The following is a 144,179-nucleotide window of genomic DNA, read 5'->3' as shown; positions in this document are numbered from 1 at the left end:
AGACATTTGCCAGCTGTGAGATGGAGACTAGGAGTACAGTCCCCCAGCAGAGAAGTAAATAGAGAATTCACATGGTGCTTGTTGGTGGCACTCACAAACATAAATAGCCTGTCGCCTTACATTTTTTTATACTAATAAAACTGATGTGCTCAGAAAAATCTTCCCTTGGCACAGATTTTACAAAGGAGAAGAGCCAAACTTAGCTCTTGACTCACTAGATATTAGGTGTGCCTTGCACCTCATCCCAGGGCAACAGCAGAGAAAGCAGTACATTTTCAGCTTTGTTCTGCATGGGAATGTTCCTGGAACATGGGTCTGCAAGGAAAAATTAGGGTAGTAGCAAATGGCATTACCCCCACCTTGTCCCTTGGGAACTGGCAGGAAACAGCTGCCTGCTGACGGCTGAAAAGAGGGACAAGTTCTCTGGGGACAGCCTCTCACAAATGTGCATGTTTGCCACCATCCCCTTGGGATGCTGCAGGACATTAGTGCCACTGATCTGCAGTCAAAGGAGAGGACAGTTCTTCTCAAACCCAGGCCCACCTGAACCCTGACAGCCCAAGTGAAATCAGGTCTTGATGCTCATCCCTTGGCCCTCAGTTTATAAAATCAACTCTAAACCTAAGCTGCAGTTTTTAGGCAGTTTGGAGCAGTGAATTTAAATCCCCACTGCAGCCATGTCCAAGCACACGCTATTGCAGCTGGACCTGATCAGGAAATGCTGGCACAGAGGCCGATCTGTCACTGTGTAGTTAAGGCAGCCCGGCGTTGAGGACTGATCCAACCTTGAGCTCTCCTACAACCCCATGCATTTGATGCATGGCTGAGTTCAGGCACTGCAGGGACCATCCTAAATCTGCAATACAGTCTTCCCAAAAGGCCAGATAACACCCACCTCTGACAGAACGATGGCCCAAAACTTCTGATGAGACCGACATGTGCCACTAGGGATGATCTGGACAGCACAGGACTTGCTTTGTCTCCTCAGTCTCCTTTGGGTGTGTACGCAGGAACCGTGACAGGATGTGGCCCATAGTCATCCTTTGCCCTTTTCAGTTTAAAGCCATTATCCCTTGTCCTATCACTACATGCCCTTGTCAAAAATTGGCAAGATCTTCATATCTATGTAACAAGGATTGAAGTTCCTAACCAAATTTTATGCCTCCCAAGTATCTGCCCTTGAATTGCACAGGGCCAGAATTGTTTTGGCCATATCATATCTGGCTCTGCAATGGACTGGAGCCATCTCATGGGGCTGGTCTTAGCATGGGGTTTCATTTGAGTCCTTGCAGAGGAGAGTGGGCAGTGAGAGTCAGTAATATCAGCTCTGCAGGACCCCACAGACCTGCACAAGGACTGATGTCACCCGATACTGCTGCTGAGCCACTGATGAATTCCTTCCTACCACAGGCATCAAAGGAAAATACAGCTTCTTAATTTGCAGAAGGAAGAAGATACCGAGATGTCCATGCCCTCTGCAGAGAGGTAATAGTCTACACTAACTTACGAAGTTCAGGAAAGAACTGTTTTGGTTTGTTTTTACGAGAAAATCAAGTTTGAGGTTATGGGAATTCCATAAGGGACAATGTCTCACAGTAGTAAAAGATTATAAAAGAGAATTACAGTTCAGACCAGTAAGTGTTGCATTATGCATGGAGACACGTAGACTGTAAGGCTTAACAATACACCAAAGCCGCCAACACAGAGCAAAGCAAAGGGCCTCCTTTTAAAATTCAGCTTAACACTGCTTGACAGAGAATGAGTAATAATGTTAAGCAACGCAGAATGGACCATAAAACACTGCTATATGCAATAGCTATTATCCTGTGCTAATCTTCATATCACATTATTTCCTCAAATAATCATAATATTGTGCCAACAGCCCCTTTATTCTTGCTCATTATTTCTCAGGCTGGCTTCCTTCACAAGGAATAGGGCTTGCACTAACAATGCCCTCGGGGTTCACAAGCGAAGCTGCACTCGTCATACCCAGAACAGAGGAAGTCTTTTCTTGGTCCATTTCTTCAGTTGTCTGTGTTTTTTCCTTCATGCAATTACAATGTAATAGGAGAGATTTTCATGGGATAGAATAAAGAAATCCCTTATCATTACAAGCCTTTCAGGCACTAACCATTCTTCTGCTTTGTCCCCACCACATGTTTATTCCCCCTGTTCTCACTTCTCATCAGTCAGGTTCTTGTTTGCATCTCTCTTGGTGCAGTCTCACTCTAACATTGTACAGCGTTCCCACTGAGAACTATCAGCTTTGACTTTCTACAAATAAAAAACCCTCTTGTTGTTATTTTGTCACACTTTCAGCTTCTTCTAAATAACTAATTCACAACAATAAGCCTCCAAGTTGCCATTACAGGCTGACTGCCATGCAGTTCAGATGCAATCTTGTGTTATGTTGTTTTTATAAAAGTTTCCCAAAACCCAATGTGAATAGACTTGGGGTTTGTGACTTAAAGCAAAACATTTGCTTAATTTTATATTCAAAATGTTACTATCCAGAGCTGGAAATGTGAATGTAATGATTTGAGTCTCCTATGCCAGCACAAACAAACTTCTCGTGGAGCTCATACACAAACTCAAATGTCTTTTGTCTACATGAAGTAAGTTAAAATAAATAAGATTGTCTAGTTCTTAGCATGTCCCATCTACCCATGCATGTTTCCTACTCTCTGGCCTTACGTTACAATTCCTGGCAGAGGATCTGGGGGGCTTTGGGGTGATTGTTACAGCACCTAGGACAACAGGAAGGGAAAGTAAACAAGAGTGAAGTGGCCATTTGAGACCATGATGGGCATGTGTGTCTTCCCTGTGGCCCATGTCAGGGCAAATGCATCATTTCTGCCATGCAGGAAACAAAGCCCTGGATGTCGATCTGACATGAGGGCCAGGCATAACACTGATAAGGCAGAGGGAGGAGGGGAGCCCGGGGTGGGAGCTGAGCAGCCTCTGGCCGAGTTGAGGGAACTAAAATGGTTTTGAGCAATGCCAGCAGCAGAATGCAAACTGTGCTTTAGAAAGCACTTGCTTGAAGTGGCCTCAGAGGGTAAAAAAAGTCCCTTATGTTTTCCTACACTCCTGTTTATGGCTTTCATCACAACACTGTCCCATCAATGAAGAAAGAATGGTTCTAGTAAGACTTTTCTTCCACTTCTGGGCTAACCAATTCATTGACTCATGCCTGTTCCATCCATCTAATGACAACTCCATTGGTTTTCACAGATTCCATGCCATAAATGTGTCAGACATTAACTTTTCCTCCTGTTGGGCTCTTGAGAAGATAAAAATCCCCACTTTCTGCAGTAAATTTCTGCTATAGACCCACAGATGTAATTGCACACAATCTAATTTCTGGCTCCTGGGCCTACATTCACCCTTGTCCAACTATTCCTCTTGACTGAGTTGATTAGATTATAGACAAGGGCAGGTGCTCTAAATGCAAGGTCATGTAACTTAAATTAAATCTAAAGGAGCTGCAGTAACAGATATATATAATAGAACTTCGACATCTTTACTATAAAAGAGGTGGGGACAAGGAGTTCAGCTGGCTCCACTCTGGTATCATTTGGCCTTGAGAAGGGTAAGGTGTCTTGGTCCTCCTTTGGAAATCCTTAGGGACCTGGTTCATACTATGGGTGCTCCCACAAGTCAGGTTTCTGGAGCCACTTGATGTTACCACAGGTACGGTGTAACCCATGGGTGACATGCTGTCCCCACCACTGCCATTGAACAGCCAAGTACAAGGAAAGGGAGTGACTGAGGAGCAGGCAATCCTGCTGCCCTCTGTAAGTCACACTGCCACTCGTAGGACACCGTGTCTGGGCTGCCAGGTACAGTATCGTGTAGGATATCACACTGGGTGCAGAACATGTAAACCTGGACCAAAATACAGAGTTTTCTTTCATACACTGAGGTCCTTGCCTACTGCAAAACAGGTTTAAACCTGTTATATTTTAAAAGGCTTGTTAGCCTGGTGTACCATGCAGTTATATTATGCTACAGACAAAGCAGCTTGCAATTTTCTGGCTATTGTCTTTTTTTTTTCCTTTAGAACAAATGGATGATGTAGTTACACAATGTGACACACGCTGCTTATTTACCAGGAACAAAAAAGGCCCCCATTTCCCAAAATACAGAAGAAACTGAACAAGCTTCTGTTTCCAGCCTTGGTCTGACCAGCCATCAGCCCAAAAGTGCTTTCTCATGAGTGCTTCTCTAGCTCCTCTTCACTGTGTTGTTTGCTCTCCTCAGCAGTGTTTCTGCTTCTTCTCACCCTTCTGCATCTAGCTTTATCCAACCAAAGATTTTCACTTGGATCCAAAGAATATTGTCCCTGTTAACAAGTGAAAATAAGTGAAAAACTGAGATTCATGGGAATTAGAATGAGAATGAAGTGATTTGGCAGAACTAGAACAGGGCTTCAGCTGAAAAGCCAACCTGGCAAAGCCAGGGAAACAGGGCAAGAATGGTATGGAAAGGGTAGCTAAGCTGCATTTTTCTAATCTGATCTAGACAAAGAGCCAGGAGAAACAACTCCTCAAGCAGAACGAATGCTGAATGCTCAGACATTTCTTAGATGTCCTGTCATCAGCTTACAGCTCAAAACCGGGACGGTTCTGAGTATTTAACTAGAAGCAACTAAAATTCTAGAGCTGGGTGTGAAATTCTGCTTCCAGGTAAGAACTCAGGCAGAATTAGAGCTGGCCTGCTGCATGAGGAGTAGAATAAGAGCTATAACAGTTTTGTTTCTAAAATAAACTGCATTAATGCTGGAGCCCCACAGCCTTGCCAGGCACCCTAGCTCAGCCTTCACCCCAAAACAGCCTGTTTTGGACAGCTGCTGCCACTATTCAACTGCTCAGAGGGACTTCACCACCAGTCAGGGTGGGGTGATTAAGCAAATGAACAAAAGCTGCCTGACACTTTAGTCCTGGGAAGAAGCCAGGACCTTCTCTTTCTGAATCAAGCTCTTCCTCCAAGAGAAAAAGTGCAGAGAAAGCTGCAGATAAAGTCTTTTACAAATTTGGAAAGTGGTGAGCAGTAGCAGACTGGCTGGAGTTAAAAACTGAAGCTCCTTTCTCAAGAATTTGAGCTGAAGCAGAAAACATTGAAATGTTTGTAACCATGGGATACGGGATGCTGCAGCAGGGCCCTGTGGAGTTAGGGGCACTGGTGTCCCTTGGCAGAAGTCCCAGGGTCTCACTAGAGCTATTTGTGGGGAGGCAGAGCAATAGCAGGCATCAAGGCAGTGTCCTGGTGTTTCACCAGCCACCCAGGCCTGTTCAAGTCCAGCAGGTACAAATGCACTGGTGCTGGAGCGATGCTCTTCAAAGCAGAAAGGAGGAGGGCAAACAGGGAATATGAGGTAGGGAGGAAAACATCAAAGAAAAGGGATAGAGAAATGAAAAAGGAAAATGATTGAGGAAGAGTAGACAAGAGCTGACACACACAGAAACAAAGGAAACATGATATGAAAACTAACAGAAGAGACAGGGAAAACCTGCCTTACAGGTTGGAAGGGTGCCTTTTCTTCCCTTTCACCTGCATGTGTCTTTTGACTACCATTGTTGGTCAAGATCAAGATTATAAAGTCACAAAATTTGCAGAGGAACATGTCTGGGTTTTTGTTCAAAGTCCACTCAGTCAGATCAACAAAAATCCTGATCAATAGCCATAATTTCATTTGATCCAGGTGTAAAGGTCAGCCTGAATCAGAACCCAGGTCAATCAAAGGACACAGCACAATGCACTGCCAAAAGGAACATACTCATCCCAGGTGACTCATGCACAAGGTGGGTTTTTATTATTGGTGTTGTTGTCATTGTTGTTGCTATTGTTGTTGTTATTATAATTATTTTTCATCCCCTTTATGGGATAAGACACACATTCTGTCTTGGGAACTGCTGGTGGCTGCTGATACATTGCTTAATGCCATGTCCCCACTACATCATTGTGCCTGCTCCAACCCAGCCAGTTCAACTCCCACCCCACAGATGCAACTTCACCCAGCATCACAGTTCTTTCCTTAGATGAAATCTTTATGCCTGTGGAGATAGGCCCTGAATGGTCCTATTCTTCATTCTTCAGGAATGTTCAGTGTTCATCCAAAATATGCAGTTTATCATGCACCAAACACATCAGTGTGACTGCTGGGAGCATTTGTTAGCAGGAGTTTGACTGCTGGCATCCATGTGAACAGAGTATGGCAGAGATGCCTCTGCTTAGGACACCCTGGCAAATCTTTAGGTCCACAGAACTCTGTAATGATGGAACTGTTCATGGAGCAAATTTCAATGGCAATTGCAGGGTAAGAAAGGGTGAGTGTAAGGACCAGCAGAGCTACATAGAGCTGAGCTGGACAAGGTCCTGGAGAACTCATGTGGAAGCTCAGCTGAGTCCCAGGAGTCAGGGACCAAAGGGAGGGTTCGTGGCCCTCAGGAGGGGTACAGGGACCAGTTTTGCCAGAGCAGATACTGCTGGGGTCAGGACTTGGTGACTACAGGAGATAACTGTCAGCCTCCAGGAAGGAGTGATGGCTTGGGTGTGAAGAACAAGAGCAGAGATTGTATTCTAAAGCAAACAAGCAAAAAACCTAAATGTAAAGAGAGTCAATACAGCTGTAAATGCTCTGCCATGCAACAGATGCATGTGGAAAGTCTAAACAACCTGGTGGGAAGGGGCTGAAGTCTCAGTGCCACACAGGGGGTACAGTTAGGGACTGTGCTCCTGAACCCTTGTTCACAGGATGTGAAAAGAAAGCCTGGCCCCACCAGAGGAGAGGTAACCTGTAACAGCATGGAACAAAGCTGTATTTGCAGTAACAGGAGTAACTGGAAGTGTGGCCACCTAAACTGAGGAAAACAAGGCAGTCCCAGTGGAGGGACAAAGGGGGGTTGTTGCCACTTGTTTTTTACCCCACAAAGAGCATAGGCACGCTTCCTACCCATTGCACACCTTGGGGCCAAGCACCAAAGGACTGAGCCCCTCGTGTTCTCTGCACGCCACATAGACTGTGTGTGCCTGTGGGGCTCTGGGTCATTCCCAGCCACAGCCCAACAGCCCCTGCCAGGGGTCTGGCACAGGCACCCAGAGTATGCAGCACCTGCAGGTTGCTAAAACGCAGTTCTTCTTCAGACCCTTCCCTGCTAGGATTGTCTTGATGAAAACAGCCTCAGAAACATTCCTGTATGCAGCTTGAAATCCTTGATCATCTGTAAAACAAGATGAATTTGCGCTCTCATGCAAAAATGCACCCCTCATGTGACAGGTCTTCCTCCTTCTGTTGCCCCCCCCCCCCCCCAGCACTGACCCATCTTAATTCAGGTTAAGGCTGGTGGGAAATGACAAATCCTTTCCACATAAATCTTAACACTGGCTTGAGTTTGTTGAGAAACGGTGGTGATTTATGAGGGATTAGCAGATCAGAGTTGAGGAATGTAAAGAGGTTTAGGCTAACTAAGTGGAACGCTTAGAGCTGGGTCACAGAGAATTTGATGCAGGCTTAGTCCTCTTAAATTGTGTGCAATAAAAAGTAGAAGAGGGAAGCATGCATTTCCAATGCTCCTCATAGCATGGGAAGTTGTTTTCCTGTGTTACAATCTAGAGAAAAAATTTGGCAGCCTTGCATGTATTGCAATATTGCAGGTTCCTGGTTCCTGAAGGCTAGCATAAACAAAACACTAAAGCTAAAGCTGCCTTTTTTTGTTTTGTTTTGTTTTTGCTTTTGGTTTTGTTTTGTTTTGTGGGTGTGTGTGTATTTTTATTGCTTGCAATTATACTTTTCCAGCAAATGGGGGGCAACTGTGGCAGAAAAGGTAGTAAAATCAGAAGGCAGCCAGTCTCTGTGAGATTTTAAAGGCCATGCAGCCAAGAAAGGGTTAATAGGTCTTTTCTGTGGGATAACAAATAGGAAAAGTATCCTTTTTTTTAGTTAGGATAGGTAAAGCGAGCAACAACCACCTTGTGCCTTGCTTTGATTTTTTTCTCCTTTGCTTTGTGGTTCTTGCAATTTTTACAGAGCACTGCATTGTAAGTAAGCACATGACACATCCTGAAGCTTAGAGCTTAATTTCAAATCCCCAGACTCATAAACCAGCAGCTTCTCACTGAGCTGTCAACAGCTGCCTTCTGCTTTTGGCTCGGCCCAAAACTTCCAGGCACATCACCGGCCCTGTCCATCGCCTGCACATCTCATCCCACAGAGAAGCAAAGTCCTGGCCTATCCCTGCATGGGACAGGAGAGAACAAGTGGAGAATATCAGACAGGCAATCAAATGCTGAGGTTCAGCAGGCCAGGTGAATAATTACAAATAGGCCAGCTTGAGTAAAATTGTTTGGAATTACGCAAGTTGGTGCAAAATAATATTCTTGTTAGAAGCCCTGACAAAGCCAGTGGTCTCACTGCAATTACTCATGGGAATTACATTACGCAAAACAAGACCCTACTTATTGCAAAACATTTATATATTTTGCTTCCCTGTATTAAAATAATCTATTTATCCAGCTAGAGATGAATATTTCTTATGCATTTTGCAATAAAACTTCAGAGCACTGCCAGAAGGTTCTCTTCCTGAATTTCCCTCTTTATTTTTTCATAAAGCCAAAATTTCCTTTAATTTCACCAACTGCAAGACAAGAAGAAGAGCAATTAAGTTTAACCGTATAAGCTTTTTAATGTGGTTTTAGGGGATTCTTTAATGTTCATATGTTAGCAGATAAGCCATGCATCCACCCATCCACTTAATTACAGGCCTAGTACCTCCAGTCACTGTGTTTTTTAATTTAATTTGCTGCCCAGTTAGAATCTGAAAAAACCTTTGCCACAACATGCCTACCACCTGCAATTTCTGCCATCTTCACTATAAAATTCCGAAATGAGCAGTCCTTTACCACTGTGAGACACTTTGAGAAGGTTTATTTTACAGCATGCCATCCTTCATCCTAACCTAGAGGGCAAGAAATATACATTTTTGTACTCTGAACTCGAAACAGAGAGAGATACAGAGTTAAACAATTACCTTTCCCCTCCACTAAGTGCAATCGGTGCTTTCAAAAGTGACCAGCTATTCTCACTTGACTTTGCTTCCAGGTGCACAACTCAAGACAATTTGAGAGGACCTGTTTCTCAAGACTGGGGTGGGAAAAAGGAGCTCTGAACTTCTCAACCTGGACACCTTGCTGATTCACACTCATCTGAAAGAAAAAGTAGACCCAAGATAGACACAGAAGAGCCAAGCAATGAAACGCATCTTCCAGAAGGAAGACCTTCTTGCCCAACCAGGCAGGGCAGCACTTCTCATTCCAGTTCTTTGGATCACTAATTGCAAGTAATTCAGTCAAACTTTACTGGCTACAGTATTTCAAGCCATCCTTCAGTGACAGAGCAATGTGTGCTTGCTTAATAATCTTTAAATTACTGTGGACGTTGACTGAGCAAGGCTTCTATAAATGGACATTAGAAAAAGTTTGAGCTCACTGTAATGGGATGAGATATTCACCAGCTAGATGTGAAGGTTAGTGGCTGCAGCATAGCCAGAATAATAAAAAAGAAACAGGTCTAATTAACACGTGGCTCTTGTGCTCACTTATTGGGTCACTGTTGGAAATGTCAGGGATCACTTGTGTCTGACCCCAAAGAGGGCAAACACAACTCATTAAAGTGCATTTCACTTTGCAAAAAAAAAAAAATTATATTAACACAAGTCATTAAAAACCAATAGGGCTCGAATGCAGTGCCTTAAAGAAGCAGATGAATGCTCAACTGTGATACCCCATACAGAAAACTGTGCGTCCACCACACAACAGGAATTTCTGCCATTTGACACCAGTGTCAATAGAACCATGGCAAAGATGAGAAACTGGCCTCTGGCTCCTTGGCTGCTCCTTGGCTGGCACCAGTGCCATGCTGCAGCAGGCACTGAAAGCTTTTGTTTTCCCCTTCTGCCTCGTCAACTCCCAGGGCACTAAATGCAAAACTGACTTAACACAAAATCCATCTCGGGAAATCCATGTGGCTTAGTGCTTCAGACCCAGAGTCTGCACTGCCAGTGACACCTGTATAAACCTCAAAGCGAGCGTCACTGAGGCTTATGCTTGGCCTGTTGGGACAAAGCGCTGTGCCGGAAGGATTAAGCACAGAACTGGATGAGGCAAGCAGTAATGTAAACCTCAGTTTGGCCGTAGAGTGGATGGGATGGGAAGTGCTGCAAGCAGTGTGATATGTCTTTGTAACAAACCACAGATGGTGTGGACATGCAGAGGGTCTTGGAGGATGGACACTCCTACCCTCGGGGTGGCATGCTCCAACCAGAAATCACCTTGCTCCTGGGATCTGGACTGGGAGAGAAGTAAGGCCTTCAGAATGTTTGGGCATGGCGCTCAGGGCACAGCAGCCCAGACCAAGTAAGGGGTGCTTTGCATTAGGAAAGGCGAATGGTAATGATACAGTGAACACAGGGAGAGCAGTCCCAGCCCTGGACCTGCTGCTAACATTGGCAAATTATATCACCTCACAGGATGTGTTCCCCCCAAAAAGCTCATTTCAACATGTAGAACCAGGACAGAGCTGGCGGGAGACAAAGCCTGGTACCCTGTCACGTGGGTTAAGTTTCCATGTGCCAGAAACACTTTCACTTTCAGGCTTTCCCTACCATTGTGCATGTCAGGTTGTGGTCTTTTTTCATCCAGGCTGTGAAAGGTACAGTATTAATGCATTCCTACAGAGATAATTCATTCTGAGGTACATCTAAGCCAAAAGTCATCTTTCACGGGTATTCAGTAGCCCAACACCTACGGACAAGTTATGCAAGGTCCCACAGGGAATATGTGGCCAGACATATATGGGGACTTTGACCCAGCCAAGCCCTAGTTTTGTCGTGACCAGCCAAATTACTGCCCTATCGGCTGACAGATACAACTGTTGCAAGTTTTAATTGATCAATATCTGTTAAGACTCCTAGGTGGAAGTTTCTCCAGATGTAGATAGTCCCAAATCAATCCTATACTTACTCATCAGGGCAAGGGCTATGGTAAGATGAATGTGTTTGCACTGCACTTAGTGACTACAGCCTCAGCTCCGACTCAGAATCAGGTCCTATGGCAGTATGAGCACAGAAGAGTAATGATTACCAGGACAGGGGTTATTGAAAGGCTCTCTCACAGCAGAGGCTTTTGACAGTCAGTGACTCAATGTTCTGTCTTTTATAACCATAATGACTCACAGCCCCAGGATGAAGAATGAGTGCAATACAGTGAGTACTATTGTTCCAGAGCCCATCAAAATAAGCAAGGTCATTTTCAGCGTTTATAAGAAAATGACAAGCTGCTGGATTAATATGTGGTGGGGAAAAAATGCACAGAAAAAAATAAGAAGAGGGATGAGTAAATTTTCAGATAACTCAGTTCACAAGGATTTGCAAACTCAAATTTTATAACCACAAGCAAGACAGATCAGAAGCTTGACTTTGATACCATTTGCTCTGCTATAAATCAAGATTAACCCCATGTGGATTTATAATGGGGTAAGTCTGGAATACAACAAGAGAAGGATCAGGCTTCGAGCACCAAGTGCATCTGGGTACCTTCTGCATTGCCTAATACTCTGAGGATGAGAGAGACTGTGCCTCACTGCTGTGCTGCTGTACGACTTAGAGACACATCTCAGGATAAGTAAATCATCTCTGAACATGTAGGGAGGATGATTTGGACAGAGGAGGTAGCTAGAAGCTGTAACAATCCCTGGTTTATGGCCCAAATGATCTGCAGCTCCTCAAATCAGATGTCAGGGTTAGGGGTTGAGGTGGCTGATGCAATGCAATCTTGAACTAGTAAGGTGGAGCTTACATAGCTGGAGCGCTATGCTGATTTATGAACACGGTGGACTGTGGTTTTTTTATGTGTTCCAAAAACAGAAACCAGCTTGGCTAAGGGGTCTTGTTTCTCAGAATTGTTGAGTGTCTGCCAGGAGGTCGCTGGGTACTCAGCACACCTGAAAATCAGACCATTCAAATTACGCCATCAGGAAGAAGTGCCTCTTTAGTGGGACTGATTCTGTGGTCTTGTATGATGCACAAGATTTCTGAAGATAGTTTCCACATCTTATGGGAGTTTTCTGCACGGATGTTATACACAAGTGAGTCTCATCCTTCTCTTTCACAGAGTTCCCACACACCATTTGTTTTCTGTCTTTCACATGGTAAGTCACAACAGAAGGGACAAACAATCCATCTCATCTGATTGACAACTGGACAACATTTCTATCCTTCCTAAGAGGACACATGATACTCTTTCCCATCAGAGAAGCATTTTGGCCAGTAGCATGCCCAGGTCAGTTTCCTAGATCAGAGGAAAGCTGCTCCCTCATGTTGGTGTCATGTGGCCTGATCCTGGCTGCCCCTGCTCAGTCAAAATGCCACTGGTGGATACTGCACAGTACTGGGGCTCCTCAGGGGAAAGGGTCTGCTTTGGAGCATGGTAACAAGTGCTGAGGAGTGAATGCTGGATATAGCTTTCCAGCCTGGCTGGAAGAGCAAGCATAGCCCAGCAAGTCCCAGAGGAATCTGTGATTTGGTGAGAGGCAGCTCCCACCCAGACCCCAGCCACTGGAGAAGGCTTGTTTGACCTCCTGCTTGCAGAGGGGGCACTCTGATATCTGAGAGAGAAGACCACACAAAGTTATGAAATGTAGCCTGCACATTGATATCATTGATGTGTGATGCCTTTTAGTGTCCCCTGACTCTGCATGTAGAACCACGAGCCTTTGGCATCACCCTTGGGAAGAGGAAATAGCACTTACAAACTTTAAGCCTGAAGAAGAATAAGGGGCAAATTTGACATTTGACTCTTAGTGATAGGCACTACCTAGGCAAATATTTGTAAAAGATAGCTCTGGCTCTTTGAACAAGGAAGGGAAGTGGAGGGGCAGGGACTTGCCCAAGGTCAGCCAGGCAATCTGCAGCAGATCCAGAGACCTTTGGGTCCCAACCCAACCCCCACACTCCAGATAGGGCCGCATTTCACCAAGAGCCAACAGCTTCACACCTCACTTTGCCTGTCTTATGATTTCTTCCTCTTCTGTGCTTGGAAGAAGCCTGCTTTTAAATCCTGGATGTTATCAGTGTTTCTCAAATCATGTTTCTGTTGTCGTGAGCAGTGCTTCTGGGTGCAGTTGCTCGGATCACTGAGTCCAAAGAATCTGAGATCTGGGAATAATGTCATCCTTCAAAACATTTAATCAGCAAGTCATTCCCCTCACCTATAGAAAACGCCAAAAAGCTTATACAATCCTTTGCTACTAATTCGCAGACCACCAAGAGCTGTTGTACAAATAAGTATTTAATGGAAACCAGAAGTTACTTCTCCATAACAAATGGAGTAGGTCACTATTTCCAAGACACAATGTTATACCTGGAATAAAAGGAGGGGCACACATTAATTCCTGGTATATTGTTGACTAATATTTCCCTTTCACCAGAAGATAGAATGAAGGTAATTAACATTTGGATGAAGAAGAAAATAAGCCATATTTTTCCCATGGATAAATTCTGGTCACAGATCTAATATGACTTAACACAGTGCTTGCTGACATTCAGTGACAATTGTCATTTTCTTCTCTAGTCTTTGGGCAGGCACACAGTCTGGAAGGACGAAAATGGCCCCAGCCTGATACAGACATTTCAAGACCCCACCAGGGAGATTTTACTTTTGGTTTTCAGTGTTTTCTTAGTGGGAACCAGGTGCTACAGTAACAGTACAGAAACCTCATCAAATCCCACATCAAGCCTCGCTTATCTAAATATGAAAAACAGCTCCTGCTATATGATACTTTCTGATCTACATTTTACCTGAAGCTTGCAGATAATTTGCAATGATGTGCTCAGTCTGCACACCAGCCACCCACGCTCACCTGCCCACTCCCTTACGAAAAGGAGCAACGATGAACAGAGGGAGATGGAAAGGAGAACTCCATTCTGCTGGAAGAAGCTCCCAGAAGCCAGTCTTCTACTACTAAAATAATTGCTACTTAGCACAAGCCTCCTTGTCCCAGCAAGAGTTGTCTTTTCTTCCAGATCTGAGGTGAAGAACATCAGCCATGTTGAATCAGCTGATGCACCCACGTTGCTTTTATAGAGCTTCACGTCATCCTTGGGGTTTTACTGTATCCCTGGTGCGTTCCCTTTGTCTCCTGCTTGGCCTGGGAGGCTCCTTGAGGCATAGAGCATATCTGGCTGCTTGCTGGGCTCCTTCCCTTCCTACCAGCAAGGGAGGGCTGAGAAGTTCTCTGCATGCCATGTTTCTGTGGTCCAGAGCCTGGCCAAGAAGCCAGCCACAGCTCCTGCACCCGTGCTGGGCCACCTGGGGCTGCCAGGGAGTTTCCCACAGGCTCTGGGCATGATCCACTCTGATAAACACAACAGTGGTGAAAACAGCAGGGACAAGTGCATTTCTTCTCAAAACTTAGGTCAGATTGCCTCCTCATATTTGGATCTTTAATCTGCAGACATCTGTGCATTTTCTGACTGTATTTCACTTGAAATCAATAAAAACAATCAACACATTTAATGCTTCCAGGGTGAAAATTCAGCATGGGAAGGGTTTTGGTTTTTTGAAGCAAGAAGGTTCAGTGTTGGGATGGAAAAGCCTTGAGGAGATAGAAAGATTTGCACACCCCTTCCCAAAGGGTATAAGCCTCTGAATTAATGTGAAGAGGTTCATTAGTGAGACAGCTCTGCTGGTAACCTCAATGGCTTTATCCAGGTCTGCAAACAGCTAACAGACACCACCAGGAAAGCAGGATGGATGTTCAGCTAGTGCCCCAGTAGGGCCATCAGCTGTCTGGAATGAACCATAAAGACTCCACTGATATGACGTGTGGGTGGTCCAATACAACCAGAATAGTAAATAATGAGATCATGGTACAAAGCAATTAGGATTCATTCAAACAAAATATGCTTTCATAAGGCCTGATTTGTATCTGCCGGTGTACCGAGCAAAGCTCAGATGATTCAGAGCTCAGATGATTTAGGACCAGAAAAGAGAAGCACCTCTCCAAAGCATGTAGCAAGACTGGTTAAATGACCTTTGGATATTTAAACAAGAGAATGGTGATTACAACAAAGGAAGGTGATTTTACCTTTCCATACGGATTTGATAAGTAAAATAAAACTGTATTTGAGTTAAATGTCAGCCTTTTAAAAGGGCTTTTGAAAAAAAATTGTGTAGAGGTGGCAAAGAAATTACTAACACAAACAATGTGAGGGTAAGGAGAAATTCCTGCAAGAAGAATTATGTGAGTCTTGTGCTGCACAATTTATCAAGAAGAAAACTGAGAGGTAGCTCTGACTGGAATGGGTAAGGACCCTTGCCAAGGAAAATGGGTGGTCTCGGCTGGCTATTGTGCTCAGCAGGACATGAAAAGACATAAAAACTGGAAACCTCTGCTCAGAAGAATTAAAAGGGAGTCAAAATACATGAGGTGTGCTTTATCCAGATGTAAGTTACTGGCCTCCACACAGAGGTAGTGAGGTGATTGCTCAGTGGCCTGGAACACACGACACACCATACTATTTGAAAAAATGCTAGACAAGGTTTAAGCCCAATTAGTTCACCTGCACCTCAGAGCCCAACATCAAGGATTGCTCCATGCAGCGATAGGTGCTGCTGCAGTCTGCGGGAGGGGAGGAGAAAGGTGGGGAACAGGGTCAGATGGGCCCTCAGAAGAGCAGCTTCACATCTGAGACCCACAGCATCAGTTCTCCCTGTCTTGCAAATGCAAATAGCAACACCTGGGAAGCAATTAGCAAGGCTTTTTATTTTTTGCTTAGCCATTGAAAAAATAATAAATGTATTTTATATCAAGTAGCTAAAGTTACTTACCTGGCAAGAGGATGCATTACTCGTGCTCTGGTAGAAAGGGAACCTCAGTAGCAAGGCCAGAAGGGGAATTTTTCTTCTGCCTGCGATGGGAAGTACAGGAATCTATGGCTTCTCCAGTACGCCCTGTACTGCTCTTCTGGATCACTTCTAGCATAGCCTCACAGTAGCAAACCTCTGAAGCAATTGCTAGACAGAAATCAGATTATGAATGTAGATGGAGCTGTTGGTGTGATCTGAGTGGTATAACAGGATTTTGGGGATCCCTCGGTGGAGAAAAACTAGATACCTAAACTGATTCTGAGCTGGCACCCTACATCTCAGAATACTAGGAGTTATAAACCAAGGGCAAAAGCAGCACTAACAGTAGTTTGGGGCGGGGTGGGGGGGGGGGGGTTCCACCAATTAAGCAAAGATTTTGCTGTGTACTTCTGTGAACAACTTTATACACCCAATCTGGGAGATGGCCAAGCTCTTGGACAAGAATTGTTTGCTGTGTTTACAATGAAAAAAAAAGTCACTGGTGAAAAATCCAGTGTAGGCCAGTAAAATATCTGAAAGACCTAAAATGAGGCATATTCTTTCTGCTCGCAAGGAAACTCTGTTGAAAGCTGATGGCAACAGGCAGTGTATGTTCTGCTGTGGGAGTTTAGGAGGACAACAGTTCAAAAAGTACCAAAGTGTTGATAGAACTCAGAGTTCACAAATTTGAAGCAGCACAAATAACACCCTTTCTGCTTCTTCCAAGCATTTGGTGAGGACAACTGCCTCTTCCCTCACACACAGCAGTTGTGGGGCTCCAGGTCCAAACTACTGGCTCACAAGTTAGGAGCCAGGTTCTCTTGCTCCAGCTGAGTATGTCTGAGTATCTCCATGTCCTGTTCCACCTGAGCCCCTCAGGAGCTGGGCAGAGCTCAGAAATAATCCTCCACCACAGCTGGCTGAATTTTATCTTTAAAAGTGGGACATTTAGGGTCCCTGCCTAGCCCTCACTGGTTACAGCAGGCCATCAAGTCTGAATCCGTGCAGGAATGAGACAAATATTTGAAGGACAAGTTAGTCCTGTTTCTACAAGAAAACAATGGTTTCCTTCAAAGTTCATCACATATGCATGCAGGTTTGGTCAAGAAGCAGTAATACTCACCAAAACGAATGTAACTAGCTTGGGTAGACACGGCCATCCTGCACCCTACCAAAATCCCTTTATGTTCTACGTAGCAGAACCTCTCTGTTTGCACCTCTACCACCCTGTCCAGGAGAGTTGGGTCTACTCTAGGCAAATTGCCTGGTAAAATCAGACATTGCCTTCACGCTACTTAAAAAATCTGCCTCCAGCACATGCTGATCCCCAGAGTGGCTGCTACCTCTTTCCCAGGCACTAAATGACCTTATCTACTATATTTCCCCTTTCCTCAGCTGCTGGTCCTTGATTCCTTATGACTGCTCCAAAATAGAATCACTGCTGGATCTTCTTCTTCACTGTGAACCCAGGTGGTATTCAGCAGAAAGCACGAATTTTCCAGTGGTAGTTCACAGGAAACTGAGCTCAGAGCAGGTGCCAGTCAACATCAGCCACAGACAATACTGCAGTCCAGAATTGTTTGCATTATCCTCACAAGTGCCATCTGCAGATGGAAATCAGCTTCTTACTCTCCAAGCCCTGAAAGGCTGAATGACTGCAGAATAGGACTACAGATTGATTTTTTTCCTTCAGTCTAGAGGTACTTTTATCCAAATTTAGCTGGGGTCATCTCACTGGGACCTTGCCTAAACTAGATGACATTGGCACTGGTGGTTTTTACTTGGTCTGTTCCTTGAGATCTTTTCACAAGTGCCATGGACATAAAGAAGTGACAGATTCAGTGAGTGGGCTTAGGAATCTTCACCTTTCTTAACAGATCACAACAGTGTTGTGGTCCTATTCATATCTTCCCTGCTTGTCTCCAGTTTCTCTACACTCTTTGTTAAACTTAAGCCACTTCCATGGCTAACTTTTCCCTTCTTCGCCACAAATCAATTAATGCAAAACCAGCACAAGATGGGAGCTGCTGTGAGCTACCAGGGAAACAGGAGATAGAAAACCATGGAGTGGTTTTGTGCCTTTCCCCAGACAAGGTTCCACTCTGAAGAGTCTCTCATGCCAAGTGATTCTGTGTGAGGAGTTTCCTGTTGCTCCAGGGATATGGAAATTCACCTCTTTCCTTCTCACTAGGGCTGTGTCCACAGGCTCTCCTGTGCAGTTTACTCCTGTTTAGGTCTCAGAGAAACAAGACCATTTTGCCCTTAACCCTGTGTCTTCAAGAAACTCAAACCAGGGATGAAATGAACTACAGGTGGGTGCTAGAAAATGGCAAGTGTAGCCAGAGCATAGTTATCTGCTGGAATGTAAGCACTTGTCTCTTTCATATTTCACATTCACCCCTAAGCACCAGTATCCCCTAGATCAGAACTGGTAACATGAATGCCCTTCCTGCACTGTCCTTGACCCAGCTGCCTCTGTATTATCCACTATTTTTAGTAAATAGACATCTGCCATTCTGTCTGAAGCAGAGATAAAGACCACTCTGTGAGGAAAGGAGTAAGAATAAGAACCCACCTGCATGATGCCTGCTTTACCAGAGGGATTTGGGGCTTTGGAGGAGCACAAGGTGAAGTGCTTCTTGCTCAGGACAGTGTACCAGGATAAGGCAATGAGCCAGTCTGTGTGATTCATGTTTTCATGTCTGAATGACTCCTGTCCTTGACTCAGGGGTACAAGCTCAGTCCTTCATCTTGGTTTGTAGCTGTACCACAGAGCCTGGACTGGACAGTCCAAAGGGGATGGACAAGATGGTAACACTCTTCAGGTGCCAACACATCTCCACCACATTAACTCATTAACCTTCTAGGCTTGGGATATCCTTTTGGCCAATAAACCATTGGTATAAACAAACTACTGTATCAGAAAGTTTGGAGATAAACTTTTCTCATAGTCAATTTGTCCTAACAGGATTTCTTACACCTTCTTCTGAAGCAGCTTAAGTTGGTCTTTCACTGTTGTTCCCTCATCTGTGCCAAAACCCTAAAGTGAGAGGGACCAAGTGTTCATACAAATGGCAAGCAGGACTACCCAAAACGGGTGATGCTAATGACCTACAGCCCCTTCTCACCTTTAAACTTCTGTGTCAGCGACTGCTGCCTCTTGGCTGCTGTCCCCTAACTGCTGTCCCGAGGGTTTAGCAGAGGACCTAATGGAGCACCCAAGAGTACTACAATCACCTGAGTCTGTAGGATGAGGCACCCATCCAGACACCCTCAGATCAAAGAGGATCCAGGAAAAATCTCACATTTCTTGTGCTTCCCCCAAGGCTGCTGGACCACTCTGTTCATCCTGCAGGGTGGAAGAATGCACCAACCTCAAATCTTATTCCAAATATTTCACCACTTAAATAGTCTTAAAAGCAAATAGCAACAGCTAAGCACCAAGCACCAGATCATCTGTGATGATTTAGCTGAAAGAATACCAGACATGTAACAGGATCTCTAACAGCAGTCTGCAAAAAACATTGGCACTCTAAGCTCAGATCCTCAGTTCCTGTTCTCAGGTTGCCACAATATAATACACTCCTTTTTCTTTCAGTAATGGAGAGATAAACCCTGTTTGTAAGAGTTGTTATTCCCACTTAGCTTTGTGCAATGGTGATGAAGCCAAGTGGGAGTGCATAGGGCTGTAAGTAGTCTTAATTTCTTGAGCCAAACCTGAACTCCATAGAATCAAACTTGGACTGGTAGTGTTTATATAGGACAGCATGTGGTCCTTCTGTGTGAGGTGTGAGGTACCAATACTTCTCAGCTCTGTAGAGAGGAAATAGGAAGTACTTTAATTGTATGCATCTTTACTTTCATTTCCTTTATTTTTTGGATTATTATGTGGGTCAAACCCACTACAAGCCACAAAGTTTTACATTTATTACAGCCTGCTACTTCTAGCAGAGATCTAGGCTTTCAATGTTCTCCAAAAATTTCTTGAAATATTTTGGTTTTCTAATGGGTTTCTCTTCTTGCAGGTGAATTTTAAGCACATAATCTTCAATGGCTTCACAGGGGCTCAGAACTGCATCTTGCTCTCTATGTCTCATTCTGCCCCACAGCTGTAAGGCTAGAGCAAGTACCTCGAGGTCAACACAGTTAATTACCTTTGGTGGAATTGGGATCAATAGCAGTCCTTCATATGCATTTTCCAGTTTCTGTTGAAAGTTCTTTATGGACTGCCAGGGTCTCTTAGCTGGTGGGCTGGCTTTAAAATGTTTCTCTTTTTGGTAGTAAACTGCCTTTTCCACTGTTTCCTCTGGTAATATCTAGATTTTGTAGGCTATCTTCATAGGTGGTCTAATTTAGGCCAGATGCACACAGTTGTTAACAAATCCATGATGATGTATAAAAGCTCTAGATTTAGAAACACCTAATAGGGTATTTGAATAGTAAAAATTAAAAAAAAAAAAAAAAGAAAGAAAAGTAAAATAAAGCTCTGTTCTGTAAGTCTGTGCAATGCCAGTAAAGGTAGCTTTTGCTGTCTGCTGAAGCCAGCATCAGGATTTAGGTACAACAAACAAGTGGGAAGTAATCCTGATAGTAAATCACCCCAAACACAGATGCCCAGCTGAATGCTATACAAGCTCAGAGGTGCTTTGAGATCCAGGCTCAACAAATCACTCCAGATTCAGTTGTCATATTCATTGGGATAACACCTCAGGAAACCTAGGGAAACACAGCAATGCATTTTTTCAATCCCATTTGAAGCATTCCAGCTGTAATCCTAAAACTCATTTTCAGACAAGCATTTGCTGACCTCAAGGAAATACTTACTGCGATTGCTGAAAATGCTCAGTAGTCTTCCTGAGTCTGCATCCCCTGGGATGATGGACTAAATCTGGCCTCAACCTTAATAAGGAAAGAGTTTGTGAATGCTGACTAGCAAGCTCACCTTTGCATACCTGTTGAGGCTAGTTGTCTAAAGAGACTATTCCTCATGGTGGCACAGGAGGTGAGGTGCACAGCTGTTCAAGAAATGCACAAAATTCATGAAGTACCAAATATTTCCCAAGCTGTAACCACCGAAGCCCCCAACACACACACTTGGAAGGTGAAGGCTGACATTCTATGATACTAGAACTGATACATTTCCCTAAACTGTCTTAAAATCTTGGAAAATTTGAGTTGTCCTTCATAACATGAAGTTTATTGTGAATGTACTTGAAAGAAGCTAGAAGAAGGGCAGAACACAGGGTTATGGACCACCTTAACATTTTAGTGTTTTTTCCTTAAAGGACATAGAGACTGAAACCCAAAATCTAGGTAAGGATATCTCAGGGTTTGCAATATGCAAATTAATTCTTTCCTTCTAAAGTCAGGAAATAAATCACCAGCCTTAGAATCACCCTTTCTTACCTTACCCCATCTCAAATGGGGTAGTCTAAACTTTTATCTGGAAAAAGCAAGTAGGTGGTTTACAAGTAGACTTCTTCTTCTTACCACTGCTCTATCAGTACATGTAGAGAGCAAGAAACAAAACTGAACTTAATTGAAAAATGAACTTAATTCATATTTCTCAGCTAAACAAAACAAAAGGATTAAAATACCACCTGGCTGGCTACTCAGCAGGGACTCTCTGAGCTAACCTCCATGAGCTCTCAGCATATGCTTTTTCCTTAAAGTGGTCTTGAGCTGCCATAGATTGGAGTAGCACTATCTTAATTTACCCCAGATGGTGATCTTCATTTCCACTCCACCTCCTTTCTCTTTTCTCTGCACCACAAATTTTAACCAAGTCCAGACTCTGAGAGCCTCTGGCATCATTCCTATAAGCCTGCAAAATTTACAGTATTCAGAAGCTGCAGTAAACAGAAGCTGAAGATAGTGATGTTCACTGATGATCCAGCGAAGATTCACAAAATAGCAGGAGCCTTATGACAAAACCATGTGAGCACAAGCAGATGACTGTAACAGCACTGTATTCTGATACTATCTAAGATCTGTTAAATACCCAGTTGCCCAGATGGCTGACAGAACCAAAAATACATTTTCAGTATTTTAAACCTAACTATTGATTTTATGCATGTCGTAATCTATTGCACTAACAATATATATACCTTTGATTTTTCCTTTCCTCCTTCCAGGTCCTAGTAATTTACTGTGCATATGGTACATTACTGTTATTTTACTGTTATTTCTCTGTCAAATTAAGCTTGATATCATTCCCTCAACTTCAGTGATTTTGCTGTCTGTGAGCTGAAACAGTGCAGGGAGGTAGTATAATAATGTGAATATTTTGTAACCTTTCAGTCCCACATCTTCTATAATCTTGCAATTATTCAAACTGCATGATGAAAGTGCTACTATGCCTCATGTCCTAAAGACTGAGTGTATGCCTGAAGTCCAGCCCCTCTTGTGATGGTCTTTTTCACACCTTCTAGCACAGCTGTAAATTTAAGCAGAGCTGTAGACTAACACTGATTTAATGGTGATAACACTTCATGCCTTCACAATGCTCTGCATTTCCAAAAGACTGCTTTAGCAATAATTAACTCTGTGCAGTATCAGAGTACAGCAGGTGGGTCGGTATTTGCTGTGATTACCTGACAGAAGGGGAAAGCACAGCACTGGGACTGAGTGAGCTGTAGCAGTGCCCCCTGGTCCAGCCCCCATGGGTAGGGTGTGGTTCCACTGAGCTGTTGGCCTGAGCTGTGTTTCAGCAGCATTCCTTGGGAAGCAGGAAGAGCAAGCAGCCCCAGCAAAGCCCTGTGAGGATGAAGCTCTCCACTGCCACCCAATTCAACTTGTGCATGACAAGGTGTTGGGCTACTGCTGTCTTCTATGTGTCATTCCTCCTGAAGACAAGGAACCAGACTGTCCTTATTGAAAAGTCACTGGATAGAGAAGGGATTTCTTCTCTCAGGATTCTGGTACATAAAATACTGTGATAAGATATAACTTGCTAACTTTTATTGATGGAATCATAGGTTGAGTTGATAAAGGCTGTCATGCTCATCCAAGAGATTCCCAGAAAGCATCAGAATGGCCTTATACATGGCACTTTTACTCACAGGCTCAAAAAATGGGAAAAACAGAACAGCACATGGTTGGACAAGAGTTAAATGGTAGCAACGACAAATTTCAGATCCAAGGGTAACCAGGGAAACATCCTCAGACCAGATCCCATGAGACTTTACTGTTATTTAACTTTTTTTGACAATGACATGGAAAAAGAGTTATTTAATAAAGTTGATTGCATAAATACATGCACATTAGCAACTAATGAGGACAGTACATCACTGACAGAGTAAATATCTAACAACAAAGACTATTGGTTTTATACAAAAGCAGGGAGTGCTAAGGAAAACAATTATTAAGGCCACATGTGGGTATATAAAAACTTGCAGCCAAAAGCAAATAAAGCCAAAGTGATTGAACAAACATAAAATGCTGAGTGCCTCATGCAGGTATTGAAAGAACAAAGTGTTGGCTACTCTCATGGGCAAACCTACAGTATGATCCAATGTCTATAAGCTGGCATTTGGCACACCCCAAGCAGAAAGGTTTAATGTGAAAGGGTTAATCAACAGATTAGGTCACCAAGTGCTGTGGAGAATTCTTTGTCAAAGGAAAGTTTAAACTCAGGGCTTGTGTTTTTCCACAGGAATCATGCCTTAGTTCTGGTTGATTTATGGAAGTCACAGATTTAAATGTTCTGGCTTCAGTGAGTGACCAGAACTTGCATTATGCACTGTGTTATGCAAGAGATCAGGCATTTGATGTAATTTCTAAACTTTGCAGACTCTTAATTGAGAAAACCAGCAGATAAGTGTTCTCCAGTTATGTGAGCACTGGCTTTGTTACTGTATCCTGAATTGCAGCTAACTCCTAAGGTAAGACCTGGCTGATAACATAATAACTCTATTCCTTCTCAAAGCCCTTAAAAACATGAGAAGTTAGGAATTCAGGGGATCCTGTGAACTAACACGAGGTCTTTAAGGTAAAGATCAATTTTAAAAGTAATAAATTTCTTATTTTTCCCATCTGAAAGTTATAAGTTAAAGAAGTTGCAGATTGAGACAGCTTTATGAGGATGTCTGCCACCTAAGGTGCACATGTGAGCTTTATGTCAAAATTCCTCCATACCCATTGAGATTTAGAGACTTGATTCACATGGTGCAGGTGTTTGGTATGTCCCAGGGTATCCTGCCCATCCTCTGTCTTCTTCTCCAGAAGGTCTCAGGTCAAGCTCCAATCTACCCACCATATATGGGTATCTTGATACTGCAAATCATCTCATATAGCACTACGTGTCATGAGTAGACAACCAAGTCTTACCCCAGCCAATGGAGACTAGAAACTAATTCATGTTTCCTGTAAGTAGCTATCTGTATGTGTCCACCTGACTCTCTCTCTAGACTCCATTGCTTACAGGGATTAGGTCTTCCCTGATTACAGTGAGAGTTTGGATGCCCAACTCATGTTATCAATATCTAAAAGCAAGTGTCTGAATCAGCAGCTGCACCCCATCCTTGAGTTCAGTTTCATTGCCCATCACAAATATCTTGTGCCATGTGATGCACCCCTGACTCTCCTGCCTACCTTCCAGCCATCACTCATATCCACCAGCATCATGCAGGTGTCTCACGTGCCCTCAAGTGTCTCAAATGGCCCAAAATGCTGGTTTCAGATAACCTAATGATGACTTAGTACTCTGTGCAAGGTAGTTGTCTAGGTCTTCTGGGCCACTGATGAAGAACACAAAGTAAAATCAGAAGGTGATCAATCCCATCTGCTTTAGGCATCTTTTTTTTTTGGCATTGCTTGTCTTACAATACACCACTCTCACAATATGCCATTGTTTTAATCTAATCTTGAACATTATATGCAAAACCTTCTGTACAACTGAATTTTCCTCAATTCCTATCCATGTCTTCTTGTCCAAGAACGTGCCTCACATTGACAGAACAATTTCGTATCGTCCAACAGTCAGCCAAATCAGTCAAATAGGAGTTGACATTTGAAACTTTCTTCCTTTTCCTTTTCAGCTGGTGGGAATCATTTGCTGACCACACAGAAATGGATCCAAGCATCTTATAAAGGAGGTATGAAAAAGGGAAACTTCTCAACAAAAGACAAGCATTTGGGGAAATATCAATTTCTGTGGTTAAGACAAAGCCCTCTCTTAAAAGCAACACGGTGCAAGAAATAATCCTTTGTCAAAACAAAATGGAAAAGGAACCCTATAGTAGATTCCTTCATCTCCTGATGGCCCTTCATGCAGAGACTTCCCAGTGCTCTAGATGCTTCCAAGCCATGCCCAGCGTGACATGGGCAGAGGGAAGGGTGCAGCCATGGCAACGCCATACTGGCCCAGGAGCCATCCATTAGCACAGCCAGTCATCATCCAGATGATCCAGAACCCCATCCAGGGCTGGGCTGGGCATGCTGAGCTGGCACACAGCTGAAGCCTTCACTAGCTCGTTCCAGAGCACAGACAGGCCCTGTGCATTCAGTTCTGGCCCTAGTACACGGAAATAATGCTGACAGCAGTTCCATGGCCCTCAGCCAAGAGTTATATCATTCAATACTTTTTAATAGGAAATGTATGTCTTTCTTCATTTACTTGCTGGCATCCAAGATTTTAGAGCTCCTCACTTTGATTGCAAGTTTCATCTTCAACTTTAAAAATCAGACATTCTCTTAAAAGGCAATGGTTGATAGTAATGCAAGATCAACTGTCTCCTGAACAAAAAGCTTTAATGCTGTAAAATAGCAGATACTCAAGAATAACCAGCAGATTGAGCTCTGTCTGCCAAGCAGCCTTTGGTGTTGATGTGGAGGAAAGATGAAGAGAACTTGGTGCGCAGTCCTAAACCCAGGCATGGGCTCCATGTAAACCACATGTCCATCCGTAAACAGCAATTCTCCTGTCCTGTGTTACCTCTTGAGCTAATGATAAGTTGAGCATGTTTTGGCTTTAAACATTTCTAAAGATCTTACATGATAGCAGCTTCGTGTTGGAAATGACAACATTTGCACTAGTTATTTTCTAATCTATGGTGTGTGTGTCTAAATACTTGAACCACATACACATATTTATGTAAGAGAAAGGGAAAAATAAAATTTTCTTCCTGCCCTGTTGCTTGCGACTAGTTTTTCATGGATAACTAAACAAGGTCTTAATGAACTACAACATTTGGACAATTTGGACACTGATAATCTGTATGCTGAAAGTTGCACACAAAGCTATAAAAGAAAGGGAAAAAACAGTGATCTCAGCAAGGCAACTGCCAGTAGGTGAACTAATGAAGCAGACACAACATTAACATCACTTCTGCAGTCCTGTCTGAGTGCTGGTTGAAATAGGAAAGGCCATTATCACATTGACATCATCTCAGTCCTTGCAAGCACACTTCTAGAGAAACATAAGCCAGAAGGGTTTGCCAAGCTTAATGGATCTTTGTTCAGGAGTCTTTTTGGTGTTTAGATGAACTGCTTTCTAAATTACAGGGGTTAAAAGTGGTAATTCTGTGAACACAGCTCTGAGGAGCCCTTCAAACCTGTACTCAGACACTACTTGAAATCCACTCCACCTGCAGCATAAGGCACTGCATAAAGATTTTACTGCAAAAATGCTTGGAACTATGCATCGTACATGGCAGAGCAATGCTTGGATCCAAAGTCTCTATAAATCTGTGTAAACTCTTGGTTAACACAATAACCAAGACCACTCCTATGAGGAGCAGCTGAGCGAGCTGCGGGTGTTTAACCTGGAGAAAAGGAGGCTCAGGCGGGACCTTATTGCCCTCTGCGACTGCCTGACAGGAGATCAGGGTCAGTCTCTTCTCCCAGGTAACAAGTGAGAGGCCAAGAGGAAATGGCTTCAAGTTGTGCCAGGGGAGGCTTAGATTAGATATTAGGAAAAGCTTGTTCACTGAAAGGATGGTCAGACATGGAAATAGGCTGCTCACATAAGTGGTGGAATTGCCATGCCTGGAAGTATTCAAAAGTTGTGTGGATATGGCATTTGGGGTCATGGTTTAGTGGTGAACATGATGGTGCTGGATTAATGGTTGGACTTGATGAACTTAGTAGTATTTTCCAACATTAATGATTTTATGATAAACTAATTGTGGAAGGAAACCTAAAAGTGAATAAACCCCTTTATGTCACTCATGCATTTTGTGCATCTTCCTTCAAAAAGAAGATCCTTACTGCAATTAGAGAAGGTAATATTAACAGAAAATATTCCCTACAGGCCCCTTTTTGTTAAGTTAAATCTTTCTTTCTGTAAGTTCAACTGTCCAGGACTGAAACAGAGGAAAACATCCAATTAACAAATTTTCTACATCTCTAATAATCATGTCAATTACATTTGCTGGAGCTAAAAACATCATGACTTTAAGGTCTGCTGTGTCTCAATTTGACAGTCAAAGATGGTGTCAGTGGTCCTCTAAGAAGGCTGAGAATTTGCCTTTTCCTGTCATATAAAATTCCCTTTTTTCTGTCCTGCATGGTCAAAAAAAAATTGGACCTCAACCTCATTTTTGGTCCATAATATTGTCTAGTCTGCTTTTCTATGTGTAATTGTATGGGGTGGGTGGGAGAGGAATTTCCCAATGTCGGGTAAGGAGTGAAGCAGTTTTGTGTCAGTTGATCTTACTTCAATGATGTTTCCTGCTGACAGCCTCATGGGAGGTTTAGGAGTGAGAGAAGCACCCTTAGGAGATGAAATAGTGTGGCTGAGCGGAGCAAGCGTGATCAAAGGTACACAATCAATTTATCAGAATCATTGCCACTGATTTTGTGTGTGTGTAGGTGTATTATTTATATCATGAACAGTATAATACATGTACATTGATGGTTAAAAGGATCTTTGCCATGTAGCCAAATATTTCATAATTGTTTATGGTCTGCTCAGCCTTGGATCGGCAGATACATCGAAACATACCAGTAAGTGCTGTCTAATAGATTGCAGACCTCTGTGAAAAAACACTATCAGTGTTTCAGCAGCGCATGGAACATGTGTCAGAGAAGTGCACTGTCAGCAGGACAGCGTCTGGGCATCTATCCACATTTTCCTTAGTTTTAAAAGAGCCAGAAACCTTTTAGAGGCCTTGATCAAAATAGGATGAATAAAAACTAGGTTAGGCATTGTAGTTCTCGGTGCAGCTTCTTTCATTGTGCATAAAATGGTCTGTACATCTATTTGTGGGCACAGAGACTGAGTCTGAGCACTTCTTGGACACTTAGTGGGAATTCATCCCCACAGTCTCCTACCCTGCTGCCAAGAGCAAACTGTACCTCCTGTGACAAGCTTCAAGGAAAGGATCTGCAAAGCTACAAAACAAACAAGTAAAAAAGAAAATACACCTCCAAAGCACAATACTCTTCCCACATATCCAGATTGCTTTTCACTTTTGTTTCCTGCTCTCTTCACTCTCCTGCAGCCTTGTTGTGCAAAGGTTTGGGCAGAATCTGCCTGCAGCTACATTTTGGGTGTGTTTAGAGCCAACCTGCTTCCACGAGATATAAAAAGCATTGGATGCAGGAGGAGAAGAGGCAGGAAATGGAACAAGAAGGAGGCTGAGGAGATGCAAAGTAAGGTTAGATGTACCCTAGATATCTGGCACTGGGGGCTTCTTCCCAGAACTGGGAATATGGTCAGTCAACAGCTGTCATAACCATGCTATCAGCATTACTGAAGGACAAGATATGCTGGGGGCAGGGGGAGGGAGGACAGAAAATGGACCATGAAACAATCCTTTTGAGGGATTGAAGCTCTTCAGAACCAATGGAAATTCTGTCACTGATTTCTCTGACCTTTGGATTGGGATTTCCATCCACTGAGGAGCACCAGCAATGTCAAGGTTGAAGCAAAGGCTGCAAGATTTCTCATTAAGCTCAGTTGGACAGATTGCTGTACCACAGTGGACCTCCCAGCTCCATCAGGACTAGCTGAGCTTCTCAAATTGGCCCATGTATTTGCCGAAGTAGTAATGACTCAGGGATCACCAAGAACCAGAGAGGCTGATCAGCATTAAAAATTCTGCATCCTGTCTGGGCATAGAAACTGGTTCCAGCTACCCTTGGTGAGTGGGGAGGTGTCAGAATTTAAATCTCTTGCTTCTTGGTCTCATATCTTGCATCTGGGATCTGTCTCTTGTGTTTGTTCTCACAGGGTCAGCAAGTCTGCCTGTATTCCAGCTTGGGAAGGAGGCTCAACCACTACATCCTGCTATGGTAACTCAGTCTCTGACCTGCTGCTGAGCAGGTCTAGATAGTGACCGACCCTCTGGTGAAAATCCAAACAATAGACCTAACTGCTTCCTGCATTGTTCTCCCTTGCTCCTTCTGTGGCTTCTGTCCTGCCCTGACACCTGGTTTGGAGCAGCAATCCATACAGGTGACAGGTGACAGGGTCCACGCAACACCAGACAGAACACTTCATATCCCCTTCAGAGGCTTTCTGAGGTGTACAGACTCCTTGGTGGCTGCAGGGAGGAACAGAAGCAAAGATCTGCAAATGGCTTGAAGTGATGTGTTGCAGCCAAACTTTGAGATTCCTAGACGCTTTTAGCAGGCAGACCATGCTCAAAGAACATATGGGATAAGGGGTTATTTGCTTTGGAGAAGCTCATTGTATTGTTGAAATACAGATGATAAATGCAGTTTTCAGAGCTTTCTAATGAAGCTGGAAGCATGGGGACAGGCAGGGTCCTTAGCACATTGCAGGGCTTAAATTACATTTTCACCAGTAAGTCCCAAGGTTCTTCAGAACAGTAATCCCCATTCACAGACAGGGAAATTGAGGCAGGGACAGAGACAGATCACAGCCACTCTGCAGGGTGGTGAGCACAAGGAGGATTCAGGGTACTGCCACACTCAAGCCTTCTGCTAGGATTTATCACAGCAAAAATAGGCAATCCTAATCTGTCCCATCCTGAAAGGGAAAGCATCTCCTTGGATTTAAACATTAAGATTAAACAGATCCTTCCTGCTCACTGCATCCCAGCGCAGAAAAGTAATACTCCTTTCATAAAGCCATTAGCTCCAGAGGCTGCATCAATAAAATGATAAAGTGTAGCAGAGTTGCTGGCAGGAACAGCATGAACTGCCCAGGATCCCAGAGGCATCAGGATTACCTGCAGTCCCCAAGGAAAAGCTCAAAGTGCTACTGAAAATGAAATCACCCAACAGGGTGACACACATGGCTGCAAGGAAGGGAAATTTAGGAAGCACGACTTAGGCTGCAGGTTTTGCACCACCCAGTTTGTTTGGTGCCCTTTAAAGCACTCTCTGTAAGGATACGGCAAGAAGAAAACAAAGACAGAAAGGTCAGAGGTTCTTTCAGAGCAGGAGAGGATGAATCACAGGTCAGTAACGAGTGATGCAGAGCACATGTTCCCAAATGCTCTTTCCCGTGTATTGTCAGAGCCAATAATTCCTGTCCCGGCGGGCCAGGCATCACTCCAAAATGGGTTATGTACTCCCAGAGGTATCAGCACTCCCTGCTGGGCTGCGCTGGGCTGGTTAGCTAATGGACCATTCTTGCAACTCCAGGAGCAAAGGAAGTTGGTTGGAATAAAGAAGATGGACATTTTGTGAAGGAATTGATTTTTTACAATGGCTAAGCAGCCTGAAAATCTTAGAGATACATTCTGTCAATAATCTTAGCAGAATTAAAACTCACAAAGCCATTGTATTGATAAGTGCTCCATCTGCAATTAGCAGAACAACTGCAATTACTAACAGGCACAAACAGCCTTCACCTCAGGATATTGCAGCCAACTTAAGGTAGACTTGGAAAGAACAGCTCTTATTTTGCTGCAGAAATTACTAAAATATTGTAAAATTATTTTGTCTCAAACTGGTACAAAAGATCAAAATCTCAAATATATGTACATCTGAACAACTCATACAGACTACCTCAATGGAAAAACTTGCATCAATGCACCCTGCAAAGTTATTTCTTTAATATTGATCATGATTATTTTTATGTGCTGAAGCATACCAGCATAAATATGGCTTCCCTCCAAATGCTGGGGAGCTTTTATAGGACTGTACTAAATAATATGGAAGATATTCCAAGGACTGGACTCAGCCAAAGAAAAAAAAATTACTTCAGTATATACCTTGGCAAATCAACTTGGAAAAGGAGGTCCAAACTCCCTGGAGAGACACTGTTGTCCATTGGGACTCTGAGGTGCTGACCACTGTCCCATGGATGTGACCATCTAACCAATTCCTCCACTGAACAGTCCACCAATCAAATCTTTCTTCTCCAGTTTAGAGAGAGGATGTTGTGGGGGACTGTGTCAAAGGCTATGCAGAAGTCCAGGTAGGTGGAATCTGTAGCCCTTCCTTTGTCCACTGTTGCAATTATTCTATCATAGAAGGCCACTATTGGCCACGGTTGGTCAGGCAGCCCCAACCTTGATGAAACCATGAAGAAGAAGAAGGCCTTGAAAGTCAAAGTATTTCAAATTACATTTGAAATGGAAAATCCAACTTTCTACTTCCAAACATTTTTCATGACCATTTGAAAATGTCTCATCATGTCCTCATCAGAGGCTACCACCACACAGCTTCTGCTGCTGTCTCACCTCTTCCTTCTTTTGTCCTTCTCTTGGTGTCTTCTCCTCACTTCTCAATCCCTGGGGTCACACACATGTCCCTGCCCAGCCTTGGCTATTATTTGGTCATACTCTCCTCGTTCTGTCCGTCTTGGCTGTTACCAGCTCCTGCTACCCAGCCCACTGCTTGAATCCAGCTAGCATTAGCTTCTCCCATTGGTGGGGTTCTGGGCACATTGGGAGGATCCTCTGACTCACTGTGTCAGTGTGTACGTCCCCTGGGCACGGGGTCCTGCTACCCATCCCTTACAGGGTATACCAATATGATACTCCAGGGCAAAACAGGACATCTTAACATGAAAACCACAAAGAAGAAATTAAGAGGTATTTTTGCCAATGTCGTCTGCAGGGTAGGGCTAGGCCTGTCACATTTGAGCTGTTTTAACTCTGTTTTCTTGGAATGCTGCTTTTCAGGCAATTCTATATTCTGGCTGTAAACCTATGGCAACAGATCTGGAAAGATGACCGAGGTACGTGCTCCTGCAGAGCTCAGCGATGCCAGGAATCTCTCCATCTTGCAGAGTTTATTTCAGTTTTTGTCTGACAGGCAGAGTGCCATTTGCTCTTTTTCATTGAAAGAGGCTTAGATGTAAGCTTTCCTTCCCTGACAGCACGCTCTCCTTCCTCTTCCATGCTCCCCCCTTACCCCTGCCAAGCTGGATCAACTGGATAACTCCCCAAGATACACCCCAACTTTTAAAGCACAGTACTGCTGACATGGTCTAATACATGTCTCCCTTCAGCTACTCCATGTGCAGTGACACAAACTCTCATCGAGTCCCAGGAGGGTGGGCATCCTGGTTGGCCTGGATGTTTTTCTCTGGGGGAAGAGCCAGCAGCAGAGCTGGAGGCTGCACTGCCCTGTCTGCAGGCTTGTACATTCTCCATGGGATGCCCATTCAGACTATCAATCATGTTCCTATTCTACACTCAGAGTTTCCACCAGCATCATGAGAGGTTTAGGATGCATTGTCAGAGGAAGCTGGGGGCTGGAAATTACTGTAGCAGCAAGAGTGGCCCATATCCTTTCAGGATGGGTTTGGTGCTCTTGACTGGGAGAAGATGGTTGCTTTATACTGGTGTGGGAGACAACAGATTCAAACTTAAATAGGGAGACCATGGAGACCAAAGACAAGGTGCTCCCCAGCATCTGCCCCTCCTCCTCCCATTGGGGTCTGGTGACAGCCCTGCTTTGCCCTCATCCTTGGAAACCCTCGTCCCCTGCACCCAAGCCTCCCCAAGGACAGGACTGCAGCACCTGGGCTTTTGAGGTCCTGCACAGGCTTTGGTCTCTGGACACTCAAATATGCAAGAGCCATTTTTGTCACACAACCTCAGTATTAAGTTACTCAACTGATGTGGAAAGAAATTGGGTCATATTTTGAGAATGTGAGTGTAAATAACAGCTCTGAAAATCTCATTTGTTCTTTCAGCTTTTACTCTATTTGATCTGTGATATGCCAGTACCCAGTCTGAACTTTAAAACAAATGAGTAGGTGTACTTTTTCATCCAACGCATAATTAAATTGTGGGACTTGGTGGCATGGATATTGGAGTCCAATAGTTCAGACAAGTTCATAAAGGACAGATCTACCAAGGGCTGCTGAAAGTAATGTTCCGGGTACAACCTCCAGACCAAGATCTTGGCTTTGCTTTATCTCTTTGCTTTTATGTCTTTGCTTGAACTCCTGTTATGGACCAGACTGAGCATGGATTGAGCTGTGTGGACTTTTGCCCTGGCTGCAAAAGGTGGTTCTTCCTTCTACACACAGCATCTCTGCCATGAACATAAAGCTCATTATTCTCCAGTTTACCTTACTCTGTAGAGCCACACTTTAGGTCAGACATCAGCTTGTTCTGGAGGGGTATTTGTTTGCTTGGGTTTTGGTTGGTTTTGTTTTGAAGAGGGATGCGGTTAAATAAAAAGAAATGCAGGCTGGACTCTTCTATTATTCATCAAAGTTAAGCAATCCCAAACAAAAGCCAGGCTGGCATTAGTGGGAGTTTCATGTGTTACTCGTTCCTCAAAGGAGATCTGCTCCAACAGAGCTAATCTGTAGCCTCAACACCACAAGCTCATGTCTCTGTCTCTGACTTTCACAGGGTATTATGATGCAAAAGTCACCCGTGGCTGCTTCAGCCCCCATCCAGCATGCACCCACCTCTCCCATGGGCTCAAGGTGGGGAATGCAGGAATAGTGAGACAGCTAACCCAGGCACAGCATGAGAGGGCCTGTCAGGCTGCAAGAAAAAGAAGAAGGTCAGCTGGAAGAGTGAAATCAAAATAGGAAATGGGTACATTAGCTTGGATTTTCTCTTCACAAACAGTGGTACACAGCAAAATGTGCAGGGATGCAGGGATGGTGATAACCCAGCAGAGAGCCCATGGAGCCAGAGGAGATGTGTTCAGCTGTGCCAGTGACATGCTGATGTGTGCTGCACCTTGGGCTGACTCATCCTCGTGCTACTTTGGCGCATCCCCTCTGTTGTCAGGGGAGCAGAATCAGCATGAAACAAGGAGTCACACAGCAGTGATATTGGGAGCTGGGGAGCAGTGTTTCCACTAGAATTGGCCTGTTTGCTATGGTCTTTGCTGTGAAGAATAAGTAAGACTGTGGCATGAATTGAACTTTTAAATCCAGACCGTTCAAGTCGGTTTGAAATTAGGACTGTCTTAATTAAAAATGAAAGGCTATTTACAGCATTAAGCTACACTTTGATACAGTTAAAGTTATAAGAAGGGAGACAAACCAGAACTTGAGTTTAAGTTTGGAGATGTAGTTGTTTCACTTCAGTAGAACACAAGTTGTTTTCAAAATTGATGTTTACAATAGGAACAAAATGTCGTCAGATAAAGGCAGAAAACCCCATTTACCTGTGGAGACAACTGGTAACAGGATGCCGGAGTTAAAATCCCTCATTCAGCAGGGCATACCAAAATGAGTTATTTTGTGCTGCTTTCTGTTGATTTAAAATGAGATGACACAGAGACAGATTAGCTCAAAACACAGACATTATAAATTGCAATTTGGTCTCAAAAGCTGAAATGCTTTGATCTGTGATTCAGTTTGGGGCCAAACAGAAGAGCCTTTAAAGAGGGGGAAACACATACAAGGGGAAAAGAGCTTGGACATAAACAACTTTTTCTCAAATTACAGTAGCTGACCTGAATAACTCTTTGCCATTATTTTCATTGGATTTTAATCATGTCCACCAGGGAAGTTATATAGCAGCATCCCTACAGGGAGATTCTAAGACAAAACATGGCAGTCTCTAGTATGTTCATGAACTACAAGTCTAGAAAGAATTTCGTCTTTGCTGCCCAGTTGGAGGCTCATATTTGGTCTCATGTTTCTGTTAGAAGTGGGGTAAGAGATTTTGTAGCTGATACATAAGCAATTTTTTTATTTTAATAGAGCAAGAAGATCTAGGATTTGGCAGCTTGGAAAGACCTGAAGTGTTAAGAATATGTTTAAAGTTAAGTAGGTGAGTTGATGTGTACTGAAGCAAGAGAGAAACTCTCCTGCTTTCTGGAGGAAAAGATTATCCCTTTCTCCTTCACTCACTCTCTTTGGAAAGGTTTCTACTCCAGACAGCCCTCTCTAATCCACACAGCAGATTGTAGGGTAAAAAAATGGCTCATTTTGTCAGTGATGTGAGCTCCTCTCACTCCTCTTCATGCAATCTACTCATCTTATTAAGTCTTTTGCAACATCTATCTTTTAAAATAATGTTTTGTTTTCACCTTGTGAGCAGACCACCTTTGTGCTCCCAAATTGCCTTGACACATGTTTCACAATTCCTACTTTTGCCAATGTGACAGGGCAAGTCACAGCAGGGGAAGTTTTTTAGGGAGGGACTGAGCCTGACCACCCACATGAGCTGGGCTGAAGCAGGGAAGTGGCCCCTGAGCAGCTGGAAGTCTCTTCAGGCAGCAGCTCAGACGCTGGGGTAGGAGCTATGCTGGAGGATGATCCACATCTTTCCCAACATTTGTGCAAGCCGTCTCAAGGGCTCGTTTCATCTCAACATCAGAGTTCATCCAGTGGAGCCTCTCTGGAGCAGAGCAAAGATGTCAGATTTGTTTTGTTTGCCACAGGTGGTTTAAAGCCAGAGGGTTTTTCTACTTCCCCATGTGTAAACAGAGTGCACCAAAGCCCTTGTCTCGCTGGCCTCACTTCTGCCTAGCAAGCATTAGCACAGCCATGTGAAGAACCTTTCCAGATCCACAGTGGTACTTTTTCCTTTACTGGAAGTACAGTCATACCTGTGTTTGTTTGTACTGCTTCTCAGAGGCTTACCAGTACAGTGTTGCAAACATTACCTTTCATCACAAGAATGTCCTTTCAGATGAGAAAGGAGCCCTGGACTGGCTGGGATTATCCTGGACTGGAGTTAGGAGGTTTTTGGCTGATGTTTCTGGTGGCGGCATTTTGTGATCCAACGGTCTGGTCCCATGTCTGTCATGGAACTGAGTTGATGCACATCATAACTCACTTTGTTCCTTTGTCTCAGTTTCCCTTTGGCAAAAAAAACCAGCACTCATATATCCCAGGATAATTGCACTGTTTAACGAGACATGGCCTTTGTCTTGCTCCTCTCTTTTAATTGCTCCTACTGAGGACAGACTCGCCTTAGAGTAGGATGAGCAGGGTTTAAATGCAGTATTTGCACAGACCTGTGGCATGAAATGCTGATAACAAACTGTTTGGATGGGAAACTAAAGATTACCTACTTTGAAAAAGGCTCAATTTGGAGAGATCGATAATTTAAGTTTAGATACCAATTCAACATATTGCTGAACTAAATACCACTCTTTTGTGTGCAATTTCACTCTTACCACTCATGTGCTTAAAATTAAGCATATGCTTAAATGCTTTGCCAGAGGAGGTCTTCAGAGCTCCATTAGCACTGTATGTTTTTGCTCTAAATTCACTGTAATTGTTTCTCATTGAATAGATGCTCGCTGAGTAAGATATAAAAAGAGCATGGGAACAAAGGGGCCCTCAATCTGAGACTTTGATCCACATATTATTCAAATACATAATGACTGCTTTGATTTATGGATTTATAATTCTATTGAGGCATTCCAGAGATTACCCAAAACATTCCAGCTCCAGTGTATGCTGGAGGGTGATACCAGAGCCCCTGTCTGGAATTAGATGGATAAAATTTAGTTGCTTATTTGCTGCTGAGATTACATCACAGCTTGCAGGATAAGAGCAAGCTGCATGACCATGCACTAACTTATATTTGGTGCTAATTCCAAAGAATTTTTTTTCCCTGTCACCTAAGAAAAGCATCTGAAAGAAGAGACTATTCTACCCACAGTATATAGAGTTTTGGCAGTATAACAAGATAGCAGACTACATAGTGGGTGTTTTGAAAGAAGGAGCAGATGGTGGATTGCTAGCACAAGGGTTTAGCAGTGCATTTAGAAAACAGATTATTTTGGAAGATGAGAAATTATGAGTATGATTAGCCCCCTTCCTCCCCTTTACTCCCACTCCTCTCCCCAAACATATCCCCACAAGATGTTAGTTTGGCCATGCACTGTAGGAGTGAGTCAGCTCCGACACTGAGTAAGACTTTTGCAAGAATTCAAATAGGTGACAGCTATTTTCTAGTTAAGAAAAAAATTCCCTGTTTTTCATTTGCACCAATATCAATTTGGATTTTCTAATTAATTCCCCCTTACACAGCAGACCCACGTTGCTGGTAACAGAGAGGACTGCTAGTAAAGGGACTTGGCCTGCAAGAGGGATTCCTCCCAGGCAGTGGGGAAGTACCACACAGCTCAGAACCTTGACTTGCCGTTTGCTCCTCATCTACTCTAGTGGGGGGAGGAGTTTCTCACTCAGTGGAAACTTAGATCTAGGATGAGGACTTAGCTTCATACCTCCCTGGCTATAAAGTTTACTTTCTTCCAGTTGTTACATATTGGTTATAATGAGAGACTCAGTGGGAGAGAGTGTGATGGTTCTGCTGTGTGAACAAGAGCAAAGAATAAGGCTTCATTAAGTGCTGAATCTCTAATGCAATCCATATAGTTTGGCTTCTGTGAGAGAAAGGACAGCCAGAAGTGGGAGCAACTGGTACTGATAGACTCTAGGGAGCCTTCTAGTTACATAAGGAGTCCTCTCTTTCTTTAAAGGTGGTCTTATCATGGGGAGAGGAGAGATGAAGTGCTTGTACTGCAAATGGATGAAACCCCTGGTGGTGTGAGACAAACCAATTTTGACTTCCCCCCCACTTCTGGGACTCTGGCAGCAGGGCTTAGAGGTTAGCCAGAGACCAGCCTAAGGAGTGACTGCATTCACATTTACCTCTGTTTGGCCACAGTGACAAAAGGGGAATTAAGAAGGGCATAAGAGGGGCAGAAGTATAATGCCTGGAAAGCCCTTCAGTGGGAGAAAAGGAGCAGGAGCTGGGCAAAAAATATGAGTTCTTTTCTGGTGTGGTGATACAAGGTTATTCCTGTTATCAACTTCCTCGCTTGTTAGCTGCCTTCCATCAGAGGCTGCTGTCACTGGTGCAATAATAGGGACCCAAGATGAACATCAGCAGCAGAGTCTTGTGTCCTCAGTCTCAGTGGCGCCTTGAAACAAGGTAAGGGAAACCACAGAGACAATACATCCTGCACAAAGAGTTTAATTTTGGTTCTTTACAGTTCATTCTCTCAGGATCTCAAATCCTTGCGATACAAGGGTGGAATTCACCTGGAGACTTAGAGATCACTTTGGATTGTTTCAATTTTAAATAAGAATTTTAAAGTAAAACAGGTACATTGCATTGCCTGTTTCTTCCAACAACCATCAAAAGATTCCCAAAGAAATCAGTTCAGAAAAAGACTATTACTGTAGACTTTTAAATAGGGTGAGGTAACACAGTACTCATCTTCTATAAAGTGTGGACAACAGGTACTCCTTAGGTAGTGTAGATGTTGGGGAAAAAAAAGAAAATATCTTGCATCTGTTTCATCTGTGGTAGATAAAACCTGGTGGAGAACATCAGGTCCTTGACTTAGGAATGGTCAGCATTGCTTTTGATCAAGACAGACTGATTTTGCTTTGAAGGAGTCAATAAGTGGTTTTTGCTCAAGAAGTCATTGCTGAATATTTGTAATCCTGGTCACACTCAGCTACAGTATTTTCTTTTTGGGATCAGATTGTGGAGAAGCAGGTCCCAGAGGAGACAAGTGCCTTTGCTCTCCTTCACCCTCCTCACTCTCTTTGTGTAAAATGAAGAGTTGGCTTAGAAACCTCCTTTTGGAGACTTGTGGACACCAACAACATACAGCCATTGGGCTGATTGCTGGTTGAAAACTTTCCAACTTTTTTTTGTTGTCTTCCTCAGCATTTTTTTTTGTTTGGGTTTTTTTACCCTGAAAATGCTGACCTGACACAAAGAAAACATACTTTGAGAATGGGATGATTTTGACAACACTTTGACAGAAACTGGGCAATTTTCCAATACAGTCTCACTTGCCAGTTGGGTTTCCAAACCCTCCCTGTTTCTTGTCAGCTCACACACAGCACCCCTGGCAGGCTGCCCTGCTGAATCCCAGGCACAAGAATCATGGGTACATCAAGTTCCTGGAGCTTCCCTTTGCTGCATAGAAAGACCCTGGCAAATCAGAGCTGTGATGCTAAGAAAGCCATCCTCCTCAAGCCTTCTCTCTGAGAGTCTTGGGAATACTTGTAAAAGCTTGACATTCAAAATACTGTCTAAAGTTTTTCCCCAGCGGCGCTTCAAATGACTTTTGGAATTTCGCCATTGCAAATGTTTATTTATTTTGGAGTAAACTTTTTTTTGGTGTCACCTGTGGAGCTGAACATGGAATAAAATGTAGATCCATCTGTTCAAATTACTGGTTACCTCTGACTCTTATCAACAGCAAGGTTTTGCTGCACTGCCTGCAAATGCTGCGGGGAGTAGACACAACCCGTTCTCAGCAGCTTCATTCTTTCTCCCTGGGAGATCTCCAAAAATGGTCCCACTCCCCACACATCCTCCCAAAGGGCTCTTGATTATGGGACATCACAAGATGTTAATCCTGACAATTTCCCTTGTTCCCTGTGACCAAAAGGAAAGACTGTTCAGCAAGATGCAGCATTCCTTTCTTTTTATCAGGTCTACAGTGGCCAAAGTCAAGGTGCTGTACCCTCTGGTCTGGAGAACACATCAGCTTCTACATGGGAACCACTGGTGCACTGCCAAGGATAACCCAAAGGGAACCCAGTGGAGGCAAGGTGAGGGTGATTATGGCAACGTGGAGACGTGGTAAAGCCATGCCAGCTCTTTTGACTACTCTAGTACACATTCTCATAATTCAGAGAAAACATGCAATTCAGAATTGATTTTAGACTCCCTGATTCCCCTTGGTGGTTTGAATTCAGCAGAGACACGGCCAGATTTGCAGTTAGGGTCTGCCCAGCAGGCTGTGAAAAGGGGCAGCCCATCGTTTCCATTCTTTTCTCTCCTATGATCAGGTGACTGCAATGCCCTACATTGTTTGATGGATGTGGCAGTCAGAGCTCTGCAAGAGCTTGACTCTGTGGCACAGCAGCTTCTCTCTAAGTAAGAGTGTGAAACACATTGATTCCCAAGAGGAATTTGAGGGGGGAAAAAAGAAAAAAGAAAAAAAAAAAAAAGAAAAAAAAGGAAAAAAAGAAGAAAAAAAGATAAAAGAAAAAAAAATTAAAAAATAAAATAAAACAAAAATCATCTCAAAAAAGAAAGAAACAAACAAAAAACCCCATACAAAGACTTAAAAAGTCTTAAGCCAGTCTGACATTTTTGTATTGAGGGAAGAGGATCTTGGGGATTTCATATGCTGCAATGCCAAGCCAGGGAGCAGCCAGGAGCCCCTCACTGGTACCAGGGCTGGGCTGGAAGCTGATTGAAATCACTTGGTCCACTCTTTTAAAGAAAAACTTGAAAGGCTCCACCACGGAGGAAGAAAAACACAAAAGCACTGGTATGAGGAGCTGGCTGAAGAGGCAGAGACAGGCTGCAAGCTGGGGTTTTGCAGGTGAAGCCTATTAAATGGGCAGATCAATCAATACCCCTTTTAATGGGAGAGAAAGATCAATCTTTTTCTCTGCAAGAGCAATGAAGCTGTTGAAGTTTATAGAGCACAGCTCTGATGAGAAGTGGCTGAGGGAACTAGGGTTATTTAACCTGGACAAACATGGTTGAGGAGAGACATTATTGATCTATGAAAGGTTGTAGTGAGGTAGGGGTCAGTCTCTTTTCTCGAGCAGCAAGCAATAGGACAAGGGGAAATAACCTCAAGATGCACAGGGGAGGTTTAGTTTGGCTATCAGGAAGAATTTCTTGATCAAAAAGAAAGCACCAGATCAGGCTGCTCAGGGAAGTGGTGGAGCCACCACTCCTGGAGGTATTTAAATTTGTGCAGATGTGGTACTGGGGACATGTGCAGTAAGGGACTTGGCAGTGCAAAGATTCTATGTTTCTATGATTCTGTGGCTTACTCCTACCCCAGCTCCCTTCTATTCACTTCCTATAACCAGGTAAGTCCAGAAGAGCTGGACTGTGGGAGGCTGGATTTGGCCCAGAAAACTTGCCCTGGAGCAGTATCCTGCAGGGCTGTGCTGGCTGTGGCAGGGGTCCCCACTCCATCCCAGTCCAGCCAGCTGGTACCGACCAGCCCCAGCACAGAACTGGGGCAGGGAGGAGGAAAGTTAAAGTCAGCCATGCTGGTGTAACTTGTTAAAAAGCTGTCCTGTTAGACAACAGGTTGAGGTACAACATCTGGTTTTCATCAAAATCAAGTGAAAGTGAGACATCCTTGTGATTTATACCTGAATTTGAGGAGGTTACTCTCCGGTTTCCCACAAGAGTCAAGAACTTCTTTCAGTAAGTAGATGTGGTCTCTCCTAATTGGAGATTAGCTCCAACCCTGCCATATTGCTTGAGAAATATTCCTAATGGTGTTTTGTAAGGATCCTTGTCCACAGGCAAGCAGAAAGCCCATAAGCCTTGAGAGACTGGCTTTCAACAGTGGCTCATTCTCTACCTACTTAACTTGGAAAGCTCCTGGGCACAGGCCAGTGTGCCCGCCTGCTTGCACAGCCCCCACAGAAACGTGCAGTGCTCTAGACATGATTTTTATTCAGAGTCATGAAAATAGCCCATCCAGTCAGACAGGCACAGCTTTGTATTGTTAGGAGCTGGTTCCACTGGGAAATTTTTGAATTCAGATTGCCCAACTCTAGCTCGGCAGGGCTGGGTGCCAAGGTATTTGGGCACAAAACGGTCAAGTGAGGTTTCATTCTTTTTTTGTAGACAGACAATATTTTTATGCCCCGTCATGGCTGGGCAATCAAAACAGCAATTAGGTTGCATCAGCAGATGTGCTTGCTTTTAGTGACTGTTGGTCTCAGCAATGCACAAGCTATATTCTGTTTGGTACAAAGATCTTTTCATTTCCAAATAAAACTTGGACCTTTACAGTGCTTTGTCAACCATCTGAAAAGCTGAGCAGGGGTGGCATTTGCTTTTAGTGCTCTCGGCCTAGAAAAGCGCAGATGTTTATCTATAGAACTCCTGTAAGGTGAGCAGGAAATGGAGACCTTGAATCTGCTCGGCAAAGGCAGAGCACAGCGTGTGCCCTTGCTCACAGCCCTGGATAGGAACAATAGAGCAGATTCTGTTTTCACATCAGCAGAAAATGAGCCCAGATTCCTAGGTCTGGCCAGCACAGCTCTGTTTCCTTACTCTTTCACCTGGTGTGGTCTGGCACAAATTTAAGCAGCTGTTCTGAGAGTCACCTAATGTCCCTCTGTGACTGGGGGCAGTGATGGTGTTGCAGGATGAGTAACCTGCCATGAGCCCTCCAAAGAGAGAAATGGTGACTCACATGGTCCTGAGCATCTGAAACAGAAAGGATAAGCCATCTGCTGAGGAATCCTGCTTCTGCAGGTGACCAGAGGAGATGGGCCACCAAAGTCACTTGGTTTACAGATTACCAAAACTGGATGCCATGAATCCTATCTTCTACTTATACAGAACATCTGCACCCATAATTTCCCAATCATCTTGCATTCCCAAATCCACCAAGCAGCAATGAAACTCGCTGGTACCTGCCACTTTGGAAAGCTAACTCTGAGCCATGCCTCAAGTTTCACAGGAATTTTTGCAGGTTGGAGCAGCTAGGGGATTAAGTGCAATAATACACATTAATTTCACTCAAATTAACTGAGATGCAGCAATAAAGAAATCTAAGAGAGAGATTTGTCTCCTGCTGGCTCAGGTCATCATGGGTGCAGCCACTGCCCATCCTGGCACCAAGGGAGCGCAGGAACACCCACCAAGCAACACAGGTACCTTGTTTTACAGCTCACCATCCTGGAAACATGGGGCAAGGAGGCAGTGCAGGAAAAACCTTGGCTTTGGAAAGCACATAGGAAAATGGGGCCCCATTTCCATTTGAACTTCTTTGGCATTATTAGAACATGAACAGATTTAACAGTATGGTCATCTTTGGGTTGTCTGTAGACTGCCCGTGAGGAAAACAGTTTCAGCTCTTCATGTTATGTCATTTCTAATAATGTTTGAAATTAAGATGGAACCCATATTTTTTTCATATTGATTTAATTCTGTTATATTCACTTTATTATTTTTTCTACCTCTCTCTCCTCCCAGGTCTGTGTATGTGTTTGATGTGAGGATGGTCAGCTTGCACAAAGTACATCCTTCATTGAATGCTAATGGAACTGGCTCAAAAATTAATTTCAAACCTGTGGTCTGAATCAAGGCAAGGGAAGGTCACCTGAAAGTTTCTTACTGACTTTAGAAGAATGCTGGATACTTCTTACATGTAAGAAACAAAATTCTGAGCATTCCAGCTTTGGCCTTGGCCCATGGGTTAGTCACTGTCTGTTGCAGTGGCCAAAGCACCAGGTTTGTGGTGAACATGGGACAAACTGGAGAAAGGGTTCATGAATGCTGAGAGGGCAGGGACTTCTCCACTTGAAGATGAGGGCCCTAATCCAGGGATAATGGAGTGATGTGATGTATGAGCCCAGCACTGAGAGCCAAAAGGCTCCAAGGGAGCCAAGGGGACTTTCTCACCCATGTGGCCATTGCGGGCAGATTTCATCCGATGCAATTTAAAAGATATCGAGATCTTTCCTAATATCATTTGTCTTTATAAATAGCTACTGCAGTTGACAAAGGGTTGTTCTGGGATCTCAAAAAGGTTAGGAACTAGAACTCAGAGCTGGAAATGGAAGGACGGACTTGAGACAGCAGTCAGGCTGGCTGTCTGGGGGCCCCCTTAAGCTCCTGCAGTACCCTGAATCCTCACCATCTCCTGCAGGGCTGGGGCAGTCAGGCCAGGTGCAGGGGGTTGGCTGAAGATCTTCCATTTATTAAATGGATGGAGGATTTCAGCTGTTCAATCCCCTTTGGGTAGAGCAGTGTTTGGGACTCACTGCTGTTCATCCCATGTTAGTGTGCTGTATATCTATTAAAACCCATAACACTCACCTCCCCTTCACCAGCCTGTGTGACCTACTGCTAAAGTAAGGCCACCAAGGTTCAGGCCAGTAAATGACAACCAATACAGTCTGCACTGCACTGTGGCTCCTGATTTTTCCTGCCTATGCCAACACCAAGACCTGGGTTGCCTTCCTGGCCCGGACCCATGGCTGTAGCATGGCTACCAGTGGTGACCTCAAGTGTCTACTGAGCTTGGGTGAGCTGAATAATGCCCAAGAGTTGTCTATGACCCTGTGCAAACACATGCTGAACTCCTGAGAGGAAAGTGTTTGTTCATTCCTTGAACCCTTATCTGGGGCACTGTATATGTTAAACCAGGCCAAGGAATTTGGCTCAAGAATAGTGATGGACAAGAGAAGGAGATAAACTTTGTCTGCTAAACAGGGGTTCTTGATGCAGTAGCATTTTGAAACAGGTGGCAAAAGGAGGGTATGAACCACAAAGGAAGATGCAGTTTTGTTTGAAAGAAAGCCTGAATAATTATTTTTTAATATACATTCCATCTTGAAGTTGCCTAAGTTGTTTTTTTGGGTTTTTTTGGGTTTTTTTTTTTTGTTTTTTTTTTTGTTTTGCTTTGTTTTGTTTTGTTTTTTTTTTATCCTACCTCATTCTTGTGTGATGGACAAATGTAGAGAGTAAGCAGGGGAACTGCAGCAACCTCCAAGTACTTTGTGAGTCATTTGTGTCCCTCACCACCCTCTGTGTATCAACAGCTGCAGCAGAAGTGACCAGACACCAACCAGAGTAGCTGGAAGCAAAGTGCTACTGCTGCATACATTCAATAAAAGCAGACATTTGAACACATTATTCCATTGTGGATTTTCCAAATAAGGTTTACATCCAAGGACTGCTTTATTTGCAAGAACTAAGCAGAAACATGAACAAGAAGGGCTTCTCATAGCAGTAGCTGTTATAAAAGTACTGTTGTTCAAAATCTCCATCTCAATTGTTGGACATCAACCCTTTAGATGATGATTTTGCAGTATCACTGGTATGACCTGTTTGATACCCCTAACTAAAAAGCATCTCTGTTGGCAATTGATTTTTCTGCTGGTGGGAGAGAGCTCACAGTACAACCTAAGTAAGAGTACAGTCAAATCAAGCTGTTTCTAGAGTGTGCCACTTTAGAAGGACAGATTCAAAAGTTCAGTTCTCAGCTGTGCCCATGACCTATGCTGTGACCTGTGCCAGTCACTTCATCTTCTCATGCTTCCTTTTCCATTCCAACCATTTTGCATTTATCTCTACAGCTTGTGAGCTGGGCAGATGAGTTTCATTGTGTTTGTACAATGCATACTAAACTAGAGCTGTCAGCCTGATTTGTGTCTCTTGGCACTGCCAATGTTACCAGTTCTTGGGGATTTACTGAAGGCCTGCATGTTTGGAGGCTGTCATGAAATATCCTTTCTTAGGATGTTGCACTAAATTAGTTTTTAATTTAAAAGAAAAGTAGATTTTCAGGCAAGCTTGAAAATGCACGCACTAGCAATTCATACTTGAGAATATATGCAGAGGTGAGGTGGTGTTATTTTTAACATTTGGTGTTAGCAGAATGGCAGTAACACAGAAAGGGTACAAATGACATAGCCACAACAGTAAAAGCCATAGAGAGTCAAAATGTTGCTGTGGCAAAGGCAGTAGACAAGCAAACATTTAATTACCATGTTTTAACAATATGGGAAAACAGTTAATTTACCAGGAGTTACATAATATATCTGCATATTCTGTTTACAACGGAGGGTGCTGCCATTCAAAGGCTGTGGGGTTGTCAGTGGGGTTTTTTTACCCTCTTTATCAGGCCAGCCCCACGCTTCCCTGCACTCTGTCGCACACGTGTTGGTGGCCCGGCACTCCTCCCCTCCTCCAAACTGCACTGCTGAGCCAAATCTGCTTGCTCCCTATGTGCTGCTCAGGGCAGCCCTCCAGGGAGTAAGAAAAGGGACTGGCAAGGAGGAAACTTAGACTTTCTATTTTATTGTTGTTGATTCCATGGCTAGCTTCTTATGGAATGCGGTGGCCTGCTAGCCTGCCACTAAAATGGGGATAATGAGTCATTATTGTGCCTATAACAATGTGCATCTTTATTTAATTTCCCTCCTAGAACCCTGGTTGCCAGCAGGTGATGCCGATTGCCCAGGGTGGGTGACAAGGAGCAACAAGCAGCTGGGTCAGGGCTGGGGCCCTTGGAGGGTGTATGTACACCACGCCAGCAAGGTGACAGCACCCAAAAGCCACCTCACACACAGACCTTTGGAGAGGTTCTGGGGAGGGAATCACCACCCCCCCCACCACCCCCCCCCCCCCCCGAGGGCTGAGCACAGTGCAATGCATTGGGGAGAGGTGGGAAGCCCAGGGGCAGAGCTCCAGTCCACAGCCTGATGCTTCCCATTGGTTCATTTGCATGAATAAAATACAAAGGCGGGTTTCCGGAATCGCCCCTCCCAAGGTGAGAGGTGAAATTACTTGCTGTAGGGTCCTGGAACCTGTGGCAAAGTCCAGCCTACAGGCAGACTTGTGAAGGAAGAGAGGAGATGAGACCTTCCTCAGATCTTATCTGAGGTGTTATATATTACACCTTGAGACTGCAGAGGGAAAAAAATTAATTTACAAATAATTTTATAAACTTAATCTTGAGGTAAACAAGTCAATAAATTCAGTCTTGAGGCAAGCAAGTCAAATGGCTCACTTTGGTAGCTTTGTGCTCAGATCCATCCTAATGTGGTAGTTTCTGAGTTTCCCATTTTATCTGATGCTGAGGGGGTGCCCAGTGCAGCTCCACAATGCCAGCCACAGCTGTGCTGTGCACCACAATGGGCACCTGCTCAGTCCCAGCAGTGCTGCAACCTGGCATCAACCCTCGCTGGGCTGGTGTGCTGCATACAAACCATTACATGCAACAACAAGTAAAGCACTGCTTGAACCTTAGCACAAAGAAGCAAAAAACCAAAACAATAAATGCATTTTCCACAAGGGCAGAGACAGCAGCCTTTGAATAAGAATTGCTGGATAGGCTTATGACTCAGCTGGCTGCTCCCAGAGCATTTCAGCACATGCTCAGCTTGGGATGGCAACCGAGGCTCTGTTGGCTTTGTTGGATTCCAAGTGAAATGCTCGCAGAGACGCGTTGTAAAGGTGAGGGACACGGCAGAGGTCTGCAGCACTGGAAGGGCAGGGGGGATGTGTTGCCCACGCATCCTCCCCCCAAGCGATGCGGTCACCCCAGCACGGGCAGCCCCTCCAAGGAGGCCGAGGGTGAAGTGGCGGGTGAAGGGCGGCCCGTGCTGCTCCCAGGGCTCGGCATGGCGCAGGGTGACATGCACAGGGCTTGCGGGATGCGTTTCACCACTCGGGTCAAGCCCTGCTTGTTGGAGTGGGAGGAGAGAATCAGCCCAGGCGCCAAAATGTCTGTGACTCTGCTTAGATCATAGTTATAATGTTTTTCTGCATACAGATCTACGTAAATAGAAAGAAACCATTCATCTCAGCTGGGAGGACTGGCAGTCTTTGGAGTCACCCTGTCCACTGATATCCAGCCACCTTATTTTTTGCCCACTCTTTGATTTCTCCTCCCCCCACCAGCACTGTTCCCAAGGCATGGTCTTCATGAAATAGCCTTTTGTTCATAGGTGCCTGAAGCCAACGCGCCTCTTTGAGCTGCCTCATTTCACACCGACACCCTTAACTGCTGGTTTCATCTTCCTGGTAGCGATTGTCTCAGATGAAGTTTCAGTATCACTGTTTCTCATCTGCGGCTTGAGAGTCCCATTTTCACCAGCCAAAAGCCAAAAAGCCTTGCACTTGCCTGACCTCTGCAATTACCAGCAGGACTCTTGCTTCACAGCGCTGCAGCTTCTGGCCATGGGGACCCTTTGGAGCAGGGGCCATTTGGATAAGCCACAGGAGACCAAGAAACAGCAAAGTTTGCTTAAAATGTCTGGTTCTTCCTGCAGCTTCTTTCAAATTCACTGCTGCAACCTCACTTGCTGTGAAGTACAGTTTTGATTACAGAGTCATTTGAATGCTGCCTGTGATGGCAGAGTGCCTGTCCTGACCTCTGGAGGGTCTTCCTGTTTTCTACTTTTTTGCGTCTTAATCAAAGAGGAAAGTTTCTAACCAGTCCAAGCTGCAAGTCTGCTGTGGGTCTTCACGTACAGAAGTGCAAAAGAGAGCATTAAACACAAGTATTTGAGGATTTCTTCCTTCCAATGCATATTTGTGCAAGAACTTTATGCAAATCTCCTGGTGCTGCTCAGGATATTCTCCTAGATGCACACTACCTTTGGTTTTCATTATACCACGAGCATACGTCTGACTTCAGCCAGCAGTTTTTAGTAGCTCTTCAGCAAACCCCAAAACTTTGCCAATACCTTCAGTGGTGTGAGGAGCCCACAGCATGCACCTCTTCTTAGGAGATGAAGAGCAAGGCATGGTAATACAACAGATTGTGTGGGAAAAGGGCAAGCCCATCACATGTCCATAATGCTGCTGCACAGAGTAGGTCCATTTCTGATTTCAGCTGCAGTGAATGGGGCCTGGGGATGGAAACTCCCTGTCACATTATTGCTGTGCTGCAGGTCTGTTCAGGTCCAAATGTAAACTTTGTAGATTAGTAAAACATGCAAAAAAATGGTGGCCATTGTGGTTCTCATGGGAAGTTTGGCATTGGAATAGATCACCTTAACTCCAAGTCCCCTAGAAATTTTGTAGCAGTTAGGCAAGGCATGCAGGAAAACTCAGATGCCCAGGACCTGCCTGCCTCCCTATGGGCTCTTCTCAGATAGGTATTTGTCCATAGGTATTTGTCCTCTCAAGGAACAGGATGTGATGGGATTAAGGCTCGTGGTGCTGCTCACTGGTCCTGCTCAAGGGCTGGAAGAGGGTTAGGCATTCAACCCGGAGCTGGGGAAGCTAACTGGCTCTGCTCATGAATCACCGCCAGCACACCATTGTTCTGTGTGTCAGTACAAACCTTAGGAAACACAAGCTTGTCAGTCTGGGCACCATGCTCCAGCACAGGCTATGGCCATGCCTTGGCTTTCTCAAGATAAGAAGTATTCTCTTCTGACAGCATCCCAGCTTTCAGGGATGGATGCAACCATGGTACTGAGGGGGAGAGAGAAGCTGCTGCTCAGATTTTCCTCTGCACTAACCTGTGGCAGCTAATTAGATGGCAAATGTCCCCCCATGCCTTGCGGCTCTCCTAGGAAACCTCAACATTGCTAATAATTTTAGCATAAACTGCGAGAAAACTCTGGATAGCAGAAGAAAATGAGCTCACATTAAAACTATCACACTGCCTTTCTTGGTGAGAAGAATAAAACTTCTGTCTGTTGCTCAGATAACTTCAGACACGCTGTGCATGATCTGTTGGGTTCTTCCCCTTCATGCTATTATCAAGAGTTCAGCAACCACATCAGCTTTGTTTTCAGTATGAGTATTTTCCTGTTTTACTTTCTCTGCATCTTATCAAGTACAGACACTGTTCTTTGACAACTCCACAAATAACTGTTCTTTCTGGACTTTTATTTTCACCATTCATGAAGCATCTTACAGGAGTGGATCTCCATATACTTCAGGAAGCTCTGGTAGGGAATATCTGGAGGCAGATGGGATCTGATTCTCCAGTACCTCATGCTGCCCTTCATAATAACATCTTAAAGACCGGCAAAACAATTTGAGGTGTGGGAAAGGAGAATCCAGTTTCACAGAATTACAAATTCTGTCTGCTTTTCTTGGTGAAGTTGTATGCTGGTGGGCATTGTGTCTCTAGGAAATAATTCTCTCACAGAGGACACAGGAAGTCTGTAGCAGTCCCAGAAGGCAGCAGTCAGCTGTCCCAGCCACCCATGCCTTGTTTCAATAGTGAGCCTCATGCACAGAGACAGTGGAGACTCGGCCTCAGGTACCAGGTGGCATGGGAAGATGACAGTTTTTTTAGCACTTAGGATTTTCACTGCTGCCACAGTGCCCAGGTGCCCACCCCAGACAGGTGCCTCCAAAGCAGCTGAGCAGCATCCCTTCTTGTTTCTGAATAATCTCTCATGAGCATAATCCCAGTGGGGAAAAGGAAAATGTGCTACAGACAGGACATGCCTCATTTTTTTTTTTTTTTTATCAGACAATATTTTTTCCAGCCCTTTTCATGTTAAACGTCAGCTTCTCTGCTGTGGGACAGCTAGCTACAGGTATGCAAACCCAAAGACGTGATTTGTTCACTTGTGACCCTCTATCCCACCCACAGCCAAACAAATTGGCAATGCTTTAACAACAGCTGCACGTGGCAGCTCAGAACACAACCAAGAAAATTACCTGGCACAGCTGCAAGTTGCTCACCACACTGACAAACAGTTACCAACCACTTTCTTCTGCTCTCCAAGCTTAATCATGTTACAGACACCACTTGGAAACCACATCCTTCTGTTGCAGTATGACTTGTCGCCACCGCTTGCGACATACTTTCTGATTAAATGCATGAATGCCATGATGTTTGATCGCAGAGAGAAGTTGCTGTGGATGTTCAGAGAATCCACAGTCTGCACAGAAGATGCTTTTCCCACCAGCTGCAGAAACTTGCTTCAGGCACCAGGACCCCCTTTGCCTTTAGCCAAGTGCTATCCTCATCCAATAGTGGACTGCTTGGCACTCTTTCTCCAGCGCTTTTGGCTCACACATTACTTTCTTGATAGCACATCACTGCTACTTTACTCAAAGCAAATCTAACAATCCTGCCAGGGATGTAAGGGAAGAAATTCACTTCTCATAAACTGAGTAGAAAGAGGCAAATTCTCTGCCTACCAGGAGGAATGTGCCTATGAATAGCCACTGTGTAAACACAGATTGCATATTGCAGAATGACATCGAGCGTAGTTACCAACAGCCATCTCTTCCTGAAATTCAATAGACATTGATATTTATACCCAGCCTTTGAGGTTTAGCATGCTTCAGCACAAATATACATTTATTAATACCACATAACACTGGGCCTTATTGACTCCTATTGAGTCTTATGCCACTCACAAATCCACATTTTTTCCTAGACTGTCATGCTTGAAATAAGTTAAGCCAAGAATGAATGATCTTTCAGCAGAGTAAGTAATACATTTAAGGCCACATTCAGCATTATTTTCCTTACTTCCCTTCACCAAAGTGATATTTATAGGGGGGGCTGCATTCTGCTCAGCAGTAGATTAGTGCTAATGATATGATATGATATGACTCCAGTGGTTATAGCAGAGTTATCTGAACATCTATTGACAAAATAAGGAGTGGGAATTTGGCCCAACATTCTCAGAATAGGAGTACTAGGACTGGGACTGGAGTTTTGCCAGGGAAGAATTTGGTCCATACTCTTTCTGAAACAAGGGAGCCAAATAATGCAAAAAAAGGAAGCTGTTCTGAAGTCTGTTTACAAGAAAATCCATGATCTCCAGTGATTTAGAGTCCAGCTAGAGGAAGGTTAAGTTCAAGAGCAATACAACCTGATTAAAATAAGTTATTTCTCCCTGTAAAATAACCTTTTAATAGAAATAAGGACAAATAAAATTCTTAAGACATGACCTTGCTCTGGAAATACAATCCTTTTATGTTTTCCGTCTCAGACCTTGTGCTGTACAAAGACATCACTTCACCTATATAAAGCAGTCTCTGCTTCTACTGTCCGGTATTCTCATGAATCTTCATCAATACAAATGCTTCAGTGGCCATAGCAAATAGTCCCGTCTGTGTGCCTGAGGTTCAGTTATACCAGACAGATCTGGAAGTTAGCAGAGCAAGATGCAATGATCCATGTTATTATCCATTTATTTGCCCAAACAGAAGTTGGGTTCTGCCATTTCCACCTCAGGAGACCCAGGACTGAAGCAGTGACTGCCACGGTTTCACCAGCAGAGCAAGGTGCATTGATTACACTCTTATTTCTTCCAAACTGACCCTCCCTTTCCCCTCTCCTGACATTACAAATAGAGCTCATGTCTACTGCAACACTGAGCTGAAATAGGTCAGGGAGTCTTCAAAGAAAAATCGACATGCAGGAGTCATGAATTTCCATCCGACAGCAGGCAACCAGCAGGCTAGAGGAGGCAGAAGCAGAAAGGAGTTGGCTGATGCTGGTCCACGGAAACTGCTGCTCCTTTTCTCTGCTCCGCAGTGCCAGATGGCCGGTCCCATCCCGCTTGCTGCATTTTGGTGTATCACAGCAGGCACGCCTAGCTGTGCAGGAGGGAGGGAGGTGGAAGTGCCAAGGTTAGCAGGTTGTGAGGCTCGGCAAATTGTGCTGCTGATTCAGTCAGCCAACTCCCCTGCAGGGGGCTTTCTTTAAGGCTGAATCTCAACACGTCTCCTGTCCAAGAACGTCCCCAGCATCCAGACAGAGATGAATGAAAGAAGAAAACACACCATGCAAACAAGCCTTCAGCGCTTTGCTGATTTTGCTGGGGAAGATCCCATGTGCTAACTGCCTCCACTCACACGCCTAATTGCTTCTAAGTGTGGTATCTTCTGAGAAAATCCCACTTGCACTGACACTCTGGTTTTTCAGGGTGTAACCACTGGAAAAATAATGAAATAGGGTAAAATCATGTTTTAAATAAAAATAAGCCAAGTCCATAACAGAGTCATATTTTTCAGCATTTCAGCTCTTCTTTGTCTAAAAACAAGGAATAAAACTCTGCCATAATTTAGCCTGATCTTCCAACATATTTATGTTCATATCTCATGGGTTTCAATGAGAAATGGAACTAAATTATGTGCCATATCCCACAAGCTGCTAAGTTTTGTATTTGTTTTTTTGTATTTGTATTTTGTATTTGAAAATAATGAAAGCCATAACTTTGCCAGTGAATACAAGAAGCAAATTTCACTTATCGGCTCCATCCTTAATGTGACATTATGCTGTAGCAAGTATTTCATTTGCAAAATACAAACAGACAAGTTCTGCTGCTTGAGAAACACTACAGTTTTTCAATCAGAGAAAGACATTTGTCTGTTTTGCATTGGCCAGGCACAAAACTGAGCCAAAGCAGTGGGAGGAAACAGACAGCAAAACCCCAGGTTCCAGTTCTCTTCCCTAGCCAGGCGCCTCCTGCTTGCCCTCTTCTGGCTCCTTGGCTTTTGAACTCCTGGCCTCATGGCATCCTGGCTACAAAAGGAAAGCTTGAGGTATTTTACCCAGCCTGATCTACACAGGTGTGGTTAGGCTGTGCTCTTCAGTGATACACATTGTAGCTGGGAGCCAAGGCAGGAGCTCTCACTTTCCACCCGAAGGCCAGCAGCATTTCTGTCTTCTTGAGGAAATCTTGCCACTGGTCCACAGTGCCAGAGGACACTTATATCTCACAGAGATGTCACAACTGCAGCTTTGATACAGGCACACATGTTTAGGAGAGGGACAAAACCTCGGGCACATCCTTACCAGTGCTGGAACTGGTGCCTTTCCTTGCGGCTGTGCAGCCAGTGCTGAGACCCAGACTTGTCCCTGCTCCACATTCTGTTCTGCCTGTCCCCAGGCATCCCTGACTGCCCCATGAACTCCACCTCCAGTCCTGGAGGGGAGAGCATTTTCTGTCCCCACAGGTAGCCTTGCTGCTGTCATTAAATCTGTTTTGTAGAACTACCATCAATATTAATAGGAATACATTACAAGGGATTACTTGCAATTCTCCTTTTGCAGAGAGTTAGACCGGGCTGCCTTTGTCCTGATTTTCAGATACATTTTTTTTCATTTAATACTTTTACCTTCTGTATCGCTCCCAAAAATTCTACAGGATTAAACATTTCCAACTTTAACTTGAAGCATAAAATATTTTTTTTCCAGATGATCCCTATTTATGGGCTTGCAGCACTGGCCAGTGTGGTCTCAGAAGGCTGAATTGAAGTAAACAACATGTTAAAATACATTTAGTGAATTATCATGCAAACCACAGAAGAACATGAAGAGAGAGAGAAAAGGTTTCTTGGTTGGATAGTGATTTAATGTTTTCTGTCAAAGAAATCAGATATTAAAAAGGCCTATTAGGTCACTGAGCTCAGCTTTCCTGGGCCAGGCCATAATTGTTTCTTATGATAAACATAATTTCAAGTGCTTTATCTAGTTAGGGTTTAAACCCTGCAAATGAAAAGGTGCATACCACCACCCTCAAGGAAGAATTCCACAAACTATCACATCTCCCTGTCTCACACAATTATTAGGATGTGTAATAATAAGGATGGGAAGACATTTTATAGTGTCAGAGTGTGCATAACATCACTCAGGCCACAAAGTTTACCTGTTGCTCTTCCTTTCCCTAACAACATAATATAAAGGCTGTGCAAATGATATTAGGATATGCAACAAAAATTATGATAATGAAGGTAGGGCTATCACTCATTTGACATAATGTCAATGGGCTGTATTTTTGGCCTGAAGAAACTACATCTATTTGCCTGTGTATACGTGTTCAGTATGGCTTTACTGAGTGACTCATGGAGTGATGAAATGTAAGGCATATGACATGTGTCAATCAGCTCATTTAATCATAGCACTTCACCGTGGCAGTCAGGGAGCTGGGTAAGGCTCCACAGCTGGGTGCTCAGGTATGCTCTCTCTTCCTGCTTCTGGGCAAAACTTGAGGATCTTTAATTTCATACGGGATTTCTAGTCTTGCAGCAATCCAGTCAGAGCTGTTGCATGGCAGCTGCCCACTCCTGTCCTCTCTCTCCAAGCTGCTGGATGCCTATGAATAACAAATGTTTCCACTGCATAACGAGTTCAATTTTACAGCACTTGATCTTGTCAATCTAGCCTTTTCAGGAAGCATCAAGCTGTTCAATAATGTATGAACAACAAAAGCACTGCACACTTGTAGAGTAGGTGCATAATTTCGGGAAGGGTCATGTAGATTTTGTGAGCATCCCATAGCACCTGCACAGCACATTGCCACCAGGCTGATTGCTTTGGGACACACAATATGATCAGCGCAGTCAATCTACAGATAATCTTCTTATTGCTCTTGAAAAAAGTGTGTGCTTGAAAAAAGTATTGTTCTGTGCTCCCTTACAGAATGGTTGTGCAGCAGATGGTTGTTGGGTGTTGATGCTCTCTGGAAGACAGTGGAGATGCATTTTGACCAAATTCCAGGTGGAAATACTGCAGCCTCAGCAGGAGTTCAAAGCTGGTATCACACTGCTATAACACAGCATGAGTATATGCTCTGTGGGATGAAGGCAGCCCAGTGTTTGGATGCACCTGTGTCTCTCAGCCAATCTGGTTGAACAATGTTAACTTGAAGGCCACACAAGGCATTAGGAGAAATCTGACCTTCTAGCAAAGGCCATCACATCTCAGCCATTCCTATGGCAAAGGCAGCAGTCCATTCCTGGCTGCAATGTGTCTGCCAAAAATGCATCTGATGATTTCAGGAGGCAGAGTAATCCTTACTTCCTTTGGAAATTTGTTCCTGCCTTGTTGTTTCATCACAGTGTTTGTTTTTTAAACTTTGCAAAAGTTATGATCATTGATGATTAAAAATCTGTTTAAACCAGTAACCACTTGTGCAAATCTATCCCAGCAAGGATGTGATGGTCTCAAGCCGCTATGCTCCATATCATCAAGATTAAAAAAAAATCTCCACCTTACCCTTACACAGAAATAGTTTACAGCCTATCTAGGTGACCTCAGAAGAGACAACTGATCAGGTTTACAGAACTGACAATCTCGGTAAAATTCCTGGGCAGATCAAGATGCCATGCTGCTTGTAACTCAAGTACCTCTTAATTTCAGCATTCTGCTTTCCTTTATGTCTCAGTAGCTGGGCAAAACCTGAAGGAAATCCACAGCAGTGGATGGCAGGTGTTGTACAGTTGAATCATAAAAACTCCCAGACAATTGTGAAGGGAGCACTGGATATTTTTACATACTTTGTTTGAGCAGTAAGCTTACAAGGAGAACTTTCAAGAATGTGGGTATGTTCACCAAGAAACCAGCTTATACAAAGACAGGCTTTTATTCTGGAGAACTTATGCACATGTTTAACTCGAAATGGAGTAATCCAAGAGCTCAAAATCAGGCCCACATGCACAAGCCTTTGCAGGCAGCAGGACTCCATGATGCTGTAAACAGAGCACAAAACTGGCATTTTACAGGAGCATTGTCACACAGAGCCCAGCAGTTCATTTCCAAATACAACATCTAAAAGAGTTCAGGTGTTTTGAAAATCATCATATTGTCTCTAGTCTATACACTAATTTTCTAAGACTGATACTGGGTAAGCATTGGCCCTGTTAAGTATATATCTGATCTCTATTAGCATTAAAACTCTTTATTAAAAAAAATTGCAGAGGGGGAAAATAAATCCAATAGAATTTTTGTTGAAAGCAAAAAAAGGGTTTTAGGCAACTTCTTCTATTTGCTGTATTGTTTCCAAAAACAATGAAACACTTTCAAAGTTTATATTTCTCTTGACATTTCTCAGATGCTAAAGTACTGAAAGGCAAGACTGGGAGCCACAAAGGTACTTAAGTGCTTCTTGTTTAATTAAGGGTTAGTCAACCAAATACTTAAGCATCTAGGCATGCATGTCCTGGCTTCTTTCACAAGATGTTTGTGGCAGAACAGACTAGATACCAAATTTCTTTAATTTTAAACTTTCCTACAAGTCAACCTAACTTTCACACCTGGTTAATGGAAATTTTTCCTGGGTTTAATAGAGTATGCTGAAGATCTGAAGTTGTCACTTAAGGCAGAAATAATTTCAGCAGGGGAATGGGACCCAACTAGGTTTCTAAGAATGTTTAGTCATGTCTACTAGCCACTGTGGATGTAAAATAAATGAATGGATGCTATTACTGAAATCTGAGTATTTGCAAATGTTCTGATCTTAAATATTCCGAGTAACTCAGCCAAAATCTTTCTCTTACCTTCTCTTACCTTTTTCAAACATATCTGCTACCATCATTGCCAGTGGGTTAGAGTTTTGAACCAGACACTTTACTCTTCAGCTCAAATAAGATCACTTCGAGTCATTTGCTGTTAAACTCCCCTCTGCTTGTGGCTTAATAACACTGATCCTTTACTGCTTATTTTAAAAATTCCTATTTCAGACAACATTATAATGAAGTTCAGCAAGAAATAAAAGGCTGTTTACATCATTCACGTAGTTTACTTAGATTTTAGCATTACATTCAGATTACATGATGAAAACTAACCTGTTTGGCTACCATTCTCCCCTGGTTTAAATAGCTCCATGCTGCAGTGTGTGGGATTCAGACGTGGCACAGCAAGTACCTGCACTAAGGCAAACAAACTGTTTTCTCATGTTGGGATGCCATTTCTAGTACACTGTTTGGGGAAAGAAAAGCCCAAAACATGGAAAAAAAAAAAAAAAAAAACCCAACCCCCTTCCATGTATTCCTCTCCAAGCATTTTGTATGGCTGCCTGTGAGTGTAACATTTGGATGCATTCCCAACAGTGGCGTCCACAGAGTGTCCGTCTGTTGAAGGCTGCTCTGCCTGAGGAAAAGATCCCTTTTCAAATGGATAGCAGGGGAAAGACAGGATGGAGGAGAATGTTTCTGTGGATGTGACTTTACTTATGGTGGCAAAGTCTGATCTGAGAAACTTTTCGGTAGTTCTCAAAGACAGATTTGGTTCAATCAGTCTCCTTTAAGGTATGTAAATTACTAATTACATTGTGTCCTTTTTAGCGAGCCAGTTGACTAAATTATACAACCCTTCATTTTGCAAAAATAGAAAGTATTCCCAGGCAAAGCAAATCAGAGTTCTCAAGCAGCTGACTTAAAATTCTTTCTCCGAGAGAAACCTTGAAAACAATGTAACATCCCTAATCTGCTTAGAAATTCTGCAGAGTAATAGCATTCTGTTCCCATTAAAATTAAAAATAAAATCCTTCTATATCATCATCTTTCAAAACATGAGTTATATAACGCTCGACATTTAATGAACTTTTATTGATGTCGGTGGGACTACCTATGCTGAAGCTCCTCTGTGCGCACTTCAAAGCTAAAGAGCACGCAGGCAAGGGAAACTACAGCGATGCCGCGATGCAAAAAAAAAAAAAGACGTTCATACCCCAGCTCTCCTGCAGATAATAGATTTGCCTCTGTCCTAATTATACACTCCATCTCCGTGCATTAGCATGGAGCCTAGAAAACCTGACTCATCATCCCTAACAATCCCGGCGACCTGAGGCAAACACACACACACACACACACACACACACACACACACACACACACAGACTCTCGCATGCGTGCTCCCAGCCTCTCCCAGAAGAAACAGCTCATCCTGCTCCGCCTGGCAGCGGCGCAGTCGTGTCCCTGCATGTGCAGCCCGCCGCTCTGGCAGCGAGAGCAGCTCGCCCCCCGTCCCGGGAACCGGGCTATCTGGAGACGAGAGGACGGCGATGGCCGGGGCCTGGCTCCGGCCGCGGGGCTCGGCGGGCAGGCGGTGGGGAGCGGAGGCCGGCGCTCGGTCACCGCGCCGCCCCACACACGGGAGCTGCGGGGGGAGCGGGGGCGGCCCCGCGGAACCGGGCCCTGGGGGCGTGGCCTCTGCGCCTGCTTTGCATGGCTCCCGCCCTATTGGCCAGCGGGAAGCACGCGCCGAGGCGCCGCCCCCGCCCCTCTCTGCCCAAGGCTGCCCAGAGACGCCGTCGGCCACGCCCCTCCACTGCGCCGGCCACGCCCCTAGCCCCGCCCCCTCTCGCAGGCTGCCCGGAGATGGGAGCCGGAGCGGGCGCTGCCCATTGGCCGGCGGCGGGCGGCCCGCCGCGATTGGCCGGCGGCGGCGGCGGTGGGCGGGGCGGACGGCGCGGATTGGCGGGGCCCGTGGGGGTGTGCGCGGGGGGCGGTGGCGCGGAGCGGGCGCTGGGGCCGCGGCCGGGGATGGGGGCGGCCGGCGGCGCGGGCAGCTGAGCGGCGCGGAGCGTCCTGGGCCTCCCCGTCCCGCCCGGCCGTCGCCGCCATCCCCGCCATCCCCGCCACCATGAACCGCCTCGGCTCCGGACCCGTGGGCAGCGCCGCCGCCGCCGCCGGGCAGTACCGGGTGTGCGGCAATTGCCGGAAGGTGCCGAGACAGGTATCGGGGGGCGCCCGCGCAGAGGCGGCGGGAGCTGCGGGAGAGGTTTGTGGAGGGATTGGAGGAGCGAGGGGCAGTGGGACAGAGACTTGGCGGGGTGGGACACGTACGGCGGCAGTGGCGTGAGGGGAAATGGGCAGTAGGGCAGCGGTGGGGCGGAGGGATGGAGGGAGGCAGTGGGGTGGGGGCTTTCCAGGAGCCGAGTGCCTGGGGACTGTGAGGTGGGGGTAGCAGAGGGGAGCAGGGCGAGTGGAATCCAGGGGGAGCCGAGGGGTGCCAAGTCCCGCGACCCCATCCCCCCCCCCGTGCCCCTTGGGACGGCTGTCACTTGCCCAGGCTTGTCCCGGGCTGCCCCTCTGCATCCCGAGGGTTTGGGGAGCACTCGGCGTTGGGGGGACTTGACCTGGGGCCCAGCCGCGCTCGTAAAGTTTATTATCCACGTATTCCACCGGCGAAATTCATCACCACGATCTCCGTCAAGTCTTTGTGCGGGGGGGGGGGATCCGAGAGCAGAGCTTTAAGAATGTAAGAAAAGCAGCAAAGAATTGCCAGTCCGCCGAGCCACATCCCCGCAGTGCCCGGCCGCTTCCCTGCGGATCCCCCGTGCCCCCGGAGGGGTGCGGTGGCTGCACCCCCTGCTCCCGACATCTGCCTCACGGGAGCATTAGTGGAGGTGCTTTTTGTTTGTCCAGTGCAAATGAATTAAAATTGCTGAGCTGTTCAAATGCGCCGAGTCTCCGAGCGTCCGAGATGAATGCTATGCCGGTTTTGGTTTTATTTTAATTCAGTCTCTCCCAACACATTTTGCTCCAGGTTGGTTCTTGCAAATGCTAAGAAAGCCTATAAGTCAATGAGCTCAAATATTTGCGCTCTTTGTCCAAAAACTGTTTTTCTTCCTCTGTGGGTCAGGCCAAGTGCCAATCAAAGTTGTTTTTCAAGCCTCTCTTCCCTGCAGTAGGACTGCTTTTTTCTTTCTTCCCTTTTTTTTTTTTTTTTTTTTTGGGTTTGGTTTTTGGAAAGGAGGTGTGTATTTAGGGGAGGGGGAGGAGAAACGTTAAAAATCGGTCAGAGAGAGAAGCAGATCTTAAAAATTGTGTTTCTTGAATATTTTAATGGAAACAAAATCTTATTAAATGTGCATGCTTGGTATGTGCAGTTATTTTTTCCATAAACTCTTGGATCATATTACAGTTGATACTTGGTGCTCAGCTCTTAGCTCAGCTTTCGAGAAATGTAATGGATCAGAGAAGCACACATCAGCAGAGTCTGATTTTTAACCATTTCATTGCAGGACCAAATCTCTTCTTGGCTTTAGCTTGCTGCTGTTCCCACTTTAAGAAAAACAAGTACTTAAAACAGAGAAGTTCTGCGGGGTTAAAGCCTGAAACAGCTTCAGACTTGACATATGTCTGAAGACATACAAATTAACCAGTGCCAAATATGTCTGTAGAACAAGCAGGGAGGGAGCTTGCTTTGTTCTGCCAAATAATCAAAATGTTTTGTTGACAAATAAAGTGGTGCTTGGCAGCACTTGTAGATCTAAAATTAAATTTAAGTTACTGAATTTTTTTGAAGCTGTATTCCCATCCTGCTGGGTAGGACTTTTTTTGTATACCTCTTTAATATCAGTGGGAGGTAGGAGGTGGGGACAGGGTTAGATGGTACTTTCCTGGTAACGAGAAACTTGCCGGATTTGATTTATTGTTGTATTTTTATTTTATTTTAAAGTAGTTTAGGGATGATGGTGAAACACAGGAACCCAGTTGGGTCTGTTGAAGAAGGCAACTTAGTGCTGCTCTGCTTTGGCTATGGTCATTCAACCATACAGAATTGGGGAAGAATAAAGAGCCTGAGTGACAGCCCATGAAACCCACTTGAAGCATAGGTGTTCTGTGCTTTCAGTAGTGGTACTGGGATATCGTTCCATCTCTGTTGGAGGCTGGACAATAAAAACAGAAGTGCAAAGCTTCTGACTACATCTGTCATTATTTAAAAGTTGGTGTAATAAAAATCACTGTAAATTTTAACCTTTTGCACCTCATTGGGAAGCATGTAAATAGAAGACATGAGGAAAAAAACAAAACAAAACACTTGATAGAAGCGAGATGTAAATTTGACCTGACTCTCGAGGAGTAATAATCTTCAGATAAGTGCTGCCTCATGTGTTCTTTTGATGGTATTGGGTTTTTTTCTTAATGTTCATGTGATAATATACTGGAAAAAATGATTGGCCTTGTAAAATGTTGAACCTCTTCTTCCCTCCTCCGTTTTAAGTCTTTATGTGAAGTCATTTGAATGCTCACAGTTTAGGTAGAGCTGTTGTCAAAATCATAAGGGGCAAAACAAGCTTTCAACTCAGTGGCATATAATGAAATTTGAAATAGTCTAGCAGGTTTTGGATTCTCATGGGCGAAGGTAAGTTTCTCTTTCAGCTGGGAATCAAGAAAAGCTAGATGCAGCACTTTATGCTTCATCCAATTTCAGATTAATCAAAGTTATAGTTTATTATGGAAAGTTCTATGAGGGCAGCACTGAGAATCTTGCTAAGGATTCATGGGTTGAATTTGCCTATGAAGAAGGTTTCTCGTATTTAAAGGATACAATTTCAGTTGAGTTTATTGTTATGGCACTCTTTAGATAATCAGATCTACTTGCAGAAGAATTGTTGCTAATCAGAAGGGCGTAGACAGTCATACAACAACTGCATCGTTATTTGGTTTAGGAGAAAAAAAAAAAAAGACAACCAGTAATAGGTGATGCTGTCTTGGGTTTGGTGAGTGAGCTTGTTGGACAGACAACCAAGGCTAATGCTTTTAATCATTTTAAAATAAATGGAAGCATGACCAAAACAAGTGGAGTAGCTCTGGTTCATGGGATGGATGGTCAGCCTTCATAACAAAACTGTGGCATACCAGTAGGGAAAAGTGCTTAACAGGGCATAGGAGTGCTGTTGCTGTTGCCAAGTCTTTCCTAGAGGTGGCTGAGAGTTGCTGTCACTTTAGTAACCAGGACAGTTCCAGCTCTCTCCTTTGAAAATGCAACATGTGGGGGAGTCTCTGGCAGGGGAGCTCCAGGGTGTTTTCCTGGACCCTGATGGAAACCCATGGCCCTCCTGCCTAAACAAAATCAATATCCCAAGCAAGAAAGAAGAGCATATTATATAGGCAGAGCTCAGTATTTCTTTGGATAAATAACTGCTTCTGGAAGGCTTTTAGGAATAAGTAAATGTCTTCAGGGGATGGAAAAATCCTGATATGTCAGGAAATGTAGGAACAGGGAGGATTTGCCAGCTGTTCAAGCTTGGTTGCAAATTGCAAAGTGTGTGAAGTAAAATGGTCTTTTATGTGTACATACAAGTTGGTAGGATGGAAAAGTATAAACGTGGTTCCAGGATTTGGTTTGTGTTAGATTTCAGTGAGGGAGATAGAAGGGCAGTGGCCAGGTGGGTGATGGGGGAGTATGGTTTAAAAGCAACCTTCAGTGTTGGCAAAGTGGAACTGGACCCAACTTAGCTGACCCTCCTGGCTTGAGCCAGTGTCTGTGCTGGATTGCAGCATAAAAGCATATTATATCCAGGACTTTTCCTGGTATTTATAGACCTACCTAATCAGGGTGACCCTGTAAGAGGGGAAATACCCATTAAAATGATGGACATAATTTGCTCCTTATCCTCCCATGCCTGTCTCCTTCTTTAGTACAACTCTCAATACTGTACAAATATGAAAAATACATGTATGACAGGATAACACCAGAAGCAGGCCATACTAGGCTAATGTAGTGGTCTTCTATTGATAAGACAGCTGCTAGTGTGTCCTCTTCCAAAAGCTTTGAATGAACTAAAACCCCACTGTAGTAATTAAACATCTGAAGTAACATCAAAGGTTAAACTTGACACTGCAAGTCAATGCAAATTAATTGTTTATATTTACTAACATCAAATGTTCTATATATCAAAAACTTTAACTGGGTTTGAAAACTATTTGTGCAAATTCATAACAGAAAAATTAAGCAACACATGTAAATATGAAACAGCAACACCTCTCAGTATAGTTTCTGTATGCTTTCCTTGCTGTTACATGTATCCTATTCTCCCCTGGCAGTGACAGGTTACTGGGCAGGAGGGACCTTTGATCTGACATAGTTTGTCTATTTTTCTGTTACTGTTAATTACAGTGATTGGGAACTGATGAGAATGGGAATTATGTTGGGCCACGCTGAAAGGAGAAGTCACTGTGCTGAGAGGACAATACAAGTGATAAATATTGTTGATCCAGGGAGAGAGGGACATTTCATGGAGAGCTGGGAGATCTTGAGCACAGGCATAGTTGAAGTGGTGTGAAATCCAGTGGTATGAAATGTGAGAGTTACAGGCTTGGCTGTTTGCTGCTGATCACTTTAAATAAGAGCAGCTTCTTGGAAGGAGCAGGGAGAAGGATGTCGATGCATGGGGACCAGCACCTTACTGTCACCCTGCAGGGCTGTGGTGTTGAAGAGGAGGGAAGCTGGGAAGCATAAACCCTAATTAAACAGGCACAAAGGGGAGCTGGCTGGGTGCTGGGAGAAAGGGTGTACTGATTTTGCAGAAGGAAACTTAAAAAGTTTGTTTTTTTAATTCAGCAGAAACAAAGGCTGAGAGAAGATATGATCAGTGTCTATAAATACATCTCATGGTAAGAGCAAGTGAGGAGAAATTAGCTCCAGAGTAGATGGATGGAATATGGTCATAAATCATTTAGGCTGGAAAACTGAAGTGTCCACAGGTACAAGGATCTTGAAGAGTTTGTTCTAGGTCTGATGCTGCTAAAAAAAGCACCCTCTTTTAATACAGAAAAATGTGTGAATGTCATTAAATGATGCCATGCTTACAATAGCACTAGCCTAGGCTCAGGGAGTTGAGGTCATATCCAAAAAATTAAAAAAAAAAAAAAAGACACACTTTCATTCACATTATTCTTATTCTTCTGTGTAGGTGAGTAAGAAAGTAGCCCAAAGTGAACCATAAATAGTTTAATGTCAGGTCTCATAAGCCTGTGTAGGCTAAAATATGTGTCACCATGAGTCATGAAGATGCATGGAGATGCTGTTACTTGCACTATAAAAATCAAGAGGCCTTTCAAGGATATCTCAGCTATTTTGAGGGAAGTCAACCTGGTTCAATCTATTCTGAGCACGAGCAAATGAAAGTTGCTATGCCTTTGCTTGGAAAACACCCTGGGTTTTCCACAATGCAGCACTTTTTTTTTTTTTTTTTTTTTTTGTTTCTTGTTGTGTTGCATAGTCTAGTTGGCTTTGGAAATCTCATCAACAAACCTTGGCTGTCACAGAGAATCTTAATTTGTAAAATCAAATTATGTCTTCTATAGTTTGATGCCTCTTACTAATAATCTCTCTTCACATTGTGGAGGGTGTGAGAAGCTGCCTAGATGGCTTTAAATCTCCAATGTGTTTCTTCCTGAAGGAGTTCTCAAAATTATTTGCAAAGTCTATAATGAAAATCAACTCTGTTTGCATTGGTTCTAATTTTAGCAACATTCTGTTGGGTAAAACATTGTGTCTGCCTTCAGTGTTTGTGTCTTCCAGTTCCCTGGAGCACTGGTGAAACATGGTGAAATCAGCTCAGGTCACTCCTCCAACTAATCCTGCATGTGCAGCTGGGGGGACAAGATGGGATTTTTAGGATCCAAAAATGGAAAGATATAAACCAAGAGCAACAAACCAAACTTTTTAGGGCAGTTAAAATTGACAGCAACAGGCCCCTCACTTTCATAATTCAATCTTAATTTTTCTTGAAAGATTTGATAAAAAAAAAACTCCCAACAAACTAACAACAAGGTTATTTCCTGTGAAATAAATGCAGTGAAATCCAGAGCGGACTGTTTTTTTTCCTTCCCCATCCTCACGAGTGTTTCAATAATTTGTATCTTTTCAGAATATTATCCATTTAACTGATTGTTCTCCCATCCCCTGTGTAGAATCTTTGTGTGCTGAAACCAAAGGGTGATATTGCTCTTTGCACATGTATGCTGGTCCTAAGGCTGCCTGGGTTCTTCTACTTTTGCCTTAAAAACTGCTGTAAAGAAATTTCCTTGTGTCTTCCTAGTTTTACTGTCTGAAAATGAGATGGCAGAACTATTAAATTTTCATTAGACCTGTAATGAGAGTGGCATGAGTGAAATGAACCTCTGGTGAACGACGCTGTTTTGCAATGAAAAGCTGTAAGAAGTGGCCTCGTAGCAACCATGCTCATTTAAAATAGTCATTCTATTAAAAAAAAAAAAAAAAAGAAAAAACAAAAGCAAAAACACAGTCTTTCCTGAATTACAAGGAGAGAATGGAGGTGAGAAAGGAAAGAAAGTGGGCAGGAGGATTTTCTTCAAAAGAAACTTTGAGGTTTAGTGTTGCGAGTGGGTTAGCCAAGTGTGGAGGTTGTCTTCTGCTAAGACTTACTTCTGGGAGTGGAGCATTGCATTAGGCAAATCACAGGCTGTGGTTTGGAGATGTGGATTCTGTGAACATTTGCTTTACATTTATGCATATTACTTAATTAGGGTTTCAAATCTCCCACCTCTTTAAATGGCAGTGTTTTGAAATCTGAAAAAAATAATACGGTTCATTAAGCATCCTTGGTTTTTCCTCTCTCCCACATTGGTGAGGGAGCTGCTAATAGTCATTTAGTTCTTTATTTGAACCGTTTTTTTCTGGCTAGGGAGGTTTGAGAGAGAGAAGATAGTGGTGTAATTCTCCCCTGGCTGTGCATAGCTGGGGTCTGGAGATTTTATTATCAGATTTCCATTTACAGGGTGGAAGAATAATGGGGGATCTCAAGCACAGTTTGCGTGTCCGGGCTGAGTATTGGCTTTTGTCTAAGTGGGTCAGGATGGACCGGGGGGAAATGGGGCATTTTCAGTAGAAAATAAATTTGAATTCTCAGGAGGGAGACCTCAGTTAATGAGAAATTGCGCCTCATCATCTTTGGAAAAACCTGTATGGAAATAATTTATGCTGTTTAATTTCTCTGTTCTTTGCAGGTGTTCCTGTTTGTATGCAGAGGTGCTCCCCATTGTTGTCTCTGCAGCCCAGCCTGGTAGTCTTTGTGCTTTCAGTAGAAGCTATAGGGAACGTAATGCAGATGAGTCAAATTGTGAAATGCCCTTACAGGGAGGTAGGGATACTCTCCACAAATAATTATTTTCTGATTGTTTGCCTATCAGTCTGTCCATGAAATATATTACAGATAGTTCAAGAAATTCTATGCAATTCTTGGTATGCCATCCTTGGCAGACCAGTGTTACTGATAATAGGGGAGGCATGATCAAGGGGTATTAATTTTAAATGTCTCTCTTAATTACTAGTTTCAAATTTTTATTATAGGATGCTTCTTGCATATCAGACATTAGATAACTATCACTTGGGCCAAAATACTGGTAGAGATGGTAGACAATATTATGTGTTTATGAAGCTGAAAAACTATTTTGTTCCTGTTACAGACCATATCAACCATTTATTTATTCAGATATCTTCATTCTCCCATCTTTATTAAATTGAGAGGAGGGTGTTTTGAAGCATAGGCTTTTTTCTTGTGGGCATAATCTTTGTGGTAGTCATGGATTTAAGTTAGGGAGAAGCTGAACTGGATGTAAGTGATGGTGCTCAGGGTAAAAGACAGAAGTCAGTGCTCTTAACCTAAATCTAGCAAGATATATTAATTCTTTCCTGAATGTCCCTGGTTACCTGAATTAGGGTAAGATAAATAAACAGATACAACCTGCTGATTAAACACCTGTTGTTGTTGTTAATGATTCTCATGTTACTCCTAAGGTAAGCATCTTGTTTTGTTAGACTAGCAATGGATTTGTAATGGATTCTGAGCCCAGCTTCCAACCTTTTGAACTTGGTAATAGTGTGAAGCTACCTGTAGTCCCCTTCCTCAGGGGATCAGTTGGTAAAAAATAGTTATAGAGTGGAATATGAAGCATTCCTGGCTCCATGTGTTGAGAGTAGGCTGGAACAGAAGTAGTAAGTCTCTATCACGAGGGAATATGTTGTGGTCAGCGTGTGGAGCACCCTTTGGCTTGAGGTTTAAGTCTTCCAACATACACTAATGTTAGGTTAACATGTCGGAAAGCCAGGAGGAATTGCATTCATGAGAATTCTTTGGAGTCATAGATCTCTGTTACCTCTGCAAGTGCAAAAGACATTTGGAAGAAAAGTAAAAGGTAACTTGAAAATCAGGTTTTCATCTATTCGGAATGAGCAGTAAAGTCACAAATACAGTCAGTATGTCTCAATTACTGCAGTTTGGAATCAAAATGCATAATTGTGTATCTGTTTTAAAGGATATTAAATTTCAAATTAGTTTTGTCATTAAACTGGAGAGAAATGTAAATTCCTTCAGAGTCATTTGACACTTTATAGGATGGATTAAAATTGTTCCTTAGAAAGGAGGAATGGTTGCAAGAATGACTCTTCACTTAACATTTTCAAATGAAAAATTCATGCTGCTGAGCAATTACACATAACCTCAGTAAAAACAAAGTCATGTTCATGACAGTGAAGGAATACAAGCTGTCTTGGTGTAAATCATTCTAGAGCAGTACACAGCTGTTTATTCAAAATCATCATTTATTTGTCTCTGGGCAGTTTATTATTGCATTGGATTTGCTTTGGCTGATGCTAACAAAACAATTGAAAGCTAGCATATGTTCTCTCCTCCATATGAATTCTGCAGTTAAAAACTGTTTAATAAGACAGTGTCTTAACAATGTTGAACCTAATTTAATAGCACGTGCTTGTAAATATGTTTAATATCTCCTGCTGTAGCATGTGGTAAAGGGAATATAGTTACATTATTGTCTAAATGTATCTGGAGGGGTTTTGGCCATATGGTTCTAAATCTGTTTTAAAGTAATTATGCCTATTAACTAAAAAAATAAAAAACAGTCCCCTCTGAGCTGATTGACATTCCTCTCAGTAAAACACCCTCACTGCTGATTAGAGGTGTGGAAATAGTAATTTGTTCTAGCATTTAGAAATTTGATTAGACCTCTAATGAAATGGAGCACCTACATGCTGTCTAAACATTCTACCTGACACCAGCTGGATCTCATCCAGTGCGGCGTTGCGTTCTTCTCTCCGGTCCCGGGCGGCTCTGGAGGCCGGCTAATGGCGCTGCCTCTTGGTTGGACCGGGGTTGCCGCGTGTGTGCGGAGCTCTGGGGTTGAGCCTCCGCGTGGGTTTGCCGCGTTCTGTGGCTGACGCTGGGAGGAGGTAAAGGGACGAAGGAGGCACACCTTGTCCTGCGTGGCTGGAGAACTTTTATTCCCATGTGGCCGCCGTGATGGAGGGCAGCATCTGCTCCTAGTGCGTGCGTGGTCAAGATGGCAGCGAGACAAAGGAAGCGTGGGGTTATATAGGGGGCGGGCACACAGGGGCGGAAGCCCCCCTCGCCCAGTGGGGACAGGCAACGGGGGGGGTGACGTGGACCACGGCAGCCTATGGGAACACAACAGATACGTGTACAGGGTTCTGGGACAAATAGGAATACAGGGATGGGGTGACTGGCACAGAAGTTTCAGGAATGAACAAGGGGTGGCCACAAGACTGACATGGGAAAGCTCCAATGGCAGACAACCTGGAGCAGACCATTGTGAGGGGAAAATGGGGGTACACAGAACGGGCTAACTAAATTATTAAAACCCCTAATTGAACCAACCCAGGATGCAACAATCCTGAGTGGAAGAATACTTGAAATGTTGCTTTACTACAATATGTTTTGTCTCTTGAAGTCAACGTGCTGCCTGCATGCAAATATCCACTGGCTATTCAGCAGGCAGTGCCTCCCTGGAAATCAGCATCAGGATGTGATTATTCCAGTAAGCAATTATTGCCTGACTGCAATATTTGACTTAGAGTTAGAAAATAAGGCAACTCTTTATAGAGAAGCACCCATACTACTAACTCTGTAGGCTGGACTTAAGGTGGTTGTGCACATATGTTATACACAGCTTGATGTGTATATGAGGTAGAAACATGCTGAAGTTCCCAATTTGTCCCTGTTGTTGTCCAGTAATAAGGTGACAACAACACACTCAATAAGAACTTAAAGTTGAAGCACCACATTTCTCTCCCCATTATGAGCTGGCTCGTTCATTTCCCTCCAAAAGCTGATTGCAACACCTGTTATGTGCAGTGGCAGCTGTTTGAGCATCCATGTTTTTTAAGTCCTCTTTAATTCAGTCAGTTTCACTCTAGACCACTATGACTAGAAAAGTCTAAATCGGGACTCTTTTAGTATCCTGTGGTGGAAACTTCCAGTCCCCGTGGTAGGAGACATATCAAAATACTTTAGGAACATTTGAGGTGCTTGGTGTTCATTAGTCAGCAGTTCATTTTGACTGGTTGCCTTCTCCCTGTGAAATCCAGAAGACAGGCTCTAATGCATCTCACTAGAATCAGACATGGCCTTTTGTGTTCTTTCTTTCTTGGTTTTTGTGATTTTTTTTTTTCAGTTCTGTTTCTCCACCATATTTAATATTTTTACATTTCGCAGTTGCCACATTTAAACAAATGCAGTGGAAAGGATGAACCAGAAGAACTCCTGACTAGTTTATGCCATATTAATGGTTCATAGAATATTTTCATCTTCTTTTCCCTTCAGAAAACACAAACAAATTGTTCAATTACGTTATTATTTTAAGTTTTGTGTTTAGTGGGGAAAGACTGGATGAGGTGGTAACATTGGGGGTCATTCATGTAGAATCTGCTCTGAAATAAGTGACTTTTATTCCAGCAATTTAAAAGTTGTCTCGCTTCTGTGCTGGTGCTTGACAAGTAGTTAGGAGGAAAGGTGTGTTGGTTGAAAAGGTCAACTTAATGTAATTAAAGGTTGAGGGAGCCTGCAGCCAGCATTGTAGTTCTTCAGGAGAGATGGAGCTTGGTGCCTCTTCCACCAGGGAAGAGTCTAAATTGAAGGAAAGCAGGCTGCAGCCATGGAGGGTATGCTGGGAACATCTTTCACACATGGCTTAGAAAAGCAAGAGGGGAATGGAGGTGGAAGGAGGGTCTCCGTCTATGCCCCTGCTCTTTAGGCCACTAATGCAGAAGGTATTAGATAAAGGTGTAGTTACTTGACCTATTTATCCAACAGAAACTTGCCATACAAGCAAAAGCAGTTTGACTATCCAGTGCTGTTGCTGTTTTGTATGGGACACTCCTTTGAGTTAAGTTGTGCCTCATGAATACATAGAAGCAGCATCCAGCCATCCAAAATTATTAATTTGTCTTGTTTGAGAAGGTAGGTCTATGGCGTCAGTTCTTGTTTCCCAGAAAAGTTGGACAAAAAATTGCATCGTCTCACCTCTGTCTGTATAGAGGTAAGCCTGGTGCAAGTAAAGGCTAAAGTGAATGTGTCTCTTAGGAGCTGGGCTCACTCTGCTGAAAAGGTCTCAGTTTGGGTTTAGTGACTTCATTAAGAAAAAGGGCAAGTCGACTGGAGGGCAATGAAGAACCTTATTATGCAGTGCATGTTAATCACTCTTCCATAGCTACAGAAGTCATTATTCAAGCAGAGTATAAAATAAGTGAGTTTATTATTTCTTTATTACTTGTTGGTGTTTTTTTTTTTTTTTTTTTTGTAAAGTCGTTAAGTCACAATACTGTAGCAAAAGCCCTCTTAGTAAAAGTATAGGCAGTACTCTGAGAAAATGGTAGCACCTGCCAGCAGAGGCTGGAGGTAAGTCTGAAGTTCTGTAAATCTGCTGGCCTGGGTGGCTGGAGAGAGCAGGAGTAGCTGATCTGTCTCTGGACGAGTCCTGTATTTACATGCAATAAATCTTCTTTAACAATTAGGAGTCTTCATTTTTGAAAATCAGCATATCTTTTAAGCTCTGTCTTGAAAATACATTTGTATCTTAGGTCTTTGCTGCCACCAGCTCAGCTACATTAAGTCAGTGTGTTTTGGAGATTGTATCTCACTAATGACTCACTTTGGTAAGATGTAGCTTACGATGCAAAATGTTCTAAAAAAAAACAAAAGGGGGAAGAAACTGCCTGACTGCAAGAATTCTTATGGTTGGTGGCTTGTGAATGTGCTACTGAGATGAAGCCTTTCCCCTGTCTGTCTCTTACCCAGACTTTCCCAGATTAATCAAATGTAAAACAGTGTGTCAGCTCCCTGCTGACAGTCTCCTGCCTTTGCAAACAAGACTCCTTGGAGAAATAATTTGTTCTTATTGGTGACCAATTTAGGATTTCCTATCAGGTGAGAAATCAGAAGGGCTCACCTGTGGTTTTCCATCTGTGGCCTCAGCTCCTGTAAGATTTTTCGGGACTTCCTTCAGGGAGACTGTGTAAGAAGACTTACTTCAGTAAACTCAGAGGCATGGTGTGGATGCCACCTCCTTCTGAAAAATGTTTACAAGTCTACTAATCAAAAGAGGCTTAAAGTCCTGGCTTAGACAGCAAGGCGCTTGCTCTTGGAAATTGTACCTTTAGGCTAGATGTAAAGCATGTTAGTCAGGGAGATTTTATTTTCGTCTGGCACATTCTTTCTGTTTGAGTCATCAACCAAAGAAAGATGGAAAAAAAAGGTGTTTCTCTTAAAGCAGGATGATATTGCTCCTTTTGAATGTCCAGGAGGGCTATCCCTTCCCACGCAGAGCGAGGAGAACAGTATCAGTGTGCCTTACATTATTTGAACTGTCACAGAGATGTCAGTGATCATCAGTTGTACATAAGCATTTGTCCAAGAAACTTGTGCCAAGGGGGCTTCTCATTTTCTTTTAAAAACTTTTCAATTGATTACCCGAAAATTTTAAGGAACATTGGCTACAAATTTCGCTATAAATTAGAAAACTTATGTTTCTGGCTCATGTTTTCATGTTTTGATGTTTTGATGTCTTGAATGTTAACGTAAGCAGCTTAAAGTTCTTCATGGTGAGATAGCATAGCCAATATGTGCTTATATTCTTCCAATACCATCTATCTAAATAAACATTCTCTGCCCATTAGGTGAGTAGTGAGGGTCATAAGTCTATTGTCTTCATTAAGGCATTAAAACATAAAGACAATAGGCATTTTTTTTCTTCACCTTTTTAAAATCTAAATTGAGGAAACTTCTGATGAGGTGCATTCGGAAAATGGGAATAGTAGCACTGGCTTCCTAAAACCATGTTAATAAAGAACTGAAGTGTAATGTACTTCAGATTCTGAAGTAAATTATATGGTACCACCTGTGTTGAACAGGCAGTGTAGGAACGTGCTCACCCAGGCACTAAGGAGCTCCATAACATGGCTTGCATTATCTACCCTGGATTAGCACAGTGCTTATTTCTGAAATGGTTCAGTTTGGCTAAAATACTTCCTTGCTTGGGGGATGCCAATTCCTATCTCTATTAGAAAATAAGTTCCATTGTTAATAGGACGTGAAGAATAAGTATTATTTTTGAACCAATCTATTGCAGATATATGACAGCATTAGGGCAGATACAGTGGGTTAGATTGCAGCTCAAAATCCAGTCTCTGACAGTGGCCAAGGGAAGATATTGAAGAAAGGAGACACAAAATGGAACAGTTTATTATGCACTCCCACAGCACTACCTCCCAGGATCCAAGTATTTGCCATTTAAAATCTTCCTGAGCTGGAGGTTAACTTTCCATATTTAATAACTGTTCTTCTATTTCTCTTCCATGAACTTGAATTCTTCACTTTTAAACACATTCTGGCTTTTTGTCTGTAGCATCTTAGAGCAAGGATTTCCACAGCTTAGTTGTTCATTGTGGAAAAGGCTAAGTATCTCTGCTTGAGCTTGTCACCTGCTGGTTGGTTCATAATTTTTTATTGAAGGTAGCAGAAGCACACTATGCATGGACTGTGACAGCAAGGAGGCAATCAATTAAAATTATTTGACATGCTTGTGGCAGCAACATCAGCAGCTCAGAGTTGCTGTTTCCAAGACTCAAGCTCTACTGTGTTTCACAATCTTGTATGAAAAAGATGGCAGCAAACTAGCTGAAGGAGCTCCAGTACTGAGCAGAGCACATTTGCCTCTTTAATCTGTGTGAGAAGATTTTGTTTTCTAAATCTTGGCGAGTTACTTCCATGTCATTTAAGATAGTTCATACACAGAGATTCAAAATAACTGCTGTGATCATTTGGTACATTAAAGGTATGGGAAAAGCAGTTTGAAAGCCCCTGCTTGTGCCATTTGCTTGACTTCCGTATGTCTCTGAATAGAATTTGGTTTTATGTGGTACTTGGTTAGTGAAAGGTGCTTGGGAGTGTAAGTCTACAGCAGTATTTACTACTCAGCAAGGAGATGGTGTTCTAGAAATTTTTATCAAGCTGAAAACACTGCAAGGACATGGATTTATCAGAAAGGAGTGTTGACAGGGGCACATGCTAAGTTTATTTCTGGAGTGTGGGGCTTCTGCTCATGTACCTATTCCCTGAAATGTAACGAAGAAGCACCTGTGATACGCTCCAGGTAGCAAAATGTGTCTGCAGTGGATTTGCTGCTCTTCTGATAAAATTCAGATTTCCCACTTATATGTCCTGGTTCAATGGCTGATCAGGGGAGCAGGCAGAGTGCACCTCCTACTGAATTTTAAAAGAACTGCAAGAAGAGTAAGCTGTATAGTGACATTGCAGGGTGAAAAGTAGTGGAAATGCCTGGGAAGCTGGATTGTGTGATTTAATATCTCATAGTTACACGTCAAACAGGTTTTCACATGGAAAAGGTCCTCAGCCTTTGCCTTCTTGAGTTACATTCTGTGGTGGATTTCCACCACACTTGGCTTGTGAAGATTTTTCAGCGTTTGGTAGTCTGTAAACATGAAGTGTCTGACATTAGTCATGACCATTGCTTGAATAACGTCGCGGGCAGCAAAATACTTTGTGTGGCCAGGAGACCACTGCAGAAGACCTTGTTGCTTTTATTAGTCTGTCATGCAGGTAAGTTGAAGCTGGGAAGGAAACCATTTTAGTAAGCTGGTGCAGAGGTCAGAGCACAGCTTCCTCCCCTGCAGCTGTGGGGGACTGAGATGCTAATCAGAGGAGGATACTGTTATTATTTTTTCCATTAAATTGCAAAGGTAGGACTCCATACTTGCTGTTAGCAGATCTCTTTTTGTTCACTCAGAGCTGTCAAGCTTCATCTTTTCTACTGGAAACTCAGCAGTGGCTGATTCAACTTTTATCTGGTTTCTCAAGCCTGTTGTGCAGCAGACTTGCCTGACTTAGGAACTGTTAACTAAGGACTTCTTCAAAACCAGTGAAGCCAAGTCTTTAAAGCTGAGCAGCAGTTGTGCTAGCGACTGCTGTGTAGGCATAATCTCAAGAGTCCCACTTTGGTAGAAATCCAAATCCTAATGTTTAGGGCACACTGTGCCTAAAATGTCTCTCTCTCTGCTCTTTGTTACAATGAATGCAACACCAGTAACAAAGAGGAGAGATGAGAGAATGCAGCCTTGATGATGGTCCCAAGTTAAAAATTCACCCAGTCTGTTTTTATAGTAACATGCTGTTAAATGCATCTTCTTTTCTATAAACCCTTGGTGATGATGGTCTCTGCTGAAACACTGTAGCATTTGAGGATTTTCTAGCATGAATTGCAGTGGAGTCCTTTCAAGACTTCCTTTAAAAAATTGTCCGAGTGTTGTGTAGTGTACTGCCCTTACATTAATTTAGTGATTCAGTTATTTAGCATCTTTGAAATACTTGGAAATACCAAAACCAAACAACAAAAAAACACCAAACCCTGGGTCACTTTCTTAACTGTAGGAGGATGACATTATGCATTTACAGTATGGATGAATACCATTCTATTTTGCTTGCTTACAAGGCATGTCTTTTTAGACAACACTTCTATTAAAAATTTGGTAGAGCATTCTTGGGAGACAGTTCTGCCAGAGATACATGATGGATTTGCATACCCCAGGGGTCTTTCTCTCTTTTTGTTTTTTAATCTCCAATTGGCAGTATGCCCAATAAATGAAATGTGTGTGTGTGTTTATGAACTGAAGTATTTAACCATTCAATTAATGTATTGTAAAGAGGCTGTGCTCTCAGTCGTTAATTTAGGTATTAATTCAGGCCTGTCAAAGCAGCTGCTTTGCAGCAGTTCTGACTGCACTTTCTAGCAACTGTTTGTTGTACCTGTTGGCAGTGTTCTGCTGCATGGATCCAATGGGGAGGTTGATCCAGTCTCTCTGTAAGAGGATGGAGGCTACATGTGTGACCACAGTCACTGCCCTTGCCCACGCTGAGCCTGCAGCCTCCTGAGCACATGGGATCCTTCTGGCAGAGTGAAACCAGGCTTGGTTAGATGGGCTGTGCTCAGGCAGGACAAGGCAGCCCTCTGCATGGAGGCAGGGGATTAAAGGATATGCTGTGCTGCTTCAGAGAGCCTTTCTTAACACGCAGTGCTCCTGTCCTGGCTGATGAGGAGACAGATTAACTCAGTGCAGTTTTGCCAACTTAATGGCTAAAGGCTATGTTCTTGGAACTAGATAATGCTGGTATGTCTCAGTATGTCAGATGTGGACTAAACCTGAAGGTGGAAGGGAGCCAAGGTACAGATGAAACAAGTCCCAGCTAAAACCACTGAAGTTTTCTAACTTTTGCTCTTAATATCTGGTGCTGTTGAAACATAGGAAATGCTTTTCTGCTGTGCTTGTAGTGTATTGAGTCATCTAGACATTCACTCACAAGATCTTCTGTCCTGAGGGCAGTTTTTGAGGAGCATACAAACTCCAGTGTTACTGCTGGGTGTGCAGGGAGGGAAGTGAAGTTCTCCATGGATGCATGAGAGAAGCATTGTTTCTCCTTTTTTCTATTCTCCCCATAATTTTAGTTTTGGGGGGTTTTTTTTGTTTGTTTGGTTTTATGAGTGGTTTTTTGAAGGCTGAAGTAGACCAGAAGACCATTTGTTGTCTGCTGGTGATACGTGCTTTGCTGGTCTTCAGACCAATACCTGGTTAGCCATGAAGTGCTGTTAGTCTGTGGTGAAAATTCAGGCTTTTCCATGACACAGTTGTTCTCACCCTGAGTTAGACATCACCTTCCTTTTTTCATTTTAACCTGCAGGCAGCTGGCTAACTCTGATTTGGCCTGTGTTTGGTCAGTTGAGTTTCATCCTTGGTATCTGAGAACAACTGGGGCATGAGTAAGAAGTCAGACTTTGAGGTTTGGCTTATATTAAATGGAAGTGATCCTCAAGAAACAAGGAAGTAGAAAAAGTAGCTGTTTGTCTCTCATCCTTTTCAAGTGTTAAAAATCAGTGTTTATGTTTGACTTGGCACCATTAGTTGAGCAAATTTTCTTGTGAAAGTCTTTCAATTTTTCTATTTAGGAGCCTCAGATTTACTTACACAGCTAGATGCACTCTGAACTTCAGTCAATATTAAGTTACAGGTGTATCTTTAACTTGATACATTTAGATCTATTCTGACCAAAAAGAAAAGTGAAATACAGTTCTGATTTCTTAAATAGTGTTTTTTAGCATACTTTTTACTCTGGTGTTTGGCTTGTGGTCCTTGTCTGTCTGCTCCCAGTTGCAGCTGGAGGTTGGTTTTGGTTCATAGGAATGATCTCCAGGACAAGGAGAGAGACACAGCAGTAGGAGTAGTAAGGATGCAGATGTAGGTTTGCTTTATGGAAAAGGTGATAGGCTTTTCTGCCAGTAACTTTGTGTTCACTGCCGAGTTTTACTCACATGGGGCGAGTGTACCGGATAACTATTGCGGGACTTCTCCTGCCTGACCATCCATCTTGGGTTGGGTAGAAATTGCTGACCTTTGGTTTCTAATTAGTGTGGATTGTGTTCTTAATAGCTGGTAGAGGGACTGGAACTTGGGATAGGCTTCCTTTTATTGTGTGAAATCCAAAAGGGCTGTAACCTGTTAACAGAGCAAAAGCTCTCCATCAATTGTACTACATTGGCTCTTTTCCCAGCTCTTTGCACCACTTCATCAGCTGTGAGGCACAAAGATGCCAAATTCTTAATGTTAAAAGTTACTGGTTTAAGTATTTTGAAATGCTATTCCATTTAAAAAAAGATTTCCTGCTGTTTGACTTCCTCTGCTAATTTTCATCTTTATGGCTTAGCTTGCATTTTTGGAGTTGGACAATCTGTTAAGAGGAAGAAACTGTTGCAAAATCACTTGAAATACCCCTAACAAATGACCGTAGGCTACGACTTTTGCTTTGTGAACTCTCAACATTTTGACATTGTTTGTTCTGAACATTTCTTTTATTGCTTCTGGAGTTATATCCTGGGTTTAGTTATAGGAATAAGTCAGCTGTAAGGAGGAGTTCTGCACTACCTGCAAATAAAGTGTTATGTGTCATTCAAATCATTGGTCTTCACATTTTTGTCTTTTGGCTTTTCTTTTTCTACAGAAATTGTTTTGAATAACAAGACACCAAGGTTTACCCTTAAAATGTGTATCTAAATTTTTGAAGTTGCAATTGAAACTTCATGTGAGATGAATTGTAAATATGTTCTGAAGCTGTAAAGCTCCCAATTTTATTGCATTAGATGCCATAAACAGATTTTTTTCTTTAAAGAATGATACATCAATAAATTGTTGTCAATAAATGTCAAAATTTCACAGCTCTGCTGGATATACTTCTTCAGTCAGTGTCTCCCAGGAGAACTGTTGTGTGAAGACAAGTAAACTGTGACTATTGAGGTTTTCATTTTAGTCAGCAAGATTATGTGTTGTTTTAACTATTACATTAATCCTCTGCAAATTTACAATGAATAATAAAGTTACCACCTAAAATGAATTGGATGCATCCTAAATTTCTGCCATATTTCTAAACTGCTCTTCCTCTGCCAAGGTTGGGTGGCTAAATCAAAAGGCAACTAGGCATGTACAGAAAGAAACAAAATCCCTCCTGCATCCTAGGGAAGAGTTTGAATAAAAGTAGAATGTTAAGACACAACCAGTATTCAGATAACTTTTTTTAATGCTTTCTTTTTTCAGTGAGGATGGAATAAGCAGATGGTCCAGTATGACTGTATGACTAAAATTGTGTTACAATTTTACAATTTTACTAATCAGAGCATTTGACTGTAATTAGAGCCAGTCGAAGTAGACCCTGTTCCAGAATCCAAGAACCAAAAGTGAAAATATGTTAAGTAACTACAGTGGGAGTAGGAGAAACTAGATTATAGGCAGGGTTTTAACCAGCAGCAGCAGCAAATAATGCTGCTTGTAATGTAAACTAAAATTCAAGGCATTTGTGTCTGTCAGTTGAAAACCAAATGTGGGCTCCATGACAATAAGTCTGTGAGATTGAACTGGTGTATTTTGAATTCGAAGAACTGTAAGATAAAGCTGAGACTGGGGAAAAGACTATTACTTTGGTGAGATTCACCCCCAGATAGGGAATCCTAAACCTGGTTTTCCATTCCCACACAGTGACAGACTTGACTCAGATTATTGCTGCAGATGATAATGAGTATTTTCAAGAGAGAGACTACTGAATTTAAATAACAAAGATCCTTACAAATGCTAGATGGTAGCAAAATGACTTGTAGATTATAATGTAAGAAAAGGTTTCATAAATAATAAGTTACTCATTACCTTCCCCCCCCCAAAATATTTTCTGCTTGTTTAGGAAAAAGAGTTTGTTCCTCAGGAGAAGCTAATTTTGGGATGCCCTTAGGATTTATATTTGATCTGATGTTGTTTATTATCCTGATGTCTTGGCAATAGTGGCAGGTGTTGTGAGAGTGGAGGTTCTGAGCCCCTTCATGAGTGTTTCCCAGATACTTGCACTGCTCTGAGAGCTTGCAGGGACACAAGTGGCAGCACTATCATGGCTAACAAAATTCTCTCTTGAATGTTTCTTCCCTGTGATTCCCCTCCCCCCATCCCATTGAAGCATGACCACCTTGATGTCAAGTTCAGGATGAATTAGATTTTATGTGCCATGTGCATAAGAAGCCTCCCTGCACCCACACCAGTGCAAGCACTTGTTTCTTGCCCATGTAGATATGCAGAAGTGCTTCCTAAAGCAGCTTTTGATCAGCCCCACCAGCTAGCACTTCCATTCTCAAGCAAAACAGTCTCCTTTTACAGCTTGCTAAAAATAGCCATTTCTTTAAAGCCTGAGGACACGGTGATTCATGTGGTGAAGACGAAGAAAGGTTATTTCTTTTGCTTTGGGCTTTGGGAGGAAAGCTGCTGTGCTATGCCAGTGCCAGCTGGGCTCTTGCTTGCTCCCCCTTGGCCTTCATGGCCACATCACCAACCCCAGTGGGTCTGGCATTCCCTCAAAAAGGAACTAGTCTTAATGTAAATGGAAATTGTTCTTACTCTAGCAATGTGTTTCTGGAGGATCATGAAGCAGAAAATGACTGGTAGATGTGCGTGCAGCATTTTAGTTGCTGAGCAACCTGTTTCTTGCTCCAGCCTTTTAGCAAAAGAATCCAATTTCAAATAAGATATTTGGGACCCTGGCTGACTTAGTTATAGTTAGTGTAATCTGCAAAGACTACTTGGACAGGAAAACAAAATGCCTTTCTTGGAAAACAAGAAGCTTTGCAAGAATTTTCACCATAAAGGGCCATAAATCTACACTGTTGCTTTCTAATACCCATATACTGTTTTTTATGTTTGAATTCTTGGGTAGACCTTAAGTCATTGTTGTTCTAGATAAAGCATGCCCAGAAGCAGTGGTTTTTATCTACAGCTCAACAAAGCCAACATTATTTTTCTCAATGCTTGTAAACTTTGCGTGTTTTTATTTATAGCATCCCAAGAACTTGTGCAACCAGATGATGTTTGCGCCTTTTCTCCTCACAAGCTCGTTTTAACCAGTTTTAATAAAATAAAAGCTTTGGCAAGAAGGCAAAATAATCTTTCTTGATGGAAGGGAAGAATATCCACTTCTAATATCAAAAAAACCCAGCTCCCTGTAAATGTCTAGTGATAAAACTTGTCAGCTTGAATGATCATGTTTGGGCTTTTGGGGTTTTGTTCTTGTTTTAGTTGTTTGTCTTTTTTTTTTTTTTTCCCAGGCTGTTTTTTTAGAATTGCCAGCACCTGAAAGGAGTTGGGTTTTGTTCTTTTTGTAGTAGATTTAACATTTTTCATGTCTGACTATCTCCTGGACTCTCTGTCATCATTCACAGGAATTAACTGTTGATACTTGCCTATATTCACCCACCCAAGTACCTTTTCCTCCTTTCCTCAGCAGTAGCTTATCTGGCACAAAGGAGTAATAGCAGTCACACTGAACGGGAAAACAGGGGAATGGAGCCCAGATCCTGCCAGAAGCAACAAAGGGATTTTTTTTTGCCATGATCTGGCCTTAGGGACCAGCTTTGCAGAGCCTGAAGAAGGTACAGATCAGAGAGCAGGATGGAGAAGGTTCAGCTCTGGTATGCTCCAGCAAAAGGTGACAGTGTACAGGTATCCAAGTTGTATCTCTCACACAAACCGCTTCCTTCAGATTATTTAGTGTGAAATAAAGGTTTTAAACTTTAATTTCTAGATAACCTTCATAAACCAAGTAAAATCCAAGCTTGGATCCAATCTTGGAAAGCATTTATTTTTTTAATGTTGGTGGATGTGACTGGCTACTGGCAAGACTGTATTCGAGGGCAGAAGATGTCTTCCTGTGCCTTGTGTAACTGTGTGAGGAAGGGGTTGCATGTGCAGATACCAGGACTCTCTTCACCATTTCTTCATACTTTAGATTGAATACTTTTTGTACATGAGAAGTATTTTACAGGATTTTTGGAGCTGTGACAGTAGGCAGCAGATGCAGGAAGTTGTCTCCTGGCTGCTGGGCTTCATGCAGTTGATCCAGCTTATTTCTGCATCTTTTAGCAGCTAATTGTTCCAAAGTCACAAATTCAATTGTCCTGCGAGAGTTTGCTTTGGAACATCTTTCCTGAATAATCATTGCTGATTTTTGCATGTTATTCCTTAATCTAATTTAGAAAGGACAGGATGTTTTTAAGGATCAGGACAATAGCTATGCAGCTCCAGTGGCTTGTATGGAAATCAGTGGTACATTCATTATGGGACTGGCACTGCTGTTTGTGCACACACGGCAGTTAAGCTTAAAGCCCCCCTGCTAGAGGTATTTAAGAGTCATTTGTTATGGAAAACTTCAGACTTTTATGTTAGGGGCATGAAATACTTAGTATGCAAATCCAATACTGCTGTTTATGGATAACATATTAAGAGTCACCAACACTGTGGTTCCAATTAGGCACTTGAGACAAGTGTGCAGCCAGCCAGATAGGTGGAAAATAACCATAAAGAAGAAAATAAGAAAAGACAAGAAGCAATGACAAGAAGCAACTGCTTTAAATTATTGCAAGGGAAATTCAGATTAGACATTAGGAAAATTTTAACGGTTTGAGGAGTTAGTCACTGAAATAAATGACCCGTGGAGAGGAAGGAACCTCCAGGAGAATTGGACCAACACCGTTCAGGAATCACGTGGACAGTGTTGGTCCTGCCCTTGATGAGTCGGAGGAGCAGGCAGCCACCCCAGGTCCTCTTCGCTCCTCTGGTTGGCAGCACAGTTTATCTTAGTCCAGCTTCTTTTCCCTAACAAATCAAAAAAGTCCTCTGGCTCTTATTACGCTATCAGCTTGTTCTGTACTAAATATATCCTCCTGCCTTGGAGCTGGGGTTTGCACACCAAGGCTCGTCCTGTGTGCAGTGTGCTCCAGGCTTGGCAGTGAGCCAGGTGGCCTTTTCATCAGATTTCTTGAAAATGCATGTAACTGGGTCTTGCTGGTTTGCTTTTCATGCCAATATTTGGCACAAAAAGTTCTCACACTCTTCACAACACTAAGGATCTCATCAGATGCTGATACTGAAAAAAACCAGCATCTTGCTTATAATTTCCTGAGTGTGTTTTTTTTTTTCCCCTCCATTTTCAAACTTCCATTCAATCCAGTAAAGTGGCTAATTTTAGCATCACGCCACATTTTTGTTGCTGTTGTCTGTGTATCTTCAAACTGGCCTGTACACCAACTGGGATTAGATTTTTGGGATTTGTTTCTGCTTTACCCCTGCCCAAAATTGGTGCTGTTCCTTGCCAAAATGAATGCCATTCCTTCATGCAAAGTACAGGGGATACAAAGCTGATCTAATGTGGTGTGGTGCCATATATCCTCAGTGAACATCCAAGGGGCTTTGAGAAGAGAATAGAATCCAGACCTTGAAGATCTCATCTTGTGAAGTGAATATGTAATTCCTGACAGTGACTGAACTATGTGATTGTTTTGCAGGAAAAGAGAGTACACGTCTCCCCGCCGTTGACAAGAGGACCAAGTGCCTTTATACCAGAGAACGAAGTAAGTTTGCAGTTAGCTGGGCTGGGTGATAATTTTGAAAATAATGACACTGAAGGATGGTTCTGTGACCCTGCTTATTCCACGGTACCTGGGTGAGCTCCCTTGAAAGCAAAAGCAATGGTTTCTCTGGAGCACGTTCCAGTGGGTAAAACCCACCCCATCCTTTCACACAAGTGGTACTATTTGACATCTTTTCTGTCACCTGCCTTCCCGGAGACAGCCGTGAGTGACAGCTCTGCTCTTCTCGGGTGAATATGAACACATTATTTGTAATGCCAGACATGAAGGGAGGCCTGTCCAGTATTGCAGCAGTGAGATTATGTAGCTCTCAGAGCAGTGCCTGACCTTCAGTTTGAGAGAACCTGCAAATATGACTTCGCTCCTTAGACTGTAGCTGTGGCTCTTGAAAGAATTTATGGTTGAAAGGTAGGATTTCAGACTCAAGATTTCTACCATGACAAATGCCAACTGTGGTTTGTTAAAAAATGACTGCCTTTCTCCCTCATTCCTTGTCATGAAATAGTACAGTGAATAGAGAGGGTTTAGTGACAGAATAGTAACACACTGAAGTGATAATAGCACTACTGGTGTCAAATGCTGCTTTATTGTTGCAATGGAAAGAATATGGGCAGAGAAATAATGACTTAATTGTAAAGGTTCCTATTAACATGCCACAAGGCTTTTAGCAGAATTTAAAAAAAAAAAAAGTCTGTGGATGGAAATAAATCAGAAGGAAGCACATGCACAGTATGAAGAGGATAGTAATAGAGATGGAGGTAAAGCTTAGAAATAATCATATGGCATATTGCTATGCCTAACATAGCAACAGCACAGTCCTACAGGATTATATTTTAATTCTGTCAGCAGAATGTCTTTCTATAACTTGCACTGTTACAAGGAAAATTCCTGACAAGCTGGAGAAGATTAGAAACCTTACCAGAGACATAAAAACTATGATTTCCACAAGAAACCACTAAATGAGACAAGAGTCTCTTAAATACATGAGAGATACACTTGCTGAAGAATCAGGGGGACTCCTAGGAGTGGAGCGACGTATATACAGGGAGATAAAATGGTCTCTAATGTGTGAATAAAGTTCTGATGGTAAAAACATTATTAAGGACAACTGAGAAGGCATCAGTTTGTCTATAAAACACAGAAAAGCTGCCATAGTGAAGATACACATGTAAAAAAGATGGAGCTGCCTAACTGTGTAGCTGCTTCTCCCATTTCTTTCTGGCCCACAAATTAAACCAGGAAAGTACAGTGGTGAGAAATGAAAATGTAGTATGTTTTGTTTCTTTGCATGTGACTCCTATATAAGATCTGATAGAAAAATATTTGAGATATGGTCCACTCATCAGCCCATCATAAAGAAGAAAACATATTTTAAATAGAATATTTCAGCAAAAGCATTGTGCTTCTTGGTTTTAGGCACTTTCTACCTTCATGTGCAGTAAAACAGCTAAAATATGTTCACATTTCATGGTGTTTGCAATAGTAAGCTGGCTGGTTTATTACTGCACAGTGTCAAAATAAATACTGGGTATTCTAGTGTTGTGCTTGCAACTTCAGTGGTGAACATGTTGAGAATGGCTGTTCCTGGTGATAAACACTGAGTAATAGCGCTCATACTGTGTTAGGGCCTGCAATGCAAGAGCTACTTACTGTTCTGCTGTTTCATTTCATCTTGTGCCCAAGGTTTGGATTGGTTGGAATAATTAAAGAACAGCTTTTGTTTAAAGAAAGCATTAAATTCATATTCTAAATAATAGCTGAATGTTATGGACAAATTAGCATTTGATCTCCTCTTCAATTATACAGGCACAGAAGGGGTAGATTGCCAGGCTGTTTCTATAATTTAGTTACATAATCCAGTTCCTCTCCATTAATTTTGAAATTGATTTTAGGGCTGAGCTCTCAGGTGGTGTGTGTCTATACAGGTTGTCTTCCATAAAGAATTTACTTTCCATTTAGCTCTTACTTACTTTCAGCTCTCTGTACAGGTTTGATTTCAGCATCTGCGACTTCCTCTGTTTCAAGAAGATGCAGAGAAAAATGGTTTTGCGTTTTTTAGAAACATATAAAAAATAACAGAGGATCGGTGTAAAGTGCTCTTCAGTTCTCAGTACACAAGTAGGATCTGTGTGTGTGTATTTGCATTCATGCAGGCATGTATGTTTGCAAATATACATCCAGAACTCCATAATTGTCTTTAAGCCTGGATACAGATAAACCTTTCATACCACAGTGTGTTTCTCCCCAGGGCTAAAGCTAGAGAAAATCTCTCCCTCTGTTAATATTTCTCCATCTTATTTTCAAGGTTATGCAAGCAAACGGTTTGGATGAACGTACTAATCTTCTTGTGGAAGAATATTCTACGTCTGGTCGCCTGGACAACGTCACACAGGTCATGAGTATTCATACTCAATACCTGGAGTCTTTCCTCCGCAGCCAGTTCTATATGCTGCGCATGGATGGGCCCCTTCCTTTGCCCTACAGGCACTACATTGCTATCATGGTATGTACCAACAGGCTGCAGCTCTGACTTCTGTATTTAAAAAAAGACAGAATAAAGAATTTAGAAAGGAGAAATTAGGGTGGTATTTTGACAGAGGCTGATTTTTTTGTTGTAGATTTTTATCACAATAAAACATGCCTAGCCGGAAGGTTTTCATTGAAAGGGGAGAATTGGCAACCTACATCATGCCCCGTTTCCCACAGTGATGCTCCTCTCACATGCCCACATCACTGTGCAGCAGTAGGATGAGATGCAGTGGACTCAAGTCACAAGAAATTCCAGATGGACACTAGGAAAACAATTCTCTTTCTGAGGATGTTGAGACATCGCAGCAGGAACTAAGAAAGGTTCTGTGATCTCCAAGGGTGAAGATCTTGTCTGGACAAGGCTCTGAGCAACCAGTTGTAAGCTCTGTGAGCAAAGGGTTCTCTTCTAGTGATCACTTCCAACCAAAATTACATTTTGCAATCCAGAGTAATCAAATACATTTTTGTTGGAGAAACCTCCATACTGTATAGAAATGCATTGCAATGCATTTGTACAAGGCCTATTGGAATGACATTGTACTTTTGTTTTGTGTTATTAACCTGTCTCCCACCTGCAGCAAAACCAGATTACACACTAATATGCTGCACTGCTCACTCTGTGTTTAATTATTCCAGGCTGCTGCCAGACATCAGTGTTCCTACCTAATAAATATGCACGTTGATGAGTTTCTGAAGACTGGCGGGATTGCAGAGTGGTTGAATGGTTTAGAATACATTCCCCAAAGACTGAAAAACCTGAATGAAATAAACAAACTTCTTGCACACCGGCCCTGGCTGATCACGAAAGAGCACATCCAGGTACCTCTTGAGTCATGCCCTGTAAATACCAGTAAATGTCTGGTAAAAAGAACTGCCTACAACTGTGCGAGTGCCTGGTTAGGCTTTGTTACCCTGAGATAAAAAGTTCAGGGAAGTACTAGGGCACCAAACAAGCTGATTCTCCTGTGTGACAAAGCCAATAAAATTTTCTTTTTAGGAATAGCATTGGCTAAAATAGCCCAAAAGAAAAGAAGTAATATATTAGGTGTCTCTTTTTTTATCCAGTGAGAGTTTGTGTGCAAGGGGAATATGTGGTATTATTGGAAGAAAGAATTGATACCATTTTGAAATGTGTAGTGTTTAGTAGAAAAGCTAGGGTCCAAAAGAAATTTTATATTTACACTTTTTTTATTCTCATTTCAGAAACTTGTCAAGACTGGGGAAAATAATTGGTCTCTTCCTGAATTGGTGCATGCTGTTGTCCTGTTGGCCCATTATCACGCCTTGGCAAGTTTTGTATTTGGTAGTGGCATTAATCCAGAGAGAGATCCGGATACATCTAATGGAGTCAGACTTATAGCAGTCAACAACTTCTGTGTCTGTGATCTTGCCAATGACAACAACATAGAAAATGCATCCCTCACAAGTAGCAACTTTGGGGTTAGTGTTGCAAGAAAATTCTTTTGTTTGCCTCTGTTTTGCATTAGAAAACTTACTTCCATTCTTTCCTGTTTAAATTTTAGTTTGATTTTTTTTTTTTTTTTTTTTTGTCTACTGTACAGGAATGCTTGAGTCTGGCAACTCTTACATACACTCTGGCAATTTCCAGTGTAATCTGTTGAAAACCACACTGTAACGGTGGATGGTAGTCAGAGCAGTGTGATTTTGATAGTTAATCTCACCACCCGTCAGGCAAGACTAAAACTTTCAGCCAAAAACTTCAAGTCCCAGTTTCTTTAGACAGTGTGGCATTGACTGGAGTGTTGTTCCATCCATGTTCCTAACACAGGGAGTGAAAAGAAAAATGGGAAAAAATACAAGTAGTAGTAGTAATAATAGTAATAATATTTTTTACTTCAAGGCCTACAGTCATGAAGCAGTTTGAAACACTTCCATGTAGATGGGAGGAAATGTCTGAAATAAAATTATTTAATTCTTCATGCTGGTGTTCCAGTCTTGAATCAACAGAGAATTTTGATTACTAAGTTAATTAACTTGATTAATTTGATTACAAGTTAATTAACTGGACATTTTTTCCTGAAAGGTGCTCTAGAATGCTTTTGAAGACATGCCCTTGAATTAACGTTGACAGAGGAATTAGCCTCATTGCCTTTGATGAAAGATCAGGATTATGAGCAGAGTTGCTAGATACAATTTTTACGATTAGCAGTAGAATGTAAGCATGTCATCACTCAGTTCAATCACTGTGACTTAAATTTCTGGGCTGCAGAACATGCCAGCTCATGCCATGGAGGTGCCTTACTCCCCATTTGTAGTGGGCAGAGCATGTGCTGCTTAGCACATTAGCATTGTGCTAAGCAGTGAGGAGTCTGCTAGAAACAATTGTAACTATGGGCAAAAGAGCAGAGTCAAAAAGATGGAAAAGAAAAAACAAATCATTTATCTTATGAAAAATCTGAATGAGAGGTACAGGCCATCCAAAACTTTGACGTATTTCTATTAAAAAGAGGTCTTTTTTTCCTCACAAAAGTAAGAAAAAGAATCAACATAGTGGCTGTTTTGGTTACACATAATGAAAGAAAAGTACTGATTTGCCATCTCAGGTTGTGTTTCTGTAAGGCAGTGTTGCACTGCATCTCTTCAGAAGCATATTTTCCATTGCCAATGGATCGAATATAGTTACCTTAGTATGAAAAGTTGTTTATGAGAGATGTAGGGCACACAGATGGATTTTCCTAAGCTATCTATGTGGTGGAATATGAGTGACTGTGGTTTCTACACTCAAACACCACCTCTTCACTGTTAATCCCACTGCAGTAAATTAATGCACAGGCCACATTAACACTTCCCAGCTCCTGTCTTCCTGCTGTGTGAAAGCTGTTTGTCTATGATGTATGTGGCAAAATGCATTCTGGCTTGACTTTTTGTGTTTGCTGCTGCTGTCTGGTTTTGAGAACGTTTGTTGTCAAGCATGAAATCTGAAGATGACACACGTTGTCTATCTTCTAATTTTGCAGAATGTCATGGTGTTTTTGCAGATTGCAGATTCTTTAAGTGAGCTGGAGGCCCTGATGGAAAGGATGAAGAGACTACAAGAAGATAAAGAGGACGAAGAAGCCTCTCAGGAAGAAATGGCAACTCGCTTTGAGAAGGAGAAAAAGGAGAGTCTGCTAGTAATTAGTGGAGGTATTTGTGCTTTTCCAGTTCAATTTTGTTTGTGCTTTTTAAGAAATAAATTCTTGAGGCTAGTTCAGTGACTGAAACTTTTTCTATCCATTTCTTTACTCTGGCTCTTCATGTAGGAAGTGTGTAGTAAGGGCGGTCTTACCTTTTGCTTCATCACCTTAGGATTTTGTGATTGACAAATATCATCCTTTTTCCTACTTGAAATTTAGCTTTAGTATATGAAGGAAAAAAAAGCCCTGTAGGCTTCCTTAAAAAGTAGGGTGTGCATTTTTTTTCTTAATACATTCTGTATAATCAAAATCATTAACTTATTAATTATAATTAATAAATTACTAATTAATATTCAGTAATATTTCACAGGTGTAGGTTCTGTGGTGCTTAGAACTTCAATGACACTTATAAGTAGCTTTCAGATATGACATTTAGTTTAGGAATCAGATGATGAGACTCAACTACTTTACCATTTACTGCCCACCTGGAAAGGACATTTCCAACTTGCTGCTCTGAGTGATCATACTGCTGTGCTGTTGCACTGCCTATCTTGTAGCAGAGATTGATAGCATTTTTTTATTCTTAAATGATTTTCTAAATTTTGAGCTGAAGCCTTTTTTTCCAATATTCTTCATATGCTCTGGAGGCCTTAATCTCTAACTAACTACTGAATGAAGCCTGCTTCATACAGATAGAAAGGTGGTTTTTCCCCAAAGAAAGTGTTAGAAGAATATTATTAAGACTATCAGAATCTCTAGCTATTTCCTCATAGTAGAAGCTACTTGAAGATGATTGCTTGTGTCTTTTTAAAAAGTGACCACTAAAATGCTTCACATTTTACTGCACTGTTCTTAGGGAATTCAGGTCTCCACAGCTTCAGACCAAACGTGTTTGAAAGAATCAATGGGTTTGTGCAAAGAACCCAAAAGGGAGGAAGAATGTACTGAGGATCAGCAGAGATTGTTTTGTGGCTCTCAAGGAACAATGAAAAATCTCTGAAAGATATATCCAGCAACATCAAGCTGGATTTTTTGAAATGGACATTGTAAATTCTTGCTGTAGTTTCCTTTGGTCAGGCAGTGTCAGCAGTGCAGATAAATGGACACTCATTGCAGTTTCATTATCAAATCAGGACTTCCATGAGTCTGTACAACTTCAGGTGTTTAAGGAAAAGGGGTCATTCAAGACAGGAGGGATTTTTGAGTAGGGTTGCTGACTTTTTGAGTAGTTTTGTTAACTCTCTTCCCTCTTTCACGATTTGCTGATTCCAGTTGAGGAGTCTGTGTGTGTTGGGCCTTTGCCCTTTCATGATGAAATCCAGTCCTTGTCAGGGCAGAGGAGTGTATGTGTACAGATTTTTTATTCTTCACTGAGAATTTACTGTAGCAGATGTTGTCCAAGCTTCTTCCTACACAGTTATGTTTTGATTGTTTAATGAGGCAACGAGAAGATAAAGCACTTCTGCAATTCTTAGATTAACTGACTTTTCAAGGCGCTAACAGTGGACATATGGCAACTGTTCTACCAATGCACGTGGAAGCAAGCCATGATTTTAACATCAGGGTCAAATGCAGTCAGCTATGCAATAGTCAACTTCTGCAGAGGTAGTTACACAATCAAGCCACCTGTTTATTCAGGAGGGAAGGATTGACTCCTGATAGAGAACCTGTGTGTGCTTAGTGATATGTTTTGGAGCTCTTTGAAGATGCTTAGTTACTACAGCTTCTGGCAGAATTTCACCCTGACATACTGTAGAGCTCTTTGCTTTCATATAATCTTCAGCTGATATTTACCAGTGGAGTGTTGTGTTGCTTTCTGGTGCTCATACTCCAGCTTAGAGGACAGAGCCAATGTGATTCCTGACACGAAGGCTGCTCACTACAACAATCCTGCTGTCAAGGATCCATTATTTTGTTTCTTATGCTAACACAGTGACTTTGCTAATGATGTTCATCTTCCTAACTTAAGATAACTAGCCTCCCTCAGAAGTCAACAGAGAGAAAAGGAATCCTCCAGACAGAAGTATAGCCTATCTCTTCTCTTTTTGTAGAAGTACATTAGATGTCTGGTATAGGCTGACATTTAATGGGCTCAATGAAAGCAATGTATCCAATACAAGCAGATGAGGATTGAAATGTTTCTTTCCTTTGTACCACTCTTCTCCTTTGCATAACTTCTAAAATGTCCTCTAATCCTGTAGAGTGGTAGTTGGAAGTAGGCATTAACTCATGTTCTTGCCTGAAGCAAAGCATTTTGCTGTTTTATTCCCAGCATTTGATGATGAAATAGTTTCTACAGATGTCTCCCGTTATGTTGAAGATCCTGGGTTTGGGTACAAAGACTTCGCAAGGCGAGGAGAAGACCATCTGCCAACATTCAGAGCTCAGGTACCACCTCTTTAAAGCACATTCACTCAAAGAATCTCTCACTATCTCAGAGCATAAAGTGGTTATAGTGGGGCATGTTTGTTGTATGCTCCTTTTCTTGTCCTGGTTCATTAAATAACTCATAACCTTACATAAATCGCCCTGAGATGGAGTCTTTCACTATTTGTCAATCTCTGGCAAGGCAATACTTGGCTTTCCATGTTACTTCAGTTATTACCAGTATTAATGTTTGAAAACTGTAAAGCATATCTGGAATAAAAGGGAAAGGCAAGGAAAAGCAAGGATTTCTTTCCCATCCCTTCAGATGTTGTAGGAAAAAATCCACTGGAGCAGCTCTTTATTCCTGTCATTTTACCAAGTACTCTCTGTCCAGTGGCTTTCAATACCTGGATACATATAGGTCTGTGAGAGTGATTTGGGGAGTATTGTTCTCATATGTGCACCAAATCTCTGGACTTCGAATGCTATGTAAGAAAAAGAATTCTTAAATATGATTACTGAAGTTTTTATTGTATTTTAATACATTTTTCCCAGTGCTGTTGGAAGAACAGAATATACATTTTACGTGTACATTTTCTTATATACTGACATCCTTTGCCATGACCAGAATCATGAACTTCATATTATATATAACAGGAGGGACATTCTAGGTGGTTCTGTTCTATCTTATAGAGCACATTCATAAGCAGTCTAGAAGTAAATGGAAAACAATGGAAGAAATCTTCAACCAAATCAGAGAACTTCAATTAAAATGACAGTGAGTGCAGGAAAACTCCATGGTCAGAAGATGTATCTGAGACTGTAAAATAAAGAATCCACGATCGCTCTCAGGAAATGTATTTAGCTTTATAACAGTCTCTCCTGAACTGGATAATTTATTCTGTGGTCTTTATATGAACCTGAAGTAGGTTATTACTGCCAAAAAGAATAAGGCATAGTCAGTGCCTATAAATCAAACAATCTGCCTAACTACTTTAGGAGCAGCAGGCTCCCTTGGAAAAAAGCTCCAAAGAAGTTGAAATTGGAACTGAAACATCTCTGCTCTTAAATAAACAGGACAGCTTCTGGCTTACATTCAAAGGAGTCACCTTGATAATTTAACTTCATTATGTCCTACTCTTAGCAGTTGGATGTACATACCCACAGCCTCCCAAATTCTCTGCTGTTAATGATACTTAAATTTCAGAAGCATCCCGAACACCTGCAATAAGTCTAATCTTTACTCTGATAAAACAAAACTGTCTTTGTCTCTATGGTTTTAAATCTATTAATAGAAAAAAGGTATTTTATACACAGCAGAATGTCTTTAAGTTTGTTTTTTGGGGGGAGGTTTCACTGATAATAGGATCAATTGCTGTTAGTCAACAGCGCTTTCCCCTCTCAGGGCCTTCTGGCTCTCAGAGGCTTTTGTGATGTCCTGGACATCTTTCCAGGCCTGTATGGGTATGGCATATTTCTCACAAGCCTTACAGTCTTTTGTACTGGCAGCCAGAGGCCAAAAGTGATGGTGTGACATGTTTTCTATGTCATTGATGCCTGCATGAGACAATGGAGCACTGTTCTGCTCTTCCCTGCTGTCCTGCTCAGGGGGATAGGACAGTAGACATGCTTTAAGGTGCCCAGGTGAGGACCCTGGCCTGGCAGTACCTTTGGAAAACAGCCAGAAACAGGAAGGACATGGAGACGATGCCCTCAGTTGTAAAGATGCCATCAGTGATGGGATGATAGAGCACTTGACAAGGATGTGGGCACACTCTCACCTTCTGTGTGATGGCAGTGCAGAGCACCCTTGCTCCCTGCTCTGGAGCAGGATGGTTCTTGTTGCTGTGCCACCACTCAGCAAAGAATTCCCATTCCTCATATAAGCAGGAAGGCTTTTATCTTGCAATCCAGGTGCTTGTCTAAGACCAAAGAAGCCTGGATTTTAGCATTTTTTTCAGGGATGGTTCAGTACTTTATCCAATGATTGTACATCCTTGGTGGAAGTAAAGACTCCATCTCTGCTTGGAGCTAAGCACCAAAGCCTTCAAGGGGAACAAGTTTTCAAACTTAAAGGCCAGTCCCACATGGAATGATACGGGTCAGAGTGGCAAAGCAGAAGAACATCACCTAAGCACTTCAGGAGAAGCTTGGGGTTTTTTGTGTCACCCCCAGAGACAGACCACCGTTACCTCTCTAGGATGGCAGAAGGTGTCCAATCCGTCTTGCAGGGAACACTGGAGGTCAACCTGAGTTCCTCTGATGGAGAGATCCAGATGGTCTCCAGTTTGTGTTAGGCATGTGGCTGGGGTCAGTAATAGTCACCCTAGTCTGTCTGTACCCTCAAAGGGGTCAGCAGTGTCAGGTTGATGTTAGGACACACTTCAGAGGAGTCATCAAAAAATCAAGGTAGTGTGTTCACCTACACGAGGGGTCACTAACTGTCGCCGCAAGGCCCCCACCTGGGTAATAATTAGCATTGATTCTATGATTGCAGAAGGCAGATCAATTGCTTTATTATATCATCTTATATTATACTATACTTCTTAAGAAACTCAGCAACTCTTACAGGTAGTCTGATACAATCAACCTAAACACTATCACCACTGGCCAATTAAGAAATCACTCTTTGGTAAACAAATCTCCATAACACATTCCACATGTGCATAACAACAGGTGTAACAAGTGGAGATAAGAATTGTTTTTCATTCTTTTCTCTGATCTTCTCACAGTCTTCCCCAGGAAATGCCTGGGAAAATCTGTGCCTGCTCTCTGTGGCCAGAGAGCTGCTGCTACATTTTTGCAATGTAGGCTAATGATATTCAGGGTTGGGGTGTCATAACGTGATATTCATTGCCAAGAATTCTGGGGGAATGGAGCAGGTGATGTGGAAGGATTCAAAATGCAAACTTCTGGTAAAGAATAAAGTCATAACTATCAGACAACAAAAACTGTTGAGTTATAGAGAAGATGACATAGGGAATTCACTTCATTTGTGCTTTTATATATTTTCTTCTCTTCCTGCAGGACTATACTTGGGAAAATCATGGCTTTTCCCTTGTAAACAGGCTTTATTCTGATATTGGGCATCTCCTGGATGAGAAGTTTCGGATGGTGTATAACCTCACATATAACACTATGGCAACACATGAAGATGTTGACACAACTACACTAAGAAGAGCTTTATTTAACTATGTCCACTGTATGTATGGAATCAGGTACGGACAAAAATTCCCTGGCTTAGGAATACATATTAAAACTGTGTAAACAGAAAAATAAACCATGTGTAAAGCATCATTTTAGATTGTGTGTTTAAAGAGGAGATGGTACCTCTGTCTGGAAGTTAGAGTGGTTTTGCTGGCATATCAGTATAATTTCTCCTTCCAGTGCAGAAAATGAATCAGGATGGAAATTTTTACAGAAATGTCTTCTCTGAAGCCAGCCTGTATCCTTCATTCAGGAAAGCAAGTTCACAGACAACACCAAGTTGGGCAGGAGTGTTGCTTTGCTGGAAGGAGCTAGGAAGGCCCTGCAGAGGGCTCTGGATAGGCTGGATCAGTGGGCTGAGGCCAATTATATGAGGTTCAGTGATGCCAAGTGCCGAGTCCTGCACTTGGGCCACATCAACCCTAGGCAGCACTACAGGCTCGGGGGGCAGTGGCTGCGAAGCTGCTCAGTGAAAAAGACCTGGGGGTGCTGGATAACAGCATCTGAACACGATCCAGGGTGTGCCCAGGTGGCCAAGAAGGCCAGTGGCACTCTGGTCTGGATCAGCACTGGTGTGGCCAGCAGGAAGGAGCAGGGCAGTGACCGTCCCCCTGTACTCAGCACTGGTGAGGTCACACCTCAGATCCTGTGTTTAGCTTTGGGTCCCTCACTGCAAGAAAGACACTGAGGGGCTGGAGCGTGTCCAGGGAAGGGCAGTGATGCTGGGGAAGCGTCTGAGGCACAAGTCCTAAGGGGAGCAGCTGAGGGAGCTGGGGGGGGTTTAGTCTAGAAGCTCAGGGGGCACCTTATCACTGTCTACAACAACCTGGGAGGAGACTGTAGCCAGGTGGGGGTCAGCCTCTCCTCCCAGGTAACAAGTGACAGGATGAGAACAAATGGCTTCAAGTAGCATCAGGGGAGGTTTCATTTGGATATTAAGGAAAATTTCTTCGCAGAAAGATTTGTAAAGCATGGGAACAGCCCACAGAAGTGGGCAACCATCCCTGGAAGTGTTCATAAAATGGTGGATAGGGGACATGGTTTAATGGTGAACATGGTGGTGGTTTAGGGTTAACCATTGGATTTGATGATCTTAAAGGTCTTTTGCCACCTTGACAATTCTGTGATCCTACTAAGCCTTTCAGATCCTCTCTTAACACGTGGTTTTTGGTCATGTATGATAAATATTCCAGTGTCCAGGCTTAAGAACATAATGCTGCAAAAGACAATGCTTTTAGACAGTTACATCAAGCAGAATGATTGCTTGTGTTATGTAGGTATGATGACTACGATTATGGAGAAGTTAATCAGCTACTTGAACGCAGCCTGAAGGTTTACATAAAGACAGTGACCTGCTACCCAGAGAGAACTACCAAGCGCATGTACGATAGTTACTGGCGTCAGTTCAAGCACTCGGAGAAGGTATGTGCTCCAAAGCCAAAGTGCCTTCACAGAGACCCCTGTGCTGTTTGAAAATTAAAACATGAGGACACCTAAAATGGCAGCATCTGTCACATGAACTGTTTTAAATCAGAGAAAAACAAATGAGAATCATTCCTTGAGTGTTAGATACCAATTTGACAAAAATACTTCTTAGTGTGCTGGAAATAATTTTTATTATTATTATTTTGAGTCACTTCTCTATAAAATTGAATGGACAACTGTAAAACAAATGTAAAGATACTTTACTTTTATAAAGTTTTAAAGATAAACTTGAGAATGCAGAAGCGGTCAACTATGCCTATACTTAGGATTTGGAGATCAAGAAATACCTAAATATATATATGCATACTTTATGGTGTTTTTCAGCAATAAAAATGTCAGCATGCCTTCAGATATCATATTTAATGTTTCCTGAGAAGGGTTCAGTGCATGAGTTCCTGCTAGCCTATCTGGCATGGAAACTGTTCCTTATTCTGTTCTCTGATATAACTGTCACAGGTAGTAATAAAGATAACCAAATATAATTTAGAAAGAACTAATGCCATTACGATACAAAAAAAGGTTTAAAGATGGCTTCTCAGATGGAAGATTGCTTAAAGCAGCAGTTGAGGCTAGTTCCTTGCAGTCCTGGGATGTTGTCCATATTGGCATCACTACACAGCTGTCTCTAGAGGAACTGTAGTCCTGCAGCAGGGTACAGGGAGAAATGACAAAATTTTCTTGCAGCGATACTTTACTAAAGGTTAGAATTTTCAGCCTGAATGAATAAACCATGTTGCATTCAGAGGTGAGCTAAATAGCTGATGTAATTTTTTACAGGTTCATGTCAATCTACTTCTGATGGAAGCTCGGATGCAAGCCGAACTTCTGTATGCCCTTCGTGCCATAACTCGTCACTTGACCTGAAGCACTTGCTGGCCAGGAGTACAGGGGCTTTTACTGAGTATGTAAAGACCTTTGGAAATAGATACACACCAGAAGCTGTTTGTGATGTAGCATCAGGTTATTCAATTCTCTAGTGTCAAAGTTTAGCCGTGCTTCTTGGCGGCTGTAATGTGCAATGACGTGTTTTATTTTCTTGATGCTTAACATTACTAATGATAACAAAAGTAACACTGAGGAGCGCTACTCTGCATTGTTTCCGGCTGGATTGCTGCACAGTGGTCAGGATCCTGAAACTGGTTTTATTGTATCCAATCCTAGCGCTTTGTTCTTTAAGCACTGGAGTGAAGTGCTTAGAGACTTCTTTTTCCAAGCAATCATTTTTCAGATTAGTGGAGTCCAGCAGAAGATCAGTTCTGCCTGTCCTGAGAACGTCCCACCACGTCGTGACTCGCGACAGAGACACAAGGGCTGTGCTGCATCGAATTGCCCACTGGATTCTCCTGTGTGTCCTGGAGACTGCTGCCAGTCACTGTCTTACTACAGCAATTGGAGGTGATGCAAGATGTGGATGCAAACATCGAGCACACTTTAATGTGAAATTAATCTTGATAAATCCTACAGCATGCTACTGAAGTGCAAAATTCATTCACGCTTTGTCATGCCCCTTCACAAGGAGAGGAGGCCTCACGATTTGCCATTTCAGCCACACTTACTGTGTTTCAATCATGCATAGTCTTGTTTTACTGACAGTCACCCTCAGTTGTCCTGACGATATCCATGCTCATCACGTGTTGCAATTTGTTTAGTTGGCACCTATAAAATTAATACACAGGCTGACCAAAAATAGGGTTGTGGGGTTTTTTGCACTCTCTTCTTTATCAATGTTTTAACTAAGGAAAGCAAAGGAAGGCTAGTATATCTATTCTTTCATATTGGATGTATAGAAATTATTTCCCATAACGTTTTCATAGCATGAAATTGTAGTATTCAAAGTTTTAAAAGTTTCTATGCATTAGTGTGAGTGAACAAAAGAAAAGTGCAATATCTGAAAAGAAAGCAAGCTTTTTTCCCTGTCATGCCACTGCTAAAGTGTCCTTCTTATATAGCCATAAAGAAATTTTAAAACCAAATTTCTTTATTGTCTAAGGCCTAGCAGTTTTGCTTTAGCTTTTATGGCTTAAGACAACCTGATACTGAGATGCCAAAGCATCCCCAAAACAAAGCATTTTTGGACAACCAGTAGTATTGGGGAAGGGAAGAAATAAGCTGCCAAAAAAATGTCACACTTTTGTGCTGTTTTCTGTTGCTTTTGACTAATTTTTGAGAGCACAAAATGTTGATATTTATAGCTTTATTTTGTATTGCATTTAATGAACCAGTGAAGTGCCTAAAGAGATGCTTAAACTTACCCAGTAGAACACAAGTTAACTGCTTCAGCTTTTGTCTGTTGGTTTGGACTTTTCATATTTCTTTTGAGGAGGGTGACCTTTATTTCTGTGGTATACATTCAAAACTAACTGGACAGGTTTATTTTTAATGTTCTGTTGGATTGTAGAAGTTAATGCAGGACTTTTTTTTCATTGGTGATTGCAGAATAGTTAGAAAAAAAAATACCACCAGTCATATTTTGACACTTTTAATTTACAAAACCATGGACCAGTACTCTCTCTACTAAAGTTAGTTTTCTCTTTTCTTCCTTTTTTCCTGATCTTTGCTTTGACTTTGCATGTTGTTTTTTCTGCTTTATCTGTCCGTTCCAGATTGGAAAGCCCAATGATTGTACACTTTTCTGCACTTTCGGACTGCAGACTCTGCATGTGAAATTTTTTTGAGGAAAAAAACAGTAATTTTTTTTAAGTGTCATGTTGGCTATTTAGAAAACTATCCAACAGACAGCACTGGTCTGTCTGCTAGAGAGCATTGGGTAGAACATCAGATTTATCTTGTATTGCTAACTGCAAAGATTTCTCAGAAATACTGAGATGCTCATATGTGTGAACTTAGATTTGCTTTCTAAATTGTTATGATCCTTTACCCCCTCTCTTGTGATTGTAGTGGCCATACCTAATGGCTTCTGCTGAGAGAAGTTTTCATGCAATACTTTCGGTTTTTTCCAAGTGATGGGAACTGTTCAGTACTACTTTAAATTTCTTTGCATTGAAAAGTCAAGTAGTCCTCAAGAAACACAGCTGAGCTCTGGAAAGGAGGTGAAACTAGATTTGGGTAGCTAATATGATGGCTTCATTTCCCCTCAGAAATGCAAAGACTTCTGGAGTAGGATGAGTTTTACATTTGGAAACATGAGTGCCTTTACTTCTTTCCTTATGAAATATACTTGCCAGCTCAAATGCCTTCATGAGCAAAGTACACAAGCAGATTTGAAATACAGAAACCATAAATGGATTGCTTCATAAAACTTGTAATAAACCAGTGTTTTGGTTTGGTTTTTTTAAGTGCCATATCAAGTCCCATATGGCCTGCAAGACATTCCATCACAGGAAATGTCATTGTACAACTAGTTTGCTATTTCTCTCTTTTTTTTTTCTTGAATATTACATGCAAACTTGAAACGCCTGGAAATGTTTTCCACGTGGCATTTTTTTCAAAGTATTGCATTTACAGTGCAACAATTTACAGCCTAGTTTTTATACACAAATTTGGGATTTTTATAGATGTTTGCTCAGAATAGGCATTTAAAATCAGACAATGCTACCATACACTTTATGTGTGCTTTAGGTTCACACTGTGACAGCTTTTAATGTGCAAGTGTTCTTGGAATTTTTGTTTTTTAATTTTTAAAGCATGCATGAATGTGAATCTTCACACTTTGTTCATTAATATTTTTCTTAAGGGTACCATAATCATTGGAAGTGTAGATCCTCTCCCTCTGTGTTCCTTCATTGGAATTGGTAATGACCAGCATTTATGTTAGTCCACAAAATCCTAGCCATAACCAACATAAAAACAAAGTGTACAGTCTCCTGTCTACTGAGGGGAAAGCTTGATAGGTACAAATTAACCAGCTAGCACAGGGAACACTGTGAGTAGGGAACAGAGCTTTTGAGCATGAACAGCTTCTTATCCTTGCAGAGTCACTTAAAATGTATGTTGCTGTAGAGTATGTCCTTGCTGAGATTGCTCTGTTTTTTTGGTAATGAAGAGAAGTGAAAAAGGTGCCAACTGGAGAAAGCATTTGCATTTCCCAGAACACTCTACCCACAGCTGAATTTCGTGAGAGTATCATCAAACATCAACAGAAATAATTGTTAAAACAGAAATAATAATTTTAAATTTGGGTGCAGTTTGTGCAGATAGCTACTACAGCTAGTGCTGTGGTGTCCTATGAGAATTTTGGTGAGCTGTAGATGGATTTCTTTTCATCAAGGCTGAATTGAAACATACATCCTTTGTCCTAAAGCCTTCATTAAAATGCAAAACACAGAATCATAAAATCTGCTGAGTTGGAAGAGGCCCAGAGGAGGCCCAATCCTGACCCTGCACAGGACAGGCCCAAGAGTCACACCCTGTGCTTGAGAGCATTGTCCAAACACTTATTGAACTCTGTCAGGCTTCCCTGGGGAGCCTGTTCCAGTGCCCAGCCACCCTCTGGGGGAAGAAACTTTTCCTGATATCCAACCTGAACCTCCCTTGACACAAGTTCAGGCCATTCTCTCCAGTCCTGTCACTGGTCACCAGAGAGCAGAGATCAGTGCCTGCCCCTCCTCTTCCCCTCACAAAGAAGCTGTAACTGCAATGAGCTCTTCCCTCTCCAGTCTCCTCCAGGCTGAACAGACCCAGTGCCCTCAGGCACTCCTCATATGGCTTCCCCTAAAGGCCCTTCACTGTCCTTGTGGCCCTTCTTTGGATGCTCCCTGATAGTTTCATATCTTTCATATTGTGGCACCCAAAGCAGCAGACAGGACTTGAGGTGAGGCTGCCCTAGTGCAGAGCAGAGCAGGACAATCCCCTCCCTTGCCCAGCACCTTGATCCTTGAAAAGGATGTACCTCAGCTGTAAGAGTTAAAGAATTGCCACTGTCACCTCTTCCTGTGTATTAACAAAAAAGCTTTAAGGAGCGGAAAATCAGTGCTTTAGTGCATCACTTGCAGTAAACAATTACAATTGTAAGTATAAATTTAGAACAGATCAGAAGAGAACAAAAAAAAAAAAAAAAAAAAAAAAAAAAAAAAAACATTTTGTTGCTCTATTACTTGAGTGCAGAAAGTCAAAGCACCAGATTCTTCAAGTTTATTTTTGTTTGGAGTGCTACTGATATTTTCATGGAATTTGAAAAAAGCAGCTAGCTGCCTAAATTGCAATGGGGATTTAAGCACCCAGTCACTCAGCAAAATCCTAGAAGATACCCACTTGAATGTTTGAGTCAGATTTTTAAAGAAACTGAGTCACCTAAATAAAATAGAATAAAATTCATTTCCATTGAGATTGAAAGAATAATATGTACCAGATTCATGTGATTCACAGTGATTTTTAATGAAATTAGTTGTTTTGGGGACTTAATGTAGACTTAGAGAACTCTCTCCTAAAGCAGTTAAACTGTAAGCCGCTGCTCTTGCAGAACAGGTTCTCAATGTTTCTCATGCATGTGTGTTTTCCATGAACACAGGCATGCATTTCAGGCTCATGATCCTGAATTTGGACTCCCTTTCAGAAAGGCTTGGTTGTTTAACCTCTACTTGCAGAAAACATTCATTGGTGGTAGTAAGTGGACAGCATGTGCCTGAACTAAAAATTTTTGGATCAAAAGAAATACCCCAACTCTTCTTGATCTCAAGTGATGTTCTTTCACTTACTTTCTGTAGATGTTTGGATCCTTCTCCCATAAATAAGGGGTGATGTTGCACAAAACAAAGGAAGAGGGAGTGGATTCATTGTAGATGAGCTTTGCCAGAGTGGATCTGACTATAAACCTGTAAGAATTAGTTGCTGTTAGCAGTCATTCCAAGAGCTGGACAAAATGTCAGTTTTCATTACCTGAACTTCAGGTTTACTGTTCCTCATGTCCCCCAGCACTATGTTTGTCTGAAAAGATGCATCCACCAGCTTTCCTATATTTGGGAATTGTAAATGGAACATTTTATCTCCAAATGAAAATTAATATAGTATTTCATACCTACTGCATAGATTATAGGTGTGAGAGATGGAGAGAGCACAGTAGTATGAGGAAACTTCAGGAGCATCTTGATCAGTGTTAATTTATTCCTTAGAGCACATTTCCTGGCAGGTGGTTGTGCTGCTGCTCCCCTAGTCTGCATCTCTTGCAGATATTTAATCCTTTGCTGCTCATCAGGGGAAAAATTGTCATTTTCCAACCTGCCACCACCCCTGTCCTGCATCAAGTGCTTCCTGTCTTCCCAATTCCCAACCCCGAGCAGCCTCCCAGCTGCAGGGACAACCTCCCAGCCTTAACCTTGAAAACAAGGTTCCTCTATCACTGCCTGTTGGTAAGGGCAGAGGTTCTTTCCCACATTTAGAAACACTTAATTGCCGTAGTAGATTATTTCTGGACAGGAAAATGCTAAATGTGGTTCAGAAGGATGAAACTCAGTATTTGTTTAGTAGTCTGTCAAAGCCTATCTGGAGTTACAGTAAAAAATGCAGTGGATCCACTAAGGAAATATTTTCTTTGGTGAAACGCCCCATGCTTGAGCTATCAGCTGTGCATGTTTCTCAGAGGGACATCTAGCAGGGAATTTGAGGTCCCCTTCTGCCAGGCAGGCTTACATGGCCATCTGGTTGGCAGTCCCTTGGGTGCCTTGCAGCCAGGCAGACTGCATCCAGCCTCTGGAGCAAGTGGATTTGGGTTTTTCTTTAATCTAGGGGAAAAATCCAAATGCATGTTGTGGAGTAGCTGCTGGAGACAGAGTTGGGTGTTCTTAAGGTACTGAGTATCATCAGGTCTCGTGGAAAATAGAAACCTTGTTCCTGATAGTAGTTAGAGGTACTGGAGATGCCAATTATTGTGGGAAGCAAGCCATGCTGTCGGCATCAGGAGGCGCAGAAGGAGTTGAGGTATTGGTCAGCTGAAGAAACTCCACTGATGTGTCTGAGTGGTTCTTCTGTGTGCCTGTGCATAGGGGAGGTGGTGGAGGATACCTCCTTCAAAGGTGTCCAGAGGGCTTCTTTGGGAACAGAGCTGGGACCCTTTCCTTACTCCAGAGATGGTGCAGGGGAAGGGAACCGTTCTGCCCAAGAAAAACTTGCTGCTGTTGAATTGCATTTCTTCCCATCAGCCCTTTGAAGGGAGTTTTGAGGCAAAATGGATCAATCACTAAGCATTGTGTCTCCAGCTGAGGAGTCTGGAGGGCAGCAACAGCAGCAGCTCCAAACACTTACAGTCCAAAACTGTGTCTCATTCCTCACTTCATGCTCATGTCGTGCCACCAGACCCAAACCTCTTCCCTCCAGCCCAGCTGCCACATGCCCACATGGCTGCAGGAGCAGCCCACTTGTGGTGGGTGATGTGGCCACTTTTAGGGGGAAAATAATAATATATAGGCTACAACCCTTGGACTCTGCTAGGCAGTGCAGCCAGAGGTCTTTTCACGACTGTGACCAGAACTGGATATGAACTGTAACTTAAAAAAATAGGAATTTTGCAAACTTGAAATATCTCAATTTTACCCTTTTCTCCTTTTGCTGGAAAGCCACACGATGAATGTATATGCTTTATCTTTCTATCCAACATAACTGAAAATCAGACTGCCAACTCCTTGTTTTGTATTAGCCTTTTTTTTTTTTTAAAAAAAAAGAAAGTTTGTGAGCAATATATGTAGCATGCTGTGAACATCTGTTTTGATCTTTGTAGTTACTCTTTAATCCATCAGTATTAACACCAGTTCTTTTTTGTGTTCCCCTTGGTACTTCGTATGCAGTGTAAGCAGAAGCTGTGATCGGCTTTGCAGTCCTGTGCCATGTTACTGTAACTCCTTGATTTTTTAGGAAGCACCTGACTGTGGGCCACCCTGGGGCAGGTAGCGTGCCCGTCCATGACTGCCACTTTTCAGTCTCTTGTACTATGTATAGTTCTAAGTAGAATAAGCTTTTTAACAGAATATTGATGCGGTTTATGAGTCACGCAGGCTGCAAGTGTCTGGTGTGTGAGAGTCTTTGTATTTATAGTTGTTGGGGTTTGGTTTTTTGTTTTGTTGTTTTGTTTTTTTTTTTAATTCATAAAGTAGCAAACTTGATAAACATAGCCACTTTAAACTGCTCTTGCTAAACAGACCCTGCTGTAGATAAAATACCACTGTAGATACAGGGAGAAGCATCAGCTGACCTCTCTCGACTGTGGGGGAGCCGAGCCCCTCTCTGCACAAAGCACGGTCCGAGCCACACGGCCACCCTGTGTGTGACTACAGATAGACCCAAACGCGGCCAAGGCTGGGGCCTGCTGTCTAATTTCAGCCCCCTGTGCCCGTAAGCCTGCTGCAGGCTGCCTCCCACACTCTGCTCACCAATGCATGGGGCAAGCATCAGCTCGCTGGCATGAGAGGGATGGACAGACCAGCTGCTGGACCACAAACATGGTCACGGCACTTCTGCAGCCAAAAAGCTTCCAAGCCTGTCTCAAGTGCAAAAATTAGCCCTTGATTGGCTGAGTGCAGAGCCTGGCACATTGGAGTAAGAAGCAGCATTGGCTCCCTGTTGGCAGCCTGGGTCTGAGCCCCCTTGGCTGGGGCAGCAGGCAGGGCAGCACCGTGCCCAGAGAGGGGCATTACATTGCATCTCCCACCTCTGACCCTCTGGACAGGGGGTAAATTGTACCCAGCCCAGTCCAGCAGCTGTCAGCCTCTTGCCTCCTTGTGCTACGGCCATGCAGGCATTTTGGGACAGAGGGTTAAGGACAAAGCTCTGATACTGTAGCTCCCTCCCACCACCAGGAAGTGAGGAAGTGTGGTAGCTCTGTGGGTCCCACAGTTCCTACAGCATCCTGTGGGCAAGTGGCACATCTCCTGTCCTGCCTCCCTGGTCACCACCTGTCCTGAGCCCCGGGGATAAGCCACAGGCTCCATGCTTTCAGGGGAGGTTTGCCTGCAAGGTGAGGCAGCTGCTAGGAGCTCACTGTGGGTTCCCACAGCAGCTTTTATCATTTCTTTCCTGTTGTTGCTGGTTGGGTTTGTTGGTTTTTTTTTCTTTTTTTTGAAAGGACAGACTGACCTAGTGGGATGGAATTTTTTGTGTGTGACTTTTGTTAGTTTTTAAGTTACCCGACTTGAATTTATCTGAACAGATGCAGAAGGAACTTTCTTTTTTTGTGAGTTAAGAGACAAAAACGCATTTTTAAGCAAAGGAATCGCGTATTAACATTTTAACAGCAATTCATAAATCTGCACTTTTTATGAGGTTTTGAAAAATCTATTTATAGGTACGGAACAATGGGGTTTGTTTAAAACTGTATCGCATTTATACTTGCTGAAATTACTTTCATTGTTATCAGTAGGAATTTCATTGGTTAAATAAAACGGATAAAACCTGACTCCTCTTTGAGCCATCATTTGCCACATGCTGGGGAGCACATCTCTAGAGCAGAACATCTGTGTTTTGGGACAAATCCAATCCTTGAAGTGTCCTTCCTCTCCATGCCTGTGTAGTGGGTTTTAATTTATGTATCATTCAATACAGAGATTATTTAATCCTTCTTCCAGGGAAACCTGGGCAAACCCCAGAGGAGAAGTGGGTGAGAGCCATAAAAACAGGAAGGGCATGCAAAGGCAAGAGGGAATGTGCGCTGAGGGTGCTGGCTCAGGGCAGTGCCAAGCTTACCTAGCAGTCAAATTGCCCCCAAGTGCCCAAACCCTGCCCTCTGCCCCATCCATCCCCAGAAGAAGGGTGACTTAGTGCTGAGAGATCACCAGGGAAGTTTGTCCTGGGGGAGATGATAATTTCCCCTCAGAAAGACTAAACTAGTTAACACAAGCTGCAGACCTGGGATGTTATGGGTGTAACTTCACCTCCAGCTGCAGGATGCACAGATCACAGATAAATACATGTATGTATATAAATATCTGCACGTATATACAGTGCTTATTTATTTGCTTTCAGTGGGAGTTCCAAAACTCTGAAAATATCTGTTGTCTTAGGTCCAGACCCCTTGGTACAGGTGGTGTGGCTGTCACCTCCAGTTGCCAGAGCAGCTCTGGACTGAGAGGGGCACCATGTCACGAGCACCATCATGAAAAAGATAAAAATCTTGTAGTATTCATCAAAGCCAAGGGCTGCTGTGGAATTCCTGCTTGTGCCCCTAGGAGTCCCAGAGCATGGGTGATCAGCAGGGCAGGACAGTGCCACCCTCAAGTGAGCCCTGCCCTGATTTTGGTCCCTGCTCACCCAGTGTATGGTGTGAGTGCTGAAGTGGGGGTACCCAGCACAGGAGAGCACAGCCCTGTTACCCTGCACCCCATCCTCACCTCTCCAGCTGGTTTGCCACAGGAAATTTAGAGCCAAAAATATTTGTGTGTTGGTGATTCCCCAAGACCCCTTTGCCCATCCTCCCGGGCCACCGCTCTGCTGCCATCTATCCCCTGCCCCCTGCGCCCACACTGGAGACCAAAGGGTGGTGGCAGACCAGGGACCATGTCACAGGGATGCTCATGTGCCCACACTGAGTGGCTGTGGAACAATCTCCCTGCAGCCCATAGGTGACTGCTGGGATGTCCCTGGGACCTGGCAAAGGGCCATGGCTGAGATAATGGTAGGCAGCCCTGCATGGGCAGCACATCCCTGGGGAGACACCTGGCTGGGCTGACCCTAAGCCTCACCACGTTCCTGCCCTCCTCATGGAGCACAGGGGGACGCCCTGGTGTGCCCCATGACCATCAGCTGGGAGTGTGGGCACCCCCAGCCTCCCATCTGGAGCCAAGAAGCCATGAGCAGGCCAGGGTGGCTGGCAGAGCGGTGTGCCACTGCCAGCGGAGACTGGCTGCCCACTCATGGCCCAAGCAAGCCCACAGCTGGAGGGCTGGATTTCCGCTTGTCCTGGGGTCTCCTTTGCTTCTTCCCAGCATCACCTCAGGCTCCTTGTGCCATAGCATGGGGGAGAAAAGGTGACCAGCCCCAGATCCCTGTACAGAGCCATGGGTGGATCTGCTCTACCAAGTGTATATTAACTGAAGTGCACCCAGATGCACAACTTCATTTCAGCACTACCTGCTAAATTAGACCTAATTATAAGCAATGTGGGAGCATGGAAACTCCCCCCAAAAACTCTTAGTTGGATCATGATGGAGTTATCTGGTGAGGCACCTGGGCAGAGGACCAGAGGCTCTACAAACTCAAGCTAGAATTACACAGATTTTAAATAACATCACTCATCATGCTAATGAGCTCATGTAAATATCATTGATTTTTTGTAAGCTTTTCAATATATAAGGAAGATGATCACTGCATTTGTACTTCCTGCTAAATTAAAACCCTCCTCATCTTCCATGGGTGTGTTATTTTCCTCAGACTTTTCTCAGGCCCTTGGAGCAAAACTGAAACCTTTCTTACCTGCAGGAAAGTGCTTTTGCAGGAAGGAAGCCTTCCTTCTCCTCCTTCTCCTGCCTGGGGCTGTTGTTCAGAGTATCAGTATATCCAGGCAATAAAATATAGACAAAAAAACTAGATACAGAAAATGCAACAAAATGTGATTACAGTCAAAACAGAAGTGTTTTAGCAGTGGTGACCTGTAACATTCAGTGTTGACTTGCTCAGGAAGGAGTTCCCTAGCAGTTTGCTGCCACAATGTGCAGCCCCGTGGAGGAGGGCTCAGCTTCAGCCCAGACCACCTCTACCATGCTGGTTTATGTCCCAGCATCTCTGAAAGCACCAGAAGGGCTGGGCTGGGGAGGTGATGCTGCCTGAACACAGACATTTAATTTGCCTTGCAAGATTACCTAGCTAATCTCTCTTGGCTCCCTCTGCAATGCGTGGAGAGAGGCAGAGGCTCCACCAGAGGGTGACATCTGCCCTAGATCATCTTCTGGGGGACTGCCTCCACCTCCACCCTCCACATCAGGGGAAACACGGTTGAGATGCAGCGTTCAGCTCACATCTGCAATACAGCACAGTGATGCTGAAAAGATCAGCTGAAAACAAGGTATTAGATTTAAGCTAACCCCTGGGCTTTTTCTCTCTTTTTTTTTTTCCCTGATGGAAAAACAAAAATAATTTTTTTTTGAAAAAGAGAACAGGAGCAGTTCCGTTGGAGGCATCATTACCAGCTCTAATTAGTAGACCTGAGCACAAATCCCCACAACCACAGAGGTCCAAAACCTCAGTGCGGTGCCCACAGGAACCCCAGCAGTGCCAGCAGGACATGTTGCAGGAATGTGCTCAGTGTTGAACACCTGCATCTGTTCACAGCTGGAAATGGGGGATGGAGAAAGGAAGAATGAGATTTTGAAAAAGCTCCAGAAGGAAATAAAGAACAGCGACCAGGTTCCCAGATAGATCCTATACCACCAAACCTCCCTTGGGTTGAGAATGGGAGCATGATCTGAAGCATTACAGGACCTGGGAATGGACAAAATTATCCTTCATCACAGGAGCCTGAGAGCCTGTTCACTTGTCCTTGATCAAACATAAAAGCTGATCGTAGCCAGGTGTGGGTCAGTCTCTTCTCCCAGGTAGCAAGTGACAGGACAAGAGGAAATGGCCCCAGGTTGCACCAGGGGAAGTTTAGTTTGGAGATTAAGAAAAATTTGTTTACTGAAAGAATGGTCAGGCATTGGAGCAGACTGCTTAGGGAATTGGTGAATCACCACCTTGGAAGAGGTCAAGGAACATGTGGATGTGGCACTTGGGGACACAGTTTAGTGGTGCATTTGGTAATGCTGTGTCAATGGTAGGACTCAGTGATCTTAGAGGTCTTTTCCAACCACAATGATTCTATCTGAGTAGTCATCCTCAACTGCTGTGGTGATGAGCTTCAGATTTGCACCCCTCTGACACCAGGACAGCCACTGTTACCATTCCAGCCTCTTCTGCAGCCATGGGTTCTGTGCCCTCACAGATCCTGGGGAAGGCAGCCCCTTGCCCTACATCGGACACTCATCTCATTTTTGCAGGGTGTAGTGGTGTTTTCAAGTGTAGGCTGTCACCTCCAGTGCGAAGGTGTACCTCCTACAGATGCCTGAGGGTGAGGGATGAACTCATCCACCCCACAAATGTGCATGTTTTCCATGAATTCAAAAAAATCTGGCCAAGTTCTTTGGGAGCTGGATTCATTCCACACAGGTCAGGCCAAGCTGTGTGGTTGAAGTGCACACAGTGGTTAATTCCATCTGTTTCAACAGGGCCACACACAACCCCCACCACCACCCAAATGTGGCTGCGAGTGCTGCGGGCCATGTCCAGCAGCACTCAGGAGGCATCAGACCCTGATATTAGTCCTACCTGCATGGAAGGATTTAGTGACCCAAGAGCCTTCCAAAGGGCTGTTGGAAAGACCATCCCACCTGTACCATCATCTGGGTGAACCATGTCAATGGACACCTCAAAGGTCTTCAAGGGTGATGGGACAAGCCCCATCAGCCATCAATCACAGCCAAGCTTCACTGGTCCCAGCTTCAGGCATCCAGCTGAGGTGCCCAGGTGAAAGGCAGGTGACATATTCATACTGAACACAGGGACCCCTGTGCCTGCAGAGAAGAAATTATAATGGCTACATCAAGATGGCATAAATCCAGAAAATGATGTCTCCATGAGTCTATTGTATCATCCCTCTGGAGCTGCTTCACTCACATCAGCAGTTTGTCAGTGTCAGGATCAAGCAGAGACCATTTCTCAGCCCTTCCTGTTCACTGTTTAGCTACTGGCTATTTGGTTTCACAGAATCATAGAATGCTTGGGTTGGAAGGGACCTTTAAATGCCACATGGTTCAGCCTGGGACATCTTCAACCGGATCAGGTTGCTCAGAGTCCCATCCAGCCTAACCTTGAATGTTTCAAGGGCTGGGGCACCTACTACCTCTCTGGACAACCTGTACCAGGGCTTTACTCATTGTAATTTACCTTCATTTAAAAAGAAATATCTTCCTTTTATTTAGTCTGATATTCTTCTCCCACATATCCTCCCCTGCCCACCAGCACAGTCCTGTCTACCTGCTGCATCTCCTGACATTGGTCCATAACCATCTTCTACCAGCAGGTACTGGGGATTTGGAAAAGTCACACAGTGACATCCACTCCAGATGTCCATTCCTCACCATGTTCAATTAGATTAAAACATCAACTTATTAATAAAGATGATACTGCAGAAGAATTTGAAGCCTCTGCTTCAGTTTTGCAGGCAACTTTGCTGCTGGCTTAGTAGAAAATGTCTTCTACCTCCCAGGAATACTGTCACAATTTCAGTATTTTTTGAAAGGAGACAGGGTTTTTTCACCCTTACAAATGGAAGAAAATCACACATATGCAAAGATGGGCCATGGCTGAAGGCTATGCCTCTGAGACAGAAAGAGCCACGTTCACATGCCAAACCTGCTGTTAGGCAGGAGTGGGTGCTGAATGTCAATATCCAAACCACTAATCCAGACCCTAGGCTGCTCTTGGATGTTTCCTGTCCTTGTTCCAACCTGGACTTCAAAACTATTTTCCACTAAAAATGGTAAATTGCCATGAAAAGAACCCTGTCTGATAAATCACCCCATTCTGACAGAATATAATTCCTTGGAGATTTTCCAACCAGCTGTAACACTAACACCACTGGAAAGTCTTTAAGCTTTTCTGCTTGTCTGGAAACACCAGTTGTGTGGAAATCAATAGCAGATGTTACCCAGTGTGAGATCCACTGAAGTAAGTCCAGCAGCCCAGGAGTCTGTGCAGCAAAGAGAAATCATCCCATGCCAAACCCACAGTATCGCAACCTCACTAATACACACACACCCTGGACACACCTCACACTCCTTGCTCCCAGACAATCCCTCCTGGCCAAACGAGTTACACTGGTATTTATTATCCATACCTTTTCCATTTTCTGGCACTGGCTACACTGGAGAGATAACCTGTGAGCAAGCACGGCTCAGTTCCCTGTTGAACAGGAGCAGCTCCCTGACCAGAGGGAGGGACAGAGCTGCTGATGGAGTTCCATGCAAGGTGAGCAGCTTCAAAACGTGCAATGGTAGCAGAGGTGTGACCCAGAGGGCCTGAGACTGAGGGGCTGTCCTGCAGGGCTACTGAGTCCCTCTGCCATTATGGTGCCGAGCCCCAAGGTGGATGCAGCAGAGACAAGGGTCACCTCGAGGTGCAGAGACCCTGTGTCAAAGCTCGGGGTGATCTGGTTAGGGCAGGGACACCTTCCACTAGACCACATTGATCAAAGCCCCAACCAACCTGCCAACTTGGCCTTGACCATTTCCAGTGATGGGGCATCCACAGCTTCTCCAGGCACTGTACCAGTGCCTCACCAGTTCCTGCAGACTCAGCTGCAGGGGTTCATCTGCCCAAGGAGAGGTACTTGCAAAACAGAGATGCCAACATCTGGTTTACTCATCACAGGACCTCCATACCTTCAGTGGAATATAATTACCCCTGGTAGGGAAGGTAAGGAAGTTGTGACGAAGCCAGTCCAGGGACCAGCACTACACAAGAGGGAGTTTCTCCCTGTGAGCTGTGAAGAACTGTGCTGCTGTGCTGTGATTTCTGCATGAAAACTGGCTATCATGCAGCACTCCAGGGGCATCTCACTGCATCTCACAAGAATAAAGCAGTCCCCTCTTCTGGCACACACACAGTCATATGCACTGCCCTCAACACCTCAGCTTTTACCAAGTTACTCTGCAGCTTAATTAATTGAGTCTTAGAGTGCTTTGAGAGAGGAAAGGTGTTTAAAAAGCACAAAAGAGCCATTAATATCAGATGTCAAGCTGTTACAAGGAAAAACTTTGCTGCTGCTGTTTTCTTGATTAGTCAGGACACCCTAGGTTGTTATCTCATTTGCAACTGTGACAGAAACTGATACCAGCCCCTCTTAGGAAAAGTTATTTTATTTTGTTGAAGCCATACGTTTTGAAGGATAGAGGAAAGCTCAGGAGCCATAAATCATGTCTAGATAAGAAAAATCTCAAACAGTGTTTTTTTGCAGGATGTTGCTTGTTCTGTGATAATTGCTCGATGTTCAAGGCAGATTTCCCACTGCCTGCTCAGACATGCAGCACAGAAGAGAAGTGCCCCATGCCAGTTACTGTTCTTAGCATTTGAAATCTGAGCATGTTAAGACAATTTTAATAATACTCTTTAATAATAATAAATCCTATAGAGCTGCAGAGCCATGGATTTCAAGGTCTGTCTGCTTGCTGTCAGAAGTCATGGCTGCAGCAGAGATGTGCTGGCCTGAGCTAGGTGGGGTAGCAACGGTGGTGGCAAATTGACAATGCAGAGCTCCTGAGGTGCCTCAGCTTTGCTGCTATGAGCACATGAGCTCCCACGTCACTGCGACTGCAGAGCTGCGCTGGAGATGCTGGTGGACCTGGGATGCAGGGGCTGCTGGGTTTAGCTGTAGGGAAGCTGCTCTGGCTACAGAGCCCCAGGAAGTGCACGCCTGGCTGCTGTGCAGTGCCACACAGCTAAGATGAGTCAGAGATAAAGTCACACAGAAGGTGCAAGACAGCTGTGGGGGGGGCAGCTACCCCTTCTTCCCAGTGCTTGGGCTGCAATTGAGAGCTGCCACCATCACACATGCCTTCAGAGGCTGCTGGGGATCCCGTCACCCCACCCTAGCATCCTCTGGGGCTTGAGCTGGCCTCTTTCCTGCCTCGACAGCTGCCATGTAGCCCTTGAGGAGTACCAGGATTAAGACAGGGTCTCATGAAGGAATGGGAAATCAGCTCCACATCTGTCTTGACAGCAGACCAGGCATGTTTGAGTGAGGACACATGCCAAGTTCAGTTTGGAGAGCATCCACTGGCTGCTCTCTGCCTGTTAGCAGCCATGACCTTGCCCCTTGCACCCAACATTCCTATAGCAAAATGCCACTGACTTCACCCAACTACAACCAATACTGGCACACAAAAGCTGCTTTTCCTTTTGAACAAAGCCAGTTCTGCTTGCAGACAGCCTCTCTTTCTCCACAAACAGCAGTGGCCCATGAAGGGTGAGGCAAGGAGTCATCCTCTCTTTCCACTCATGCCACTGCTTCCCCACTTTGTCACCATTGTTGGTATCCTGCTTTGCCATTTGCATCACTGCTGAACAGGGTGGGCTGGGATGTGCACACACACCTGGTTGCATTGAGCTCCTGAACTAAAGAAACAACTCTGTCCCATCATGAACCAGCCAAATCTCCTTTTCCTTCTGAATCCATCCATGCCAGCTCAGCCTTGCTGCAGGCTACACGATGCAGGGGCAAAGCGACCATGTTAGTAACTAAGTTCTCTTCAACCCAGGACAGGCCACCACCAACATAGCACTACTGATATGGCAGCACCAGCTTGCTCACTCCTGTGACTCATTATGGGATGCTACGGTAGATCAGGGGTCCACACCAGGCTGGCACTGGAGGGAGAGACACAGATGGGTGTGAAAGGAAGGAATCATGTATGGAGGACTCCCAAACATCTTGTGGAGTCCAACCAAAGTAAATGCTGCTGAGACAGGAAGCCTCCCTCCCGCAGGCAACTGCACCAAGAGATCCAAATCCCCTTGCTGAGCCAAGCCCCAGGGAAGGGCAGCATTCCTGTGCCCTTCTCCAGCAGTGGCAGATGTCTCTGTGCTCCTCATCTGGCTGCAAACCCTTGCTGGCCCCCTGCAAAGCCCTGATGTGTGACCCAGCTTCAATGTCACAGATGCTGGAGGACGTGGCTCATGCTGGCAGAGGGAAGAAGGGGTGAAGAGAGAGCAGAGAGGATGTGCAGTGTAGAAGAGGAGTTGGTTCTGCCTCTGACATGAAGGCGTCTCTTTGTGTGTGGGTCTTCACACAGCAAAACAAAAGCTGCAGCCTGGGATCCGTCCTGCCTCTCCTCCCACCTGATAGTCCATAGTCCCCTGTGTGCTTCAGGAGCAGTCAGCTCTCAAGGGAGACAAGGCAGTTGGCAACAAATTTGAATCCAAAAGTGTGGCTCCCTGATCTGCTGAGCATTGGAGCAGACACAAGGGCTTCAGGGCTAAGACATTCGTGGGTTTAGACCTTCAGAGAACACCACATCTTGAAGATTCAGGACTCAGACCTTCAGACAGGGTGGAAGGAGCAAGGAAGGGTTGGGGGAAGATGACCTTGGTCATCTTGGGAAATGCTTTCCCACCATGCAAAAAAAAATGGGCAGTGGGTCTTTCCTTGCAGCAAGATCCATGCAATTTCAGATGTCTGGAAAGGCCGGAAGGTATATGAGATATACTCAGCTGCATCCCCTCCACCAGTGGGACACCAGAGAAATGAGCAATGCAGCCAATAGCAGGACTTTGTCCCCATTCCACCCTGCTCCTTGCTGTTTCCCACCCCCTTGCACTCTTACCTCCCTCTCCTTTCATCAAGTCCTAGTAACCCTCTGTAAGTCATGTCCTCCCCTAACCACCACCACCTGCTCCTTGGAAGGGCTGGGCTTCTGCAGAGCTCACTGCCTCTGTGTAAGTCTCAGTGTCATCACAGCCAGAAAGAAATTACCTCATACCACATTTAGTGTGCATTTCCCAGAGGAAGCATCTTGACACCTGCAAATCACAGAAAATTTGTGGCCTGCACGGATAAAACCCGAACATTTTACAACAGACAGAACTCTAGTTACAGCGGTGGTGGCCCCAAGCGACGTTGCCTTGGCCCTCCTTGTTATTCCCCAGTCAGTTCATTATTATTAATGTCACTACAATAAATACCAGAATGAAATTGACAGCATTTGGCCACGTATCTTAAAGCATTGCCCCACTCCTCCTTTATTCCATGTATTTGCAGCCTTGGTTTCTGTTCCTATCAGTCATCAGAAGAGGCTTTAGGGACAAACCGTTTGACGATGTGACCAGCTAGGTAATAAAAGCCATGCAGAACCGCGGCCGTGGCATCAATGACCAGCGCGAAGGTGCCCCCGATCCCAGTGGCCATGTCTTTAAGGACAGAGGGAATGGCACAGATGGAGTGGTAAGGGAAAGCAGCAAGGTGAAGGACAAATGCCACAGGGATGCTCAGGATCCTGTAGGTGAGGGATAGCACATCTCGAACAATTTGCAGGAAGCCCAGGAAGATGTTGACGATGACCCTCCCAACATCATAGGGGATGCTGATGAGCACCATGCTGACGGCTTTAAGGTAGGACACCATCCCATTCCACAGGCTGTAGACTCCGTCCAGAATTGTACCAACAACTCGCTTTACAACGAGCCACAGAAAATAAAACACAAATTTCACCAGTTCCACAAAGATGTAGATGAGGAGTTCCAGAAGTTTGATGAAAGGGGTAGCAATGATGCCAGCCACTTTTCTCACCCAGCCACTCTCTTTGGTCTCCTGGTTGTTACTTTTTCCCACTTGCTCTCCAGAGCGGATCTGACTGACAACTTGCAATACTGCTTCTCTTTTCTTCTGGCTTTGTTTGTCTTTCCCACAGTTGCCTTTGAACAAGTGAACTCCTGGTAGAAGCTGCTTCTCCAACTCTCCCACCGTGAGGTCTGCCAAGCTGTTCTCATCATTGATTTTTTTCACTAGTCCCAGGGACCACCCCTCTGGAGCATCACAGCAGGCTGCCAGCCAGAGGCTCTCTGGCACTGACACCTTGCCTTTAACTTGGATGCTGGAAGGAATTGCGCCTGCAAGGAGATATAGATGATCCATCTTGGAACAGTAAGGGATCAGAGCTTGCTCCACTACCTTCCCAATGTCTCTGTGCCAGCTTTTGCTCAGAGCTGGGCTCAGAGGGACAGCGTTTGTGAGTGTGTAAGTGGCCACCTGGAAATCCTCCTCATTAAGCAAACTGGGATTGAGAAGGCCTCTCTCATAGCCAGAGCCCACATAGTCTGAGGTCAGAGCTTGATTTGCACCAAGGTTAGCCACAGTGCCACCAATATCGGCTTCATGCACCATTTCATGCAAGTCATTTTCTGGATCATCTATCTGAAAGAGTAGAGAGAATGTTACTGCATGCAATTCACCTTCCTAGAAAACAATGTGTAACATGAGCCCTGACATATATTTTTCATTAGGACTACTACTACATGCCGTACCTTGGATTATATCCTGCACCCTCTCATTACTTTCCTTGAAGTGAGTGCTTCAGAGGAGTGTATTCTCTACTTATCTTCTCTGCCAAACACATTGGTTTAGGCTCCAAAGGATATTTGCAGTTCTCCAGTCTGGTACACAGCACAGTACAGACTTCAAAATCTCACCAGGCACCATATACCAAGCCTCTGACTTGTAATTTGTCCTAGAAGAGATTTTTAAGACTAATAGATGGCTAGATTTAGGGTCATGTTTTCACCTCCTACTGTGGTGGTACCTGCAGTTCATTTAAGAACTTAACCATGGCACCTTAAGCTTCTCTGAACTATCAAATCCAAGTCATGGGGAAAGAAAAAAGACCAAACAAGCCATGGTGTATAAGATGTCTAGAGAAGGCATTTACCTCTCACTACCTATTGTGTAAGAAGCAAGAATGAAGCCAGACATCATGTTAGGTGACCTGAACTACCCCACCTTGAACAAGAGTCACAGCAGTGAGGTCCTAGGGCTGGTCATCAGCAACCTGATCTTCATGTCATTAACAGTCTGAACCTCATCCTTAATGACCACACAGCTCCTGGCATAACACGGGTGAGGGTGCCATCACCAAAGGTCCTCGATGGAATCTGTGCTACCTGCTTTTGGTTCCCATGCAATGGTGCCAGAGGTAGCAATTACTGCCATGGGAGTTTGTCCTGGAGCCACGCATGAGGGAAGGGGGCAGGTGGAGGCGGTAAAGAGCAGTGGGAGGAGAAGCACTAAATGGCAGGGTGTGTTCAGGTCTTTCTCAGGTGGCCATGGCTCTGTCTGATCCATAGTCATTCCTATTGACACTGCCTGCAGCCGCTCCAGAGGGCTGCGCCAAACTGTCATTTTGTTCCTCAAATTAGAGGGTGAACATGTTGGTAGAAGTTCAGGGATGGCAGATGATCTCTGGCAGTCACTGTCTTCTGTAGTCTCTGTTCCAGAGGCTGTGGCCCTCAGGTCCCCGCATTGTCCTGGCCCAATTAAACCTTCTGCCTTTGCCCCTGGCCCATAAATTGTTTCCTGCACTATATAATGTGCACTTTGGAGACATCTATGGCAGACAGTTCATAGTCTACTGAATCATTGCCAAGTCATCCATCCTTGTCTCTTGACCACCCTGCAGGACACTTGGACAGATACCAAATTATGACCTTGCCACCTTACACAGAGTTTGCATCCTCTTAGTGGCACATCACTCCTCACATTTCTGCACAAGCCTGTGCTGAGAGTGAGGGTGAAAGGGCCAGTGTCAGCAACTGTCCATCACCCTCACCTGGGAGCTGAGCTCTGGCTGGCTTCCTGCATCAGCCAAACCCCTGCAGTCAAGGCGCAAGGCTCCCTCTGTGCCAAGCTTGGTCACGGTGCCAAGCCTGGATATTGCAGAGGGCTGCATTAGCCCACCTCCTGCTAAGGAGGTTTCTTGGTCTTTTTTTTTGAAGCATCTGGTGCTTATTGCTTCAGGACTGGGAGGATCATAGTGAGTCCCATGTGCTGATGCACAAGTCACAGCTTTTTCTAAATGCACTGCCTGACATTTTGCATTCCACAAAATCGCTGTCTCTTCCTCCCCCCCCCCCCCCTTCCCTTGCCATTCTCCCCTTCTGATAAGATGATGGTGTGCCATGGGACAAGGGATGCACCCAGTGTGTTTAATAGCACAGAAGAGGTGAGGGGGATTGGTCACAGATGTGAGGCTGTGCCCTGGAACTGTCCTCAGTGCTATGACCCTTTGGAGTTTTATACCCTCTCAAAGACACTCACCCCATCTCACTTCCATGGTGAGTGCTGCCAATCTACAAGGACATATAGACTTAAGATGGATCAGCTCTGCCTCCTGGCAGAAATTATCAACCTACACGAAGCAGAACAAACTTAATTTCTTTCTCCCTGTGAGCTGCTGCATGCAAACCTTGAGGATCCTGTCAAGTAAATATGTCCTGGTTACCTGTCCAGTTGCAGGGGCCTTTGCACATACCACCAAGATTGTTTGGGTGCAATTAAAAAAGAATATGATAAAAATGCAGCTGTCTGCTGCTCATGTGTCAGGCTCTGACATCACCTAATTATGCTTATAATAACTCCTATTATGGTTTGTCATAACTAATGTGTAGCTGAGGTTTTCATGCCTCCTCCAGCTCAATCCCAAAGTCAGGCCATCTCAGCACTGCATCTAATCTGCATTGCAAGATACCTTTGAAAAGCTTCTGGCTTGTGTCATCCCAAAACATATCTGTGTTTATGGGGCCAGCCATGAAGCCATCTGTCCAAATAACCTGGAAGAGCTGAGGGCAAAATCCAAGCAGACAGGTAAACTCTTTATCATAGAATGGAGGTTTAAAAATAACTTATGTGCCTGCAGCCTGTATGGATGTTAGCATATAACAATATTGATGTGCGTCATTAAGTGGAGGGTGCAGTCTGACAGAAGGGACAAGGGCAGAGGGGGATTAGAAGTATGGCAACACACAGTTATTAGGGCAGGCAGCTTCCATTCGGTTTGGTCATTTAACAAGGCAGGACTCTGCCACCCCCACCTTCCCCACCCTTGTATCTAGTATCCCTGAACTTCAGCTTCCCTCTCCCACCACTACCTCCTCAGGCACCCTTACACCTTTGATTGAAGTGGAAATGTTTGATCCAACCTTAGTTGGGATTCATACCTCAGGGAAGAGGCACACGACGTCTTACGCTGAAGTTTCTGCAGTAGGACATTCACGAGTGGCTCTAGAAGTGCCTGCTCTCTTGACTCTCTACCAAGAGAGATTGCAAGAGCAGCTCAGAGGTAGCTGCATTATAGCTGGGCAAGAATCCCATCTTGGTTGTCTGCCTGGTGGTAGCCATTAACCAAATGAAAACATAAGGCACTTCATCCAGCCCCTCATAAAATAGGATGGAAAAAGCAACTATGGAGTTTTCCATCTCTCTCTAAGCTACAGAAAGAATCAAGCACAGAGATTTTCAGACAATCAAAATAGAATGCGGTAAAAAACACCTGAGTGACTTACTCTCAACCCCTAGGAAATCTGTGGCAGAGCAGGTTTTCAGATCTGAGGAGTCCCATCAGTACCCTGCTCATCAGCCTACCCTTCCTGCTCTCTAATTTTTCCCTAATTGCTGAATTAATTCATTGTTTCCAGCTGCCAATCTGCTGTGGATGGCACTGACATTCCTCACACTTCTCACCCAATTACTGCCTCTCTGTTACATTTGGCATTTGTTTCTCAGGCAGACATTCCTGAGGAGGGAGTGAGATGGTGCCCTCACCACTTACATCATTATCACAAAAAAAAAAAAAAAAAGCATATGACAACCTTGAGGCCCTCACTAGAGTGCTGAGAGTGTTTTTATAGTGATTTCTTTCCCTTTGCTGTGTGTCTGCATCTCCATGTGTAAGCACATGCCACTGTGCAGCTGAGCCAGCTCATACCCAGCTATCCCTGTCTTGGCAAGGAAATTACCCAGAAAATTGGTGATATGAGCTCACTGGGTTGTGCTGCAGAGCAAGTGTTGCTAAGGGTTCCCTTCAGCAGCCATCTGACCTAGCCTTGGTAGAACATACATAATGGGTGTGAAAGCTTTTCCCCACTCTCTCCTCCAAGTGGCAGTGTCTGAGAGGGCTGTATGCACTCATTTCTTGAGTTATAGGAATTTTTCATATTCTTGATTTCTTCCCCTTACATATTCTTCTGCAGATTTTTTTTTTTCTTGTCCTAGTACTTTTCTGTCTCAGTCAGAGACTCCTCCAGGGAACTGCAGTGTTGCTAACTCCTGCCTCTGAGACATCTGCATTTCACTAGTGGATGAAAGAGACCCATTAGTGGGGTCTCATTATTATTATAGTGGGGCCTCAGTAGACCCATTATTGTCAACCTGTAAGGCTGCTCTGGAGAAGCCAGATCAAATAAAGGTAGCACCTGCCCTACTATTTCCGAGGCCACAGAAGGTCTTGGTGGCAGGATACACAAGGTTTGGGACTCTGGACTGCTGGCAGGAACCAAGACAAGATGAGAGGTCAAAACGGATGGAGCAGGAAGGGCAGAGAAGCCAGCTCAAGGGAGGTCCAGGGGAACCAAAGTTACTGGGTGGGGGGGCTGCCCACTGCTCCATGGCAGGAACAGCTCCTGAGCCTACCTAGGTAGGTTGGGAGAGCTGGACCACAAGAAGCAGGAGAAGATATGGGAGCTAGAGGTGATGAAGGGTGTCACTGGCCAAGGCAAATGGGAAAGGATCTCATCTCTGCTGCTTTACCTTGCTGCCTCCATGGCACTGACCAAAGATTCTTGCCAGATTAGGTCCCCTTTGTGCTTTAAAAATTTGCCACCCTTCCACAACTCAGTAACGACAGAGTCTGCAAAAAGTTTCCTTTGTTTTAAAAGGGCAAGCTCCCACAGCTTACCTGTGAGGTGGAAGGAGCTCAGATCAAAAGGCTCTTAGAAACTCCTGCAATTCAAGACCCAGCCCAGAGAGCCAGAAGACAGTCCAGGCTAAGATAACCACTTAATATCTCCTGTCTTCAATGCCTGTGGCCTTAGTATCTCATCACCACATATGAGAAAAACAAGCACAGCATTCTCCTGGCAGAGGAGTGAGCTGCCACTGGATTGTGGCAACATCCAGTAGCTGAGGGCCACACTTCTAACACACTGCTCTGACACTGCAGCCATTCCTGCCCTCATAAACACCCTTGCACACTGATAATCTCTCCTGAGCTCAACAGATGGGGTAGCCTGATGTTGCTACAATATTCGTCATTATCACTGCTGAAAAATCTAAAAAATGGGAGGGAAAAAAAGGAGAGCTAAAGTTCTCTTAGGGCACCGCCAGTTTTAAAGTATTTCCTTTAAATTGAACAGCCTGAAGGCCTTGGTTAAGCATGCCAAGTGACAGGGGAGACAAAAACCACTGAGGCTCTGGCAAAATTCATTTTATACTGCATACTTCTGACCTGACTGAAACCTGCATGCCCCACAACACAGCAACTCATTTTCCTACCTCAGTCTGCAACACTGGGACACACTGAAAAGCTGCAGCATCAACTTGGTGAACCACAAATGGATGCTTTATCTCTGCTCAGTGAAGCTAAAGAACCCCTATCAACACTGTGCTCATACTGGCAACAGAACAAACTTGAACTTGACACTGCGATGTTTAACCCACAGCAGTGCTCCCTGCCCACAAGAGCTGGCTGGGCAGGACAAACACATCACTGGTGTCAGAGAGGGCTTTCCTCTCCCTTGGCACTGCACTTTCATGCAGCAGCCTCTCAGTTTTCATTATATGCTCTTGGGACAAGAAACTATTTGTTTGCCCAGCTCCAAGCATAAAAATAAGTTTTGCTCATGCTATATTCATACCAACAGAAGTTCAACAAGCAGAGTTCCTGCCTCCTCTGCAAAATTCTAGCCCCAGCTTTACCCCAGAGGAAATGTTCTCCAGGAAGAGTTGCTTTTCAGTGAAGGAAAAGCTGCCTTACCTGCGGTTCAACCAGCCAGTTCTCCTCCTCACTTTGAGCTGGCTTTGTAAACTTAAAAGCCGAATAAAGAGGGATTTTGTCCTTAGTACTGTAGAGGGTTGCAAATCGTGGCTCTTTGTTGTACTGCTGACAGATTTTCACATGGAACGGCTCCGTAAATCCTTCGGGTGGGACTTGTCCAGAGAAGAACACGTTACACTCGGCAAAACCAGTTTCATCCTCTCTAACAACTCTGCCCTGGGAAAAGCCTGGAAAAACTGAGATGCAAAGCAAGAATACAATTGACGTCTTCATGGTCCACTCCCTGGAGCCGAGGGAAGCCCCGTCTGCCTCCGCTGGGTACGGCAAAGGACCTGCGCTCAGAGTCCATGCAGCAGCGAAGCCAGAAAGCGTCTGGAATTCGGGTGTAGCGTGCGAGGGAAATGAAATCTGAAACCACAGCCGATCCCTTCGGGGAGCCGGCGCGTTCTGCAGGCAGCACGTTGGGAAACCGAACGTGCGCGAGGCTGCGCTGACACACGCTGCGGGCGCCAACTGCCCGCAGGAGAGGATGCCAAGCAACCTGAAATCATCTGGGAAGAGGAGGAGGGACGCCCCTGGCAGCGGCAGGGCTGGAGCTGAGCAGCACCGACTGTCCAGGCTGGGGCTCAGCGCCGGCGGGGGTGTGGTGTGCTGCATTGCAGCAGTTCCCGGCAGGAATTTTGGCTGACACAGCCAGAAATGTTCCTAAGGCTGTCAGAGGGGATGCTGCAAAGTCAGATTCCACCACCCCAAAGAAGGTATTAGCTGTCCTCTCCAGCTGTGAGCCTGGCCAAAGGAGAGGGAGAGAAAGAAGAGAGGTGGCAACATTGGAGCTTCTGGGAGTCCTCTGTCCCTTTTTGGGGTGTCTGTCATCACTATTGCTGCCAGCCACATGCTGCTTAGATGCTTGGGAAAGGCATTCACTTCCCATCTCTCCTGGTGCTGTATGGGTAATTAAAAACCCTCAAGTATCACCTCATCTCGGGAGACCCTCTCTCAGAAGAGATTAACAACAGGTAGAAGGATGAAGACCCTCAGATCACGTACCCCTAATCAGCATCCGCCACAGAACATTTTGGTCAAACTTATGGAACTGGCAAAAAAAGGAAATGAAGCTGCTCCTCTGAGTTTATATTCAGCAGAGTAACCATCCATCCAAGAAACAGCTGCCTATGACACCTTGGCTACTGCTGGGTAAAAGCAGTATTCCTTCAGTGACTGGGAAAAAATAATGTTTTCAAAATAGTGGAGATGGAAAGGAAATTACAGAGCAGTAACTTGGAGTCAAGAAAAGGTAGCATTTTCCCACCCAAGAAGTGAGATGTGATCAGCTGTGTTGCCAACAATTTAAAAAAATCCTAGATGCCAATAGGGCCCTTTTATAATAAAATTTCCAAGCAAAAAACCTCCCACGTGCTATCATGCCACAAGTACTTTGCAGACAAGGTAGGATTATGTCCATACTGAAAATTATGAAGTGTAATGGTGAGTGGTTAAAGGTAGTGAGCCTGCCCAAGGTCAGAGAAGGAGTCTGTGAAAGGCTAAAAATAGACTGCATTGTATGACCATCATTCCTCTACTCAGGGATGACTTCTGGAAGGATCAAGACAAGGAAATATGTCAACACCTTTTGGTGTGTTGATATCAGCTACGGGAGACAGAGGCAGACTGGACAGGCTGGGGAACAACAGGAAATGTAGTAAGTGGGCCTGGGTTTGGTCCAGGCAGATGACTGGTCACCCAGCCCTGCCAGAAAGAGTTAGTCATGTTCAGGAAAGGTGACGGAAAGGAAAGCACAGACATAAAATTTCATTTTCCTGAATGTAAAAAGGCTCTTGGAAAATCAAGAACTGAAGCTGAACCTTTGCTGTTAGGTGCTTTTCTGATTCCAGACTAGCAATTACCTGGGCAGCAGAAGAAAATATTTTCATAAGCATGGTAAGCCCTGCTAGCAGGCAAAGCTAGGTCAGACAATGAATTTAAACACCCCACTTCAAGGCTGACATGCATTACTTCAGATGGGCATGGTCCCAATGCAATGAAAACACAGCATGAGGTGTCTCAAGATGTGCATGACAGCAGGCACCAGCACACTGAACAGATCAATGATTTCCACCAGGAAACTGATGGAAATCCTGCCTCTGTCCTAGACCTGTGAATCAACCTCTTGCCTCAAAGCGGCAACTCTGTCTCATCAGATGTACAGCCCCAAGCTGTCTTCTGACCCTCAAGGGCTTTTATGGGCTTTGGAAACTCTGAGGAGTTCTTTCCTTTCAGAGTGTGAGGCTGGGGTCTGTCTGCCAATTCAGCTCTGCATTTACCAGCAAACAGATAAACCTGACTCATCCTGAAGAGCAGGACCTTCAGGTTCTCACCTCCCATGAGGATCATCTGTTGAAAGCCAGCATGGAATTCCACGCCTCTGCTCCCAGTTCGATTTTCTGTCCAAATGAGGTGCCTGTCCAGTTTCTATCTAATTTAAGATAGCTGTTGTGACCCTTGAACACAGAGCTGTGTATTTTTTTCTCTTGCTAACATCACTATTACTAAAGGGACTTGTGCCATCATTATGCTGTGGCACTCACCATGCTGAAAAGATAAAGACTGCCCTGCCCTAGGAAGGTTACATTCTCAGCCAAGGGACTACAGACAGAGGACTCAAACATAGTGAGCTGGAGTTGGCCAGAGGTTTTGATGACCCAGTGCTGCAGTAGCTTATCTGCTATCAGACGCTTTTATAGGCATCACAGGGAGTGATGCCTTTAGGCTGTGATAGCAAGCGACGCCTATAGGAGCGGATGCCAAAAGGAGTATTAAGATCAGATTCAAAATAGCCCTAAGGCTGTTGATGTGAGCAGAAGAGCTTTGGCAAAATACACATTGGGTTGGCAATGGTCAGTGTGAGCTGGTGGTGTCAGCATGAACTGTGGCAGCAGTGTGGCCCTGGACCTGGGGCTGCCTTCTCCAAACCCATCAAGAAGTGACAGTGCAATAAACTGAGCAGTGTCAACAGTGCGGGCAAGAATCTGATGTTTCATGTGGTGGAGCAGAGGGAATCCAGGGAGGATGCAGAGTGATGTGGCCAAAGGGACACATGAGAAAAGTGATCATAGAATCACAGAATATCCCAAGTTGGAAGGGACACACAGGATCATCAAGTCCAACTCCTGGCCCTGCACAGGACCCCCCCTCCCCCCCATCAAGAGTCACACCATGTGCCTGAGAGCATTGTCCAAACACTTCTTGAACCCTGTCAGGCTTGGGGCTGTGACTGCTGCCCTGGGGAGACTGTTCCAGTGCCCAACCACCCTCTGGGTGAAGAACTTTTTCCTGATATCCAACCTAAACCTCCCCTGACACTTCAGGCCATTCCCTTTGGTCCTGTCACTGGTCACCACAGAGATCAGATCAGTGCCTGGCCCTCCTCTTCCCCTCATGAGGAAGCTGATCACTCAGTGGCAGGCAGAGGTTGTGGGACACAAGAGAGGCTGTAGACAACAAACTGTATAGACACAGAGATTGCAAGGCATGACAGGGGTAAAGAGTGTTGGGGAAAATTAAGAGAGGTTGGAGAGAAGGAAGGGAAGAAAAGAGGTAAGGATCCAGAAAATTGTATTAACCATCAGGAAAAGGAAGACACTGGACAAAAATTAGAGTTGAGGAGGATCTGCATTCCTGAAAATATAGGGTGCTAAGAAAAGGTGAAGAAAGAAAACAAATGGAAATAGGTGTGAGGAAAACCAGGAGGCAGGTTGTGACAGGTCAAGTGACATGATGAGAGAAATCTGAGGAAAGTCTCTTGTGATAAGAAAATGAGGAGAAAATATGAGTATGAATAGGGAGAAAGGAAAATGAAAGGTTTACATCTATCTTCATTGACCTAACATAGATGAACAGTCTTCCTGTTCTCCAAGGGTCAAGAGCAGGACCAAGAACAAGCATCAAGAACAATGTCTCAAAAGGAAGAATACCTCCCTGCACAACAAACCTGAAAAGCATGTCAGCATCCAAACTCTCTAGCCATTAAGAAGCTGCCAGGCTTGTCTGTCTGCTTTCCCACACTGCTTCGCCAGCCCTGTTTCTGTTCACACGACTGACACTGGATTTGCTACAAATAGAAGATTTATCCCCTCACATGCTTGACCCCTCTACTCTAGCCTTTCAAAACATTCTTGACTCCAAATATTTTTCCAGGCTAGATCTCCAGTCTTCTATCATGGCCTCTGTGAGGCTCAAGTGTTGTATGTGACTGTCTCTTTCCCCTAAGAAAAGGAAGAAGACAGTGTCTCCAAGGGCAAGCAGTCTCATGAGAGAGACACCATTTGTTTCAGGAGGCATACCAAGCTTGGACTTGGAGCACAACAGTGCCATAAGACATGCCATGGCATATCAGAGAGCACATCTGCCTCCTCACTGTCTCATGGGGAAACAGACTCTTTTTAAAATTAGTTTAAAAACTTGCTCTGGGAAGGGAGCCCAGAGCTGAGCTACAGGTAAAAGCAAGAGTGAAACACTTTTCCTATTGTAACTAAGAGGGGCAAGGGGAGAGGGTGGGCACAAGGACAACAAACTCTTTAGGAAAGAGCTTAAAACCACACTTTTGGGATTTTGATTCCCACCTAAAATGAGGTCTTAATGCCAATCTCTGCCACCTTTTGTCTTCACACCTTCCCCATGGTGTCTCTGGTGCTGGTGAGGAACGGCCCTCCACTGGCGGTGCTGCTTTGTTGCTCAACTCTGCCACGATGCTCACTAGCAAGGCTGGCCTGTGAGAGACCACAAACTGCCTGAGACTGCCAGGGATGCTGATCTGGCTCCTCTGCTTCTTTACTTGCATTTTCTCCTGTCCAGACTCAATGTCCACCCATAGCAGACAGTGGATACCCTGAAGTGGTGTCACAGCTGAATTCAGAAGAGAAAAAAAGCATGAAGTTTTAAACAAAACATTATAGAGGAGGTTGTCCATGGTGTACAGTCAGAGGAAAAGGGTAGCAACTGGGAAGAGTGAAGCACCCACATTGCTCTATGGATCGTAACACCATTAGGACAGAGACATATTCTCATTTTGTACAAAAACTTGCACAGTGAAAGTCTGACAGGCACTTTGTAAAATATAAATGAACCATGCACCATGAAGTATAAATGCATTGCATAAATACTGAATAAAATTAATAAAATACAAAGGATGCTTCCCTTGGCATTTTATCACAGTCTTCATACCCAAGAAATCTCTGTTAATCTTCAGACTGTTTAAAAGAAGCACAATGACAATCCCATGCTAGACAGCAAAAGCAGGATGGTTGTAGGTTAGCAGTATAAGGCAATGTTTTTAATAGTGCAAATGATTATCTGTCAAAATGAGCTATTTAGAGATGTGCTGAAAGCTCCAGTACCTCCATTCTTTAAGTTAGGAGGTGCTTTTTAACACTAAAAAAAAAAAACAAAAGAGTTGATGTTTCAACTGTAATGGCCTTTGTTTTACAGATTGTCAGTTAATCACATCCACAACAATTCTTACACACTTTAAATCTGTTTTGGACAGGGAAGTTATCCACTTACATGTTTTTCTTCTAGGTATTAATGTTGATTTTTTTACTATTTGTTTTATTTTATGTTTTCAAAAGTGCAGTGTGATTCAGTCAATGCTGAGAGCTTGCCGTGCTATATGCTGCCCAAAATAAGGCATGAGACAGCTCCTGACAGTCTGCATTGACAAAAGACTGGTGAGTGGGAAGAAAATTAGAGGTACAGACTTGTCAGGCTTGCATCATCTTCAGAAGAGAGAAGAAGAAAGCCATAACCCTTGAGAAAGCTAAACCTGCTGGCGGGATCCAGATCCTCTAATCAAGAAGCAAGGTGGTAGCCACACCCAGGATTGCCTGTCTCCAGAAACACCACTGTGTTTTGGAACCAAGGAGTAGTAGGAGGAGTGAGATGTTCTGCATTAGAGGTTTGGCCAGACTTGATAGATGGCTATGAGGTTCCAGCTGCTGCCCAGCTCCAGCACCCTCTATGCCACTCAGATTGGCAGTGGAGATGCCCCTATGGAGCCCAGTCATGCCAACAGCCAAAGAAGAGAGGCAGGCAACACAAGGCTCTGACCTGCATCATTCTGCATGGCCAGGCAAGGACGAGGTAGCATCCTCCAGATGTGCCTCTGTCTCTGCACCAGCTTTAAAGTGAACCCAGAATGTCCACAGCTGGTCAGACAAACCTCAGGCAGGATCTAATGTAATCCTGCCACCACAGAGACTTAGTTAATGAAAAATTAAGTGCATTGGCTGTGTGAGAGAAAAGTGAACAGCTCTTTCTCCATTCTCATTTCAGGCCTTGGCTTGCTACTGAAATACATACTGCAACTGCTCTAGGCATAAACGTAATATCATATTTTCCACATACGTTGCTTCTTCGCCAGTACTGCCTAGGGGGAAAATTCAGATGTGAAAAACACAATCACCAGTCCCAGGATCCTGTCACTACCATGAGTATAAGGCTCAGATTTTGCCCTTAGAGTTCACAGAATAGCATCAGTTCATGACAGCCAGGACAAGGTATTTCCTCTAAAATAAAAAAGCAGCAGTGCTTTTAGTCACGCTGACAGCAGGGTGGAAGGAAGTACTGGCCTCAAATTAGACCTCTAAACAAACAGGTGGCTGTTGGGATTGCAGGTTAAATTACAAGTGCAAAACCCAAAGCTCCCGAGGAAAGGTAACTTTGTCTCTCTCTCTCAAGTTCAGTTCAGCATCTAGGAAATTGAGGTTTATATCTTATCTCCATCAGGAGGCAGAAGAAGTCTGGCCTCAAGTGTCTCACCCCTGTAAGAGCCAGTGACAGGAGTCACTGTTCTGCTGCCCTGAGCTGCTTGCAGCTGAACTTTGCACAAATAGTCAGAAGGAGAATCACCTTCTGCCCTTTAGTTCTGTAGTGAAGGCACAAGAGCAAGAGTCTCACAGTCCAGCCTGAACCGCTCTGTTTACAGTCCCTCTGAGCAGCAGCCCCTGTGCCTGTGCCAGGACATGGTGCTTTCAATCTCCTCTGTGCAGCAGCCAAAGAACCAGAACTCCCTTGAGAGCACCACAGCCTTTTAACCTCCCTCCAGCACAAGGCCTGCGTAACCACTCCACGTGATCCTGACTGAGTATCCTTACACCTGATGGGAAGTGCTTAGAAATCTACCAAGCACGGTCTACCAAGCTCATAGCTGGTAAACACTGCAGGAGCTGGAGTTGCTGGAGCAGGCAGGCTCCAGCACAATGAAAACTTGAAGCGGGGGAGAGATGTAAATAGTGAGGCACATTCATCACACGCCAAACATTCCTATGCAAGCCCTACCCCCACAGGCACCAGCTCTATTGGTCTTCCCTCCACAGCTGCTCACGAAATGCTGTGCTCTGGTGGGTGGGACTCCCCACCAGTGGCATGCAACACCTTGCACAGAACCAGGACTCCTCCCTCTATTCCTGCTTAAATTTTTATCTCCAAGGATAGCAAAGCCAAGTTCTTAGGGACACAGTAAGATAGTACTGGATAGGAGCAATGAGGTCAAGCTGCTCAATGTGCGTATTTTTGCAGGGACAGAGATGTGGCTGCTTTCACCATGCTCATGACAGGCAACTGGACAAGAAGAACAAGAAAAGGGAGAGAAATGCAAAGCTTGGATGCAATTACTAATCCTCAATAGCAATGATACAGAAACAGGCAGTGTCTTGCCAAGATAAAGCATGTCTGCAGAGGCGTTTGCAGCACACATACCTTCTTGGTGTGCCCCAGGTCTTCAGGGGAGTATGCAATGCCCCGTTCAAAAGGCCTCCTGCTTACACCCACAGTGGAGCTCCATGTTCAGCTGAAGGAACTGGCCACCAGAAATCCTGAACCAACCAATTCTGCTAATCGTATTTTTATACTCTTAACCAGTATTAACCACTTAAACTTCAGCTGAACCACTCCTGTCTTCCTGCACAAATCACAAAACAGAGATTAAAACCCAGGAAGGCAACAAATTTTGCCAGGCTGGTGTAATCCATAAGTGGTTTCAGTCAGGGTTACTGATCTTGTAAGAGAAGCCTGATTTATCCTTAGTCTGAGTTCCACAACAGGACCCAGTTCACAAGTCTTGCTCAAATAGAGGTGATGGTTCTGATGGCAAAATCAAACGTCATCAGAACCATCCAAATGTACAAAATTTGTAATATGGAAAATTGGATTTCAGAGCCTGCTCTTAAATGGGACTTTACATCTACAAGTTGCAGAGCAGCTTGGTCCATTATTTGTGGTTTTATAAAAAGGGAAATGCACAAGACTTGGGGAGAGGGAGTGACTTTATCAAGGTCCCCTAGCTAGTGGCAATGCTAGGAAGAATATAACAGTTTCCTGAATGCCAGCCCTCTGCATTGACATAGTTCCACAAAAGCAAAAGACTCCCTTGAGGCCTCAGCAGCTAAAATACCATGAATTTGCAATCAAACACTAAAAAAAAAACAACCAGGTTGATCCTACTTGTGGGGATTTCATTGTTTTTCAAGCTCTTGCTCTTTGTTTCCATCTGAATCAGAATAAACTGACTTCTGCCCACGTCTGAAAGAAACAATGTGGCTGATTAAAACTATTTCAAAGCCCCAGTGGCCTCATTAGTGGGCGAACCCTTTACTCAGTGTGCTAGTTCAGTAAATAAAGGATAACTAAGAATAACTAAAGGCAATCACAGTGGTTAAGAGAACTCACTGCTGCCTGATACCAGCTAGAATCCTCTTAGGTAGGAACACATGTTGTATTTATGTGGCATCTTTAGAGGTAGTAGAAATTGATCCTATGGTTGACCTTCTTTTCAGTTGGTTTGAGGACTGCACTACTGAGATGTTGCTGGAAATGAACTTGAATTATGTTTTAACTTGGTCAGGATGACATAGAGATGTTTTACTTTTCTTATAAACTCCTCCTTGTATTCCTGGTTTGGAAACTGGAGATAAATTAGGAGATTCTGTGCTTCCACACTGGGTTCTCTATTCCTCAGAGCCCCATTTACAAAAAGTACTTAACCTGCATCTTGAAGCTTTCAGTAACTGAAATTTTGAATCCAGAAGGATCTCATTTAACTTAACCTCATCTTTGGAACATAACTACTTACGTAGTTTTACATTGTAAACTCCACCTCTTCTGCTTGCTTTGTAAATTACTAATGAAATATAGAGCAGGATTTTCTGGGATTGCTCAAGTAAGTGAGTGAATCACCTCCCAGAGGAACCTGTCACTGTCCACTGAACAGATAAAGGATCCTAAAGATTTGCCTAGACTAGATATCTCACTTACCTGGAACTGTATGAGAGTAATCCTAGAGCTAAGGGAGAGATGCACATAAACTGAGGACTGATTCAGACAGAAAATATTGATAAAGCATTAAAACATTAAAAAACTTACAGAGAAGTATGTGTACCAGCTCCTGATGTTATTGCTAAAAGTTATAGCTGCAGCCGTCTCTTACAGAGACAAGGTCATCTCCACTCCACCCTGCCTAACAAACTCACTTGTGGAATACTTCACTGGTTTCTTTATTCCATAGCTGCACAAAGGGAGAGGTAAAGTGAGCAGGTTCAAAGCCAGAGCCACTATGGTACATGGACAGCCAGTCCCTCCCTCCACTTAACACTGGTTTACAAAATCTGGGCACTGTGCTACTGAGACTCCTCCCAGCCAGACTGAGTCATTGTCAGCCAGCATTAAGGAAAGGATAAAATTAGCTTGGCTATTAGAAATGTTTGGTTAATAAATAAAACAGTAGGACAGTTTTGCTTAACAGTGGATGCAACCATAGACAGAGGTATGTCCTGGCTGCTTGCCTGGATATAAATAGTGCGTGGTTAAAATTATTTGCTTTGTCCAAGCTCAAAAAATTCCCTTCAGTAGAAACAAGAGAGCTTCCATGGAGTTGAGCATGCATCCAAGACTGTGAGTCCAGGAAGCATTAGCTGTGTGTGTCTTGGGGCGCCACTCCTTCCTGCAGCACCCTGCCTTCCCCGAGTCCCCGAGTGCCTTTTGGCTGACATCACATCTCACGTTGGAAAAGCACTGGGATCTCGGCGGAGAGCCGCGCATGTGGGGAAGCAGACAGAGAAAGACACAAGAAGATGTATTCAAAACCAGTGTTTTGGACCTGCAGCACTGGTCTGGCTCGTTTAATGGCTGGCTGAGGAACCACAGTCTGTGGTGTCTGATGCAGGTCATCACTGCTGCAGGGAGGATCCAGATCAGCTCCTCATCCTTTGTCTTTTCTTCCAGGGAATTCCTACTCATTCCTGGGATTTTCCCTCTGTGGTGAATAGGTCACAGTCTGTTGCTGCAAAACAAGAGTTTGCAGCTGCTAAATGCACCCATGACTGGAGTACTGAAGGCACAAAAATCCCAGCAGCCCAAGGAATTGAATGGAATGGAGCACAGAAGCAGAAAGTTGGAGAGATGGTGCAATGGGAGGTGTCAGGGCAGAGGTTACGGGCTGGAATGACTTTATGAGCAAAGAGAAGCAGCAGTAAATGGCCTTTACTGTCCCATGGCAGGCAGCAGGGAAGGTGTGGCGAAGAGCAAAAGAACACAAGACTGCCTCATCGGAAAGCAGCCCCTGCTGACTCACCGGCTGAGTCACAGCCTTGCCCAGCTTCTATTCTTTTTCCAATCAAGGAAACAGCAACTTCCCACGAACTTCTTTTAAGGCTGGTTTGGATGCTGAGCATTCCTGCACCAAGTTTCCACTCTTGACAATCCCCTGTGCCCTTCTATATCTGTTTCCCAGCAGGAGGCACAATCCTTCAAAGCACACAGTGTCCTGAAGGAGGAAACGGTGCTGTAGTGCTGTGGCTACTCCAAAGCAGAAACAGGATTTACAATTTACTTCTGATCAGCCATGCAAGCTGTGCCTCAGATGGCCAAAGACAGGCTTTCACAAGAAAGGGGAGGCAAGGGAAAAATTCAAGCTGGGAGATTTCCATTCTGGCACTGAACCTCTGCCCTGCTGGGGAAAATGCTCACCTTCAGAGCACTGCTTTGAAAGAGGAGATTGCACATTGTCCTGCTGTACTTTAAGGGTGGGAAGAAGACAGCCTACAGTGGGAGACATGAAAACTCAGGAATTACAATTGCTTCAACTAAATGCCTTTCTGGATTCAGAAACAAATCAGTGAAAATCAATAAGAGTAATGCTAGAGTTGGAAGAAAGGCGAACCAAAACCCAAAGAATATACATTGTAAGATTTCAAGAACAGAAAAATTACACAGGAAACAGGAAAAAAAAATCCCTACACTGGCAAGGCTAAAAGGGAGTTTTTAAAGTCCATTAGGAATATAAACAATCTTCATAACACTACAGGCTGAGAAGCAGATGAGAAAAACATTAACAAGGCTCCAAACAGGCACAAGGTTTTTAGAAATGTTTTTGTTCTCTTTCAGGACACTATGTCCTTTGCAGTCTTGCTATGATCTCAGAGAAGGACCAGCACTTCGGTGAGACCAACATCCTAAAGCACTGGGATAACCAAATAATGTTGGTCTCCTGGTGTGATCCACAAGTAAATTGCACTGAGAATGTGTACAGGTACCATAAAGGATTTGGACACCAAGAGGCTATGCCAGTGACACTAGCAAAGGATTTTTTTTTAAGACTGATGCCTGTAACACAACCAAATATGTTTATTTGTTGCAGCTCAAAGACTGCATGGAATTTTCTAATCCAAAAAATGACAAGTCTGAGAAGGATTCAAGAGTTATCATGGACAGGTACCTGGATTCAAGCCCCCAGTGTAGTGGTGTGCGTAAAAAGGCCAGTGTGATCCTCAGATAAACAATCACATAGAAAGCTGTGGCAGGAAAGTGATTTTATCTCTCTAGTTCACACTGATGGAGCTGATGCTGAAACAGTTTTTTATATTTTTGTTGTTGATAGACTGGATAGAGAGCAAGAAAAAGCCCTCAAATAATTAGTGTGTGGAAGAAAACAATCCCAACATTAGAAGAGTGCAGGCTGCAGCAAGACTAGATTACAAAGTATAAATACCTAGTGAGAGCACAGGCTTTTAAAATTACCACAGAAAGGCACAAAAAGCACCCATGGTTGGAAACAAAGACAACTGAAATTAAAAATAAGGTGCAGTTTTAAACTGTGAGGATAATTAATCACTGGAGGAAATGATCAAGGGAAGTGGTGACTTCTGCTTTTCATGTTTTCCATGCAGCACACAATACCTTTCTAAGCGTTGCCACAGCCAAATTGCTCAGCAAAGATTGGAGCAGCCATGGGAAGGGGGAAGATCTGGGGGTTTGTTACTGTCTGCTTGTTTACACTCTCTGTAGACATTTCAATGCAGAATCCAGGAACACAGGAATTCACACCTGCCACCTTTACCACTGAACTTGAGTGGTGTTCCCTTCTACATCCCCGCACTCTGGTGGACCTTTAATCCTTTCCCTTATGCTTTGCTAGTCAAAAACACACGGAGAATGTCTCTAAATGCCAAAGCCTGCCTGGTGTGGGGCAATAATTCTCCATGTGCAGGGTGAGTCCTGCTTGGGAAAGAGCTCTGTGATGTGACCCAGAGGGACTGCGAAGCTGATGGTGATACTGATGAGTGCAGGCATGCTCTGAGAATAATTACTGGATGAAGGATCTCTGAGCACTTGAGCTGAGGAATAGACCAGCTATTATTGTTAGGCCCTGGAGACAATATGGTGCTAAACTTCTTACTCCTAAACTAAATCCAAACAAGTTCAAGATTTGAAAAAACTCTGTATGATTTGAGATCTTTAAACCCAAAAGTTGTGGACCTGTGAAGGTTAAGTGCTTCTGCAATGAAATTGAGTTTGTATTTTTAGGATTTGGGCTCAGGCATCTCCACTTCACCAATATCCTTCTTTAGTGCTCAAGTCTTCTAAGGAAATCAATCCCTTCACCATAAAACACATCTTCACATTGGTACACACAATCTGGGGGAAGGGAAGCTCCCTGGGGAACAATTTTGACCAAAGACACAAAGCCATTCCTTCACTATTTGAAGAATCTTCCAATCTGTTCAGAGAAGGGATGGTGCTAGTTTTTAATACACAATTGAATGCTTGCCTTTTCCTCTAACCCAAGAGCAGGAGAGGTTCCTTCAGTGCTGGAGGTCTTTAATCAAGACTTGATACCTTCTGCCAGATGGATATTACAACTGAACAGTAGGCACTGCCTTCGGGACATGTTACTGAGCAAAACATAACATTCTGCTGCACCACGACAGTCAAATTAGCCTAACAGTCAGTGCCTCTTGATTTAAAGTCCACAGATTTGTAATCTAGGAGTAACACCCACCATCACAGAATGAGGCACTCAGTTCAGGCTGCTGTGATCTGCAGCCCAACAACACCAATTTCCTGGAGCCAGACTTTTCTGCAAGGTTTGATCTTGAGTTTAAACTGCCTGTAGTGGAAGAAATCATAAACCCATCTCACAGGGTGCCAATGGACACTTGCAGATGAGAAAATGCGATGCTGGATACTTGGTTACTGACAGATGTAGCTCTTAGGACCTAACACAGTAATCACTGTCACTATTTATTCAGCTTCAGAGTGAAGCTTAACTTGCTTAAAATATTTGTTTTCTTTCTAGACTAAAGGCCCAGTTCTTCCAAGTGCTTTCTCTGATGGCTCGTTGATACAAAGGGTGCAATTGCCTTTGTTGCTTAGCTCCCCGGACAGCAATAGCTGTGGGACCTCTTGTGGGCTCTCTTCTAAATTGCATGTGGGGCGTCGAGCACTCGGGAAAATGTTTGTGTTCATTTGTAGGTACATCGGAGAGCCTTTTACTTCACGTGTCTTAGTGTGGATTCGCAGAAGCTTGACAATAAAGTGCATCTAAAAGGAGCAATAAACACAAGGAAGGAGATACATTTTAAGAGGGGGAATTTAATTCCTTAGTGATCGTCTTTGGCTTCTTTACACAGACTGCAATGATTATAGAATCACAGAGCACTTTGGGTTGGAAGGGACCTTAAAGAGTATCTAGTTCTAAGGCCCCTGTCATGAGCAGGGACATCTCCCACTAGATCGAATTGCTCAAAGCCCCATCCAGCCTGGCCCTGGACGCTTCCAGGGATGGAGCATCCTCGGCTTCTCTGTGCACCCTGTTCCAGCGCCTCAACACCGTCACAGTAAAAAATATCTCCCCTATAGCCAATCTAAATCTATCGTATAAACATCTACACCATGTAAAGGACTTCTTTGCAAGGAGGGCAAGGACAAGTTAGACGTGACTTGCTACCTTATAGTCAGACTTAGGCTGATGTTCCTCATACACCCCCCCGATTAAAAAGAATGCCTAAGGTACTCCCTTCTCCTCCGCCTGCCATTGTTTCTATCCTCCCCTGTTATCCTTCCAAGGCTCCCAACCCCCTCTCCGTCCCTCCTTGCCCTGGTCCCTGCAGCGCAGCCGCCATTGCTACCGGGGCAGCCGCCGCCCCAGCGCACTTCCGCCCCGGCCCCATCATGGCGGACACGCTCGCGCCCCTCTCTATGGTCAGCGCTCCCGTGTCTGAGGCCCGCCGCGGGGCATTGTGGGTGCTTGGCGGAATTATGGCGGCGGTGTAGGGCCCGGCCGCGCAGGGCGGAGGAGGCCGCGCTGTGAGTACCTGGGAAAGCGGCAGGGAGGCTGCGGGAGGGCTCTGAAGGCGGAGAGGCGGCCCTGGGACAGGGGGTGAGAGGCCGGGTTTGGGCCGGGGCTGACGCTGTGATTTGGAGCCCCCCGTCAGGGCGCAGCCCGGCAAGGCCAAGGAATTCAGCTGCAGGCCGAGCTCGGTCATTCCCTCTTGGCCGATAACTCCTGGTAGCGCTACAGAGGCTTCTTCAAGTATTCCTGAAATCTGAGAGGTTTAACGCTGAATCTGGGTCTTTGAAGGCCAGACTGTATCCAGACTGATTTAGTCCTGTGAGGAGCGGCTGAGGCCGCTGGGGTTGTTTAGCCTGGAGGAGGCTCAGGGGAACCTTATCGCTTTCTACAACTGCTTGAAAGGAGGTCGGAGCCACTTGGTTGCCCTCTTTTCCCAGGACAAGAGGAAGTGACCTGAAGTTGTGCCAGTGGGGCTTTAGGTTGGACATGAGGAAGAATTTCTTCACCGGAAGGGTGATTGGACATTGGAATGAGCTGCCCAAGGAGATTGTGGAGCCGTTATTCCTCGAGATGTTTAAGGAAAGACTGGATTTGGGCACTTAGTGCCCTGGTCTAGTTGACAAGGCTGTATTTGGTCACAGGCTGAACTCAACTCAGAGGTCTTTTCCAACCTGATTAATTCTGTAACCCAAGAGAAGCAGGGATGCTTTCCTTTGTTAGTGCTTCCCGAAACTACTGCAGCCACACCAGATCTTGTTCTTTACCTGATTTCATGGATCCCTCCTGTTACATATAATTAGCACAGGATAAGTTATGGGAATAAGTGACTTTCTTGGATCATGGGTCTGTCAGAATGTGTGCCAAGAGATCTAAAATGCTTCATTGAGCTTCCGCTGACTTGTACAGCATTGCTGAAAAGTGTCAGCTGTCCTTGATTAACAAGCCAAGGCTAGTTACCATCTCACTTCTTTTTAAAGGTGTTTCCCTCTGTTAATTTTGGTTTTTGAGTAGTAGTTCAGTGGCAGTAACTGTTCTGCCTGAGGGAATGTTACTTTGAGCCACACATTATATTATCACTTTGGTGCTGAAGTTGGGTATTTTGTGCTCTCATTCAAAGTGACAAACTAACAAAATAAGCTTGGTTTGGGCTTGCAGGGTCTCCAGGTCCTGTCAGGCAGTGCTGAATGCACTGTGTGCTCCCAGGGTGGCTGAGGCTGCTTGGAGCCTGTTTTGCTCTTAGGCACAGAAGAACTGATAAGTAGAAATTTGGGCATCTGTCAGTTTGGTTTTTAGGACATGCTGAGTTCCTGCAGTTCTAGGGGAGAGCTTCTCCCCTAGGTGACAACTTCTCCCTTTTATCCAAGCTTTTTTCCTTGCACTTTATGTTGCCAGGAGTTCATCAGTGGTTAATGATCAGCACAAGCCTAGGCACGCTGTGGCCTCTGAGCCAGCATTTCTGGTGGTGGCACCTAGCAATGGTCTGGGGAGTAAAGAAGGGCTCTTCCCAGTAGGCAGGCATTTTTGACTGCAGTTTTTCAGATGGGGAAAGAGCTTAGTTACAAGACTGTACTGCTTGCTTTAAGGATGGGAGATGAGTTTCTGGCTGGTGTTATTTACTTTACAAATGTAGCTTCATATTTTAGTTAGAATCTGTGTATCATTTTCCAAGCATATTGGAAGAGACTCTGTTGTGAAACCTGAACAGATTCTGTCCATAAAATGCTACTTAAATTTTGAGGATCATGTTCTGAGTGACAGCTGGTATACTGTAGTGGGACTTGTCACTGCTTCTTCAGTTCCAGGAGCAAAATAGCTCCTAATGAGTGTCTTACACTGTGAATTGTAGTAACAACTTGTTTTATCCCTTGATTCTGTAGGAGTGAAGATGACAACAGCAGCAAGGCCAACGTTTGAACCTGCAAGAGGAGGAAGAGGAAAAGGTGAAGGAGACTTAAGCCAGCTATCCAAACAATATTCTAGCAGAGATCTTCCTTCTCATACTAAAATCAAATACAGGTTAGTATTAGTTTTTGAGTGTCAGGGCAAAGCAGGCTGGGAATGACTGTTTCGTTCTGAGTGGTACTCTAAAATTTTCTCAATACATGTTGATCTGCTTGACACTGAGCAAGGTCCACAGATTGTGGAGGAGTGCTGAATGAGTGGACTAAAAGTGAAAGTCTCAAAAGCAGAGCTAGGAGCTCAAATGCATTGCAGGTGTTTTTGGGAGGTTTAATTTTAGTGATAATGTGTTGCTGTTTATGTTCACGCATTATCAGAAGATGAACATTGGAGATGAACTTCTTCTTGGGCAGTGAGGTGGAAAGTGAGTTGGCATTGTGGCTGAGCCACAGGGAGTATTGTCACTTGCAGAGCAGGTTGGGATGAGGGAAGTGAAGTTGAGCACATCTTAAAAGCAGGAAAACCACATCATGTGTTTGGCAAAGGACCACTGTGTAAGGGCATTGAGAGGAGGCAGGGGAGCCATGGAATAGGATTCAGGTAGTGGGATGTGTTGGAAGAGCTGATGTTAAACTGCAGGTGGTTTATGCAGGTCCTGGGAGAAGAAATTTCTTTAACCAATGAGAAAGATAATGTGATCTTTGGAATATTTTCCTATGTTTGAAATGAATAATAAATTTTTATCTTTTTGAAAGAGTAAATAAAACCTGGAGTCAGTATGATAGAATTTAAATTAAATGTGTCAATCTGAAAATGCTCGTTTTATCTAATTGGTGTTACTCTTGTCAGTGGAATTACTGTTAAGTTATTACTTTTGCACTTTTTTGTGTAGATATTTACCCTGTCACCTGTTCCCTCCTGCCCCTTTGGTTTTTAAGAATATATATTCATAAGGGAGCTGAGTGTTCCGGAGAGTACCAAAACAAAGAACATGGGAAGTGCTGTCAAATGTGTTTTGCTGGTATGAGGAAAATTCCTGGTGGTTTGTTTTGTAAAAAATGTGGGATTTGGAACACCAGTCTGTTGCTTTGGAAGAAGTCTGTGGGGATAGGTATGTATGGGAACATACAATGTATGTTTTAAATCCCTCCTTTTGTGTGAGAGGGAGCATCAAGTGTCTTCTGTTCTTCCTCCCAAATACCTAATAAAAAGTTGTCTCTGTTAAATTGCCAGGACTGCATTACTGCAGGAAAAGTCCAGTGTTTCAATCCCACTCATGTTTGTTTGCATGGCATAGGGTTTGGGGAGATTTTGCAGCTCTAACAATGATTCCAAATTCAGTTTTTTAATTACAAAAGCAAATTAAATGCTTCATCATAAAGACAGGCTGTGCAAACAATGTGTTTATAATGGCTCATTTCTGGGTTTCTTCCAGGCACTCTTACTTCCAGCACTGAGTTCACAGAGAGGTGAAAGCAATTGCTGCTTGTTTTTATTCACTAGTTCTTTTCAAGACATCCACAAAAATTTCAGCAGCCTCTAGGTGGAATTTAATCTGGCTCAGATATCTGTAGTTCATTGCTTTTTGCCAGTGTATTGTTACATAAAAGAGGGATGATATGTATTTACGAGGTGTTTTGCCTGTTCTCCCAACTTTTTTATTATTGGTCATGGTCTGTGCTCATGGAGAAGAAAAGGTTCATGGGAAGGATGTTCTAGTCTTGGTCTTGTCTATAAGTCCTAGAGGTTGGGTTTGCAGCAGCAGCTTTGGGTGGTAAAGCAATGAAAAAAGGTGACCGTGATGTTTGTGGATGTCTACTAGGACGCTGGGATTGGACTGCTGGAGAACAGAATATTTCAACATTGTGAAAGACAGACAGATGTTACCATCCTGTTTTCTAGGAATTTAAGTAGGGTCTTTCCATTCATTCAAGAGCTACCAGAAGGAGCAGGAGTGTGTGGCGTGGCAGGTCTGTGTGTGCAATGCATACATACACAGGAGGGCTCTGCTGAAGAGAGAATAAGCATACATTTACATGGAACCCATTTCTGGTTCCCTATCCTTACCTGTTCAGCCCAGGATTTACTGGCCTCTGTGAAAAAATTGTCCCCAGCTGCAGACTGTCAAACTCCAGGCTTTTTCCCCATTTGTTGTTTTAGACAGACCACTCAGGATGCTCCTGAAGAGGTGCGTAACCGTGATTTCAGAAGGGAGCTGGAGGAGAGAGAGCGAGTTGCCGCCAGAGAAAAGAACAGAGACAGACCAACCAGAGGTAAAAGCCGAGAAAGAAAAATCCTAACACCTTTGTGAAACTTTGCTCTTGCATGAAATTAGGTGTTGTAGGAAGTTTGCAGTTGCAGACAGCATGTCATGAGAGTAGAATTTAAGGTATTGGCCTGATAGTTCAGAGCTGTTGACCTGCAAGGGAATGTCCACTGGCTTTCCTGCTGGCTTCATGCTAGCAGAAATCTAGGCCAGCCAGTAGAAAAGCATGCCCAGCTGATACAGTAAAATTGTAACAAATTGGCAACAAGTGTTGCCAATTGTAATAAATTGGCAACAAGTGTTGCCAAGCTAATAAAGGGCTTTTTTTTGTACTTGGATGAGCAAGACAAGAAGGAGAAAGAGTAATGACTCATCTGCTGTTATAGCACCAGTGTAACAATAAATCTGTTTGAAAGTATGCTATTCTTTTCAGATATGGTGAAGTAATAACAAAATCAAAGAGCTTTTTGAGAAATACTAATTTTTAGTATTTAAGTACAACCTCTTGTACTTTAGGTTTAGATGTGAACCTATTGCATGGCTTTCAAATTCACAGAAGAAAGTAGATGTGGTTTGGACCAAACTAGCAACAGTAATGCTTTGGGATCATCCTAAATGGGAACCCTCCAGCTGGATATATGTAATAAGAATATTTCTCCACATCTGTTTTTATGGGTTTTTTTCAGATTGAAATAATAATTACTTCCAAAATTGTCTGGAGGCCAAATTGTAAGGTTGGGATGTTATTGCTGCTCTTGAGGCTTCCTCGGGGGAGGAATTAACATGGACATTAAGATTGAGAAGTGAGGGGAAAGTAAGCATAGGTTTGTTTCTCTTACTCTAATGCAAGACAAATTATGAAGATTTTTGCTTTCTGATATTAGATGCTATTAAATTAAGTGACTTAGACACTTCTTGTTTTTACTCTTACACCATAGAACATACAACATCATCTTCTGTGTCTAAGAAGCCTCGGCTAGACCAGATTCCTGCGGCAAATCTTGATGCAGATGATCCCCTTACTGATGTATGTATCTTCTTTTCTGTCTTCTTTCCTTTCATTACCCTGCCTTAAGGATTTGCTGTTAATACTGTATGTACTTCCAGGTTGCCTAAAGATCTCAGACAGGTTCCAATGTATTTTCCTTTTACAGCTTCTGTACTGTGGTGAAAGTCCAGAGTTGGAGGATTCTGGTCCATGCTGTAATGGTATTCTTGGAAATCACAAAAAATCTAGGAAACTGAAAATACCACTTATAGTGTGGGGAATTACCACTGGCTTAGTAAGGGTAGAACTGCTGAGATACCTGCAAATGACTGTCTGCATGAGCAACAAATGCTTGCCTTTGACTATACTTCTTACTGCTGACATCTAGGAGTTAAGTCAAAGGTTTGACAATAAGCTCTGGGCTTTTTAATCCTGTGGTATTCGGTCCCAGCAGTACTGGACAGGTTAATCAGGCACACAGAATGACTTGTATCATAATGATTAGAGAGTGACTGGAGACAGCCATTCTCTTGAGTCTGTCAGTTACGTAGCATTTTTAATTGCAGTCATCCAAAAAGCACAAACAAGTTTTCCTCTTGACTTTACTATAAAAGAGCAAAAACCCTATTTGTATTGTATTTGTTGCTACCCAAGTACTTCAGAAATCAGTCAGCAGTACTTCAGAAATCAGCCATTCAATTGTAGCCTTAGTTGGGCCGCCCAGGGCCATTTTTTATTAAATTAAACGTCTGGGCTGATTCTTGCCTTCCATTTGTTGCTATTAGGAAGATGATGAAGATGAGGACTTGGAAGACAGTGATGATGATGACACTGCAGCTCTTCTGGCTGAACTGGAAAAAATCAAGAAAGAACGAGCTGAAGAACAAGCTCGAAAGGTAAAGCCTCACACATTAAAAAGCACCTGGTTTTTTGTGAACTGATGTCTATTAAAATTGGTGTGCCTTAAATACTTGGAATGAGTGAGAACTGGTAAACAAAGTGCTGTTCAAACCTCCTCTCAGATACGACGGATTTGTTCTTCTGTCTAAACATTATTAAGATTTTTTTTCTATATAAGACATACTGAATGTTTTACTCACTGAAACATTTTATTCCCTTTTCCTACACTTTGTACAGGAAATGAGTCAAGATAATCTCGATTTCATGTGTAAACCCTCTGCACTCAGCTGTCATACCAAAGGATATAGTGGCATTTGTGAGCTGCATGCAATGCAGGATAATTTAGTTTGTTAACTAGCTTTTAGGAAACAAGAAATACTATTTTTATTTATGAAATAAAGATGTGTGCTTTTTGGTGCTGCTTCTTATGGCTGCAGATTTTATACAGTAGTTCTCCTTTTGCAGCTTTGGTGCTGCAAGGAGCACCAATTTGAACTCTAAGACCAGAACTATTTTCATATGATTATAAACAGGCAAATTCATTTGAAAGTTGTCTCTGCAAAACCAAATAATAATACAGCAGTCTTTTCAAAACTGGGAAACTCAATTCACACGTAGCTTTCATACCTCTCTGTAATCTCATTCTACAGACAGAAACACCATGTTCTTCCCTTGAAAGGGGAGCAAAGTCCCCTTTCAAGTAGTTACAGATGCTTTCCTGTGAATGAGATTAAATACTATGCTGGTGGTGCTGTTATGTCCTTGGTGTAAGAAGGATTGTTGGGATGGAGTGCATTAGCAAATTTCCTAACTTGATTGGACTTCTAGGTACTGGGAGTTTGCACTAGTTTCTTGGAGTGGTTTGTGTTGTCAAACTTACCAGGTTTTTGGTTCATATTGGGTACTGGTTCTAATGTTGTATTGCAACAGAGTTTAGAGTCCAGGTATTTCATCTGCACTGCTGAAACACTCTCCTCTGGCGGTGCAACAGAAGTAGTGGATATATGCAACATTCCCTCATCTGCTTTTACTAAGTGCTTTCTCTTTTTGAGTAGGGCTTTAAATAATTTTAGTGCTTTTGTGAAACTTTGGTGCCTTCACCTGGAGTAGTTTTGTATGTTTTTATAAGTATACTCTCAATTAGTGTAAAACAAAACAAAAACCCCAAACCATCAAAAAGTCTGTCTGAAAACCAAGCCACCTGTCACCTGTGTATAAACTTATCTGAGCTATTTTTTTAGAACATGCTAAACAAACACATTAGATGCTGATCACGAGACTAATCAAAGGCTGCTCTGATAACGTAATGTTTTAGTGCCTCTGAACTACTTGTAACCTTTCCTGTAGCTTAACATACGCATACATAGTTCAATGTTTTTCATGAATGCTTAGCTGGCAGTGAACAGGGCTGAGCTTCCAGCAGACAGACACTAGGAACAGCTAGGAGAGGCAAATGTTTTAACTGCTGTTGGCAGCATTGTAATTGCAAGCCTGTTCTTGCCTAACAATATAAAAATTTACCTTTAGAATCAACAAGGCCTATAAAACAAGTGAGCGCTGCAGTTTTGCACTTAAATAGTATGCAAGGCTAAAACCTGTACCATGCTGCTTCATTGCAGAAATTGTGCTGCACAAGACTGTTGCTACTTGATTGCCCATCTGGCCTGTGAGAGGTCTTCTGCATTAAAGGATGTCTGAAAGTATCTCTTGTGTCTTTATCTAGGCATTTGAGGCACATCATGAAGCAATGAAATTGTCTTGTAGTAACAACCTGGTGAAAATTACTTAAAAACACTGTCAACAATTCGACCATGTATGTAAAATGTACTAAACTACAAATTAAGTGCAGCCATGTGTAGGAAAGATTTTGACTTCAGTTGTCCTTGCACAGTGCTTAAAATGAAATTGTAGGTTTGTGTGGATTTTCCACTTTGCTTGATAGTTGAAGTTATGCATCAAGATTAAACAGCATAACTTGTCACATTTCAGTGTAGAAAACTTGCATTAGGAAAATAATAGTTAGTAAATTGTACCTCAGATAACCAAGTGCTTGCTTCTAATGTGTGGAAAGTAGGAATATCATAATCTCTCTGAAATTCTAATTTTGTCACTAGAGGGTGCTAAAAGCCACAAAGTATTTGGGATAGCACTTGTTTTATTTTCCTGTCTCTTAGAGGTATAATGTGTTACCTTCATGGATGTTCTCCTTACCCAGCAGCAGGACTTGTCATGTCCAGTGCTGCCTGCATACTGAATAAAAGCATGTTATTTATTTGCAATAGTGCCCACTATTGCACAGTCAGAATCTAGACCTAAAGTGTTCATCCTTTCACTGATTGGTGGTAGGTAGAGTCTCTTTAAAATTGACATATTCAATAAATAGAGGGTGTTCTACAGGTACCTGAAATTTTATTTTCTTATAATTTTTTGGGGAATAGGAAACTAAGACTATTTTGATAGAAAAAGTAAAAGCCAGAGTGGGGCACAGCCTCGGAAAGAGTCTTTAGGACTAAGGGTCATCTTTGGAAAGAAGTCTTCTGTTTGTTGGCTTTAGTGTACAATCTGTTTAGATTATGCCTTATTTTCCATGGCTTTGGAATAAGGTGTTACAGGCTAAGCGTTTTAGAGTTATTTTATATAAAATCCTTTTTCCTTAAGATGCATGCTATTCCATGTTACTATGTACTGCAAGCCATAATTTAGACCTAATTTTGTAAGTAATCTTGTATTAATAATTCAGATGACTTCAGGATAGGATCTCATGGAAAGTCTTAACTGTTCAATTGCTGTTAATC

At 43.6% G+C, this 144,179-nt stretch overlaps 3 protein-coding genes across 4 annotated transcripts in view; 2 read left to right on the top strand and 1 right to left on the bottom strand.

Annotated features, from left to right (window-relative positions):
* The first annotated feature begins 59,000 nt into the window (after nt 1–59,000).
* SESN3 (sestrin 3) lies at nt 59,001–97,309 on the top strand. 2 transcript variants are annotated; one of them, XM_054003241.1, is made up of 10 exons: nt 59,001–59,130; nt 82,395–82,460; nt 84,784–84,981; nt 85,644–85,826; nt 86,211–86,447; nt 88,007–88,154; nt 90,417–90,532; nt 93,539–93,729; nt 94,996–95,140; nt 95,981–97,309. In XM_054003241.1, the coding sequence occupies exons 1-10, from the start codon at nt 59,038–59,040 to the stop codon at nt 96,065–96,067; spliced, it is 1,464 nt and encodes a 487-aa protein (XP_053859216.1). In that variant the 5' UTR covers nt 59,001–59,037; the 3' UTR covers nt 96,068–97,309. The 2 variants fall into 2 exon arrangements, with proteins under 2 accessions (XP_053859216.1, XP_053859208.1); XM_054003233.1 differs by having other exon boundaries at nt 87,986–88,154.
* Nucleotides 97,310–111,017: 13,708 nt separating this feature from the next.
* Nucleotides 111,018–122,112, bottom strand: ENDOD1 (endonuclease domain containing 1). Its single transcript, XM_053971677.1, has 2 exons — nt 120,691–122,112; nt 111,018–115,082 (listed from the first exon to the last, which is right to left on the bottom strand). Exons 1-2 carry the CDS (start codon nt 121,366–121,368, stop codon nt 113,949–113,951), a joined length of 1,812 nt encoding a protein of 603 aa, XP_053827652.1. The 5' UTR covers nt 121,369–122,112; the 3' UTR covers nt 111,018–113,948.
* A 13,150-nt stretch (nt 122,113–135,262) lies between these two features.
* Nucleotides 135,263–144,179, top strand: part of CWC15 (CWC15 spliceosome associated protein homolog) — a 15,116-nt gene continuing 6,199 nt past the window's right edge. The window contains exons 1-5 of the mRNA XM_053971243.1: nt 135,263–135,345; nt 137,209–137,347; nt 139,391–139,503; nt 140,435–140,523; nt 141,270–141,380. Of these exons, the coding sequence (XP_053827218.1) occupies nt 137,217–137,347; nt 139,391–139,503; nt 140,435–140,523; nt 141,270–141,380 (444 nt within the window). The 5' untranslated portion in view covers nt 135,263–135,345; nt 137,209–137,216. The remainder of the gene's footprint in view (nt 135,346–137,208; nt 137,348–139,390; nt 139,504–140,434; nt 140,524–141,269; nt 141,381–144,179) is intronic.

This window comes from Vidua macroura, chromosome 2 (assembly GCF_024509145.1).
Source record: "Vidua macroura isolate BioBank_ID:100142 chromosome 2, ASM2450914v1, whole genome shotgun sequence".
NCBI lineage: Eukaryota > Metazoa > Chordata > Aves > Passeriformes > Viduidae > Vidua > Vidua macroura.
Note: the sequence above shows the minus strand (reverse complement) of the source record. Positions and strands in the feature narration are given on the sequence as shown.

Bases quoted from the DNA above. Each gene is read 5' to 3' on its own strand.
- SESN3 (XM_054003233.1), top strand. From the start codon at position 59,038: ATGAACCGCCTCGGCTCCGGACCCGTGGGCAGCGCCGCCGCCGCCGCC. The intron at 59,131-82,394 runs GTATCGGGGGGC...ATTGTTTTGCAG, and splicing joins GCCGGAAGGTGCCGAGACAG to GAAAAGAGAGTACACGTCTC. The intron at 95,141-95,980 runs GTATGTGCTCCA...AATTTTTTACAG, and splicing joins AGTTCAAGCACTCGGAGAAG to GTTCATGTCAATCTACTTCT.
- ENDOD1 (XM_053971677.1), bottom strand. From the start codon at position 121,368: ATGCAGCACACCACACCCCCGCCGGCGCTGAGCCCCAGCCTGGACAGT. The intron at 115,083-120,690 runs GTAAGGCAGCTT...CTACTCTTTCAG, and splicing joins ACTGGCTGGTTGAACCGCAG to ATAGATGATCCAGAAAATGA.